At 41.0% G+C, this 144179-nt stretch overlaps 2 protein-coding genes across 11 annotated transcripts; both read left to right on the forward strand.

Moving 5' to 3' along the window:
* Positions 1-323: 323 nt before the first annotated feature.
* On the forward strand, positions 324-1210 carry LOC126945534 (ferritin light chain-like). The gene has a single exon (XM_050775541.1). It carries the CDS (start codon positions 375-377, stop codon positions 795-797), a length of 423 nt encoding a protein of 140 aa, XP_050631498.1. The 5' UTR covers positions 324-374; the 3' UTR covers positions 798-1210.
* Positions 1211-31867: 30657 nt separating this feature from the next.
* On the forward strand, positions 31868-111362 carry GK (glycerol kinase). 10 transcript variants are annotated; one of them, XM_050775130.1, is made up of 22 exons: positions 31903-32131; positions 44079-44152; positions 46899-47005; positions 56861-56938; positions 66652-66735; positions 70221-70297; positions 73537-73674; positions 75365-75474; positions 75940-76006; positions 77350-77367; positions 79385-79420; positions 79815-79882; positions 87124-87166; positions 87621-87701; positions 98578-98656; positions 99475-99571; positions 100067-100151; positions 100675-100795; positions 100905-101048; positions 103845-103925; positions 107532-107618; positions 109505-111362. In XM_050775130.1, the coding sequence occupies exons 1-22, from the start codon at positions 32054-32056 to the stop codon at positions 109513-109515; spliced, it is 1764 nt and encodes a 587-aa protein (XP_050631087.1). In that variant the 5' UTR covers positions 31903-32053; the 3' UTR covers positions 109516-111362. The 10 variants fall into 10 exon arrangements, with proteins under 10 accessions (XP_050631095.1, XP_050631087.1, XP_050631088.1 ...); XM_050775131.1 differs by having other exon boundaries at positions 103845-103922; XM_050775135.1 differs by lacking the exon at positions 107532-107618 and having other exon boundaries at positions 103845-103922.
* Positions 111363-144179: the final 32817 nt, after the last annotated feature.

The following is a 144179-nucleotide window of genomic DNA, read 5'->3' on the forward strand; positions in this document are numbered from 1 at the left end:
AAACTAACATAGCAAGTTTTCCTTCAGGTTACAGTAAACTGAAGTACTGTCAAAGGGGTATTATAAAGAAGCCACATCTGTCCTCTCCAGATAAATTACTAGCATTCCAGTTCCTCTGGAATTGGGAACATCCCTGTATAGTCCCAGAAGTGGTCACTGTTCTCAGGTCCTGGGGTAGGCAAAATAGTGATAACCCCAAAATGTCCATGCTCGAATCCCTGGAATCCGTGAACATGTATCCTTCCATAGCAGCAGGGAATTAAGGCTGCAAGTTGAGTTAAGGTTGCTAATTAGATGACCTTATGATAGGAAAATTATCCTGAATTGCAGTTCGGCGGTCCTGCGGGTCTGTCTCTTGCTTCAACAGTGTTTGGATGGAACAGATCCGGGGACTCTTTCTTCCAGCCTCCGACCGCCCTCCTATTTCCTCTGCACTTGCAACCTCCGGGACCATCTTCTTGGCCATCTCCTGCTTCTGGGACCTGCCAGCACCATTTTTGTGGTTAGCTCCTTCTTGCCGATCAACCATGAGCTCCCAGATTCATCAGAATTATTCCACCGACGTAGGGGCAGCCGTCAACAGCCTGGTCAATTTGTACCTGCAGGCCTCCTACACCTACCTCTCTCTGGGCTTCTATTTCGACAGTGATGATGTGTCTCTGAAAGGCATGAGCCACTTCTTCTGTAAATTGGCCGAGGAGAAGTGTGAGGGTTACGAGTGTCTCCTGAAGATGCAAAACCAGTGTGGCAGCCACGTTCTCTTCCAGGACATCAAGAAGCCAGCTGAAGATGAGTAGGGTAAAACCCCGGATGCCATGAAAGCGACCATGGCTCTGGAGAAAAAGCTAAACCAGGCCCTTTTGAATCTTCATGCCCTGGGTTCTGCCCGCACGGACCCCCATCTCTGTGACTTCCTGGAGAGTCACTTCCTAGATGAGGAAGTGAAGCTCATCAAGAAGATGGGTGACCACCTGACCAACCTCCACAGGCTGGCCGGCCCGGAGGCTGGGCTGGGCGAGTTTCTCTTCAAAAGGCTCACTCTCAAGCACAACTAAGAGCCTTCTGAGCCCAGCGACTTCTGAAGGGCCCCTTGCAAAATAACAGGGCTTCTACCTAAGCCTCTCCCTCCAGCCACTAGGCAGCTTTCTTAACTACCCTAACAGGCCTTGGACCAAATGGAAATAAAGTTTTTGATGAAAAAAAAAAAAAAAAAAGGAAAATTATCCTGCATTACCTTGTGTGCCCAATGTAATTACAAGGGTCCTCAAAAGTGCAAGAAGGAGAGTCAGAATGATATCATGTGAAAAACACTAGACTAGCCATTATTGACTTTGAAAATGGCCTGAACCAAAGAATGAATGCAGATACCTCTTCTGAAGAGGAAGAGGCAAGAAAACAAACCCCCCCTTAGAGCTTCCAGAAAGGAATGCAGTCTTGCCAACACCTTGATTTTAGCCCAGTGAGATCCATTTTGAACTTCTGACCTCAGACCTGTAAGATAATAAATGTGTGTTGTGTTAATCAACTAAATTGGTGGTAACTTGTTACAGCAGCTATAAGAAACTAAACAGACCTTATATGACCTTGAAAGGACACAAAGATAGATGTGTACCCACCCCCCACCCGCTACACCCTTGTTCTGCTCTCTAATCTTTGCACATACCAGAGATTTCGTAAGTTCTGTGAGTACCTGGTTTTCTGCATGTACCAGAGATTTTGTTTTGCACATACCAGAGATTTTGTAAGTTCTGAGGCAAGGTCACAAGACGTGTTTAAGTAAGATAAACTCTTGCTGCCATAAACCTGCTCTCCCGCCTCAAAGTTTGAACCAAAATATCAGAAATGGCGGGAACCAATCATAGTTAGCCAAATTGCCTTGTTCAAACACTAGCCAATCATATATCTGATTTGTATAATAACTCTATGCCCACTTTTCTTAGACTATATAACACTGCTCGGAGCTCAGTGGGGGAGCTCTCCTGCCCCTCTCGTTTCACGAGCGAGGGAGAGTTCCAGGTTCGAACCTGTAATAAAGATCCTTGCTGCTTAGCTTTGACTCTGGACTCTGGTGGTCTTCTTCGGGGAATAAACGGTCTGGGCATAACAAATGGGGGCTCGTCCGGGATTTCCCCCAAGCCCACCAGACCCCCAAGTCAATGGATCTTAATCTGTAGGTAAGCCGGCTTTGTCACTGTCTCTGTCTTTGTCTCTCTCTGTCTCCCTGAAATTTCACGAAATCCGTAATCTGTAATCTGTATTAGTCTGTTTTATAAGTGGCATGGTCTTGGCGGATGCGCTAAAAGACAGCCACTCTGGACTGGTGGGAAACGTCCCCCAGTACCCATCTGGGGGCCTCCATCCTTGGTTGCCCCATCTGACTCAGGTCGGAAGTCCGACACGCGCTCGCAAAGGCTCATCATTTCTCACTGTCTGTCCGTTATTGTTAAGTGTTAACTGTAAGTCCAAAACGAAACATAAAACCTTTTCTTCCCCTTCCAGGACCGGACCTGTCGGATACTCCCCTCTGCTTCACACTCATTTTCGTCCCTCCTTCTCTTTGTAGGAGCAGTCCAAAGATGGGCAACAACCAGAGCACGCCGCTCTCACTCCTTGTTACCAATTTTAAGGATGTGAAGGCTCAGGGGCGTAACTTAAGCGTAGAATTAAAGAAAGGAAAGCTAGTTACTTTCTGCCATTCGGAGTGGCCCTCTTTCGGCGTAGGGTGGCCCTCCGAAGGAACTTTCTGTCTCTCTATTATTACTAAGGTAAAAACTAAGATTTTCCTGCCAGGGCTGTCAGGACATCCTGATCAAATTCCTTATATTCTAGTGTGGCAAAATCTTGTGGAAGACCCACCGCCCTAGATAACTCCATTCATCCTTGAGCCTTGCAAGGTCCTAGTAATGCGACCTACAAGACAAAGGACTCCCTCTGCTCCCTCGGCCCCTGTGCTGCCAGACAGCCAGGACCCCCTAACGTTAGAACCCACACTTCCCCCACCATATCCGCACCTTATCCCGCAGGACCCAGTCCCCCAGGGTGGTGCTTCCATAGAAGGAAACCGAGAAGCGGAAGCAGCCGAGAGCGAAAGTAACCCGGGGGGGCCGGCCGGCCGAACGCGAGGCCGCGTACTGCGGGACCAAGCTTCCTGACTCCCTGACTCCACCGTAGCCCTGCCTCTCAGAGAAATAGGATCGCTCGATGATACCGGGCTCTCCCGTCTCATGTATTGGCCTTTTTCCACTAGTGATTTATACAATTGGAAGTCCCAAAATGCTCGGTTCTCCGATAATCCCAAAGATCTAACCTCGTTGTTAGACAGTGTCATGTTTACTCACCAGCCAACCTGGGATGACTGTCAACAGCTCCTCCGAATCCTGTTCACAATGGAGGAGCGGGAAAGAATCCAAGTTGAGGCCAGAAAGCTGGTTCCAGGAGATGACGGCCAGCCAACTGCAAATCCTGACCTCATTAACACGGCTTTTCCTTTGACCCGGCCCAGATAGGACTACAACACGGCAGAAGGTAGGGGACGACTGCTCATTTATCACCAGACTCTAATGGCGGGTCTCCGGGCTGCAGCTCGCAAGCCCACCAATTTGGCTAAAGTATATTCTGTGTTACAAGGTAAGACAGAAAGCCCCACTGTGTATTTAGAGAGATTAATGGAAGCTTTCAGACAGTATACCCCTATGGACCCGGAAGCACCGGAAAATCAGGCTGCGGTAGTAATGTCCTTTGTAAACCAGGCAGCATCAGATATTAGAAGAAAACTCCAGAAATTAGAAGGTTTAGAGGGAAAGCAGATTCAGGACCTCCTTCAGATGGCCCAGCGAGTTTATAATAATAAGGATACTCCAGAAGAAAAACAGTTCAAGACAACCAAAGAAATGACCAAAGTTTTAGTAGCAGCTTTCCCCCAGGCAGGGAATGGCCAAAGCAGAAAGCAGACAAAGCAAGGCTCTAGGCAAGGATTAGAAAAGGATCAGTGTGCTTATTGCAAGGAACATGGTCACTGGATTAAAGACTGCCCAAAGAAACGGAGACCAGCTAACCCTACCTCCGTACTCGTTACCCAGGACTCTGACTAAGGAAGACGGGGTTCTGACCCCCTCCCTGAACCCAGGGTAACTTTGCAAGTGGAGGGGTCCCCAGTTCGCTTCTTGGTCGATACTGGGGCGGAACGCTCAGTCCTAACCAAACCAATTGGAAAAATGTCTAAGAAAACATCCTGGGTGCACGGGGCCACAGGCATCAAAAAATACCCCTGGACAACCCAGAGGACTGTAGACTTAGAAACGGGAAAAGTCTCCCATTCCTTCCTAGTCATCCCAGAGAGCCCCTGCCCTCTACTAGGGAGGGACTTGCTGACAAAGATGGGGGCCCAAATCCACTTTGAGCCAGAAAGGCCCAAGATAACTGATTCCCAAAACAGGCCAATATCTATCCTGACTGTCACCTTAGAAGATGAGTACAGACTCCATCAAGAGCAAAAGCCCCCCGATCAGGAAATTGACTCTTGGCTCCAGCGTTTCCCTGAAGCGTAGGCAGAAACTGGGGGCTTAGGGCTAGCTAAACATCGACCTGCCATATTTGTGGAAGTTAAGCCAGGGACGGACCCGGTTCGGGTTCGGCAATATCCTATGCCCCTGGAGGCAAGAGAAGGAATTATGCCCCATATCTGCCGACTCTTAGACCAGGGAGTCCTACGGGCTTGCCACTCATCCTGGAATACTCCACTGTTACCTGTTTGTAAACCCAACAGTACGGACTACAGGCCAGTACAGGATTTAAGAAAAGTTAATAAAAGGGTCATGGACATACATCCCACTGTGCCCAATCCATACACCCTTCTGAGTGCTTTACATCCCGAAAAACAGTGGTATACCGTTCTTGATCTAAAAGATGCTTTCTTCAGCCTTCCTCTGGCTCCCAAAAGTCAAGGACTCTTTACATTTCAATGGACAGATCCTGAGAGGGGCATCAACGGTCAGCTAACATGGACCAGGCTGCCACAAGGGTTCAAGAACTCGCCAACCCTGTTCGATGAAGCCCTTCATGAAGATCTAGGTGAGTACCGGTGGCAACACCCTGAAATAACTCTTTTGCAATATGTTGATGATCTCTTAATAACAGCCAGATCCCCGGAAACTTGTGTTCAAGGGACTGAGGACCTCTTGAAGACTCTAGGGGAGCTAGGCTACCGAGCCTCAGCAACAAAGGCTCAGATCTGCAAGTCGGAGGTAACTTATCTAGGGTACCTATTAAAAGGGGGGCAACGCTGGCTAACCAAAGCCCGAAAGGAAACAGTCCTACGCATCCCTAGACCCCAGTCGACACGGCAAGTGAGAGAATTCCTGGGGTCGGCAGGGTTCTGTAGGTTATGGATACCCGGATTTGCTGAGTTAGCCAAGCCCCTATACCAGGCAACAAAGGAACGGCAGCCCTTCAATTAGACGGAAGAGGCTGAGCTGGCCTTTCAACAAATCAAAACTGCCTTGTTATCAGCCCCCGCGCTGGGGCTCCCTGATGTCTCCAAGCCCTTCCACTTATACGTAGATAAAAGTAAAGGTGTTGCAAAAGCCGTGTTAACACAGTACCTAGGCCCCTGGCAGAGGCCAGTTGCCTATTTGTCAAAAAAATTAGATTCAGTGGCTGCTGGCTGGCCACCCTGCCTGCGGATAATCGCGGCGACCGCCCTAATGGTCCGAGACGCTGATAAACTTATCATAGGGCAAAAGTTGCGCGTTATAACCCCGCATGCCATTGAAGGCGTCCTCCGGCAGCCGCCGGACCGATGGATGAGTAAGGCCCGGCTCACCCACTATCAAGGACTGCTGTTAAACCCCCTCAGAATAACTTTTCTGCCCCCAACCTCTTTAAACCCTGCTTCACTGCTGCCAAATCCAGACTTGGATGCCCCGTTCCATGAGTGCACTGAGATACTGGCTCAGGTGCATGGGGTGCGGGAGGACCTGCAAGATCATCCGCTCCCCGACACAGAACTCACCTAGTTCACTGATGGCAGCAGCTACGTCCACCAAGGCCAGCGGTATGCAGGAGCGGCTGTAACGTCAGAGACTGAGGTAATCTGGGCAGAACCCTTGCCTCCAGGGACATCGGCCCAAAGAGCCGAACTGATAGCCCTCACACAGGCCCTCACCCTAGGGGCAGAGAAAAAACTAACAGTATACATGGATAGCCGCTATGCTTTCGCTACTGCGCACATACATGGGGCCATCTACAGAGAAAGGGGACTATTAACAGCCAAAGGCAAAGAAATAAAAAACAAGCAAGAGATCCTAGCTCTATTAACTGCTTTGTGAAAACCAAAGAAATTGGCTATCGTACATTGCCCTAGGCATCAGAAACCAACTACGCCACTTGCTCGAGGCAACTTCTTAGCCGACCAAACCGCAAGGAGCATAGCAAAAGCTCCCAGTCAGCTCCTCGCGCTCCAGCTCCCCGATCCTGGCCCGTGAAATTTGCCATGTTTTCCCGACTATACCGAACAGGATCGCGAATGCATGAACACGCTTCCCCTAAAACAGGTTAAAAATAGGTGGTGGACTGATATAAATGACCAAACCATCCTACCAGAAAAATTAAGACGGCAGGTGTTGGAACACATCCACCGGACAACCCACCTGGGTGCCCGGCGAATGATGGACTTAATCAGGCATGCCAAGTTTAGAATCAGGCGCATAGCTGAACTGGCCAGCGATGTCACAACAAATTGCAAAGCCTGCCAACTAAACAACGCTTGCCCCCAAACCCAGACCACCGCAGGAATTAGGTGTAGAGGAACTAGGCCTGGTATCTATTAGGAAATAGACTTTACTGAGATAAAGCCTGGAAAATATGAGTATCAGTACTTACTTGTCTTTGTAGATACTTTTTCAGGATGGACAGAAGCATTCCCAACTAAGAGAAAAACTGCTCAGGTTGTAGCAAAGAAAATTTTGGAAGAAATCCTCCCCAGGTATGGCTTTCCCGTCCAAATAAGGTCAGACAATGGACCAGCCTTCGTTGCTAAGGTAAGTCAGGATTTGGCTTCCATTCTTAGGGCAAATTGGAAATTACATTGTGCTTATAGGCCCCAAAGCTCAGGACAGGTAAAAAAGAGGAATCGGACTCTGAAGGAGACCTTAACTAAATTGACCATGGAGACTGGCGCTAATTAGGTAGTACTTCTCCCCTACGCTCTGTTCCGGGCCTGAAATACCCCTTACAGACTAGGCCTCACACCATATAAAATCATGTATGGCAGACCCCCACCCCTGGTCCCCAGTCTAAAAGATGACTTACTCAAACCTGAAACTGAAAATGTCTCTAAGCTCCTATTCTCCTTACAAGCCTTACAGAAAATTCACCAGGAAATTTGGCCCAGACTACGAGAACTGTACGAGGCAGGACCTCCGCCGACGCCTCATCCGTTCCAGCCAGGAGACTAGGTCCTAGTCAAGCGCCACCGGCAAGAAACTCTTCAACCCAGGTGGAAAGGACCACTGCAAGTACTCCTGACTACTTGCACCGCTCTCAAAGTAGAAGGCATCGCTTCGTAGATCCACTACACACACGTCAAACCAGTGGACCCAACATCCGACCTTCTCGAGCCGTCTGGAGCACCGGTTACATGGACTGTAAACAAAGCTAAGAACAATCCCTTAAAGCTAACCCTGCGCCGTCACCCACATAGCCGTAACCATGTCTAGCTTGCCTATGCTTTTATACCTTATACATCTGACTCTCCTAACTGCTGCGCCGTCTAATCCCTATGTCTGGAGGTTCTGGCTCTATGAGAACAAAACTCACCCCGGGGAAACCCCCCAAGCGGGTAAACTGCTAGCTAGTGCAGACTGCCCCCCCTCCGGGTGCAATACTCCAATTTACCTCAATTTCACTAATTTCCAAATTGCCCAACCGGGGATACCCATGATTTGTTTTGAATATGATCAGACTGAATATAATTGTAAGAATTATTGGTGGCACCAGAATGCAGGTTGCCCATACCACTATTGTAAAATGCACTCAGCCAGGGTATGGGACGAATACCCGAGAAAGTCTAACCTCCTCAGGACTCGCTACCCGACAGGGACTCCCAACATATTCACTTGGATAATAACAGATCCAGGGCACTCCCGGTGGACATCGCCCCAACATGGGGCAGTCTACTACGATGCCAGTAGTAGCTGGCCTAATAGCCACCTGTATTTGTGGTGGAGTCTAGTCCAGATTCGACCCTTAATCCATACACAAATCCACAGACAGGAAACCAAGCTATCACAAGACTTGCAGCCCTTCTCCTGGCTAACCCTATTACAAGAAAGGCTAGCATTCGCCAACCTCACCGGTTTAGGCGACCTGTCCTCTTGCTTTATGTGTGCAACCTTAGGAAGACCACCATTAATCGCTGTTCCCCTTTCCTCCCCACCCACAAACTATATGCCAGATTCTAATTCATCAACAGTTGCAATACCTGATGTAGCCCTGTACCGTGACCCATACCAAGAGAAATACCCCTAATGTTATTCAGCATTTAGTAGCAGCCTCTGCAACCAGACGGCTACATACCCTAATAGCCCCATACGTGCTCCCCCTGGTGTGTTCTTCTGGTGTAATATGACTCTGTTAAAAACTCTGTCCAAAAGCATCTCTGACGGACAGTTGTGCATCCCTGTTACACTAGTTCCCCGACTGACCCTGCTGACCCCGGCAGAGTTCATAGGCTGGGCAGGGACTGCCCCAACTGAAACTGCGCAACATAGACGAGCAGTTTTTCTACCACTAATTGCCGGAATATCCTTAACCACCTCTGTCGTCGCAGCGGGGTTAGCAGGAGAGGCCCTACAACACTCCATGATAGAAAACGACAAGCTGTTATAACAGTTCTCTGTTGCTATGGAAGACTCCGCCTATTCCCTAGCCTCCCTTCAGCGGCAGCTCACCTCCCTAGCACAGGTCACCCTTCAAAACCGCAGAGCCTTAGACTTACTCACGGCTGAGAAAGGAGGTACCTGTATGTTCCTCAAAGAAGAATGCTGTTTCTATATAAATAAGTCAGGGTTAGTTGAGGAAAAAGTCCAACGCCTACACGAACTAAGCTTAGAAATAAAAAAGCAACAATTCACTACAGCCGCTAACAATTGGTGGAGCTCTTCAATGTTTTCCCTTCTGACACCCCTTTTAGGCCCCCTAATGTCTTTACTACTTCTATTCACTATAGGCCCCTGTGTGGTAAATAAAATTTTACAATTTGTCAGAGAAAGGTTTGATACCATCCAACTAATGGTCCTCCGTAGCCATCACCAGCCTCTCCTGCACCCAGAAAGTAAGGCTATATTATAAGACTCTGGTAATCCAAGATTGGACATCCAGTTACTTATGAGAAGGGGGAAATGAAAGGACACAAAGATAGATGTGTACCCGTCCCCCACCTGCTACACCCTTGTTCTGCTCTCTAATCTTTGCACATACCAGAGATTTCGTAAGTTCTGTGAGTACCTGGTTTTCTGCACGTACCAGAGATTTTGTTTTGCACATACCAGAGATTTTGTAAGTTCTGAGGCAAGGTCACAAGACGTGTTTAAGTAAGATAAACTCTTGCTGCCATAAACCTGCTCTCCCGCCTCAAAGTTTGAACCAAAATATCAGAAATGGCGGGAACCAATCATAGTTAGCCAAATCGCCTTGTTCAAACACTAGCCAATCATATATCTGATTTGTATAATAACTCTATGCCCACTTTTCTTAGACTATATAACACTGCTCGGAGCTCAGTGGGGGAGCTCTCCTGCCCGTCTCGTTTCACGAGCGAGGGAGAGTTCCAGGTTCGAACCTGTAATAAAGATCCTTGCTGCTTAGCTTTGACTCTGGACTCTGGTGGTCTTCTTCGGGGAATAAACGGTCTGGGCATAACAACCTCTTAGTGGTATTTTAATTTTTTTTACTTCATTCGATTTTTGTAAGTTGCTCATTATGCATAAAGGAAATGCAGTTTTGTGTTCTTCCTCATCAATCTAATTCATCTGAAGTTATAACAGTCATTCTTCCCCAGGTTGTTTTTAATGAAAAATTTTACTTTGCAACTTGCTTTCTTCACTTACTATTTCACAGACATTTTCCAGGTCAATTCACGAGGACATAACTCATATAAAAGTTAAAATACTTATTCTTTTTAGCAAAGAAATACAAAGAAGAAAATATACAGAGAATTCTGAAGTTGAACACAGAAACAAAGGGAAAACAAAAAACAAAAACAAATAATTGGCCCATGACTCCACAGCCCACATAAACTATGTTGGCAATTTTTAAGTATCAGTAATACATGTTACTGGGCAGAAAATCCATACTGTACATATTGATACAAAATTTTAAGTGGAAGCTTTCCTCTTTTCCTTCCTCCACATTCCTCTCTCCAAAGGTAACTGTTCAAAGTTACATATGTTTCCTTCTAGAATTCTTTTTTTTTTTTTATTTTGAGATGGAGTTTCGCTTTGTCACCCAGGCTGGAGTGCAGTGGCGCGATCTCGGCTCACTGCAAGCTCCGCCTCCCGGGTTCACGCCATTCTCCTGCCTCAGCCTCCCAGTAGCTGGGACTACAGGCACGTACCACCACGCCTGGCTAATTTTTTGTATTTTTAGTAGAGACGGGGTTTCACCATGTTAGCCAGGATGGTCTCGATCTCCTGACCTTGTGATCCACCCGCCTCCGCCTCCCAAAGTGCTGGGATTACAGGCGTGAGCCACCACGCCCGGCCTTTTTCTTTGCTATTATATTTTTGTACTATAATTTCCTTCAGATAAAAGTTCACAGTCACATGATACAGGAGAACGCCAAAAATCCTGGCATAGGTTATTTATTACTCTTGTGCTAGTGAACAAGGCTTAAACCTTTAAGCTTTAGTTTTCTTTTCTTTTTTTTTCCTTTTTTTTTTGAGACGGAGTTTTGCTCTTGTTGACCAGGCTGGAGTGTAGTTGTGCGATCTTGGCTCACTGCAACCTCCACCTCCCGGGTTCAAGTGATTCTCCTGCCTCAGCCTCCCAAGTAGCTAGGATTACAGGCATACGCCACACTCAGCTAATTTTCTGTTTTTAGTAGGGATAGGATTCCACTATGTTGGCCAGGCTGGTCTCGAACTCCTGACCTCAGGCGATCCACCCACCTTGGCCTCCCAAAGTGCTGGGATTCCAGGCGTGAGCCACCATGCTGGGACTGCGCTTTAGTTTTCTTATCTGCAAAACCAGAATACCACCTGTCATGTCTACTTTGCAAGGTTTCAAAGATAAAATGACATCATATATATGGAAATCCCTAAAAAATGTTACTGAGAAAAGTCGCCAAATTTCTCTTAATCTTTTTTCTTTTCTTTTTTTAATACAGATGGGGGTCTCACTATGTTACCCAAGCTGATCTTGAATTCCTAGTGATCCTCCAGCCTCAGTCTCCCAAGTAGTTGGGACAACAGATGTGCACCACCAGCTACTTAGTCTTTTTTTTTTTTTTTTTTGAGACAGAGTCTCGCTCTGTAGCCCAGGCTGGAGTGCAGTGGCACGATCTTGGCTCACTACAAGCTCTGCCTCCCGGGTTCACGCCATTCTGTGACTACAGGCGCCCACCACCACGCCCAGCTAATTTTTTGTATTTTTAGTGGAGACGGGGTTTCACCGTGTTAGCCAGGATGGTCTCAATCTCCTGACCTCATGATCCGCCCGCCTTGGCCTCCCAAAGTGCTGGGATTACAGGCACGAGTCACCGCGCCCGGCCTAGTCTATTTTTTAATGTAAAAAATGACGAATTACCTCCAAGCGTTCTTCCAACACAATTAGTCTATCAAGGCTGCTAATTAGGGGAGCTACTTTCATTTTAATTTAAAAATATAATATTCTTACTTGATAATTGCAATTTCCACCTCTTACTGAGGGTGGCAGTGCTGGTCTCTACAGAGATCAGGATTATTGGCGTTACAACGACCTTATTATTTGTTACATTGTACAAAACTCTTATTACCGTTCTCATTTTGTGTGGTATGGGTATATTTTTTAAGTATAAATGAAATGAAACTTTGTTTTGTATTAGAATGTGGTACTTTTTTTTTTTTTTTTTTTTTTTTTTTTTTTACGCCCACGCTGGAGTGCAATGGCACGACCTCAGCTCACTGCAACCTCTGCCTCCTGGGTTCAAGCGATTCTCCTGCCTCAGCCTCCCGAGTAGCTGGGAATACAGGCACACGCCATAATGCCTGGCTCATTTGCTTTGCATTTTTAGTAGAGATGGGGTTTCACCATGTGGGCCAGGCTGGTCTCTAACTGCTGAACTCAGATTATCTACCTGGCTCGGCCTCCCAAAGTGCTGGGATTACAGGAGTGAGCCACCGTGCCTGGCCTATTTTTTTTTTTTAAAAGGCATGTCATTGGGGTGGCAATGATACTGAGGTTACAATTTCAATCAAGTGATTTGTGCAACTCCAATTCTTTGTATTTACTTGCTATGTTATGACATTTTTGTTGGCTACCATCACTGCATCCACATTAGTCCTTTAAGTAGGTTAGAGGTCATCCTGAACCTCCCTACCTTTATTACCTGTGTGAATGACAGTGTCAACCATTGAAAGCAGAGAAGAGTTCATAGGAAGGGATTGAGGCACTCTGGTCTAACTACTAAACATTGGATTCTGTATACTTTATTAAGTAGAGTTTGCCTTTGGGTAACGACTGTAAAGGTCATATCATTTTTCCTCTAGCTCCTAACTTTTCTCCTGAAGCCTCTGCTTGACCTTTTGCCCAATTCTTTCCTATTAGGGAGAACCAGATCTGAGAGGCAGAATGTAGAGAAAAGAGCACTGCTTTGGCATTAGAAAACCTATGTTGTCATCTTCATTCTGCCACTCTGAGTTTGATTTACTCCAACTTAATCATTTAAATCTTGAACCTTGGTTTTCTCTTTTATAAATTGGGGTCAATGATGGTTAATTGAAGGTCGCTGAAAGACATAAACAGGAAAGTATTTATATAATTTATACATTTAGATTATTCATTTATTGAGATTTAAGCATAATATTTAATGGATTGCTCCTTACAGCAGTTTGTAAGTAACTCCACGGCCCTTGCACATGCTGCTGGTTGTGCTGAAATGACCTCTGTCCTTTACCTTTAGGATTCTGACTCTAAAAGACTGGTTAGAGTTTCCTCTTTAGTGATTCCCATAGCACTTATGCTTCCTTCTGTTTGGTCTTTACCACGTTACAATTTCTATTTACCTGTCTACATCTCCCTCTAGAGCAACTGGAGTCTTCAAGAGCAGAAACGAGCCTGGCATGGTGGCTCATGCCTGTAATCTTAGCACTTCGAGAGGCCTAGGTGGAAGGATTGCTTGAGCCCAGGAGTTCGAGACCAGCCTTGGCAACATAGTAAGGCTCCCATCTCTACAAAAATACAAAAATTAGCTGGGTCTGGTGGCTCATGCCTGTAGGCCCAGCTACACAAGGGGCTAAAGTGGAAGGATTGCTTGAGCCTAGGAGGTCTGCATTGAGCCACGATCACGCCATTGCACTCCAGTCTGGGTGACAGAGTGAGATCCTGTCACCAAAAGCAAAAAAACAAAAAACAGCCAGAACATGCATCTTAATAGGTTTAGATAACATACAGGACGCCCAATAGATATCTAATACAGAAGGAAGGTAGGGAGAAAGGATGGAGAAAGTAAGTCCAAGTAAAATGATAATACAAGGCTGACTGTGAAATGTGCTGTGGGAGTTAAAATAGGAACAGGTCATATTTGCTTGGGGAATCTACTTCATAGAAGAAGGGGAGGCCGGGCGCGGTGGCTCACGCCTGTAATCACAACACTTTGGGAGGCCGAGGCAGGCGGATCACCTGAGGTCAGAAGTTCAAGACCAGCCTGACCGACATGGTGAAACCCCGTCTCTACTAAAAATACAAAACAATTAGCCAGGCGTGGTGGCGCATGCCTGTAATCCCAGCTACTCTTCAGGAGGCTGAGACAGGGGAATTGCTTGAACCAGGAGGCAGAGGTTGCAGTGAGCTGAGATCGCGCCACTGCACTCTAGCCTGGGTGACAGAGTGAGACTCCATCTCGATAAATAAATAAATAAAATAAGAAGTGGAAGTGGAGATAGGCCTTGAAGAATTAGAATAATTTGAGAGGCAGAAATTGGAAAGGCAGGATCCCAGATGGAGGGAACAACACAGTAAAAGGCACAGAATAGGGAAAGAGCAGGATGTCTTTGGAAAATGGAAACCACTCTTAATGGCAGTGGGTAAAGTATAGATAGGGAAGTTGCGGGAGATGAAGCTGGAAAAGTAAACAGGAGCTTACTCTTAATTCAGAAATGAGGAAGTTTAAACAGTTCATAAGCTGCTTGGCGTATGTGGACTTCTCCTAAATGCTCAGAAAGAGCTCCTCTCCTGTTTCTCCTAATATAGTCAGGCTATGGCCTCCTTTCCTCCATCAGTAACTTGCTTGCATCAGGAGCCTTTCCCAGAAGGAGAGTAAATCCCTGTACATGACTTACTTCTATTACCTCTTCCTCCTACCATCAGTTTTACACTTACTGGGTCTTCTGACTTTGTAACCCTGATTTCTTAAATAATCAAGATCAAACAAAGAGGCATGGGCCTGATCTGAATTTTATTAAAAAATAGTTACAATATATTTCACATGATCCACACCTGACAAATTAAAGGAACAGATAAGGTGTAACATAATGAATTGACAACCAAGTCATTTAGATAATAACATGGTAGGGTGGGATGGGGCAGGGGATGGCAAATTTACAAGACAGAAAAGCACTGTGACGTAGCAGGATCAGTCCCATTTTTCTGGCAGGCCCTGAGGACCTTCAATAACCTTGTGTCTCTGGCCTGACCAAAGTGCATCTTCTGGATTCTGAAGTGGTCTTGCTCTCTTAGTCTTGGACCAGTGCTTGCTGTCATGCTCACACCTTGCCATGACCTCTACTATGTTGGTCTGATCTGTAACCATGTAGCTGTGTTGCTTTCCTGATGTGCACAGCAGTTTTCTCATTCCAGAGGGTACAGCTTTGCCCTGAGTTACTTGGCAGGCTAGCTCTTCACTATGGGCCATGTTATGCCTAGCAATTTCAGCTATGATACCATATTGGAACTCCTGGAATAATAGTATTGATCCAGAGCAAGCCCTTCAAATTCTGTAGTTTTGACTGCTGACAACTTTGAAAGCCATTCTTTTTTTGTTTGTTTGTTTGTTTGTTTTTGAGACGGAGTCTCACCCTGTAGCCCAGGCTGGAGTGCAGTGGTGCCATCTTGGCTCACTGCAAGCTCTGCCTCCGGGGTTCATGCCATTCTCCTGCCTCAGCCTCCCAAGTAGCTGGGACTGCCGGCACCCGCCACCACACCCTGGCTAAATTTTTTTGTATTTTTAGTAGAGATGGGGTTTCACTGTGTTAGCCAGGATGGTCTTGATCTCCTGACCTCGTGATCTGCCCACCTTGGCCTCTCAAAGTGCTGGGATTACAGGCGTGAGCCACCGCACCTGGCCTGAAAGCCATTCTTATAGACAAATTAGTGCCTCTATCCCCTGGACCCATTTCTTCTGGCTCTTTACCATTAGCCACTGCCACTACCATCTCTGCTGGTCCAAAGATGAGCATTCAAGACTGCTGATACCAGCTCGGTCGGGGAGATCCTAACCCAGCAGCGCTAGAGGAATTAAAGACACACACACAGAAATATAGCATGTGGAGTGGGAAATCAGGGGTCTCACAGCCTTCAGAGTTGAGAGCCTCAAACAGAGATTTACCCACATATTTATTGACGGCAAGCCAGTGATAAGCATTGTTTCTACAGATTATAGATAAACTAAAAGTATTCCTTATGGGAAACAAAGGGATGGGCCAAAATAAAGGGATGGGCTCTGGCTAGTTATCTGCAGCAGGAACATGCCCTTAAGGCACAGATCGCTCATGCTATCGTTTGTGGCTTAAGAACACTTTAAGCGGTTTTCCGCCCTGGGTGGGCCAGGTGTTCCTTGCCCGTATTCCGGTAAACCCACAACCTTCAGGGTGGGCGTCATGGCCATCACGAGCATGTCACAGTGCTGCAGAGATTTTGTTTATGGACAGTTTTGGGGTCAGTTTATGGCCAGATTTGGGGGCCTGTTCCCAACACAAGACCTGAAAAGAAGGTGTGCTAGGTTGCATTATTGGCCCTAATTCTTCAGCCTTACCTTCATGCAGACACTGCCATGGTCTCATCATGGATGGATAGTGCTTCCTTGCCCCTTGTCTTTGGACCTAGCCATGTAACTTGCTTTAGAGAATGATATCTGAAGGGAGTGTCAGTGTGACACTTTTGAGCCTAGGCCTTAATAGGCTTACATGTTTCCTCTTGTTCTCTTGCACTTTTGCCATCACCATGAGAAGAACATACCCCAAAACAAGCTATCTCACTGGTCCGAAGAAGAAAACACTCATAGAGCAAGCCACTCTACCCAATATGCAACCTACAGTGAGAAAAGGGTCCATGATAGCTAGCACAGCCTGAAGCAGCAATACCCAGCTGAGCCCAGCCTATATCTGCAGAACTCCAATCAACCAGCAGATAAATCTTCTTGCCCACCCCATCTGTCCCATGTCACCACTTCTCACTAGGTCAGGGGTGGCCACTTGACTAAAGGTAGTAGGCAAATGAGTTGAGCCAGTCAGATCTTCCTGAGGGTTTGTATTTGGAAACAGATTATAATCAATAAAGGATGGAATCTTCTAGACTTGGAGACTGAGGTGTCATTTGGAACCCTGTACAGCCTGATGAATAAATAGAGAAAGCCAATCTTCAGAGTGAAGTAGGAAAACAGAATGGATGCTGAAAAAGTTTCAAAAGAGTTCCAGAGGGAATGAAGAATAAAAATTGTGGAGAGCAGACTCAGTTCTCAGGGGCTTCCCAGCACCCACAAACATGAAGTCTGGCTGAGCTGCAGGTCTTGTGTCTAAATAGTTCTCTGTTCTAGGCCAGGCGCAGTGGCTCATGCCTGTAATCCCAGCACTTTGGGAGGCCGAGGCGGGTGGATCACCCTAGGTCAGGAGTTCGAGGTCTGATCAACATGGTGAAAACCCTTCTCTACTAAAATACAACAATTAGCTGGGCGTGGTGGTGCATGCCTGTAATCACAGCTACTTGGGAGGCTGAGGCAGGAGAATCACTTGAACCTGGGAGGCGGAGGTTGCAGTGAGCCGAGATCACACCATTGCACTCCAACCTGGGCAACAAGAGCAAAACTCAGTCTTAAAAAAAATAAATGTTCTCTGTTTTAGTATCAAAACCATCTCTTACTTTCTACTCAGCACATGCCTCTGTGCTCATGTGCACGCAATCACACACATACACACACACAGAGTTTGGTTTTTAACTAACTTATATGAACATTTTTTCCCTTGCAACTGAAGAATTGACTAAGATACTTTCCATAATGGAAGAAGAGAAAAGATGGGCAACCAGGTGTGTAATTGATATTCCTCACAGAGTGGAAAATGGAACTCACTGTGCATGTGGGATGTGTGCCACTTAGCTTTTCCTGACTGGGTGTATACCCAAAAGAATATAAATCATGCTATTATAAAGATACATGCATGCATATTTTCATTGCAGTCCTATTCACAATAGCAAAGAAAAGGAATCAACCCAAATGCCTGGATATAATAGACTGGATAAAGAAAATGTATATATATATACAATGGAATACTATGCAGCCATAAAAACGAATGAGATCATGTCCTTTGCAGGGACATGGATGGAGCTGGAGGTCATTATCCTCATGCAGGAACTAACACAGGAACAAAAAACCAAACTCTGCATGTTCTCATTTATAAGTGGGAGCTGAACAATGAGAACACATGGACACAGGGAGCGAAACAACACACTCTGGGGCCTGTTGGTCGGGGAGGTTAGGGGAAGGAGAGCATCAGGAAAAACAGCTAATGCATGCTGGGTTTAACACCTAGATGATGGGTTGATATGTTTACCTATGTAACAAACCCACACATCCTAAACACATGTACCCCAGAACCTAAAAACCAAAAAAAATCTTGAAATTTTGGGGCTTAGAACAGCAGAATATTTTATTTAGATCACAATTTTGTGGATTGTCTTGTGATAGATGGGATGTTTGTGATGTTTGTGATGGCGCTTCTAGTCTAGGCTGGCTGAGCTGAGACTCCATGTTCTAGAATGGCCTCACTCACATGTCTGGTGATTGTCAAGCTGGTTTTTCTAGTAGGGCCTCAGTGGCAATGACTTGTCTCTGCTCCATGGGGTCTCTCATTCTCCAACAGGCTAGCCCAAGCTTCTTCACATGGTGGTTTGAGGATTCCCAAAAGAACTACAAAGGAGCCCTAGCTCTACTGAAGAAGTTCATTTTAACTCTCTGCTCATGTCATATTTACTACTGCCCCCTTAGCCAAAGCGAGTAACCTGGTCAAGCGTAGACTCAGAGTGGATAGGGACTAAACAAGGACTTGGATACAGGGAGGAGTGAACACATTGAGAGCCATTACTGCGACAATATAATGTACAGGGAGGGGGAAAATGCTGAGAAAGAATGGCCTGTGAGTAAAGGCCAAAGGCCAAGGGAGTGGTGTTTTTACAGGAGTGAGTCTATGAAAATCTCCAGTTTGTTATAACTTGACCTTACATATCTTTGGAGGTGTATAAGATTTTAACTTGGGAACTCATAATTCTACAGCCATAAAAACATTAGTCTAAATAGTTATAAAACATACAATAATTACCTATAGGCTTTCCATTCTCATTGGAGTACATAATCTGCCTTCCTTTAGAAAAATATAATTTCGGGCGGGCGCGGTGGCTCACGCCTGTAATTCCAGCACTTTGGAAGGCCGAGGCGGGCGGATCACGAGGTCAGGAGATCGAGACCATCCTGGCTAACACGGTGAAACCCCGTCTCTACTAAAAATGCAAAAAATTAGCCGGGCGTGGCGGCGGGAGCCTGTAGTCCCAGCTACTTGGGAGGCTGAGGCAGGAGAATGGCGTGAACCCGGGAGGCGGAACTTGCAGTGATCCGAGATCGTGCCGCTGCACTCCAGCCTGGGGGACTGAGCAAGACTCCGTCTCAAAAAAAAAAAAAAAAAAAAAAAGAAAAATGTAATTTCAGCAGAATTAACAGGAGAAATATCAAGAGAATGAAAATAAACTCTTTCCTGAATACAATCCAGTTAACAAGCTCTCTTAGACTTGATAGCAGAGAAGGATCCCAAATAATAAAACATAGCTACGGAGTGAAAAACTATTTTGCTGCAAAACACTTCACCAGGGGATGCCACAGAAAGTACAAAACCCTTCCATGAAATGGGGCTTGTTCCTTTAAACTTTGGAACCACATAGCTGTGAATCATAAGTTAAAAGTGTTCATTCTGTTCCCTATTCCTGAACACATATGCCAGTCTGAGTGTCCATATCAGTGTGAAATTGACAGACTGGAGCTCTCCAATGGTCAAAGCATATGAACTCTGTCTCCTGTAGAATATGCAAGTCCCAAAGTATCTAACATAGGCACTACATCAAAGCAAGTCATCTTCAAAGCAAGAGACGTCACCCCATTTAGGAGAAGAGAGAGTCATGAGAGGAAAACCATACAAACATATGGTTTCCACATTGTACAAATACAAATTTACAAACATAAGTTATTTCCTCTTTAACCAGGTTCCTCTTGCTATGTTGCCTAACTTCAAACCAACAGTTGTGAGATCATCATTTCCAGGCAGTCAGACACAAACTACGAAAGAGAAAAGTTCCACTTGTGTACTGTAATGTCTTTAACCAGCAATCAGGGGAAGCGATATGCAGGGGTGGGGGTAGAGAAGTTAAGGTACATTTGAAAATGTAAATAGAAAATGTACTTGAAATTGTCCTGAATTGCACAGATTTGGGGGTCAACTGTTTTTTTTTTTTTTTTTGAGATGGAGTCTCGCTCTGTCGCCCAGGCTGGAGTGCAGTGGCCGGATCTCAGCTCACTGCAAGCTCCGCCTCCCGGGTTTGCGCCATTCTCCTGCCTCAGCCTCCCGAGTAGCTGGGACTACAGGCGCCCGCCACCTTGCCCGGCTAGTTTTTTGTATTTTTTTAGTAGAGACGGGGTTTCACCGTGTTAGCCAGGATGGTCTCGATCTTCTGACCTCGTGATCCGCCCGTCTCGGCCTCCCAAAGTGCTGGGATTACAGGCTTGAGCCACCGCGCCCGGCCGGGGTCAAGTGTTTTTAAAAGAAGAAAAAAATTATTCTACTTAAGTCAGTGATTTCATGTTGTGCCAATAGCTTACAAAATACTTAAAATAGCCTTAGCTTTTAAAAATTAGTAAATTAGGCCGGGCGCGGTGGCTCATGCCTGTAATCCCAGCACTTTGGGAGGCTGAGGCGGGCAGATCACCTGAGGTCGGGAGTTCAAGACCAGCCTGGCCAACATGGAGAAATCCTGTCTCTACTAGAAAATACAAAATTAGCCAGGCATGGTGGTGTATGCCTGTAATCCCAGCTACTCAGAAGGCTGAGGCAGGAGATCGCTTGAACCCAGGAGGCGGAGGTTGCAGTGAGCCAAGATCATGCCATTGCACTCCAGCCTGGGCAAAAAGAGTGAAACTCCGTCTCAAAAAAAAAAAAAAAAGAAAAGAAAAAGAAAAAGGAAAAAGAAGAAATTAGTAAATTAAGGCTGGGTGCAGTGGTTCACACCTGTAATCCCAGCACTTTGAGAGGCCGAGGCAAGCGGATCACCTGAGGTCAGGAGCTCGAGACCAGCCTGGCCAACGTGGCGAAACCCCCGTCTCTACTAAAAATACAAAAGCTAGCCAGGTGTGGTGGCTCACGCCTCTAATCTCAGCTACTCGGGAGGCTGAGGCACGAGAATTGGTTGAACCCAGGAGGTGGAGGTTGCAATGAGCTGAGATCGCGCCACTGCACTCTAGCCTGGGCAACAGAGCAAAACTCCATCTCAAAAATAATAATAATAAAAATAATAAAATAAAAGTAAATTAATATGATTGCTTAAATATAACTAAAAAATTTCTAATAAAATCTATTTTATCATAAGCAAGGAAATATACCAATGCACACGATGTGGCCAACAGTAAGAGAGGTCAAGAGCAGGGAATGGAAGTGGCAATGGCAGGGAAAGAGTGATGATATCTAAATCAAGGTAACGAACACCCAGTAACGTGCAGTCAGCTGAGGAGAAGTAGGCAACAGAACCATCCAAATCTATTGAAATTATTTCTATGGTGTTTTTGGTTTTGTTTTTGTTTTGAGACAGAGTTGCTTTTGTTGCCCAGGCTAGAATGCAATGGTGTGATCTTGGATCACCACAACATCTGCCTCCCCAGCTGAAGTGATTCTCCTGCCTTAGCCTCCTGAGTAGCAGGGATTACAGGCATGTGCCACCACGCCCAGCTAGTTTTGTATTTTCAGTAGAGACGGGGTTTCTCCATGTTGGTCAGGCTAGTCTTAAACTTCCAACCTCAGGTGATCCACCCGCCTTGGCCTCCCAAAGTGCTGGGATTACAGGTGTGAGCCACTGCGCCCGACCTATGGTGTTTTAAAATACATTTTATTTTTTAGGGCAGTTTAAAGTTCACAGCAAAATTGAGTGGAAAGTACAGAGATTTCTTGTGTACCCTCTGTCCCTGCACATGCATAGTCTCCTCCATTACAATTTTTTTTTTTTTTTGGAGACAGCGTCTTGCTCTGTCACCCAGGCTGGAGTGGAGTGCAGTGGCACAATCTCGGCTCACTGCAACCTCCAACTCCTGGGTCCAAGCGATTCTCCTGCCTCAGCCTCCCAAGTAGCTGGGATTACAGGTGTATGCCACCATGTCTGGCTAATTTTTGTATTTTTAGTAGATATGGGGTTTTGCCATGTTGGCCAGGCTGGTCTTGAACTCTTGACCCCGGTGATCCACCTGCTTCGGCCTCCCAAAGTGCTAGAATTATAGGTCTGAGCCACCGCACCCAGCCAGCCTCCCCTATTATCAACATCCCCCACCAGAGTGGTACATTTGTTGCTATCGATGAACCTATAATGATACGTCATTATCACCCAAAGTGCATAGTTTACATTAGGGTTCACTCTTGGTGTTGCACATTGTATGAGTTTGGACAAATGTATAAAGACACGTATCCACCATGATAGAATCACACAGAATAGTTTCACTGTCCTAAAAATCTTTTGTGCTCTGCCTATTTACTCCTCCCCACCAACTCCTAGCAACCACTGATCTTTTTACTGTCTCCATAGGTTTGCCTTTTCCAGAATGTCATGTAGTTGGAATCATGCAATATGTAGCCTTTTCAAATTGGCTTCTTTCACTCAATAATATGCATTTAAGCTGCAGTGAGCCAAGATCGCGCCTCTGCGCTCCAGCCTGGGTGACAGAGTGAGACTCCTTCTCAAAAAAAAAAAAAAAAAAAAAAAAAAAAAAAAAAAAAAATGGCCATGTCTTTTCATGGCTTGATAGTTAATTTATTTTTAGCATTGAATAACATCCCATTGTCTGTGTGTACCAGTTTGTTTATCCATTCACCCAGTGAAGGACATCTTAGTTGCTTCCAAGTTTTGAAAAGTATGAATAAAACTGCTTATAAACATCATGTGCTGGTTTGTGTGTGAACACAAATTTTAAACTCATTTAGGTAAATACCAAGGAGTATAATTGCTGGATCATATGTAAGAGTATTTTTCATTTTGTAATAAACTGCCAAACTGTCTTCCAAAATGGCTGTAACATTTTGCAACCCCACCAGCTATGAATGAGAGTTCTTATTGCTCCACATCCTTTCCAGCATTTGATGTTTCTCTACAGTACTTAATCCCTCAGTCTCTACCACAGACAGATTGATGACACAGATGAAGACTTGGGTTTTGTATACAGTAGTGAGGAATGGAGCTCTGGGAAAATAAAGTATAGAAAGCACGATAGAAAAACTCCCTGAAAAAGGCTGCAGATTTTATCAGTGATGGCTCAATTATTTACACATATAGTGTTTATATGTTTACAGTAACTTGGGGGGAAATAGTACTGTTGATTGATTATAGGTTGGCTTATACTCTGAGTTCTTTTTTTCATGAATAATAGTAAATTCGTAAAACACACATGCATCTCACCACTGGGTGAACAATATCATGCATTAGAATGACCTTGGACAACTTACCCTGATTCTTGCCCTCATTTTCTTCATCTCTAGTAAGTGCTACACAATCCTGAAAGTTCTTTTTAATCCTTTAATTAATAAAAATTGATCTAGGCTAGGCGCGGTGGCTCACACCTGTAATCCCAGCACTTTGGGAGACTGAGGCGGATCACAAGGTCAGGAGTTCGAGACCAGCCTGATCAACATGGTGAAATCCCATCTCTACTAAAAATACAAAAATTAGACGGGCATGCTGGCAAAAGCTTGTAGTCCCAGCTATTCGTGAAGATGAGGCAGGAGAATTGCTTCAACCCGGGAGGCGGAAAAAAAATTAAATCGATATATGTTTTCACAGAGAAATATCCCCAAAGACAAATGTGACCTCAGTTGAATATTTCAAAAAAAAGTAGAGTTTCCCATTTAAAAGACAAATAATATATTTCAATTAAGATCATCATTCCTCTTTCTTCTCATGCCATTATTGAGTGATAAATGATACATTTTCTTCCTACTCAAGTTTAAATACAAGGCCTAAACAAATAAAATGTAGTTACCTTTTCTTTTCAATAGCATATTTGTTTAAAGTCAGCAAATGAATGATTGTAATCTCATGGAGATTAGTGAATTCCCTACATCCATTCAACATATATTTTGTGCCTACTATGTGACTTGTCAAAGGAAGCATTACATATTATTTTCTTTGTATGATTTGAATGTGTGAATGGAGCACTTGAAGAGTCAGTGTCCCACGATTATAAATGTAATATAAATGTAGTACATGAACTAAATTGTGGTTCCTAAGGCTACATTTTTTAAATCAGTATCCATATTTTTTACTGTGTACATATAGTAGCAAAAGGTAGAAAATAAAAAAGAACGTACATCTTTGGGCCGGGCACGGTGGCTCACACCTGTAATCCCAGCACTTTGGGAGTGTAGAGGTGGGAGGATTGCTTGAGTCCAGGGATTCAAGAGCAGCCTGGACAACATAATGAAATCTTGTCTCTACAAAAACATCAAGAAATTAGCTGGAAGTGGTGGCTTGTGCCTGTAATGCCACTTACTTCATAGTTGGGAGTTTGAGGTGGGAGGATCTCTTAAGCCCGGGAGCTCAAGGCTGCAGTGAGCCACGATGGTGCCACTGCACTCCAGCCTGGGCAACAGAGTGAGACGCTGTCTTGAAAAAATAAATAAATAAATAAATAAAATAACCTACATTTTTGTCTTTCTTCTATTAGCCACTGGAGGCTTAGAGATGGACATAGAAAAATGAAAGATAGGCCGGGCGCGGTGGCTCAAGCCTGTAATCTCAGCACTTTGGGAGGCCGAGACGGGCGGATCACGAGGTCAGGAGATCAAGACCATCCTGGCTAACACGGTGAAACCCCGTCTCTACTAAAAAATACAAAAAACTAGCCGGGCGAGGTGGCAGGCGCCTGTAGTCCCAGCTACTCGGGAGGCTGAGGCAGGAGAATGGTGTAAACTCGGGCGGCGGAGCTTGCAGTGAGCTGAGATCCGGCCACTGCACTCCAGCTTGGGCGACAGAGCGAGACTCCGTCTCAAAAAAAAAAAAAAAAGAAGAAAAATGAAAGATAAATAAGCACACAAAAGAGAAAGCATGAGGAAAACGAGAAGACTGTGAAACTGGAAGACCAAAGGGATATGGAAGAAGGAAATAAAACAGCCAAAGTTACCAATGGTCCCACCTTGAGCACCACTTTGCCCTTAACAGATCCAACCATGACCTCAAGGGCATTCCAAGTATAATCCTTATCCCAGACCCTTAGAAACAACAGGTTTTCAAATTGAAAACTGCTCGGGCCAGGTGGCTCATGCCTGTAATCTCAGCACTTTGGGAGGCTGAGGCAGAGGATCTCTTGAGCCCAGGAGTTCAAGACCACCCCGGGCAGCAAAATAAGACCCTCATCTCTACAAAAAAAAAAAAAAAAAGAAAGAAAGAAAAAAAAATTAGCCAGGTGTGGTTGTGCAACCTTGACCTCCTGGATTCCAGCTACTCTGGAGGCTGAGGTGGGAGGATTCCTTGAATCCAGGAAGTCAAGGTTGCAGTGGGGTATGTTCATGCCACTGCACTCCAGCCTGGGAGACAGAGCAGGACCCTGTCTCAAAAAAGACAGAAAATAAAAGAAAATTTCTCAATTTGCACCAGTAGCAAGTTTTTCAAACATGTTTGGAAAATGAGAAAACTTCTGGATACTCATATTTTTATTTTTCCAAAAGGCCCAATGCCTTGGTTATAACCAGATATGACCAAGAATTAGATTGTGAGGAATGGAGATCACACCAAAATGTACCAATTGCATCATTTATCTATTGCTGCATTAAAAAAATGACTCCAAAACTGGGTGGCTAAAAACAACAACCGTTTGTTATTTCTCATGATTCTGTGGATTCTATTTCTCATGATTCTAGTTGGGCTCAGCTGTGGCTTTTTTGTTGTTGTTGTCTTTGTTGTTGTCGTTTTCCATTCTCTGTGCTATTGGTTAAGGTCATTCATTCAACCAGGTCACTCATTCAGCAGCTGCAAACCGCCAGGACCTCGGACAGGGTTTAAATATGCAAGATGGTTTCATTCACATATCTGGAAGTTGGTGCTGGTCAGCTGGGGGGCCTTAGTTCTCCTTCACATAGCCTTTCATCTGCTAGCAGTTTAAATTATCTTTCTTACAGCATGGCAACTGAGTTCCAAGAGGGAAAGGCTCACTGCTCCATAAGCAGTTATTGAGTCTGCTTGCATTATGTTTGCTAACATCCTATTGCCCATGCAAGTCACATGGCCCAAGCCCAGGGTCAATATGAGAGGGCACAACACAAGGACATTATTATTAGAAGGCATGAGTCATTAGCAGCAGCCTATGTAGCAGTCTACAATATTCATTCATTCAACAATCACTTACAGGACTCCCAGATCCTAGGGATATAATAATTATCAGGGCAAAATCCCTGGCATCAAGTAGCCTAGCTCATTGCATTTAGGGGGAGGTCAGGGTAGGGCAAGTGTGGAAGGAACGAATATGCATCCTTAACAAGTACCCCAGGTGATTCTGACATAAACTAATATTTGAGAACCTCTACCTTAACCTTTACCTACCAATATTCTTTTTTTTTTTTCTTTGAGATGGAGTCTCACTCCGACATCCAAGCTGGAGTGCACTGGCGAGATCTCAGCTCACTGCAACCTCTGCCTCTCAGGTTCAAACGATTCTCCTGCCTCAGCCTCCCGAGTAGCTGGGACTACAGGCATGTACCATCACACCTGGCTAAATTTTTTTTGTATTTTTAGTAGAGACGGAGTTTCGCCATGTTAGACAAGCTGGTCTTGAACTCCTGACTTCTGGTGATCCACCCACCCTGGCCTCCCAAAGTATTCCCTGGGAATACAGTTTTATCTACCAATATTCTAAGTGGATTGTCTAATTGTTAGCAGAGACCTAGGATATAAGAGAAAAGGGCAGTAACAACTCATAAAACAGAGTTCTCTTACCTAATGGTTTTGCCACAATTTTGTCAAACTAGAAAATTAAAGGTTCCAGCATATGCATAGCCCAGTGGTTCTCAAAGTGTGGTCCCTGTATCAGCAGTATCGGCATCACCTGAGAACTATTAAAACTACAAACTTTAAAAATCTGGGGCGTTTGCAGCCTGGCAACCTGGATTTTAACAAGCCCACTAGAGAGTTTTGAAGTAGGTATAGTTTTTCTTGTTTTTGTTTTTGAGACAGAGTTTCGCTCTTGTTGCCCAGCCTGGAGTGCAATGGCGCGATCTAGGCTCACTGCAACCTCCTCCTCCTGGGTTCAAGTGATTCTCCTGCCTCAGCCTCCCGAGTAGCTGGGATTACAGGCATGCACCACCACACCCGGCTAATTTTGTATTTTTAGTAGAGACGGGGTTTCTCCATGTTGGTCAAGCTGGTGATCCACCCACCTCAACCTCCCAAAGTGCTGGGAGTACAGGTGTGAGCCACTGCGCTCGGCTTGAAGTAGGTAAAGTTTGAGAGAAACTACCAAACCCTAACTCGATTATAACTGCAACACTGCATAAAATGAAACATTATTCTGGATAGTTATAATTTAGATTATTAACATGCATGTGAGTGGATGCTTCAATTTATAGCGGGTAGGGGTAGGCTCCCAATTTGCCTATTTTTCTCAAGCAGGTTTAAATTCCAAATCTGTGGGCCGGGCGCGGTGGCTCACGCCTGTAATCCTAGCACTTCTGGAGGCCGAGGAGGGTGGATTGTCTGAGGTCAGGAGTTCGAGACCAGCCTGGCCAACATGGTGAAACCTCGTCTCTACTAAAAATACAAAAATTAGTCAGGCGTGGTGGCACACACCTGCAATCCCAGCTACTTGGGAGGCTGAGGCAGGAGAATCGCTTGAACCCTGTGGGCTGAGGTTGCAGTGAGCCAAGGTCAGGTCATTTCACTCTATCCTGGGAGACGATGAGACTCCATCTCAAACAAACAAACAACAACAACAACAACAAACTGAGTCCCGAATCTGTCTTTAACTCCCTCTGCTACCTTGGGCAAAATACTTTGTATATCTGCTTAAATCATCCCAATTCCATAAAATAACAGTGTGCCTGTGCTCTTTACTATAGTCCTTTCCAGCACTAACTCCACGTTATACTTCCAATATCCACATCAATCCATATCCAAGTAATCATTAGAATAGCAAGGAGGGGTTAAGGAAAGGGTAGCTTTCTGAACAGACTAAACTTGAACAAATAAGTGCTACTTCTCAGACTAGTACGTGAAGACCAAGAAGCACTTCCGGGGGAAAAGGGGGTGCAGAGATTCTCGAGGGAAGCATAGGCTTTCTGCTTACATAAATTCTGTGTAAATTAACAAAAAACAGGAAAAAACAGAGGAAGAGTAAGTGAAACACCTAGGTTCTCTCCAAGAGGGAAGTTAACATTGATTTCCTGCTTTACCAGTCAGAAATCATCACAGTGAGCTTTAGGTGACTCAAGCTACTTCATTTGCATGAAGGATCTTGATCTTCATCTCTGGGTTTTTGGTGGAGATAGGACAGTGAGATTGCCTCTTGCCTCTCATGATTAACTGTTCTGCTTGTACAGTACTTTAGCAGGCATTACATCATTTAGGTCTCACATTAACCCATCTACATCAGTGACATTTTCCCTATTTTACAAACAAATAACAAGAAGCCATGGAAATAAAGGAGTTATTACTCAAGCTCATGATGATTAAGTGTTGAATGGCAGGGCCAAGATCAAACCAATGTCCTTCCTTTCCCAGTCCAGCGCTTTCTCTATTGCTTTGCCTTCAGATCTGGGGTGGGTGGTGAGAAGAAGGTGAACCAGCATCCTATCTTTTTCCTTTTTGTTTGATTTCCTACCTAACTTCCTTCAGCTTCCCTTCCCTCAGATTCCTGTAAAAGGGCCCTAGGTTTGATGTCAGGAGACTGAAATTCTAGTTCTGATTCTGCCACAGGAGGCTAGCCAGTCTTAAGACATGTGTGTCACTTATGCACTCTTGGCCTCAGAGACCCCATTGTTTTTAATACTTCCAACTCTGTCTCAATGATAGTATGAAAAATGGAATCAGAGGGTCTATTGGTTGATTTTTACATTTATATAAAGGTTTTGGACAATAGCTGGGGCTTGAAGGAGTGAGAAAGGTCAAGCAAAAGGGGATTTGTCCCTCTGGGGATTAATTCCAGGACACCCCCTCCCCTGCCGCCCTCGCCACACACACTCACCCTCCCTACCCCAGGATACAAAAATCTGAGAATGCTCAAATGCCTTATATAAAACGGCATAGTATTTGCATATAACCTATGCACATCCTCCAGTAAATTTAAATCATCTTTAGATTAACTACAACACCTAATACAATGTAAATGCTATGTAAACAGTTGTTACATGTTATTGTTTTTATTTGTATTATTTGTTATTGTTGTACTGACATTTTTTCAAATATTTTTGATCTGCGGTTGGCTGAATCCTTGGATAAGAGACCCACACATATAGAAGGATGACTGTAATTCTAAAAAAATAAGACAAAGTGGACTTATAGGAATTCACAGTAGGCCGGGCGTGGTGGCTCACGCCTGTAATCCCAGCACTTTGGGAGGCCGAGGCAGGTGGATCACGAGGTCAGGAGTTCGAGACCAGCCTGCCCAGCATGGTGAAGCCCCGTCTCTACTAAAATACAACAAATTAGCCAGGCATGGGGGCACGGGCCTGTAGTCCCAGCTACTTGGGAGGCTGAGACAGGAGAATTGCTTGAACCCGGCAGGTGGAGGTTGCAGTGAGTCAAGATTGCACCACTGCACTCCAGCCTGGGCAAAAGAGCAAGACTCCATCTCAAAAAAAAGAAAAGAAAAGTTCACAGTTAATATTTAAGATAGGCTGAGCTCAACTCTTCCATCTAACATCTTTCCCCTTATCTTTACTTTGTCTTTAACAGGGTGCTGAGATGTGACTCCTGAAAGGCCAAATAATATTTTGGCTTTTCAGTTTTGATTTGGTGAAAGGAATGAGGATGTGGAATACACATTGTTGTAGGAACCACAGGATCGACAAATTTAAGAATCCCTCATGTACATCTAGCCCAATTTATTCTGAAATGTCTGAATTCTGATCCCATTGTGCTGCCAAACAAATAATTTGCTGTCCTGTTGGAATCTGAGAGTCAAAAGTATGTGAAAGTTCAAACGTGGTCAGGGATTTTTTTTTTTTTTTTTAATGGATCGATGTGGTAGGTTTGGTGGCTTTGTTTTTACTGCCTTCTAGAACCAAGACAATTCTTTTCTATATCATTCACTCAATGCCTTTCACTGTTTTTAGAGGCAAGTTGGCCTAGTTCCTGTTTATATGCCTGTCTCCCTCTTTTCCTCTTCCAGGAAATTCAGAAATACTGACTCATCTTCACTCTTATATTAAAGCAAGCCAGTTTATCAATAGTTATTAAATCTAGTCTGTCCATAAGCAGGCTTCTTCTGGAACATTAGAATGTGAGGTCTAGACGGTGTTTAGGAAAATTTGCTTTCAGATCATGTGTGGTAAAACTATACAGAGATGGACAAGTGACGTGGTGTAGAGCAAGGCAAGAAAGGAAAAAAAAAAAAAAAAGAAATGATGTTCCATAACACAGACATTTGGGAAAGCGATGGAAAGAAATGACAGTGAGTATAGCGGAGTGCTTTTAAAATTGATAGAGAGCATGGTGGGTTACAAAAGCAATTCAGTGATTTTCAATCAGCATTAAAAAAAATGATATGCCATAGAATAAAAGTACAGAATGCTGGCCGGGCGCGGTGGCTCAAGCCTGTAATCCCAGCACTTTGGGAGGCCGAGACGGGCGGATCACGAGGTCAGGAGATCGAGACCATCCTGGCTAACAAGGTGAAACCCCATCTCAACTAAAAAATACAAAAAATAACTAGCCGGGCGAGGTGGCGGGCGCCTGTAGTCCCAGCTACTCGGGAGGCTGAGGCAGGAGAATGGCGTAAACCCGGGAGGCGGAGCTTGCAGTGAGCTGAGATCCGGCCACTGCATCCCAGCCTGGGCGACAGAGCGAGACTCCCTCTCAAAAAAAAAAAAAAAAAAAAAAAAGCAATTCAGTGATTTTCAATCAGCATTAAAAAAAATGATATGCCATAGAATAAAAGTACAGAATGCATACTGTGGAAGGACAAATATTGTTTTGGAAAGTTTTTCTCTCTATATATGTATATTAGATGTATATAACATGTATTTACATGTGTAACGATTGTAACTACAAATGCTCCCCGCACACACACACTCCAGCCTGGGTTTGTTTTGTAAACTGTTTTGCAGTGTGCGTCTTGGTTCCAAGTTTGAAAGCCCTTAGAACACAGGATCCAGAAGCATCCGGGCAAGGTAAATTCAAGGTCAAGGGAGAGACCCTTTTCTATCCCCTGCCATGCAAAGCAGTTAATGGAGGGAGAGGAAATGGCGTGTGGAGGAGGGGACCGCAGAGTGAGGCCAAACGAGGAGCAGGGGCGCGTCAGGACTGGGTGGTGCCGGGTGCCTTCTGCCTGAATGGTCGATTGAGGAACTTGGGGAGGTTGATTTTGGGTGCTTTCCTTAATGCTAAACCGAAAGAACTTCCGCGTTTCTTGTCCCTGAAAAGCTCGCAACGGTGAAGGATTCGCGTTACTCCTTGAGGTGACCCTGTAAGGGGTCAGTTCCAGCCAAAGGAATGATTACGATTATTACCAGGGGTCAGATGCAGGGAGGTGGGCGGGGCGTGGGAAACGCGGGAAGGCCGGGCAGGTCGACACAGAGACTTACGTCGTGCTGTGCACAGCCCACCGGAGGGAACAAGCAGTTCTACACACTTCGGGACCCCTATCGAGGCGAGCCCCTGGACACGAGTGGAAGTGCGCTCTTTTCGCCGGCCAGGAGCGGTGTCTGCCAAAGGGCAGTACTCGTCTCCGCCCCAAGCCAGGCAGCTGGAAGGCTCGGCTGTCGACTCGCCGGGCCCCCACGTGACCTATTGCGCGGGCCACCGCCTCCACCGCGCCCAGGCCCCGCCCCCGTGACGTCTCTTTGCCCTCCGCTTGTCCGAGCGTTCGACTCTTTTGCGTTTGCTGATTGGCTAGCCCAGGTGACAGCGCCCACCCCCACCCCCCCGACCCGCCCCTGGAGCCTTGGAGAACGCGGTGGGGGGCGGGGCCTGAGCTGGAGGGGCGGGGTGAGAAGGCTGCGCGCGGGTAAAGGGGCCGCCTCGAGCGCGGTCCGAGCGTTCAGCGGACGCGCGCGGCCTCGCTCTTTGGACTCGTCACCCGCCCCTCCCCCTCCCGCCGCCGTCACCCAGGAAACCGGCAGCAATCGCCGGCCGACCTGAAGCTGGTTTCATGGCAGCCTCAAAGAAGGCAGTTTTAGGGCCATTGGTGGGGGCGGTGGACCAGGGCACCAGTTCGACGCGCTTTTTGGTGAGCCCGGGGTGACATTTGAAGAGGCGCTGAGCCGGGGCGGGAGTCGGGGGACGGAGGGGGTGGCTGTTGTGTCCCCATCCCGCGTCTCTCGGACCCGGGGCCCCGGCCGCTGGGCAAAGGAGGGAGGCCGGAACGGGACCTGCCACACTGGGGGTGCCCCACCCAGGCCTGGGGGACCTCGGCCTCTCATGACCCCCACGGCCGAGTTGAATAGTCGCAGTTTTGGTGGCGGAGCTGGGTCACCTACTAATGGGGTGACCCTTCCCCCAGAGGGAGCAGGGACTCTGAGCATCCGCTTAGAGCGGCCGGCTTGCAGGAGGGGACAGGTGGCCACAATGACGGCTACCGCGGTCTTCCCTAGGAGCATTTGGCCTGCGAGACACAGGACGTCCTTGGATGGGGGGAAAGCTGTGTCACGGCTGTGGTAGCTAACACAGCGTCCTTTCCAGCAGTAGAACGAATAAAGTATTGGAGTGACGATGCGTTGTCATCCTCTCCCACAGAAATTGCAGAGGGTTGAATACTGGGGAGGGTGGCAGAACAAATTAGGAAACAGTCATACTACACTGCTTTTGCCAGAATCTTTATTTAATTCCGAAGACTCGCAAATTTCAGTTCTGAGACTTTGCCCATTACAAACAAATGATTGTCCTTACTGTGCTTCACAGCATAAAGCGAGACGGAAATTGTTTCTCTTTTTATTTACCATGTGTGACAGCACAGTTTTACCGCAAAAGATCGCTGTTTAAGTGACTCTGCTGATTAATTTTTGTGCAATTAGGAAACTTGCTCTTAAAGTGACCTAGCACTGAGTTCAGTAAGATAATTTAAAAGTAATTGAGACCGGGCGCGGTGGCTCACACGTGTAATCCCAGCACTTTGGGAGGCTGAGGCCGGTGGATTACCTGAGGTCAGGAGTTCGAGACCAGCCTGGCCAACCTGGCATAATAGAAATTAGCTGGGCGTAGTGGCGGGCGCCTGTAATCCTAGCTACTCGGGAGGCTGAGGCGAGAGAATCACTTGAACCCGGGAGGCGGAGGCTGCAGTGAGCGAAGATCACACCACTGCACTCCAGCCTGGGCAACAGAGGGAGACTCTGTCTCAAAAAAAAATAATAAATAAAAATAAATAAATAAATAAATAAAGATAATTGAAATGAATGCCTGCTGATAAAAGCCCATGCTTTCAATGGATATTTGACTAACTTGGCAAGTTGATGTAAATATGTAATGATTATTTAGCTCTTCACTTTACCCCAAATCATGTTTTCCTGCGTTTAGTATGTATGTATCTATACATATATACACTTATGTGTATATTTATACATATGCATTATACATACAGTGTATATATTTTTTCAAAATTCTGTCAAAGCTGGCACTTGACTAAAAACTGCATTTGTGCTTTGATCCTGACATATCTTTTTTTGTCTAAAGTGAGAAGCTTTCAGTCTAATTTTGGTTTGAATCTTATTTAATGACTTACCTTGGTTTGAGCTGCCAAGCATAGTTCCACTGTCTCTTGCACTGTTTATCTTTTGATCACCCAGGGCAGGTTTCACTTTGTCTTATATTGCTAGAAATGTTTATAAAGTAATCCTGAATCAGAAGTAAGAAAGTCTGCTTAACTGGATTTGATTAATACATAATATACACGATCATCATCATCTTCCCACTTAAGAAAGACCATTAAGACATGTGCCAACTAACTGTGGGTTGATGTTTAAAGCCATATTCAAGAATTGCCCACACAAATGCCTGCAGGGACCAGGCAGGTAGAAGGGGGAAAGCAGACTAGAGAGATATCCAGGCCAAGGGGACAGCTAGTAGCTGCCAAGCAGGAACGCAAGCCCAGTGCTGCCAGATTGTCAGATTAAAAGCAGGTAGTCCAGAGTTTTCAATGAAATCTTTCAATTCTTAAATGTTGGCAATTAGTTTATAAGGCACTGTGGGGGCCATACCAAGCATGGCAGATGTTCTCAAGTTTATACAGCCTTTGCTCAGTATGAAAATGGGTAAAATATTTCATAACTTTGTAGGCTTCCTTTAGGAGTCAGCTTGAACTGTCCATGCCTTCTTTTTGACTCATTATTGCTGTCCATGTAGCCCAGCAATCTTCTTTATCCACTGCAGGTTGTTCTTGGTCCCTCAGGTTTTGTTGCCCAAAAGACATCTTTCTACATCAATGAAGAAGGACTTGATCAACTTCATATTGCTACAATTAATTGTTCAGTGTGTAACATGAACAACATGAGCCTTCAAAAATCGGCTCCTGTTTACTGGGCTCTGTGAGGCCTGGTCTCATTGCATGTAAGCGAAGATGCAAATTCAGAAGATTCTCATCCTGCTTAGAGAAGGATGTATAAAAGTTGATCAATAAAATGGCCCACTCCTTGAGAAACAACTATGAAAGAATGCCCTAGAGGCAAATAAAAAAGCTTAGAGATCCTGTGTGAAATAGTGAAAAACTTGGGAATGGTTTCGCAAGGTATTTTTTCCTTTGTTTATAAGGAAAGAGGTTGCTAAACCACTCCCTGCAAAATGCAGATAAAAGATTTGCTGAATAAGTGCTTCAATCACAAGGTGATTCCCGGGAGTTATTCCAGTCATATTACTCCATGTTGTAATTATGACTGAAAAATAATTGCTTACCTGTCAGGAAAGAATACAGTGGAAAAGAACTGTCATAAGGAAGCTTATAAGATTAAAGATATTTAAGTAATTTCCTGACTATTATTCATTAAATTTGCATATTTAACTTGACTTTCCTGAGACCAATAACCTCTGCAAGCTTCCTTCTTTTTTCTCGGTTAGCAATATTAGCTTTCTCCCATAAGGAGAAAAGACTTTATCTGAGCTCTCTCATCCCAGGGAAATGCCTTCACCTCTATCCCCCATATCTGCTTCTCTACCTCTAAATAGTGGCTTAACTGCCACCTTTTAGTGTAAGTCTTCCTCAAACCGTTATTCAGAATTTCCCCCCCTTCCTATAGCACTTTAAAAAATACTTCTATTAATAGCTCTTATTACACTCCCCCCTTGTATTATAATTGTATACCTGCTGTACTTGGGAGCAGGGACCTCCTTTTAAGCTATTTGTCATGTTGACCAAGATGTTTTATGAAATACAAAGATGAACAGCACTTAAAGACTGTTCAGAGTGTTTTATACATGTTTATTGAGTAGATTTTTATTTCTCTTTAATAAGTTAACTGAATTTTTTTATTTTTTATTATTTTTATTATTTTTTGAGATGGAATCTTGCACTGTAGCCCAGTCCAGAGTGCGGTGGCATGATCTTGGCTTACTACAGCCTCTGCCTCCCAGGCTCAAGCGATTCTTCTGCCTCAGCTTCCTGAGTAACTGGGATTACAGGCATGCGCCACCATGCCCGGCTAATTTTTATATTTTTAGTAGAGACGGGGTTTCACCATGTTGGTCAGGCTGGTCTTGAACTCCTGACCTCGTGTTCCACCCACCTCAGCCTCCCAAAGTGCTGGGATTACAGGCGTGAACCACCGTGCCCGGCCAAGTTAACTGAATTTTAATTCTGGTTTTCTTTCTTACCTCTTAAAACTTTCTTGGGTACATTTGGTTACTTAATTTCTTACATTTTAGTGGTAGACATACAATAGAACATGTTCATTTCCTCATCAAATTGTCGAATAATTAATCTTGGGACCCCATGCATATGCTTTGTACAAGCGGAACATTTCCAACTTATCTGATAGGAAAGTGAACTGCGGTTGGCACATGGTAACTCAGATTGCAGAGTAGGAACTTCTTGGAAAGAGAATTAGTGTAACAGGAGCCATTTCTTTGTAAGACAAAAGTTTCAGCTTAAACAATCAACTTCCTTCTTTAATTTGGTAACTTAATTTTTTCCCCCGCTATGATGATTTTTTAAAATACTTTAGTATGTTGTGGCTTGAAATGTGTCAGGTACTATGTTGAGGACTTTTCCAGCATTATCTCATTTAATCCTCATAACTCTGTGATGTAGATAGTATTAGTAAGCTTCTTTACACAGGTGATTAGACTGTGGCTGAGGATTGCGCCCAAGGTCACAGAGTAACTGGTAGAGCAAGGATTCAAGTCCAGGTCTGTTATAATCTGAAACCAGTCCTCCTGACTACTGCCTTGGGTTCCTCAGCTGTCTAGAGTACTGCAGAGGGGAGATGAGAGAAGGGGGAGGCCACCTTCTCACCTATTAATCAAGTGTCAGTTCTGATTATCATCACAAATGAATGAATCTTCACCATGACAAACATACTTATAAATTGGTTTTGCAATCTATAAAAAATATTGCATTTGAATGAATACTGTGGGTTATGATCATCTTGTGACTCAAATTCAGTGGGTCCTAGGCAGGGCTCAGGTGTGTCACTGTGGATAATGGTTGCGTAATCATTTTGTTTCAACAGACAATACATATAAAGAATGACTAGAATTGTAGCTCAGTGTTTGCTTTGGCAGGAAGCATTCCCTTGGCCCCAGCTGTCCCATCATACTTAGAGATCTCATAAGGCTTACAGATGGATTTCCTCTTTCCTTCATTTGTTTATTCAACACATATTTATTAAGCACCCATTATGGGCCAAGGACTAATGAACAATAAATTTGGTAAAACTGATTTGGCTCACAGCTGGAATGAGGCCACTCTTGTGATAACTAGAGTTGTGATTCTTTGTTTTTTTCTGAGTCAGAGTCTCGCTCTGTTGCCCAGGCTGGAGTGCAGCGGCACGATCTCAGCTCACTGCAACCTCCACCTCCCAGGTTCAAGCAATTCTCCTGCCTCAGCCTACTGAGTAGCTAGGATTACAGGTGTGTGCTACCACAGCTGGCTAATTTTTTTGTATTTTTAGTAGAGACAGGGTTTCACCATGTTGGCCAGGCTGGCCTTGAAATCCTGACCTCATGATCTGCCTGCCTCGGCCTCCTAAAGTGCTGGGATTACAGGCGTGAGCCACCGCACCTGGCCAAGTTGTGGTTCTTTTGTTGTTTCTTTCTTTCCTCGCTACATTTGCTTGTTTCCTTGCCCGTCACGTTACACAAGTACCAGGAATACGTTCTCAACAGAGAGCTGCCACCCACTCTTGTCTTCTTGTCTGTCACAAGACTAAGTGGTAAGAGCTTTCAATTTTGAGCTTCTTGAGGGATAGAACCATGTCCTTTTTCTTCCTCAAAGCCTGACACAGCATCTGGCACATGGTAGACACATGGTACATGAATCAACATTAGCAGCAAGGGACCTACAAGGACTCAGGTGTGTTGACTGGAATGCTTGGATTAGAAGAATAGACAGATAAAACTTGAGGCATCTTGAAAAAAGTCAAAATCAGAAACTATAGCTGTATTTGATGTATGTATATGCCATTTACTACAATTTCTTTCTTTCTTTTTTTTTTTTTTTTCTTTTTGAGACAGAGTTTTGCTCTTGTTGCCCAGGCTGGAGTGCAATGGCGCGATCTCAGCTCACCGCAACCTCCGCCTCCCGGGTTCAAACGATTCTCCTGCCTCAGCCTCCCCAAGTAGCTGGGATTACAGGCATGTGCCACCACGTCCAGCTAATTTTTTATATTTTTAGTAGAGATGGGGTTTCTCCATGTTGGTCAGGCTGGTCTCGAACTCTGGACCTCAGGTGATCTACCCGCCTCGGCCTCCCAAAGTGCTGGGATTATAGGTGTGAGCCACCGCGCTCGGCCAATTTCATTTTTAAGAAAAACATAATTTCATTTGCTATGTTTTATTTACTTCTGTGGCTTGTTGGAAGATGCCTTTTCTGGTCAAATTTGGCATGGAACGTATTTGTGGCTAATATTTTTATTTTCAGTCACTCACATTTATGTAGTATCATGGTGTTCTCAAGAGGGAGTTTACATTTCTGAATAATGTCTTATCACATGGGAAAGTTTAGTGTGTCATAAAAGAGTAGGCTAGGCTAGTGGGGAAATCACATGGGGAAGGAAATGAATGTGCACATTTATGATAGGACAGATGAATTAGTCATAGGATGAGTGAGGTAAGCCTATAGGGCAGTTACTTAGTCAAGAGAGCATTTCAGCGCCCCACAACTCTCCTTCTTATAAGGCAGAAAATACATGTGTTGTTTCAGAAGCTAATTAAAAAAATTTTTTTTTGTTTTTGAGACAGAGTCTTGCTCTGTTGCCCAGGCTGGAGCGCAGTGGCATGATCTCAGCCTACTGCAACCTCCACCTCTTGAGTTCAAGTGATTCTCCCACCTCAGCCTCCCCAGTAGCTGGGATTATAGGTGTGCACCACCATACCCAGCTAATTTTTGTATTTTTAGTGGAGATGGGGTTTTACCATGTTGGCCAGGCTGGTCTTGAACCTCAGGTGATCCCCCTACCTCAGCCTTCCAAAGTGCTGGGATTACAGGCGTGAGCCACTGGGCCCGGCCAAACATTTTTTTATAAAAACAATTTTCCTTGTTTTTTCAGTTTTTAATTATTCTCCTCCTCCAAATCTGGAATTGAGTCATAGTTTGTGCATAGAGCTGAATATAGACCTGGAGACTTCCAATTCTAATACTACCACTTATAGGTAATAATAATAATAATAATAATAATAACGTAGCAGTAGTAGCAGCAGTGACAGTAGTGGTTACATCTTTCGAGTGTATACTGTGTCTGCACTGAGCTAAATTCTCATCCTATGTTCACTTGCCTTGTTTCTTCCTTTTTAAATTACCCTTCACCCAAAACAAAATCTGGAATTGAGACATGATTTGGGTTTAGAGATGAATATAGAACTGGCTTCCTATATTCATTATTCAGAATTAGTGATTTCTAATCTTTATTCTGTCATCTATTAGTGGTGGTGGGAGTTGTAATTGTAATAATAGTAATTATAAAATTAGTAGCGGTAGTAGCAACAGTCATAGTGTTAACACCTTTTGGATGTATACTCTGCCTATTCTATGCTAAATACTCTTCATTAATTACTTTAGTATCCTTTTACAAACGAAAAACATAGAGGCTCAGAAGAAAATGTCAAATAGCTGATGTGGGCAGAGCTGGAGCTTGATGTCCCCCAGCTCTCTGTGCTTCCGGGGTCTGTGTGTGCTCTTTGCCTCGACATCACACCAAGCATGACGTTCTCAACTACCTTTCTGGCCCACACAGAAGTCTGAGAACGGATCTTTTTTTTCCCTTTCTTCTTTTTTTTTTTTTTCGAGACAGAGTCTCTCTCTGTTACCAGACTGGATTGCAGTGGCGTGATCTCGGCTCACTGCACCCTCTGCCTCCTGGGTTCAATTGATTCTTCTGCCTCAGCCTCCTGAGTAGCTGGGATTACAGGTGTGCGCCACCACGCCTGGAAAATTTTTGTTGGTCAGGATGGTCCCGATCTCTTGACCTCATGATCTGCCTACCTCAGCCTCCCAAAGTGGCTGGGATTACAGGCATGAGCCACAGTGCCCAGCCTGGATCTTTTTCTTTAAGCTTATGACCTGAAATAGAAGCAACTGATCACTGGATATCTCCACTTCAGTGCCCAAGCAACACCTCAAACACACATTATCTAAAACAAAATTTGCAATCTCCTATGCGTTCCTATCCTGAAACTACTGCTCCTACCCTATCCCTTGTCTGGTAAACACTGCCTACTCAGTTGCACTGACCTGTAACTTCTCCTCCCTGAGTGTTGCTCTTTTTCCTGCTTGTACCTCCTGAATTAAGTATCTCTCTGCACTTGCACTTCACTTCTGTCAACCTCATCGCAGCTGCCCTCCTAGTGGAGGCCTCTGTATGTCTCACCTGAACTGCAGACACATTGCAACTGCTTTTCCTGTCCCAGCCTTGCCTCCCTCTAATCCTTTCTCATCAGCAAGTACTACGCACCCTCGCCCACCTGTACACCCTGCACTCCTACGCACACTGTCCCACATGGACTCCCTCTGTTCAACCTGAAGTCTTAGTTTAGAAGTTACCACTTCTGAGAGCCCTTCTCGGACCCTCAATTCTGGGTTACCTGTCCTTTCTCCTCTTCATAGCCCTGACACAGCCCTATGTGAGGCAGAGGTTGCAGTGAGCTGAGATTGTGCCACTGCACTTCAGCCTGGGTGACAGAGCCAGACCCTGTCTCAAACAAACACCCCCCAAGAAAACCAAATGACCAGGCTAGACATTGTGTAAAGCAAACGACACAGCCACTGCTGTCTTTAATTGACAATGATTTCTGAAATCTACTTGAAAAAATCAGACTAGCATTCTTGCCTCTGGGCACTGTGTTTTAATGTGGAGTTAATTACCCTGTACCATAGAGTCTTGTGGAAACATCATTAGCCTTCTTTGTACATTTGTCCATCTGCAGACAAATGAATGGCCAGAAGGCTTCATATGAACCTAGATATATGAGGAAAAAATTACTCTAGAACTTCATGTCCAGTACAATAGCCACTGGCCACATGTGGCTACTGATTACTTCAAATATGGCTAGTCTGAATTGAGTAGACTATAAGTATAAAATATATACCAGATTTCAAAGACTTAGTAAAAACAAATCATTAATATTTTATATCTATCACATGTTAAAATAAGTTTATAGATATATTGGCTTAAATGTGTTATTAAAATTAATTTCGTATGTTTCTTTTTACTTTTTTAATGAGACAACTTAGTTAGTATGTGGCTTGCATTTTTGGTTTGGGTTATATTTCTATTGGACAGGCTACACTAAGGTGGTGTCAGTCTCCTAAGTTTCAGAGCTTTAATGAAGTTGGGAGGTTTAGGCTCCATCCTGGTACATCCAAATGTTGTTTGATTGGGTGGCTTCATGGTCTAATACAGCAAATAGAATTTACCAAAATCCTTCTGTTTTCTGTGTCTCTTCCAAAGATCCATGAATTCATTTTAGCATAAGGGCCCTGACGTTGCCCTAATTAAAACTAGGAGGTGATGGAAGAGGGGTCTCACTCCATTCAGAGCCCCACAGGTCTGCTATTGAGGTTTTTATGAATTCAGCCAGCAAAAAGGGACACCTTGTCTCCCTTCCTCCCCCTCCCTCCCTCCCTCCCTCCCTCCCTCCTTTCTTTCTTTCTTTCTTTCTTTCTTTCTTTCTTTCTTTCTTTCTTTCTTTCTTTCTTTCTTTCTTTCTTTCTTTCTTTCTTTCTTTCTTTCCTTTCTTTTTCTTTCTTTCTTTCTTTCTTCCTTTTTCTCTTTCTCTCTTTTTCTTTCTTTCTCTCTTTCTCTCTTTCTCTATCTCTCTCTCTTTCTTTCCTTTCTTTCTTATTTCTCGGAGTTTCAACGTGTGTACCGGGCTGGAGTGCAATGGTGTGATGTTAGCTCATTGCAACCTCCGCCTCCTGGGTTCAAGTGATTCTCCTGCCTCAGCCTCCTGAGTAGCTGGGATTACAGGCATGTGCCACCACACCCAACAAATTTTTGTATTTTTAGTAGAGACAGGGCTTTGCCATGTTGGCCAGGCTGGTCTCAAACTCCTGACCTCAGGTGATCCACCTGCTTCAGCCTCCCAAAGTGCTGGGATTACAGACATGAGCCACTGCGCCCAGCCAACACTTTGTTTCTTAGCCTAGAGTCCTTTAGGAATTTGAGAGTAGCAGGGAGCAGCAGTAATATGAATAACAGTAATACAGCTGGAGTTTCCTATTGTAGTGAAGTTTTTCTGCACATAAGTGTTTCTCACTTTATGTGATAATTTTTGTCCTAATAAGTATATGTAATACACCATATTTTTTGGACATTCAACAAATACTTATTGAGCACCAACTTTGTGCCCTAGTTCCTAGGGATACTTCAGTGAATAAAACAGGGCAAATGGAACTGACTTCCTAGAGACACACCCTAATGCTAATGGAGCTGGCATCCTAGAGACATGCCCTCATGCTGCCTTGTAAATCACAGGGCTATCACATGGTATATGATGTATGATGTGTCAAGTTAACCTTTGACTTGTAAGATATTTTATCTTCTCAAAGGACTTCAGAATTTGCCCTCTTGCTTTCATTATGTTTATTATTTCCTCCAGAAAAGAGGAAAGGGAGTGTGTGTGATGTAGAAGGAGGAAGGCAGCAAGTCACAGACTCAATGCTTTTTATTTTCTTAGTCTGCATTGAACAGGTAATTTTCTCCCACAGGAAACCTAAGCATGGAAACGCTTTACTAATTGGAAGTTACTTCACTGCTGTAATTAGAGTAATTTTGGAAGTTAATTTTAATCAAAATATGCATCTTACTCTGTAAGAGTAAGTACTTTGGTACTCAAATATAGATACTACAACATGGAAAACAATATATATGAAAAACTTGCATATAGCATCTTTTTTTTTTTTTCTTCAGACAGAGTTTCACTCTTGTTGCCCAGGCTGGAGTGCAATGGCGCGACCTTGGCTCACCGCAGCCTCTGCCTCCCAGCTCCTGGTTCAAGCAGTTCTCCTGCCTCAGCCTCCTGAGTAGCTGGGATTACAGGCACGCGCCACCACACCCAGCTAATTTTTGTATTTTTAGTAGAGACGAGGTTTCACCATGTTGGCCAGGCTGGTCTGGAGCTCCTGACCTTGTGATCCACCCGCCTCAACCTCCCAAAGTGCTGGGATTATAGGCCTGAGCCACCGTGCCCAGCAAAACTTGATATATTTTAAAAAGTGTTGTTTTTAGTAGTGCTAAAATTGTAGAGGATTGTATAGCACTTCTTTGTTAGTTTTCATCCATTGGTTTTAATGTTTTATATCAAGGGTCAGCAATTTATGACAAGCATGTCACAGAGTACTCAGCTGGATAGAGCCAAGTATATACTTATTCCTCTACTAACAAGGACTCTATTACCTTTTTGTTTTTGTTTTTTGTTTTTTGAGACAGAGTTTTACTCTTGTCGCCCAGGGTGGAGCTCAATCTCAGCTCACTGCAACCTCCATCTCCTGGGTGGGTTCAAGGGATTCTCCTGCCTCAGCCTCCCGAGTAGCTGGGATTACAGGCACCCACCACCACGCCTGGCTAATTTTTTGTATTTTTAGTAGAGATGGGGTTTCACCATGTTGGCCAGTCTGGTCTCAAACTCCTGACCTTAAGTGATCTGCCTGCTTCGGCCTCCCAAAGTGCTGGGATTACAGGTGTAAACCACTGCGTCTGGCCTTCTATTTCTCTTTTATAAGAGCTAGATGCATAGCCGCACTTCCCTTCAAAGGAATCTACACAGTACGCATCTATGTGCTGAGTATCTGTGACCCTTTCTGTCTCCACGTCCAAGATAAATGGAGTGGAACCTTACACCATTGCTATTAGTATTGTATCAGCTCTCTTTTATTATTCTTGTTTTTCCTATTCTGTAAAAGAAATCCATACTGTTAATTAATGTGTTAAATTTCCTACAATTAGAGAACCATTTTGGTTTTTTAAGGAGTAGGGAATTGCCTCTTAATTTACCTTTATCTTCAATAGGTTTCTTTTTACCTAAAGAGAAGTTATTTCTGATGCTGCCTTATATCTTTTATGAATCCATATGAAAAGAAAGTCGAACATCTTATATGGCATTTCATCTCATTGGACTTTTTCTACCAGTGAACAAGAACTTCAGTTACTGAGGCCGGGCGCGGTGGCTCAAGCCTGTAATCCCAGCACTTTGGGAGGCCGAGACGGGCGGATCACGAGGTCAGGAGATCGAGACCATCCTGGCTAACATGGTGAAACCCTGTCTCTACTAAAAAATACAAAAAACTAGCCGGGCGAGGTGGTGGGCGCCTGTAGTCCCAGCTACTCGGGAGGCTGAGGCAGGAGAATGGCGTAAACCTGGGAGGCGGAGCTTGCAGTGAGCTGAGATCCGGCCACTGCACCCCAGCCTGGGCGGCAGAGCAAGACTCCGTCTCAAAAAAAAAAAAAAAAAAAAAAAGAACTTCAGTTACTGAATAACTTTAAACATCCTTGATATCTGCCTGCATTTTTACCTTAATATTACAATATATTTTTCAGGTTTTCAATTCAAAAACAGCTGAACTACTTAGTCATCATCAAGTGGAAATAAAACAAGAGTTCCCAAGAGAAGGGTATGTTTCCTAATTCGATATGTAAAGACACATTATGTTTGTTAGTCCATCTCACCTGACTTGCCCTGTGGATTTGTAAAGTAAACTTGGTCAGACATCCTCCTGAAAAGATTTGAGAGGTTGTTATTAGTCAAGAAAATATGCAATAACTTGGTATGTCTTACATGTCAGGAATTGATGGCTTAGGAATTCAGTTACCAACAAGGAATGAATAATAAAGTAATAAAGCAAAAGAGTATTAAATATCAGAAATTTTACGTTAACTTTGAAGTCATTGAGTTCTGTGTTCCTATTATTGCAAAAATGCTGCTTTGCTGATTTGAGTGTCAGGTTTGATTTATAATAAAGGTATCTTTTAAAAAAGTATTCACATATCTTAATATCTAATACTAAAATCACATTTTTGGGAATAGTATTCATAAGTAGTAATTGTAATTAAATATAATGTTAAGTATATTATTTAAAATTTAATAATGTTTATGATATAACCACTTTGAAAAACTGTGTTGCAGTTTATTGCAAAGCTAACCATACACCTGCAGCATTTCACTCTTAGGAATTTACCCAAGAGGAATAAAAGCATATGCCCATCGAAAGACTTGCACACGAATGTTTATAGTTACTTTATTAAAAGTAGCCCCAAACGCCAGTTGCGGTGGCTCACGCCTGTAATCCCAGCACTTTGGGAGGCCGAGGCGGGCAGATCACGAGGTCAGGAGATCGAGACCATCCTGGGGAACACTGTGAAACCCCGTCTGTATTAAAAATACAAAAAAAATTAACTGGGCGTGGTGGCGGGCACCTGTAGTCTCAGCTACTCGGGAGGCTGAGGCAGGAGAATGGCATGAACCCGGGAGGCGGAGCTTGCAGTAAGCAGAGATCGCGCCACTGCACTCCAGCCTGGGAGACAGTGAGACTCCATCTCAAAAAAAAAGGTAGCCCCAACTGGAAACCACCCAAATGTCTGTCATCAGTAGGATGGATAACAATGGAATACCATTTAGTAATTTTTAAAAAGTGAACAGATACTTGCAACAACATGAGGGAATGTCACTGGAATTATGGAAAATAAAAAAGTTGGATACAAAAGAGTATATACTACATGACTCCATTGATCTGAAATTTTATAATAGTCTAAACTAATCTAGGATGATAGGAATCAGAAAAGTGGTTGTCTGTGAGGTGTGTCATTCACTTGAAAGGAGCATGAAAGAACTTTCTGAGATGCTGGAAGTATTTTGTATCTTGACTGGGGTGTTGCTTAGATGGGTATTTCCACTTGTCAAAACTCAGCAAATTGTGCGCTTTAGATCTGTGCATTTCACTGTAAAGTTTACCTCAATTTAAGAAAGAGAGGAAAAAATTGATGTGTTTCCAAATTGTATTGTCTTCTTCACATGAAAAAAATGTTCTATTTTTTAGAGTTCCTTTGTTTAATAATAAAAGTTATTGATACATTAGCAGCATTAGCATGACTGTCCACAAGACTGAGCCCAGTGCAATTTGTAAAGAAGATACCTGAGTCTTGGCTAGATGAAAATTATAAATACACAGAAGGAGACTGGGTTTTTAAAAATAAATTAAAGACGGCCAAGTGCGGTGGCTCACGCCTGTAATCCCAGCACTTTGGGAGGCTGAGGCAGGTGGATCACAAGGTCAGGAGATCGAGACCATCCTGGCTAACACGGTGAAACCCCGTCTCTACTAAAAATACGACAAATTAGCTGGGCGTGGTGGCGGGTGCCTGTAGTCCCAGCTACTCGGGAGGCTGAAGCAGGAGCATGGCATGAACCCGGGAGGCGGAGCTTGCAGTGAGCCGAGATTGTGCTACTGCACTCCAGCCTGGGCGACAGAGCGAGACTCTGTCTCAAACAATAAATAAATAAATAAATAAATAAAATACATAAAAATAATAAAATAAATTAGAGACAGAATTCAAAGCCCAGGAAAGGGAAGAATTTAGTTAGGCCTGAGAAAGGCAGAGAAGAAAGGCAGTTGGAATTCCCTTGCTACTTCTGGATCCTATGGTAGAATCATTTTAGGTTGTATCATTTCTACTTTTGAACTTCCTCAAATTACCATATTTCTCTTAGGCTTCTCACCCTTCTCATTTACTATTAGCCTTTCATCCTTCTGAGGCCCTGGTACTTTACCAAAATTGTACTGAGATTGGGTCTAAGAACTTGGACCAATCACTTATCTACATGAAATAGTTAAAAGGAGTTTTAAATTTTTCCCTAAATTTCAACAAAACATTTTGGGAAAAAAGTAGCAAAAAAGAATATTATACTTATTTGACTTTTCGGAATTCCTTTTGCTTCACAAATATATCATTCTGAATAATAATAAATATATTTCTGTCTACCTAGAAATAACCAGCGATTAGTGAAACATGCAGATAATTTATCAAAATTAATGGAATCTGCAGGATATAAAGAAGGGGAACAAATTTCTTATTGGACTTGGAAAAATAATTTAAAATAGGTAGATATTTGCTGTTTGTGGCCTGCTATTAGTGGCCTCCATGAAAATGATTAATTACTATGTGGAGAATATTAAAATTGTAAGGAAATAGGCTTTTATTGAAATCGTTTCTTTAAAATGTGGAATGTAATTTGCTTTGCTTAATCTGATTTTCTTTAATGTATGCATCAGCCATACCCTCATAAGTTAACTTTTCTATAGAAAAAAGTTATATTTGTGTTGCTTTCTTACTGACTAACCAAATGCCTTCTTTTGTTCAAAGATGGGTGGAACAGGACCCTAAAGAAATTCTACACTCTGTCTATGAGTGTATAGAGAAAACATGTGAGAAACTTGGACAGCTCAATATTGATATTTCCAACATAAAAGGTATTTTAATAGAATATTTTACCCACATAATAAGACTCTCTCAATCAAATTAATTAATTTATTCTTTCAGCTTATAATTGAGTGTCTATGCAGTGCCAAGCATTTCTGTAAGAACTTGAGGATACAACACTAAACAGGAAGGTTCAAGTTCTTGTCCTTATGGGGCTTTTATTTGGATGGGGGCAAGATAATAAGAGCAGACAAATATAATTTCAAATACTAAAAAGTTCCATCCAAAAAATAAAAACCAAGTGGTATGGTGGGTTGTGCCTAGAAGGGCTTGCTTTAGATTAGGTGGCCAGGAAAAGCTTTTCTGAGGATGTGACACTTTTGCTGAGCTCTCAAAGGGCAAAAGGGGTCAGCTATGTGTCTAGAAGAGTGTTTGAGGGAAAGGATGCAGCACGTACAAAGGCCCTGAAGTGGGAATAAGCCTGGGACATTTCCGGGTCAGAAAGAAGGCCAGCATGTCAAAAGAAGACTAAAAGTGTTGAGCAGTGAGAGTGGGTAGGGGGTTTCCGTAGGAGACCAAATTGTGGAAGTGGGTCAGGCTTCATCAGCCATATTTAGGATTTTGGATGTTATTCTTAGTATCATAGGGAGCCATGAGAAAGTTTAAGCAAGGTGGCAAAGGATGACTTGCAGTTTCAAGGCAACTTTCTGACTGCTGTGTGGAGAGTAGATGGTAAAGGCAAAAGTGTGGACACAGGGAGACCAGTGCGGAGGCTGCTATGGAAGTCCTGAGAGAGGATGGTGGCTTGACCAATAATGGTAGCAGTGGAGGTGGAGAGAAAGGGTCATAATTTGCTGATAGACTGGATGTTTCGGTAACAGAGAGAGTAGAGGGAAGAGATTGGTCAAAGGTGATGCTTGCATTTTTGCCAGATCTCCTGGATAGATGAGGATGCCTTTTGCTAAGGAGAGAAAGACTAGAGGAAGGAGTAGGTTGTGGGGAAGGGGTGTTTGAAATCCAAACTCTTCACTTATAAAATTTCCCTGAAATAATTGCTTGAGAGTATTAGATTGTTATGAATTTCTCTGTGAAGTCCTAGTAGTTTTTTTTTTGTTGTTGTTGTTGTTTTTGAGACAGAGTCTCAATCTTGTCACCTAGGCTGGAGTGCAGTGGCACAATCTCAGCTCGCTACAACTTCTACCTCCCAGGTTCAAGCAGTTCTCCTGCCTCAGCCTCTCGAGTAGCTGGGATTATAGGCACACACCACCATGCCCAGCTAATTTTTTTTTTTGTATTTTTAGTAGAGACAGGGTTTCACCATGCTGGCCAGGCTGGTCTCGAAATCCTGACCTCGTGACCCACCCGCCTAAGCCTCCCAAAGTGTTGGGATTACAGGCGTGAGCCACCGCGCCTGGTGAAGTCCTAGTAGTTTTAATTGAATATCTACGTTTGACTTTTCATCATTCATGTAGGGAAAAAAAAATCCAGCCACCCAAGATTGATGTAATAGCATAAAAGGTGGAAGCGTAATGTGGAAGTTTGCTGTCTACTTTATAGCCTCAAATTTTCAAGTTCACCATTCAAGGGCTCTTTTTTTCCTCCTTAGGTAGTTTGACTATAGATAGAGAGATCATCAGTTGGTGGTGGTGGCTTGATTGCCATCATCTTGGCTTTGATACCATCACTCCTGAGCCTTTCCTCTGTTTGTATAAATTCAAACTCACTTAAAAAAAAAGGCTACAAATCTGTAGAGTGCCTACTATGTGCCAGATGTGCTAAGGATACAATGGAGCTAATGCTTAAGTGCAGACATGTTAATCTGATAATCACAAATAAATGGAAATGCACAAAATAATAGAGTTATTTCTGTTTTTGCAGATTTTTTAAAGTATAATTTGATATTTTATTAACAACTTTTAATATCGTGCACATATTAATCCTATCCTCCTTTTATCCCTATATCTAAGTGGAAGGGCTTCAACTTATTTTAGGGTTGCAGTCCTGAACTTTAGGTTAATTGTGCATTAGTGATTGTTGTTGATCATTTCCTTGAGCTGTTCTTGCAGGTCTCACAGTCTAAACAGTGGGAACAAATAATAGGTAATCAGTAGCACGCTCTGTCAAAATTACCAAAGACATAGGTAATCCAGGCAGCTTAAAGCCATGTTTAGAATGTAGAGTCCAGGGTGATTGACCATGGCTTCGACATCATTCTACCTCCCTTACAGGTAAGGTAGGCTGTGATATGTTGGCTTTCTGGACCCACTTGGGTGCTATTCCTTTTTCTCTTGCTTTTACGGTTTATGTGAAGATGACACACAACTCCTGCCCAAGTGACTTGTCTTCCACATGCACTACCTGGTCTAAGAATTGAACAGGCAACTTCTCTATACTCCTCTGTTTCTGGCCAGTGTGAAGTCCACATCTGAGCCAAAGTGACCCAGCACTTCCATCTGTACAACTACCATCCTCTGGCTACAGAAGAGAACATCCCACAAGCTCCTACATACCAGGCCAGTTGTACTATTTTTTTTTCCCCAGAAAATTTATCCAATTGGCATTGCCAAGGGCCAAGCTTTTGCTTGCCTGTGTAGAACTCTAGATCACAAACTGTTAAAGCTGTAAAGGAGACCGGGTGCAGTGGCTCATGCCTGTAATCCTAGAACTTTGGGAGGCCGAGGTGGGTGGATCACAAGATCAGGAGTTTGAGACCAGCCTGGTCAACATGGTGAAACCCCGTCTCTACTGAAAATACAAAAATTAGTCAGGCGTGCTGGTGGGTGCCTGTAATCCCAGCTACTTGGGAGGTTGAGGCAGGAGAATCGCTTGAACCTGGGAGGCAGAGGTTGTGGTGAGCCGAGATTGCCCCACTGTACTCCAGCCTGGGCAACAGAGCAAGACTTTGTCTCAAAAAAAACAAAACAAACAAACAAAAAAGGCTGGGCACACAGTGGCTCACGTGTGTAATCCCAGCACTTCGGGAGGTCGAGGCAGGTGGATCACCTGAGGTCAGGAGTTCTTGACCAGCCTGGCCAACATGGTGAAACCCTGTCTCTACTAAAAATACAAAAAATTAGCCAGGCGTGGTGGCACACACCTGTAATCCCAGCTACTCGGGAGGCTGAGGCAGGAGAATCTCTTGAACCTGGGAGGTGAAAGTTGAAGTGAGCTGAGATGGCGCCATTGCACTCCAGCTTGGGCAACAAGAGCGAAACTCCAACTCAAAAAAAAAAAAAAAAAAAAAAAAAAAAAAAGGAAAAACTGTAAAGGATCTTCAGTCAACTAGACTAGCTCCCTCTATCTGCAAATTAGGGAAGGGGACTTACTGCAGGTTATGTAGCTTTTTAATGGTGGATTAGCATTAAAGCACAGCTCCCCTGACTCCTAGACCAGTGTTCTTTATCCTGAGCCACACTGATGATAATCTCACAAACCACTTCTGTTTTTATTTCTTGTATGGCAAGTAAATTAACTTTGCCAACTGAAGAGTGATATCATTTATAGTCTTACCTGACAGTCATTAAGGGTTCTTCATGTCTGGTATTTCCTTGGCAAATTTCCATTTCATTGGTTTTGTTGTCCTTATCTGACAGAAGGTTTGTTGATTTCAGGTCACTAGGAGCAATGCCTCCAAAATTAAAATTAACTCTCCAACTGAGCAGCACACACTAGCCCAAGGCAATTAAATAGACTGCTTCTTTCCTTCTAGGGGTAGAGTCAGCTCTGTTTGCCTGTCACTGGGCTCAAGGAATTACGAAGTATAAAGAGTTACAGTATCAATTACAAAATATAAAGAGTTACGGCTGGGCATGGTGGCTCACGCCTGTAATCCCAGCACTTTGGGAGGCCGAGGCGGGCGGATCACCTGAGGTCAGGAGTTCGAGACCTGCCTGATCAACTTGGAGAAACCCCGTCTCTACTAAAAATACAAAATTATCTGGGCGTGGTGGCTCATGCCTGTAATCTCAGCTACTCGGGAGGCTGAAGCAGGAAAATCGCTTGAACCCAGGAGGCAGAGGTTGCGGTGAGCCGAGATCACACCGAGCCAAGATTGCTCCATTGTACTCCAGCCTAGGCAACAAGAGTGAAATGCCGTCTCAAAAAAAAAAAAAAAAAAAAAAAAACACAAAACCAGTTACATATTCATTCATGTGATAGAACCAAAACATAACATAAACTGTTTCAAAATTGAGAGCATAAAATTCTCAGAGATTAGATTATCTTGTATCTAAAACAATTATTTCCCTGTTAGAGAAAAGGGAAACCCACACATCCATTCCTCCACTGCCTTGCCCTACCCAACATATTCACACACATTTCTATCACCTCTTAGACTCATACTCTCAGGGGCCTCTCAGGGGTTTCAGGAAGGCACCTCGTTCTCCAAAATGTTTCCAGCAGCAGCCACATCTCATTTGCAATTTTTCTAACTCACCTCAAGTACACATATTGCAGAGCCTGTTTTAAAAAGCTTTACCAGGCCGGGCGTGGTGGCTCACGCCTGTAATCCCAGCACTTTGGGAGACTGAGGCGAGCAGATCACCTGAGGTCTGGAGTTCAAGGCCAGCCTGACCAACATGGAGAAACCCTGTCTCTACTAAAAAATACAAAATTAGCCAGGCATGGTGGCACATGCCTGTAATCTCAGCTACTCGGGAGGCTGAGGCAGAAGAATCTCTTGAACCGGGGAGGCAGCGGTCGCGGTGAGCTGAGATCGCGCCACTGCACTCCAGCCCAGGCAACAACAGCAAAACTCTGTCTCAAAAAAAAAAAAAGAAAATAAAAGCCTTATCTCTCTTCCCATATGATATTACTTTTTGTAGCCAGAGAACCTTCCTCTGAAGCTCTTATTTTCTGTGTGTTTTTAGTTTTCTCCCAAAAAATGTGTTATACATTATGATTTGAATTTTAAAAAAGGATGCATCTCATCCATAATTCTACAGAGACAACAATTATTAACATCCTGGAGTATTTTCAAAGGCTCTTTTTTCTAAGGTATATTTTCTTTTTTTTTTTTTTTTTTTTTTTTTTTGAGACGGAGTCTCGCTCTGTAGCCCAGGCTGGAGTGCAGTGGCCGGATCTCAGCTCACTGCAAGCTCCGCCTCCCGGGTTCACGCCATTCTCCGGCCTCAGCCTCCCGAGTAGCTGGGACTACAGGCGCTGCCACCTCGCCCGGCTATTTTTTGTATTTCTTAGTAGAGACGGGGTTTCACCGTGTTAGCCAGGATGGTCTCGATCTCCTGACCTCGTGATCCGCCCATCTCGGCCTCCCAAAGTGCTGGGATTACAGGCTTGAGCCACCGCGCCCGGCCCTAAGGTATATTTTCTTAACTGCGATTATAACTTCACACGTAATTTTAAGAAAAATTAACCAGAGATTTTGAGTGTAGATTTTAACTAGTTTAATTTTACTACTGACGTTCAGTGTAGAGAAAAGTGCCCCCAAAGAGAATATGTGGGTAAAGTATGAAGCTGGTAAATGCAAGAGTAATATAATATATGATAATGGTTATGATATCCGTAAATGAAAGACTTTGAGGCCAGGAAATACATGTTTTATTCATGTGACTTTCATATTATCTTAAATGGTGCACATGAGGAGGAGTGGAGAATTATAAAACCTGAATGTGTTATTCCAAGAAAGAAGGAATTAAAATTAGGAACCATTAGGAATGGCACATGTGCTGAGATTAGCAGTCAGAAACGTTTTCTTTAAAAAACATAGAGGATTTTAGGGTAGGAATGACAAGACACTGGAACATTGAAAGAGTTCGGAGATAAGTTCACACATACGACTTGTGTGCCCTGGGGAGAAATGGGTAATAAAGACATGTTTGTGGCCGGCAGAGAATCCTGGGAAGCTGTTTCACTGGACTTTGTCTGCAAGCAAAGCAATTTTACTTGGCATGAAGGAATCCAATTAAGATAGAAGAGAAAAAAGGAATGCCCAGGGAGGAACCCGTGACTGAAGAATCAGATTGAAATACCTCTAGATTAGATTCTGAAGAAAAGTTAGAATGACCCAGTAAAGATAGGTAGCATGAGAGGCATAGAATAGTTACTCAAGGATTGTGAATAAGAAAGCAGCCAGCTTATTGATGGTAAAATTAACATAGTGAGGAGGAATAGGAGATTTTAGTTGACCATGAGTTCATTTTGATCCCATGTTGTAAAGTTGTCACATACACAAAAAAATCACATTCACAGTATGTGCCCATAGAGCTGCTGCAGAATTCCTTTATTTGCCCTGCTTAGCTCAGTCCCATTCTCTGAAACTGTTCCTCTACTCTCTTCTCAATAATGATGACCAAGGCAGCAGCAGTAGGTAATATTTATTGAGTGCTTACTGTGTACCAGGCATCTGTTTTAAAATACATTGACACCTCACTGTAACCCTGATTCCTCACTGTAACCCTGTAAAGTTGGAACTATTATTCTCTCCATTTCACAAGACACAAAACTGAGACCCAGAGTCACACTGCTAGGAAGCACAGGAATTGGAATTGGAATCCCAGCTATCTGGCCTCAGAGCCTGAGCTCTACTGAATGGTGCCCCAAACTCTTGCCCTGTTTTGGCAGATAACCTTACCTCCTGCTTCACGGAGAAAGTTGAGGCTCTGCGGCCTTAAATCCTCACCTTCCTGTTCCTGTGCTTAATATCTGGATCTCCTGCCAACATTCCTTCATCACAAGGGCAGCAATAGCCTTCTGCCCTACTTGGAACTCCTCCCTCCACTTGCGCTGGTAATCCATCCTCTCCTGTCACTACATCAGTCAGAACCAAGTCCCCATTGATTCCCAGCCCCATCCATCCCCTCATTCTCCTTTCTGTTTATTTACTTTTATAAACATTTTTGTCTTACCCAGAATCTCTTCCCTGTACCCAATGCCTCTAAATTTCTTTGGAGTAGAATCTCAATCATCTTTGTATCTCTAGAAAAGATTTAATATCTATATCTATATATAAACTTTTATTTTCGATACAGAGGGTACATGTGCAGGTTTGTTATGTAAGTATATTGCATGATGCTGAGTGCTGAGGTTTGGGGTACAGATCCCGTGACCCAGTTAGTATACCACCCGATAGGTAGTTTTAGAAAAGATGTTAAAGTAAGTCAATCTGCATTGGATAAATAGTATTAGAACAAGGGAGCTGATGGTTCCCCCTCAGCTCTGTGCTGGTCAGAACATTCCTAGAGTATTGTGTTTTATTCTGGGTGTACAATTTGAGTGATGTGGACATATACTTGCATGTTCCTAGGCGTGGTGATAAAGGGACTTTAAACCATGCTGTGTTTAGGCAGGGTCAGCTGAAGGAAATTGGATTGTTTAGCCTACACAGCAGAAGACTTGAGGTACAAAAGAGCTGCTTCAAGTTTTTGAAAGACTGGCATGTAGAAGGATTACCCTTACTCTATATATTTCCAAAGAATATGACTAAGATTGGGAGGTGGAAGCTACACAGAAAATGATTTTTTTTTTGAGATGGAGTCTCGCTCTGTCACCCAGGCTGGAGTGCAGTGGCCCAATCTTGGCTCACTGCAAGCTCCGCCTCCCAGGTTCATGCCATTCTTCTGCCTCAGCCTCCCAAGTAGCTGGGACTACAGGCGCCCACCACCACGCCCAGTTAAATTTTTTGTATTTTTAGTAGAGATGGCGTTTCACCGTGTTAGCCAGGATGGTCTCGATCTCTTGACCTTGGGATCAGCCCACCTCGGCCTCCCAAAGTGCTGGGATTACAGACGTGGCCGGACACAGAAAATGATTTTTATTTTTATTTTTATTTTTATTTTTATTTTTTGAGACAGGATCTAACTATGTTGCCCAGGCTGGAGTGCAGTGGCACCATCATAGCTCACTGCAACCCCAAACTCCTGGGCTCAAGCAATCCTCCTGAGTAGCTGGGACTACAGGCGTGCATCACCATACCGCCCTAATTTTTAAAAATTTTTTTGTAGAAACAAGGTCCCACTATGTTGCCCAGGCTGGTCTTGAACTCCTGGGCTTAAGGAATCCTCCTGAGTAGCTGGGACTAAAGGAACACACCACCACACCTAGGTAATTTTTTTTTTTTTTGAGATGCAGTCTCCCTCCATGGCCCAGGCTGGAGGGCAGTGGCGCAATCTTGGCTCACTGCAACCTCCGCCTCCTGTGTTCAAGTGCTTCTCCTGCCTCAGCCTGGGCAACATAGTTAGATCCTGTCTCAAAAATTACAGGCACACGCCACCACACCTGGCTGATTTTTTGTATTTTTAGTAGAGACAGGATTTCGCCATGGTGGCCAGGCTGGTCTTGCTCCTGACCTCAGGTGATCCACCTGCCTCGGCCTCCCAAAGTGCTGGAATTACAGGTGCAAGCCACCGCGCCAGGCCATCTGGCTAATTTTTAAAAATTTTTTATAGAGACTGGGTTTTGCTATTTTGCCCAGGGTGATTTTGAACTCCTGGGCTCAAGCAATCCTCCTGCCTCAGCCCCGAGTGGCTAGGACTACAGTTGTCCACTACCACATCTGGCTAATTAGTTTATTTCTTTGTAGAGATGAGGTCTTGCTACATTTTCCAGTCTGGAGGATTTACAAAAAGAAGAAAAGCACCAAAGTTGTCCAATAGAGATTGCTCTGCCTTGAGAGATGTAGTGAATATCTTGTCACTAGAAGTGCTGTCTGGATGGTCATATGCCAGGTGATTCTAGAGAAGATTTGAGCTTAGAAAGTATTTTTTGTTATACAGCCTTTAAGGTCTGTCCTGATCTTAAATTCTGGAAGAGCTGGATCCTTTAGCCCAGTGTGTTCTAGCCAGGATGCACATTAGAATCACCTGGGGAAGTTTTAGGAACCCATAGCAATGCTCACATCCCATCCCAGGTCAGTTAAATTGGAATGTTTTGACCAGGGCTTGGGCATTGGTATTTTTTAAGAGCTCCTCAGTTCATCCTGGCTAACACAGTGAAACCCTGTCTCTACTAAAAATACAAAAAATTAGCCAGGTGTGGTGGCAGATGCCTGTAGTCCCAGCTACTCGGGAGGCTGAGGCAGGAGAATGGCGTGAACCTGGGAGGTGGGACTTGCAGTGAGCCGAAATCGCGCCACTGCCCTGCAGCCTCCAGCCTGGGCCACAGAACGAGATTCCGTCTTTAAAAAAAAAAAAAAAAGCTCAGTTGATTCTAAAGTACAATCAAGTCTGAAAACCTCCAATTTAGCTCAAGCAAGCTGAATTGAGTAAGATAGTGTGATAGTGTGGGTTAGTGTTTTTTACATTAAATACAGTACTTGTACTTGTTTTATGTAGGTCAGTGTAATGTAAATGCCATTATATATTATATTTATGCCTGATTCAAATTCTTATGTATTGTGACATATTAAATACAGGAATAAAACTGAATTTCTAACAAATCATAAGGATGCTCAGCATAAAGGATTTTGTCCATAGCTATTTTCTTAAAATGTAGGCATGTACATGCACGCACACACACACGCGCACACACACACACACACAAATGCACACACATAAGGAGGAAAATTTCTTGTAGCATTTGGTAAACAATTGAATGAGTTGATTATTGGTCTGCTCAGAATAATAAATTGGGTATTATAAATTTGCAAAGTTATTGCATTCCTTAAAGCAACCAGTGTGCCTTTTATTTGGGTATTGATCTGGGTCCATGTCATTGTGTGCTAGTAGTAAAGCTGGAAGGAGTATGTAGAAATGAAAAGAAATACTTGGCATTGAGTATTGACTTTTTCTGGAGCCACTCAAAGAAAATAAACGAATCACTACAAATATTTCAAATATTTTTTTGATTTGTTATGTTTAGTTGCGTCTCTAGTAAGATGAGAGCTATTCTCCTGAAGTAGTTTCCTACTTGTTAAAATTTCGACTTCCTTCTGTTTAACTTTCTCTTTAAAGCTATTGGTGTCAGCAACCAGAGGGAAACCACTGTAGTCTGGGACAAGATAACTGGAGAGCCTCTCTACAATGCTGTGGGTAAGCTGTCATGCATGGATGTCAAATGTAGGGCCTTTCTTCACATTGCAAATGTGGTCATGTTAAAATATCTTGCTAAAAAAGCATTTAGTTGCCAGGCGTCGTGGCTCACGCCTGTAATCCCAGCACTTTGGGAGACTGAGGTGGGTGGATCACGAGGTCAGGAGTTCAAGACCAACCTGGAAACCCCTTCTCTACTAAAAATACAAAAATTAGCCGGGTGTGGTGACACATGCCTGTAGTCCCAGCTACTTGGGAGGCTGAGGCAGGAGAATTGCTTGAACCTGGGAGGCAGAGGTTGCAGTGAACCAAGACCTTGCCATTGCACTCCAGCCTGGGCAACAGAGTGAGACTCCATCTCAAAAAAAAAAAAGGAAAAAAAAAAAAAAAAGCATGCAGTCATGGTCACTATAATCTTGATGGGATGGGCAGAAGAGTCTGCTAAGAAATTGACTGCTGTATATTTACCATTTTTGGATCATACATATTCACATATTATAAGTGAATTAACTCTCCTATGCTCTCTCCTCTTGCTGATTGTCTTACAAATGGGCAAATGTTTGCCAAATTGTTTTGACATCTAAAAGAGATCTTACCTCCTTACCCTCAAAAAATTGAAATAACGTATGTTCACAGTCATTTTTCTACAAAGTACTTGTGTGTTTGTCTTTCCATCTAGGAATCTGAATTCTTCTTGTAAGGTTATAAAAATAGAATATTCAAATTTTAGCTGCTTCTGCTACACATGTGGCTATTTGAGCAGGGATTAAAAAGCCCAAAATCTCAAATATACCACTTTTAGGTATCACAACTTATTAGGTGTAAATGATCCTAAGTATATTTTAGCATCATTATTAGCATATGACAGTTGTTGAACACTGAATGACACGACCACTTCCTAAAAGGAAAATTTTGTTCTAAATTGCAATCACTAAAAGACTTCATTGTGTCAGATAGCAAAGCACAATTTTTTATCAATAAAATACTAGGTTGTGGGGTGGGGAATGGAATCAGAAATTATCAGAGAGGGGATAATTTTGGGAGAATAATCTTTATTAAAAGTTAAAGTAATGTTATCGTATTATAGGAAAGCATTTACTATGTTTTCTACATTTATGATAAAATAAATTCTCAAAAAATTTGAAAGAATTACAACTAAAGATCCTTTTAGTACATCTTTTTCTGTACTGTTTTTTTCTTTCTTTCTTTTTTTATTGAGACAAGGGTCTTGCTGTCGCACAGGCTGGGGTGCAATGGCACAACCTTGGCTCACTGCAACTTCTGCCTCCTGGGTTCAAGCAATTCTCCTGCCTCAGCCTCCCAAGTAGCTGGGATCACAGGCGCCCACCACCACACCCAGCTATTTTTTTTTTGTATTTTTTAGTAGAGATGGGGTTTCACCATGGTGGCCAGGCTGGTCTTGAACTCCTGACCTCAGGTGATCCACCTGTCTCAGCCTCCCAAAGTGCTGGGATTACTGGTATGAGCCACCACGCCCAGCCAAAAGTATATCTTTTAAATGTTTATTTTGTTCTCATTCTCATGAGTAGTTCATTTTGAATATAAGTAAGACAAATGACTAGTATTTAGGAGAGTATCCTTTGATAGATCAGTGTTAGCTAATTTCCTGAACTAGTTAAGGTTTTACTTTCTTTTGTTTTCTTAATGAAAGGAAGAGCCTACTCAGGCAAACCAGAAAGTTCCAGTTAAATTCTGAGCTTTTTTTTTTTTTTTTTTTTTTTTTTCTTTTTTTGAGACAGAGTCTTCTCTTTCACCCAGGCTGGAGTGCAGTGGCACAGTCTCGGCTCACTCTACCTCCCAGATTCAAGTGATTTTCATGCCTCGGCCTCCCAAGTAGCTGGGATTATAGGTGTGCACCATCACGCCCGGCTAATTTTTGTATTTTCAGTAGAGACAGGGTTTCACCATGTTGGCCGGGCTGGTCTCAAACTCCTGACCTCAGGTGATCCGCCCACCTTGGCACGCCTGGCCAGTTCCAGTTAAATTCTAAACACTGAATTGTAAAAATGGAACTTTGGACTTTGAATTGTTATTTTTCAAATAATGCAACTAGGTAAGCTGAAGTTACTCTTACAGTAAAGATTCAAGTAAATGTTTTACTAGAAAATCTTTCTGTGATGTGCTTATTTACTTATTTCCTTCTCTTCTGCCTGTGTCTCTCTGCACCCCTCCCCCATTCTACGTGCTTCGCAGTATTAATTCAAATGTTCATAGAATATGAGGAACTCTTTTCTTCTATCCTGAGCTACATGCATGTTTTGAGAACCTCTTACATGTTTGATGTTATCCTGGGTACTATAAAAGATACAAATTATATTGGCTGTTTTTGTAAGCACTTTATAATCTAGTTTTGGAAAGGAAAAACTAGATTAGGGAACAATCCATAAAACAAAATTAGGGAATAGTTGATAAATCATGTGTTGATAAGTTGAATAGGAATTAGAGCAAGTACATATCAGTATGGATTTTGAAATTTTAGCATACTTTTCACAGTGGAGGTTGAACTCCACTTGGGCCTTGAAGCATATGTTGGATTGCATTAGGAAAAGAGAAAATTGAGGAATAATGTGAACAAGCTATGAAGGTGAAAATGTGTACACATATTTTGCCAGAGTAAAGAAATGGATGAGTTTCACGCATAGGTTGACTCATTTTTTTATTTTTAGTAGAACTAGCAGTGATAATAATACTCAGTAAGTGCTAACTGCTATTACTTTGGGATTGTGCTAAGTATTTTACCCATATTATTTAATCTCACTGACCCTGTGAAACAGATTTTACTACCCCTATTTTATAAATTAATTGTGGAAAAGCTCAATAACTTGTCCAATGGCATGTAGCTATAAGTAGAGTAAAACCACAGTTTAAACATGAACACCCTCCAACCTCAAAGCTTATGTTCTAATTTGGATAGACGGGGGTTGGTGAGGATATAGAGGGGGCTGAAAGCCATGCAGTGTAGTGTAGACTTAAAGCATGGGGCAGCTTGAGGCAAAACAGATGATAAAGGAGAGTTTAGCCATCCCATGATGGTGGAATGGGTTGTTTCAAGTGCATCAGTATGCTGAGAACAGCCAGAAAACCTGGATGAAAATGAAATAGAATTCTGAACAACTGGAAGGCTACCAAGACAGTGAGGAGAGGAGGAAAGCCCAGAGATGTAAGCCTAGCACTTGGTGTTGCTTATCTCCTAGAGATACCAGTAGGTTCTGAAAGGAGTATCTGACAGGTCCATAAAGATAAGGAGGCAAAAGGTGGAGTCAAGGGCTGCCAAGGGTCGGGATGAGTATTGGTAAAATCCCAGACTTTGAACTGGAACTGTGAAAGGTCAAATCCTGAAAGTGAGGTAGACTGAAAATAAAGCAACCCTCACAGGAATTGAAGCACAGATTCAAATGATCTTTAACGCTAATTGGATTAAGATGATCTGAGATTGCTAATGCTAGTGGCCTAACTTCCTTTCAGAAATAAAAGTAAATCCTTTCTGGAGGAAGACAACATCAATTAGAGCCTCAAAAAATCTCTAGAATTTTTCATATGCATTATCTAGTTTTCTATTTAAAAAAAAAGCATGCATACAAAACAAAACGTGACTGAAAAGCAACAGAAACAAGTGACATTAGAAACAAACTCAAGAAATTCAGATACTAGAGTTTTTAGACTTTAAAATAGCCATAATTAATATGTTCAAGGAATTAATTGACAAGATTGAGATCGATAATCTTGGCAAAGAATTGAAAGTGCATTTTAAATGGACATTTTAGAACTGTATTAAGAACTCAATTGATGGGGTTTTACCATCAGAGGAGACATAGCTGCAGATGAATTTGTGAGCTGGAAGATGAATCAGAACTGCAAGAGAGAGTAAAATATTTAGACTGAAGCACAGAGAAACAAAAGTTTAGAAAATGCACAAAAGAATGTAAGAGAAATACAGGAAAAGGTGAAGAAGTTTAATGTATTTGTAATTGGACTTCCAGAAGGAAAGGAAAGAGAAAAAACAAGGCAGAAATAACATTTGACAGATAATGGGAGAAAGTTTTTCAAAACTGATGAAAGATGCCAGGCTGTAGATTCAATAAGCACTATAATCCCTAGGCAAGATGAATATACAGAAGACCATACTTACGCTGGGATATGAAGATATAAAGTTTTGAAGTAGCCTGAGGAAAAAAGATATGTAAACTTCAAAAAGAGTGACCCTAAGACTTTCAGCTAAGTTATCAATGGAAACAAAGGAAGTCAGAATGCAATGGAATGAAACCTTTAAAGTACTCAAAGAAAGTAACTTCCACATACAGTTCTATATCCAGTGAAAAAATTATTAAGAAATGAAAGTGAAATATACTAGGAGTTGGTGAGGATATAGAGGTCACCAAAAGCTATGCAGAGTAGTGTAGACTTGATACACTAGGCAGCTAACCCATTGTCTTAGTCCATTCAGGCTACTATAACAAAATACCCTAGATTGGATAATTTATAAACAACAAAAATTGTATTGTTTATACATTGGACAGGGCATAAAGAGGAGGGAGAAAATAAAGCAGGCCTGTGAGATTTTCAGCCTGAGAGAACAGAAGGAAATTAAATAATATTTAGGGGGTACCAAACTGAGAGAAAAAATGGCCTTGTTTTGGACAAGGTGAGTATTGGACTTGTAATAGAAGCTAATTTTGGGCAATGAGAAATTAGATGGTTCCAAATGTAGACTTGGAAATTGATAACATAGATGTGATAATCTCAATTTATTATAGATGAACTCACTATAGTAATTAATGTAAAATTAATTCAATGAAAGAATAGGTGCCTTTCTGTGTTCCAGGTTTTGTGATAACCCCTGGCATATAGTGACAAACCAGGAAGACCTTGTACTTGCCTTTGTGCTACAGAAACTAAGGATGGGAGTTTGGAAGCTAGAAGGAGAAAGGGAAATAGGAAAGGAGGAGAGCCACTAAGAAATAACAAGGATAGATTCTGCCTCCAGTTATATTTCATCCAGGAAAACACTGAAGTGTCATATCTCCATGTAGGTCTTCAGTTGAAAATATCAACATAATATTAAATCTTCAGCAGTTTTATTCTAAAGCAACACAAGGTAGGATGAATGGAAACAATGAGATTTTCACATATATTTGTCTTTGAACTTCTTTTGCTTTGTTTGTATCACAGTCTGTGGGTTTTATACTTTTTTCTCTGTCTCAGTTCATGCTGCTTTAACAAAAATATCATAGGCTGGGTGGCTTATAGAGTAGAAATTTATTTCTCACATTTCTGGAAGCTAGAAGTTCAAGATCAAGGTGCTCACCCATCTGGTGTCTAGTGAGGACCTACTTCCTGGTTTGCAGATGACTGTCTTCTCATCCTCATATGGCAGAGAGTGATAAAAAGAAAGCAAGCTCTCTCCTCTTTTAATGAGGGTACTGATCTCATTAATGAGGGCTCCACCCTCATGACCTAATTTACCTCTCAAAGGTCCCGTCTCTAATACCATCATATTAGGAGTTAAGATTTTAACATGTGAATTTGGAAGAGACATGTACATTCAGTCCATAGCATTCTCTTTGTATGCTTTCTTCTTTCCTTGTCTATTTCTCTTGTAAATCTCTGTAACTCTAGGCCTGTCCTTCTCCTCTTTATTTCTCTGTCTTACTAAATTATACAACAGATGATATATGCATATATATAGCTGTATGTAAATATATATATATTTTAAATAGAGATAGGGTCTCACTGTGTTGAGTAGGCTGGTCTTGAACTCCTGGCCTCAAGTGATCCTCCCATTTCGACCTCCCAAAGTGCTGGGATTACAGGTGTGAGCCACCATGCCCGGCCAGATGAGCAATATTTATTACAAACAAGCATATGAGAGGAGCACCTTATGTTTCCCTTTTTAAAAACTTCTACATGGCCTCCTTTCTTTATGGCCCAGGGATACTTGATAAGCAGTAATTCACTCACCCCCACTACAGTAACAGAAAACCCAAGATAGGAGAACTTCAGGATGTCATTGTTGGCCATGGCATAGGCTTGATGAAGGTTAAAACCAAGAAGAGCTATTTGATTTTGCTTGCAATAAAGGTATGTTCGTTTATTGACATCTTTTCTATCAGATACGATTATAAACAGAAAAAAATTTAAATGGGTCCATTGAGGAACAGATGGCCTAATTTACAAGTTCTATATATTTTTTAATTCTGTGATTAACAAGGTAAACATTAATGTGATATCTAAAATGGGGAAATGTCACTTTGCATCACTGCTTCCCAGCCACTGTGCCATGATGCAGGCATTTACAATAATGACCTCATTGGTGGATCAGCAAGAGCTTTGTGGCCCTGGATCTGAAGCAGGCCTTGGGCTTCTCTTGCCTCTTTTCAGTTATCTGAGTCCTCCTGGTACTTCTCTCTCTCCCTTTTAGCATTATCTTCAATATTCCCTTCCACAGGGTTTTCTCTACCCACCCATTTTTCTAAGCCTTTTCCTTCCAAACGCAGCTTTTATTAATGGTCTATATAACTGGTTGTCTTCTAACTATTATTGAAAAAGTAATTAAGCCACAGATTCAATTGATCAGAAAGCACGAAACTACCCAAGTAGTTAAAATGTGAAATGGGAGAAGGCTTGAATCAGTGATGTTTAGTATGTTTACACATACATTTTATTGATGCTATCAGGGAAATGTTCTGTCCGAACTTTAAAGGCCTAGCTGTATTTCCCCCTAATTGGCCAAGTTTGCTCACTCACCACTGCAGTTGATTGGTATGCATGATAAGTATAGAGCAATATGACGCTCACTCTGGTAGCTTTCTGTAAAGCACAATTCTTGATTTAATATAAAAATACCATTAATAGGCCGGGCGTGGTGGCTCACGCCTATAATCCCAACACTTTGGGAGGCTAAGGTGGGTGGATCACCTGAGGTCAGGAGTTTGAGACCAGCCTGACCAACATGGAGAAACCCCGTCTCTACTAAAAATACAAAATTAGCTGGGTGTGGTGGTGCATGCCTCTAATCCCAGCTATTCAGAAGACTGAGGTAGGAGAATTGCTTGAACCCAGGATGCAGAGGTTGCAGTGAGCTGAGATTGCACCATTACACTCCAGCCTGGGCAACAAGAGTGAAACTCTATCTCAAAAAAAAAAAAAAAGAAAAAAAAGAAAAAAGGAAACCATTCATAGTAGGGACTAATCCAGCAAGGCAAGAGTCCCTGGCTTAACACTTAGTATATTAAAGAAAACCACCCACAAAAAATATTTCATTGTCCCTGAAACATTTTTCTATATTTAAATGGTAGTGCAAACATTTTTTTGCTAAGCTGTTGGATTTAAAGTTCCCAATGGCACACATAACTCTTTATGCAGAGTGTTGCAATTTTAAAGATTGGTTATCGTTTTTACATTTGTTTTCACATACTGGTTAACAGTGGGCCAATTATTAAACCTATGTGATCATGAGTTGAGATCTGAACCTTGAGCTCAGTCCTTTTATCTTTTCTGGAACTGGCTTATGTTTCAAAGAATCAGCAGAAAAGAAAACCATAGATGACAAACCACCTAAAACTCCTAAGCACACTTAACTTTAGACAATAAAGTATGGTTTTTTTTTTTAAATTGGTTCTTTGTGGGAGGTTTTTCACTTTTGTAAAATCTAGAATTTTCAGCTTTATTAAGATCCACTTATTTGCCTTTAAAAAAAATTCCATATTACAGGATTCTTTGAAAACCTTACATCTCCCTCAATCCTGGATAAAGAAATACTGCTGTATTTTGGAGTGATTGAATTATTCAAATCTGTCCAAATAAAAAGAAACTGATTTAGTTTTCAACTTTGAGTTATCCAATCTTTAATAATTATTTTTATCCCGTTAAGACTGTGATGTCATCATGGCTATACCTACCTAGAGGTTTAATTCTAGATTCACGCTCTGGGTTCAGATCCTAGCTTTTCCACTTCCTACCATTCTGTGCCTGTTCCCTTGAGAGTTAAACTGGGGAGACGAAAAGTGTATACCTTATAGGCTTGAGGTGTAGATCAGTGCGTTAATATATGTGGGATACTTAAGCCAGGGCCTGACAGACTCTAAGGCTTCAGTAATTGTTAGCTAGGGCCACTGTTCTGAATTGGCTGATAGCTTTTTTCATCCAGTAATGCCAGATGAAATGATTGGTTTATACATGACAGGTGTTCCCAGGGGAAATGCAGAGCCTACCTGGGATCACCCACACTCAAGTCAGTCATTGATATTTTGGCATTTTATACCCAAGAGCTGAAATTGGCTTTAGCCCCTGCCTTTTGGCATATATGTAAATCAATTTTTCCTTCCAACTCTCTGGTTTACTTTTGGCCCCACCTGTTTCTGAGAATGAAGGTGAGGGGCAGCCATCAATATAGTCTCTTCCACCTTGCAAATGACCACTTACCCAGCTTAATTAATAGCTTAGCTTTTGACAAATAGTAAAATGCCATAACTAAATCTGTTTTACTATCACGTCTCTTGTGGGAGAAACAACCCCGTATGTAACACTTTGTGTAACTGTCAGCAGTCTGTGCTTAGGATGTGTTCCGTAACCTGGAGCCTCACCTTCACCTCACTTCCTATCACCCTAGCAGCTCATGACAGACCATTTCAGAGAAGATTTATTATTTGTCTTTGTTTCTAGTCAACTGGAAATCAGTTAGATGATTTTAGTGGGGTTTTTTTTTTTTACTGTGTTTTGTTTTTCCTTCTATTGTTATGACTAATGAAACACTGGAAATTTATGAGGTTTTATTATTCTAAATATTTTAAAAATAATTTATTCCTCTGTACTGTTTGTTACTATGTCACTAACTCTAGTCCATGGGGATTGAGGCAACTACATTTATCTTCACTCTTCAAACTTTTTGTTTTTTCCAGAACAAACTAAATCTACCAGACAGATTGGATGTGACTATTTAATACAAATAAGTTCAGATCGTCCAAGTTGTTTTTATTAACTTACTTATTTGGTGGGCTTGACCATTTAATTCCGCTTTACTTGGTGTAGATAAGGGGAGGGATATACCTTCTAGAAGTGGGCTGTCTAGTGTTCTGACTCCCTAGCATCTATTTTCCTTCTATTTTTTTCCTAATTACTTTGGAAGTTAGCAATCCCCTGTTCCCTCTAGACACGTTGCTCCCTTCTGTGGAGGTGCCTTTTACTCCCAGCTATCTTACCAGGAAAGTGCTTTCTTGGGGACCTGCCTTCCCAAAACAGCCCTTTCATGTCTTAGTGCAGATGATCACAACACAGACTGTAGCATGCTCCTTGCCATTCCTTTCTAACATCCCCTAGGATTGTGCTTCCTCAGTACACCATCCATCATTTCAATTTAGTGGTTGAATGAATAGTCGAGTACCACCTGAGCCACTTTTCTAATTAGGATGCATATATGTTGCCAGGTAGAGAAGAGTCATCCTAAACAAGAAGCAGGTATTTACCTGTCTTCATCCAAATGAAAATATTATTGAATCAGAGATTCATACTGGACTTCCTTTGTTCCCTTTCTGCTCCCCGCCTCTTCCTTTTCTTTTTCTACACTCCAGTGTGTAGAAAAATGTTCATTCTGACGAACTTGCCCAAGTGATCTATCATTTCCTACATGGTCAACAAGAGACCTTGAACCTGGCCATCTCTAGCATGAATTGCCCTTATTTCTTCTAATGCTCCAGCTGCTCCAGTTTCTCCTGGCCCTTCAGTTCCAGTTGCCGTTGTTCCCTCTGGCTCTTCAGTTCCAGCTGCTGGTACTTCCTCAGGTATTGGTGCTCTGGCTATTGCTCACTTCCCAGCCTCCCAAGTCCTATATGTTGGGGGAAATTGACTTCTGCTGCCAGATCTGGATCTGTCATTCCTTTTGATTGTTCTCAGAGATTACCTACACAAGGGGCTTAGTCCTCCAGCTTGGGAGTCTTCTCTTTGGCTTTGGTCTCTTCTGCAAGTCTAATTCTGCCGTCTTAGCTTCTTTAATGAGTTTTCTAATTTTTTTGTTCTTAATTCAATTAATTTTGAGCATTTGTGAATTGCTTGGTAGTGTACCAAACACTGATAGTTTTCTCTTTGGCAGTTTTACTAATGCATTCCATGTATTCTAACTGCCTTAACGTCTGGCTGTAAAAACAAAGTAATTCTTACGACAGCTTTCTATGATCATGGAACAATGGAAGGAGAAAGACTTTAGAGACCATCTAGTCCAGCCTCCTTATTTTATATTTACAGAATCCAGACCAAGAAGGGTAAAATGAATTGCCTAAGTCACATAGCTTATTGTTGGCAAAGCCAAACATTGAATTTTGGTCTCCCTGATTTCACATCCAGTATTTTGATTCTTTGTGGTGAGGATTTAACTCTGTGTTTACCGCTATTGTCAGTCATAGCTGCAAACTTTCAAGTGAGGAATAAAGTGCCTAAGTGGTCCTTGCTAATAAACAATAGAATCACAGGGCCACTGGGACTCAATCGGGGGGTTCTTTTAGATTTTTTTTTTATTTAACAAATAATTGGAACACACCTAGTATTTTAAAGAACATGCTCTTCAAAAGATGAAAAGAGTTTCTCCCGGGAGGCGGAGGCTGCAGTGAGCCGAGATTGCGTCACTGCACTCCAGACTGGGCCACAGCACGAGACTCTGTCTCAAAAAAAAAAAAAAAAAAAAAAAGAGCGAGAGAAAGAGAAAGAAAAGAGATTCTCGTATTTTAGTTTTATACTGAATTACTTGAGATACTTTTAACAAAAGTACAGAGACTCAGAGCTCAGGCCTTGCCTAGACCTGCAATCAGAATCATGCAAGGTAGGGCCTGGATTTTAAGGTTTTCCAGGTAGTCATGGTATGCTTTAGAGGAAATAACCACTGCTGTGAAGTCTAGCAGTGTTTCTCAAAATGGGGCACCTATTTAAAATTCAGATTTCTGGGCCTCATTCCCAGAACTTCTATCCTAGAATTTATGGGGATGGAGCCCATCTTTAAGCTCCCTTGTGAATGTTATATCCATTAAAATATGAAAAAACACTGGTCTAGAATATTTTAAGTCATTAACCAAAAAAGCCTAGAGTAGTGGCTTTCAAATGTATTTGTTCATGCCCCTTGGTAAGAATTGCATTTTACATAATGATTCGGCAAATCCACATAACTAAAACAAAAGTTTCACAAATCAATATTTATCTTACCCAGTGCAGTGAACTCTGATATTTTCCATTCTAATTCATCCTATTTCAATTTTTAAAGTAGGCAATCAAAACTCACTAAATTCATTTTTAAACTCATAGCTCACTGTAGTTTGAAACACTGAGTATTGAGATGTGCTTGTTAATTCTACCTATCATAGATTTAAAACTTTTCTAATTCTTCTACTTTTTCTAGTTATTTCTGTAAGCCAATAACACCTGCTAGGATTGCTTACCTGTAAGGAAGGTCCACTTTTGTCACAGTGTAAAAGTAGACTGCCCTTGTTCCCTGGACATGGGAGATCTTGCCACCTCCATGATGATGTCACTAATGGCTTATATCAATCACAGTATAAATAATATAAAATTCTATTTCAACTAAATGAAATTTAAAGCAGGGGGCAGTTCTTTTGCTCATGGAAGCAGCAGTCCAAGGGTAGCTAAGTTCAGGTGCTGTTTGATTCCAGACTCAGACAGTATCACTTGCATCCCCCTCAAGCCTGCCTTTTCTGGGATGGCTCCTGATGTGGCATATTCAACTCTCCCTTCATGAGGGCAGCAGGCCCAAGCCACACACTGCCAAGGTCAACTGAGAAGAGGGACTCTTGCAGACTGAGCACAAATCTTTTTGACCACATGTTATCTCCTGATCCAGTCACTGGGATCCAGACCCATTCCTGGAGCTGGGAGTAAGATCAAATCTCAGGCACACTACATGGCTGAGGATGAGGGCGGACCGATTTCCTAAAAAGAATTCGAAATACCGCTCCCCAACAGATGCAGGAGGAGTAGATACTGGACAGCAAATGCAGACGTTATCTATTATAGGCCATCTATTTTCATGGTCTTTCTCTTTTCCCTCCTGTTTTCTTGGTTGTGATGAGTCTTTTCTTGCTGCTTTTCCCACCTACAGAAACCAGTATCTTGTCCTGAAGTCCCCAGTTTCAATCTTGTGGGAAGTAGCCACTGTCAAAATGAAGTGCAGGGCCCTCCAGGGAAATGACAGCATAAGTAATTAGAAAGAATTGATTAACATTTACTACAGGAAATAACTGCTTTTTAATGAAGAGAATGGAGTAATAGAGAAGAGTTAACCAAACTACACAGTGATTGCTACCATTCAAATATGTGGTAGTGGGCAAGCTTGCATAGTCTTCCCTGGAGTCCTTTAAATAGACTATGAGACTGAGTCTTTTCAGGAGGTATCTGAGCAGTCAGTGTCCTAAAAATATCAAATGACCACAAATAGATTAAAAGTTATCAAAGTTTAAGTACAAAACTTAAATCTGGCAAATAAAATTCAGATGATTCTATTGGCTGCCTTTCACAATTACTTTATGTACTATTTAATGTTTCCTCTTCCTCAAGCCTACTATCATGAAGCAAAATAGAAATCCTTTCCACCAGGGGGTTAGAAAGTAGATAATAGCTACTTAGTAAAGATAATGTTGATCCATTAAAATGGAGATTTTTTTTTCTATAGTCCAGCAGAGAGAAAGAATGGTGCCTTTAAAAGTATTCTAACGATTCCGGGTCTAGCATACTTGGAAAGATTTCAATGTAAATAAGCATTTTATATATAACAGACGGAATCTTTTGTTTCCTCAATAATAGAATCAAGTTCTCTACTTTGTCTTTGTCACAAATTGCTCCCTAGTTTGTTAAGATGCACACTTTATATATGGTATGATGATCCTGGGTTTTGCATTTTGTGCTACCAACTAGCCTGCCTAGCTTTTAGATATTCTCTGGCCTCATGTGTGCTTAGAAAATCTATATTCCAAATATTTTTTGTAGTTTTGTTCTATAAAAATAATATAAAATAAGCACTCTAAGGTTTGTATTATTCTCCTAACTTGGTCTGTAATTTTGCATAAAAGCTTTAAATCCTCTCATAAATTTATTTTTATCTAACAATATGCCCATTCATTTCTAATTTTCTAATTTCTATCTCTTGAAAGCTATAGCATTTTAATTCCTTATAGAAACTAATCAATCTTTTATCCTTGATGGTGATTTCAGTAAGTTCTTATTTTTTAAATGAAGTTTTTCATGTATATTATTTTATTTTGGTCTATAGTGTGGCTTGATCTAAGAACCCAGTCTACCGTTGAGAGTCTTAGTAAAAGAATTCCAGGAAATAATAACTTTGTCAAGGTAAGAATTTCTTCAAAAGTATACTACAAGAATATTTCTTTTTTAAAAAAAAGGTTGCAGATTTCACTAGAAAGAAGCATCTTATGGTACAATAGTTATTTGATACAATTTATAGAATCTTTTTCCCGGATAATTGAGGCCAACTCAAGTCTTTACCTTCCTGTCTTTCTTGCTCTGTGGTGGATTGGAACAATAATACCACAAAATTGACAGGCTGGAGGAGATTATAATGTGTCCCAGTGGCTTAAGTCATAACTTCCCTAGGGGTGCTTTCTTTTTTTTTTTTTTTGAGACAGAGTTTCACTCTTGTTGCCCAGGCTGGAGTGTAATGGCACAATCTCGGCTCACCGCAACCTCCACCTCCTGGGTTCAAGCAATTCTCCTGCCTCAGCCTCCCGAGTAGCTGGGACTACAGGCACATGCCACCACGCCCAGCTAATTTTTTGTATTTTTAGTAGAGATGTGGTTTCACTGTGTTAGCCAGGATGGTCTCAATCTCCTGACCTCCTGATCTGCCTGCCTCGGCCTCCCAAAGTGCTGGGGGCGGTGTGCTTTCTATAATTGAACTATGCTTTCCAAATCTATCCCTGTTATTTTCTACTGCCCATCAAAGAATGTTCTGGCTGTTTTTGAGTTTTTAAGCATCTGGATTCAGGGAGAGAGAGAAAGTAGAAAATGCTCTAGCTCTTTATTGAACCCCTCTTCCACTTTCTTCATATGAAGAAGGCTAATAAAACTGCCTACTTTTCAGTCCTTATATAGATCCCTCTTCACATAAAGGAAGGGAGAGTTAATTTTTAAAATAGGCAAGGAATTTTTTTTAGCAAGGTCAAGGCCAAGTTCTTCTAGCATCTAAAAGGAAGTTCCCTTTTTCTGTTTTTGTTTTTTGTGTGTGTGTGGTTTTTTTTTTTTTTTTTTTGAGGCGGAGTCTTCACTCTGTCGCCCAGGCTGGAGTGCAGTGGCACCATCTCGGCTCACTGCAAGCTCCGCCTCCCGGGTTCGCGCCATTCTCCTGCCTCAGCCTCCGGAGTAGCTGGGACTACAGGCGCCCGCCACCGCGCCCGGCTAATTTTTTGTATTTTAGTAGAGACGGGGTTTCACCGTGTTAGCCAGGATGGTCTCGATCTACTGACCTCGTGATCCGCCCGCCTCGGCCTCCCAAAGTGCAGGGATTACAGGCGTGAGCCACCGCGCCCGGCCGTTTTTTGTGTTTTTGTTGTTGTTGTTTATCCCCTTTTTATTTGTCAGTTGGATGCTTGTGTCATTTTCTTCTAAAACTACTGTTGAAATCCCATTAATTGCAGTAATCTGACCATTCCGTCCCCCCACAATAACTTCAGACTTGTCCTGAATAAATCATTTTCTATTCCGTTCCCTTCATCACCCTGCCCAACCCTCATCCTCACCTCCAGCTGCACTCTGCTTCAAGGGATGCATGTTTTTCTCTCCAATGTCATTTTAGGCAACTTTTACACTTTCTACCCCCATCATGAAAATAAGATATTATGTATTACCTTGCCATTGACTTTGTGAGATCTTCCCAGGTCGTCTTTTGGGATGACCCTTGGTCCTTCAAATTAAATAATATTTCCATAAATTATCTCCTTCCTTTTTTTTTTTTTTTTTTTTTTGAGATAGAGTCTTACTCTGTCATCCAGGCTGGAGTGTAGTGGCACAATCTCTGCTCACTGCAACCTCCACCTCCCGGGTTCAAATGATTCTCCTGCCTCAGCCTCCACCGTAGCTGAGATTACAGGCATGCACCACCAAGCCCAGCTAATTTTTTTTCTATTTTTTAGTGGAGACGCGGTTTCACCGTCTTGGCCAGGCTGGCCTCGAACTCCTGAGCTCAGGTGATCCGCCCGCCTCAGCCTCCCAAAGTGCTGGGATTACAAATGTGAGCCACTGTGCCTGGTCTCTTTTCATTATTTTTGTACATTGATTATTATTATTATTTTTTAAGAAAGCTAGAAAACCTTGAGTTAAGATTTTTAATTTACAGGTTGCATTAGAGTATTACATATTTTGGTTTGAGTTTTCTTACAAAACCATACTTGTATGAGATAGGAGGGAAAAAGTTATCACTCTCTGTAGTTAGGTGACAAATGAGAATAGGGATGGGGAGGGGAACATAGTTGCATTATTTTTGTGTGTGTATTTTCTTAACTAGTTAACTTTAATCAGCCTTTATATATGCATTTAGTGTTTAATATACTAACCACAAATGAGTTGGGTTTGACCCGTTCTCAAGGAAGATTGGTAAGCACATGTGTGTTTCATTTTTACCCATTAACCTTTCTTCAGTTCATGTTCCCTCTGTTTAATATATTTGCTAAATTTAGGCAACTGCTGTTTTATATAGAGTAATTCTGTGTTGTTTTATTTATTTTTTATTTATTTTTTTTGAGACAGAATCTCGCTCTGTCATCCAGGCTCGAGTGCAGTGGCGTGATCTTGGCTCACTGCAATCTCTGCCTCCCAGGTTCAATCGATTCTCTTGTCTCACCTTCCCAAGTAGCTGAGATTACAGGTGTGCACTACCATGCCCAGCTAAATTTTTATATTTTTAGTAGAGACGGGGTTTCACCATGTTGGCCAGGTTGGTTTTGAACTCCTGACCTCAAGTGATCCACCCGCCTCAGCCTCCCAAAGTGTTGGGATTACAGGCATGAATCACCACACCTGGCCCTGTGTTGCTTTGATTTGGCATGTCTTTGAGTTCTACTTTAGTGTCTACTAATTTCATGTTATGTTATTTGAACATGTGTGTGTATATATGTAAAATATGTTATTAAGTCTTATTGTTTTAAAAGTTTTCTGGTTATGATCATTAGTTTATGATTTGGTATACTCTCTGATTTTTAATAGTTTAAATACCATTTTTATGGAATATAAAATAAACAGCATAGTTTTGAACTAGGTTATACATACAATACTAATTTATTGCAAAAATCAACATCTGCATTGTCACTATCTAATTACAGGATGTTGTGTCATTTAATTTTTTCTTTACCTTGCTACGTGGATGCCCTTTGAACTGTAAACATGTCACCCTAATCTTTGTTCATGAACATGCTTTCCTGTGCCATGAGACAGGAAAAGTATTTTTATTCATAATACTATGGGATTGCCTTCAGGGTCTTTGAATATTTTGTGATTTGTTGAGTTCTTTGGTTTGGTGGTTTTGTTTTAAACTGTTACACATTTCATTTGCTAACTGAACTTCACAACTGTTTTAGTCCAAGACAGGCCTTCCACTTAGCACTTACTTCAGTGCAGTGAAACTTCGTTGGCTCCTTGACAATGTGAGAAAAGTTCAAAAGGCCGTTGAAGAAAAACGAGCTCTTTTTGGGACTATTGATTCATGGCTTATTTGGGTATGTTTAAATATAATGGATATATGGAGAATTTTTTCAGAAATTTTTCTAGACTGCCTTGCCTATTGTTTTCTACTAGCAGGTCAGACTTTTTAATTAGCAGCATTATGAAGAAAAACCACTCAAGAAGCAGCAGGAGAACATTTCAGCTTCTATTCGAGAAGGATTTTTGCCTACTTCCTCTTTATTTTTTCTTGTTTTATTTCAGTGAAAACGAAGGATAATTACCAAAACTGTATCTCATATCTATTATCTTTAGGATGAATAATTTAGGTACCCTTTCTCTATTGTTTGTTATATACTCCTTTCCCACTAGCCATGTCTTAGACAAAATAACTCTTTAGCAGGATAAAATACTTAGAGTACTTTTATGTTTTGCTTTCAACATTACACAACTGTCTCTTGTATAATCAAGCCATAATATGAAACTAAATCATAGTGGACATTTCTATTCAGAATCTCTTTGCCTAAGCTGAACACGCAGCAATCATCAACCTATGGCCAATCTTGTTTCTACTATACTCACATATTCTTTCTCCCCACAGATAATTTTAAAACAAATGCCAGACATTTCATTTTATTTGTAAATATTTCAGTATGTAATGATCTTTTTCAACATTCAAGGAACGTCAAGGAAGTATTGTCCCCACTCTCACTTGCCAGATCCACAGAGCAGGTCTTTCAGAACCCGTATCAGGAAGAGGCACATTCTTCACCTCTCCATGTGCTTGGCCAGGGCAGAATGTGCTTTGTGTTCATGGCCAGCCATTTTCACGTGTGTCAGTCACAGTCGAATGAGTACCTTTGACAATTGCATCGACCAGAGTAAGGCAAGATGTGGAAACCGTGAGCTGCAGGAGACTCAAGGGAGCACATTTTGGCTATAACCCACTGGATGCTGTTTATCGACCTTTGTTCCTTTCCGACCTCTTATTGCTTCCATGTAAAGGAAGGCAGCAGTGCCTCCAGTTCAGGCATGTGGGTATACCTGAGAAAGAAAGTTTAAAACTCTCCTTTTAAGATATATGCTTAGGTGAGTGTAGGCAGCATAATGCGAATTGTTTAAACAACAACAGCAGAAACAACAACACAAAAACAGAGATAACAACAACACAGAATTCTCTAATAATCCTTACGAGGCAAATATTTCAATTTATTTCATCTTGCCAAATTTAATAAGACTCTGAGTTTTCTAAACATAATAGGATGAAAACAAAACTGATTTTTTATTTATCCATCAAGTAACTGGAATTGTGCTGATAAGCTGGCCACTAGCCACATTTGGCTATTGAGCACTTGAAACATGATCAAATTGAGGTTTGCTGTAAGCATGGAATATACACCAGATTTCAGAGACTTAGTACAGAAAAAAGAAGGTAAAATGTCTCAATATTTTCACTGATTATATGTTGAAATGATATTTTGGATATATTGGGTTAAATAAAATACACAGTATTAAGATTAATTCTACCTGTTTCTTGTATACTTTCAACATAGCTACTAGAAAATCTAAAATTACATATGTGGCTCACATTTTATTTCTATTGGACACTGCTGTAAACTAGAAAACTAGATAAATGTAATGTTCCATTGTTTTGCTTTATATGCTCTGCTGATTATGACCCTTAACAATATGTAAATTAAATTGCAAATAAGTACAAATTTAACCTGTCTTTTTTATTCTGTCTAGAGTTTGACAGGAGGAGTCAATGGAGGTGTCCACTGTACAGATGTAACAAATGCAAGTAGGACTATGCTTTTCAACATTCATTCTTTGGAATGGGATAAACAGCTCTGCGAGTGAGTTCTGCTTTGTTCTACATATAGTTTTCCCAATACACTACCTATTTATAACCGAAATCTTACTATTTTCAGATGTCAGTGGAGCACCAAAATTTAACTGTTGATATTTCAACTACAATATGCAAATCTATGTTGTGTGTTTTATAAAGAGAGACTATTATTGCATATATAATAAACAGGCCAAATTAATTATTCTTCATGGAAGATTAGGTTCCTTTATAAAAGTACTTTGGTTTCTGTGTGCTTTCTAATTTTTATTGATTGACTTGCATAAAGTTAGAATGTTAAATATCTAAGAATACAACTATGTTCTGTTGGCTTATGTATTTATTACTATCTAACTCCATGCTCAAAAACATCCATTTCTAATTGTTATTTACACTTTTTGCATTTAAATACATATATATGTTTCTATATGTCTATTTAAAGCAGTGTTAAATACCCAATCTTATTGTTTTTCAGATTTTTTGGAATTCCAATGGAAATTCTTCCAAATGTCCGGAGTTCTTCTGAGATCTATGGCCTAATGGTAAAAAAACAAAACAAAACAAAAAAAACAAAACAACAACAACAACAAAAAAGTAAAAACCTAATAATTAAAGTTTTTTTTATTAGAAAACACCTTTACTATTCGAAATTTAAAGGTCAACTGTGTTATATTTTGTAACTTAAAAACTTTAAAGCCCTTCTTATCAATGGATTTGCATTTATAAACTTTAATTGGTTTTTCTTTGAGTATTATTATTTTAAAAGAATTAATGGGATACTCTAACTTTAGATGTTGGCATGAGCCAATTTATTCTTTGAATCCAAATAACTGTTTAGTACTTGTGGTGTCTGCTTTTAATTTAGCGGAGAGATTCTGCATATTTAGTAGTGTTCTTTTTCCCGTTGTATCTTTTTTTATGGCCAAACTATGTTATATATTAGATTCTTTATCTGCCTGAGCAAAATTTAGCAAAGAAACTGAAAGCAAAGAGTCTGTTTCTTTTTTTTTTTTTTTTTTTGAGACGGAGTCTCGCTGTGTCTCCCAGGCTGGAGTGCAGTGGCGTGATCTCGGCTCACTGCAAGCTCCGCCTCCCGGGTTCACGCCATTCTCCGGCCTCAGCCTCCCAAGTAGCTGAGACTACAGGCGCCCGCCACCATGCCCGGCTAGTTTTTTGTATTTTTAGTAGAGATGGGGTTTCACCATGTTAGCCAGGATAGTCTCGATCTCCTGACCTCGTGATCCACCCGCCTCGGCCTCCCAAAGTGCTGGGATTACAGGCTTGAGCCACCGAAGAGTCTGTTTCTGATTTGGGATTGCTAATTAAACTAGTTTCTGTAATGGACATTTTTACTTTTGTTTTAATTGAAATCCAGTAAAGACATAGCTTCAGCAAAAAGTGTGCATTAAGAGTCTGTGGTTAAACATCAGGAATGAAAACCTCTAGGAGGATTTGCACTGGTGTTTGAGCACAAAAATCTGGAATTTATGATAATACTCAAGAGTAAGTCCGATAAATTACAAAAAGTATTGCTTAGACATTTCGTGAAAGATAAGAGAAACTTCACTTACAAAGTTAATATAGATGAGCACTAAGTGCTCTGGATAAAGCTTGAGCAAGAATTTTTAACTGTTTCATTTACAATAAAGCTTTTTAAGGCAACATAGAATTTCTTAAGGGAGCCATAGTCATTGCTTATCTACAGTAAAAGTGCTTTGATCATTTCATAGCTGTCTGCAAACTGACTTGGGTCAAGGAAAAAGAAACGATGCTTGAGAAATAGTTTCAGAGGATGGTTAGAAAAAAAACGTTGAACTGGCCTAGTTTTCTCTTGCATTTAAAATATTATGCTTCTATCCTTCTTTTTCCCCCTTGCTGACTGTAGAAAATCTCTCATAGCCTGGTGAGTAGGTTGCCCACCAATTATGTACCCATTCATTTGGAAAAGATACAGTGCACTTCCATTTATTTTTACACAAGCAGAAGTCCATTTACTAAACATATATATCTAGAACTTCCGTGACCTTCCAAATTATTATAAGCTCTAGTCACATTTTAATTTTAAAAAACCTTAATCCTGTTTGTTTTTAAAGAGTAATGTTCTAAAATAAAAGACTAAGGTAGTTTCCTGGAATGAGAGATTCTGATATTCTCATAAAGTACAACTGTGATGTACTTTGGGCTCTACCATAATAGGGCAATTAGATAGATATAGTTTGAAACGTCTATTTTAAATGGCATATTGACCACCTTTCCAGACCAGTTAGTTGGAAATGCACTGTTACTTTTTCTGCATGCTTCATCAAGGATGCTCCAGGAGGAGCATCAGAGGTCCCTTCCTATGAAGAAAAAAGAGCACTTTACATGCCTGAACACACATAGTAGATCCTGTTGATAGTTTGTTAATTTTGAAAGTATAAGCAAAGACTTCTTATAATATTTAAATATATCAGGATATATAGCTTCTAGGTTTCCTATAGATTCACTTTAAGCCTTTTATGAAATTTACCCTTTACTTAATATCCAGGTTCAGATTTTCAAAGAATATATACAGTAAATAAAAATAGCAGGTTTTGAATTAACTGGAAAACATGAAAGAAATAAAATAATACCAGCTATCTAGAGGACGTTTTCTGTTTTGTAAAGGGTTTCTACGTATATCCTATTATTTCTTCCTTATCGTAGCTATGTGAGGTGGATTCTATTCTTGCCCTCACTTTAATAGATGGGATATCTAAAGCTCTCAGAGCCTGGGAGATTTGCTTATACGTGGCAGACCAAGGAGTCAGGTCCAAAGCTTTAGTTTGGTGCTCATCCTAGTACATCACTCCTACTTCAGGGATTTTATATATATATATATATATTATTTTTTTTTTTTTTTTTTGAGACGGAGGCTCACTCTATCACCCAGACTGGAGTGCAATGGCACAATCTTGGCTCACTGCAACCTCTGCCTCCTGGGTTCAAGTGATTCTCCCACCTCAGCCTCTTGAGTAGCTGGGATTACAGGCACCTGCCATTATGCATGGCTAATTTTGGTATTTTTGTGGAGATGGGGTTTTACCATGTTGGCCAGGCTGGTCTTGAACTCCTGACCTGAGGTGATCCTCCCACCTCGGCCTCCCAAAGTGTTGGGATTACAGGCATGAGACACAGTGCCCGGCCAGGGATTCTATTTCTTAGTTCTCCTAATTCCTTAATATCATTAAATATTGCCTTAAGTTAGTATGTCTTTTTTAAAAATTAAGGTTGTAAAGTCTACAGTCAGTCACTTAAATCTCATTTTTCTTCCTAGAATGCTGGCCATCATGATCAAAATAAAAACCAGTATTTGTGACATAAATTAACTGTTGCTTATCTAAATTTGAAGAAAGATGTTTGCTATGAACAAATAATATCCAATACCTGAACACTCTTGTGTTTAGAGCAGCTTGAGTAGAAAGAAAAGTTGCTAAAATATGGCCTTGCAAAATAAATATGTTTCATACTGGTTTGATGGCTATTGCAAGAATATATTAGTCATTTCATTTCTTAATAATGGCAATAATAGCAAAGCACTAATGAACTTGAGCAACCACGTAGCCCAATCTCCATTTTGTAGAGAAATAATGTGATGTATTGAGAGGTTTCAGCAGCCTGCTAGTGGATTAATACTAACTAACTAACCAAGAGTAGAGCCCTCATTTACTGGCTCCCCGTCTAATGTTTTATGTTCATTCTCCAGTGCCACATCTCTTCCTGTCATTCTAGGAATACTTGTAGTATCTGTCTCTGTATCATTCATTTAGTTGAAATGCTTTCTTTGTCTTGTCTGCCCACATCCTCTGGCACATTGCTACTTGTGTTCACTCTTGTTGCAGTTATGTTAGTAGAGCCAAAATTTTGTGACTATTCATAATCCTTTTTTTAAATTTTATTAGAAAGCTGGGGCCTTGGAAGGTGTGCCAATATCTGGGGTAAGTTTCATCACCAAGTATCTTCCCATCCCCACCCTTTTCCATGTCAAGGCTTTCCTCCTCTTAGTTCATCAGTCTGCCCCTTTTTAAACTAGGGAAAACAAGTGAAAGTCACAAAATTGGCTAATTCTTGTTCTTATGTGACATACTGTAGGCCATTGAGAATCTTTTGAATAAATTAATTTTAACTCTCCCTTCCCATACCTATTCTCTTATATATTAACAAATGGTATTACCAAATGGGGAAAATGGCCAAATGGAGAAAATTCAAAGTAATGTAGACAGTTCATTCTTTGATAAATAAAAAATGAAAAATAAATCCTATGGCTCTTCTAAAAAGGAAATTAATACTATTGTATTAGTCAGTGTTCTTTATTGTCATTTGTACTTTCAGTGTTTAGGGGACCAGTCTGCTGCATTGGTGGGACAAATGTGCTTCCAGATTGGACAAGCCAAAAATACGTGAGTTTAAGAAACAGACTTAAAAACCAGTACTGTTTTGTTTTTTCTACTTGGTGCTTTGAATAAGGAATATGGATCTTATAAAGACCTTAATTTGTAGGCCGGGCACAGTGGCTCACGCCTGTAATCCCAGCACTTTGGGTAGCCAAGGCAGGTGGATCACCTGATGTCGGGAGTTCAAGACCAGCCTGACCAACATGGAGAAACCCCGTCTCTACTAAAAGTACAAAATTAGCCGGGCGTGGTGGCACGTGCCTGTAATCCCAGCTACTCAGGAGGCTGAGGCAGGAGAATCGCTTGAACTCGGGAGGTGGAGGTTGCAGTGAGCCGAGATCGCGCTATCGTACTTCAGCCTGGGCAACAAGAGCGAAACTCCGTCTCAAGAAAATAAAAATAAAAATAAATAAATAAATAAATAATATTACCTTCAAATAAGTATAGTGATTGGTGGAACAGAAAGAAAGTGCCAGCTTCAGACTCAGAAGGCGTGGCCCAAAGTGCTGGGATTACAGGTATGAGCCACCGCTCCTGGCCAACGTAATCTTTTAAATATTAAAAAAGCTACCTGCCAAGTATATGTATTCATGAACAAAAATGAATATGCCTCAAAAGCTGAAATGATAGTGACAATTATAACACAAGCTCAGCCAATGGCTATTGTGTTACCTATAATGTTTCATGTGCTTTAAACACATGATATCATTTAATCCACATATAGATCCTATTATTCCCATTTTATACATCAGGAAACTGATAATTAAAGAAAATAATTTATGCAACAGCATACAACCAGTAAGTGGGAGATGTAATATTTGCACCCAGATCCATCTCATTCCTTAGCCAGGGTTCTTAACCTGTGTACTATACTACCTCCTGTATGGAAAAGATTTCTATACGACTGGCAAGAGGCTACATTTAATTGTTCTCTTCTTGAGGATTTCCTAATTATCTCATCGATTTTAACTTCAGTGGTTAAGTTCTTCCTTTGTGAATAATGGAATATGTAACATTTCTAGATTAAACGTTCTTGTAATCTAGCAGGGTCAGCGGTTCTCATGCAAGAGTGTGACATTATTTGTGTGAGAATTTTGTTGTTGTTGTTGTTGTTGAGATGGAGTCTGGCTCTGTCGCCCAGGCTGGAGTATAGTGGCGCGATCTCGGCTCACTGCAAGCTCCGCCTCCCGGGTTTACGCCATTCTCCTGCCTCAGCCTCCCGAGTAGCTGGGACTACAGGCGCCCACCACCACGTCTGGCTAGTTTTTTGTATTGTTTTTTTTTTTTTTTTTTTTGAGACGGAGTCTCACTCTGTCGCCCAGGCTGGAGTGCAGTGGCCGGATCTCAGCTCACTGCAAGCTCCGCTTCCCGGGTTCACGCCATTCTCCTGCCTCAGCCTCCCGAGTAGCTGGGACTACAGGCGCCCGCCGCCTCGCCCGGCTAGTTTTTTGTATTTTTTAGTAGAGACGGGGTTTCACCGGGTTAGCCAGGATGGTCTCAATCTCCTGACCTCGTGATCCACCCGTCTCGGCCTCCCAAAGTGCTGGGATTACAGGCTTGAGCCACCGCGCCCGGCCTGTATTTTTTTTAGTAGAGACGGGGTTTCACTGTGTTAGCCAGGATGGTCTCGATCTCCTGACCTCGTGATCCGCCCGTCTCAGCCTCCCAAAGTGCTGGGATTACAGGCTTGAGCCACCGCGCCCGGCCTGTGTGAGAAGTTTTTGAGGAGAAGGGATGTGGGAATTCTTTGCAGGTCATGGTAATCTGAGATTATATGACCAAGAGCATTTGAGTCAGCCTGAGTCTGGAAACATTCTTGGAATCTGGGTTCCAGGCAGCTGAATCAAGAGTCAAGAGAAATAAGGTAGAAAACTAGGTTATTTTTCTCTTTCTTTCCTCCTCTGCCAGGAACACTACTGCTAGTAAATCAAATGTTATCTATATTTTAGGTGCCTAGCATGGTACAATCAGCCCTCTGTATCTGCAGGTTCCATATCTGTGGATTAAAAATATTCAGGAAAAAAACCCATAAAAAATAACAATACAACAGAAAAATACAAATTTTAAAATACAGTATAACAACTATTTACACAGCATTTACATTGTGTTAGGTATTATAAATAATCTAGAAATGATTTAAAACATACAAGAGAAGGATGTCTGTAGGTTACATGCAAATAGACACAATTTTATCCACAGTACTTGAACATCCTTGGATTTTAGTATCTGTTGGGGCGGTAGGGGACCCTGGAACCAATCAATGCCGTCCGCCCCAGATACCAAGGGATGACTGTATGTAGCATATGGTAGGTACCCAATACAGTAGCCTGCTTTTCCTCTTCTCTTTACTCCCCTCCCCGCTAGCATTATCAGCCAAGTCCTTAAGTGATGAATTTAAGTTAGGGAGGACTTGTTTGAGTACCTCTGCAGCTACTACAGATTGGAAGAGGGAAACAACAAATTATAAGATCTTTGATCTCATATTTATCTCCCTGAGGGAAAAGAACACAAATATGCAGTTAATCATGTATAAATCAGAACTTATGTGCCATGAGAAACTTTGAAGCAAAGCTGTTGGGTTTCAATGGGAGGAAATAAAAATTACAAAAGATTATCTTAGTAATGAGATGCTTTGAAAAATGAGCAGTATTGGAGGGTACAGGGAACATGGAACAAAGATACGTATGGGGAAATAGAAGACTTTGTTTAGAGAATATAGAGAACATTAGAGTAGGGAAGTGACAAAAAATATAAAGCTAGGATCATGTTGTGAAGCCTGATATTTCAGGCTAAGGAGCTTTTCTTGATAGGCAGTAGGAAACTTTTGAAGGCTTATGAGCTGGTGTTCAGAGATGACTGGAGTTGTCAGTAGCAGTCTTGGGTGAAAGTGAGGAAAGACTAGAGGCCAAGACGCCATGGAGGAAGCCACTATAGTGTCCTGGTAATGAGCACATGGGCTCAGAAGGATGGAGACAGAGGGAGGCCATGAGTGAATGTGCATGGCACTGTAGAGGAGAAAGGGAGGGGAAGTAGGTATGTCATCTAGGTACGTGGACCCTGTGGTTAGGCTTAGCCAAAGTGGAAAGGGTCTGAGTAGAAGAATTTCTGTTCAGAGCATGTTTGTGGTGCTGGCACACTGTATGTTGCACACATTTGGAAATGTGGAATAAGTTCTGTATAGAAATAGAAATTTTTGGCTAGGCGCAGTGGCTCATACCTGTAATTCCAGCACTTTGGGAGGCCAAGGCAGGTGGATCACTTGAGGTGAGGAGTTTGAGACCAGACTGGCCATCATGGCAGAACCCCGTCTCTACTAAAAATACAAAAATTAGCTGGGTGTGGTGGCAAGTGCTTGTAATCCCAGCTACTCAGAAGGCTGAGGCATAAGAATTGCTTGAACCTGGGAGGCAGAGGCTGCAGTGAGCTGAGATTGCATCACTGCATTCCAACCTGGGTGACAAAGTGAGACTGCCTCAAAAAAAAAAAGATGGAAAATTTGGAATTTCCCTATTTCCCTAGATAGAGGGGATTTTGAAGCAGTAGAAGTAGAAGAAATTACCAAGAAAAAATACACAAGTAGAGAAGATATTTACATAAGTAGAAGTAGCAGGCACCGGGATAGAGAAGTCAGAAAAACAATGCAGTTATTCATTTTTTGTTATATATATCTATATCTATCTTTGTTATATCTATATCTATCTTTGTTATATCTATCTTTGTTATATATATCTAGATATATATAGATATCTATCTATAGATATATATAGATATCTATATATAGATTATATATAGATTACAAATTATATATATATATATCTTATATATATATATAAGATAGGGTCTCACTCTGTCACCTAGGCTGGAGTGCAATAGTGAGATCTCAGTGTACTGCAGGCTTGACCTCCTGGGCTCAAGTAATCCTCTCCCCCTCAGCCTCCTGAGTAGCTGGTACTACAGGTGTATGCTACCACACTTAGCTAATTTTTAAATTTTTTGTAGAGATGGGGTCTTACTATATTGCCTAGGTTGTGTCAACTTCCTGGGCTCAAGCAATCCTCCTGCCTCAGCCTTCCAAACTATTGGGATTATAGGCATGAGCCACTGCACCTAGCCTGAAGTTATTCATTAGTGTGGAAATCCAGGGTGGAGATATTTATGAGGGAGGCATGGTCAGTAGCACAAAACATTATTAAGAGGTCATAGAGGCTGAGTACCAAGAATGGACCATTATACATAGAAATTAGGTCTTCATTTGGTGACTTTTTTTTTTTTTTTTGAGATGGAGTCTCGCTCTGTCACCAGGCTGGAGTGCAGTGGCGTGATCTCGGCTCACTGCAACTTCGGCCTCCCAGGTTCAAGTGATTCTCCTGCCTCAGCCTCCCAAGTAGCTAGGACTACAGGTGCACGCCACTACACCTAGCTAATTTTTGTATTTTTAATAGAGACGGGGTTTCACCATGTTGGCCAGGATGATCTTGATCTCTTGACCTTGTGATCTGCCCACCTTGGCCTCCCAAAGTGCTGGGATTACAGGTGTGAGCCACCATGCCTGGCCATTTGGTGACTTTCAAGAGTGAAGTTTTACTAGAATGCTCAAGATAGAAGCCTGATTACAAACGGTCAAAAGAGATGTAAGCAGGTAGGAAATCGAAGATATGTGCTTTGCAAAAATATAACCATCTAGGAATGGTGAGAGAAGGACATAGTTTGTGAGGTTAACAGGATTATGTAACATTTTGGGAATTTTGTTTGATTTTCTTTGTAAGTTATGGTAAGATCAGAGAATGTTTCTTTGGCGTCTGAGCAGAGAACAGATGAAAGTTGTAAAATAAATGGGGTATAAGTGATGGGCAAGACCAAGTAAGAGGTTAGAGAGACTGGGATTGAAAATTTAGTTAATTTCTCCCAACCTCAGCGGAGAGAAAATGACAGTCCACTCAGAATTCAATGAAAAGCCCATCTCTGTTTCAGAGTGGGGGAAGAAATTATGGATGATTCTAATTTTTCTTTCAGCTTAGCTGTATTTTCCAATTTTTCTAGAATGTTAAAAAAAATTGATTATTTGAACATTAAATTTTATTTTTCTGAAAGAGCACCTAAGATAGCTGTCTCATTTATCCAGGAGTGCTGATTGAGTGTGACAAAGTTTTTACCTCCCTCATAGCTTCCTCCAGGGTCAACCCCCTGCCCCTGTGTGCCATCTTTGTCACACCTCTTTGGGCTGCTCAGTCCTGATCTGATAGTCATGAAGGAGAGCAAGCAACCTTTACCTTTGCAGAAGCTGGAAAAGTGAGACATCTTTCTGGGATGTTTGAACAAAGTACAGTGTTCTGTGAGTACAATGTACAGTGAAGAAGGCGAGGTAGATCACGTAAATGCTGAAAGCTCCATATGTGCTTGATGACTGGGAAGAAAGAACAATAAAATTTAAGAGGAAAATACTTGCATGTGTACTGCTTTAAAAGCTGTGGCCTAAATATAGCAAGGAAGTCTCTTCATATTTGCTAATACTCATTAATTGCTTATTAAGTATACTCACTTAAGAATTCACTTTTATTAAGTGCCTTGAGTCTTCTCATCAATTTTGCACTAAGACACATATGCAACTGTTCAGTATAGTGTTTATATGGATGCTAAATTGGTACAGAGTTCTCCTTTAAAAAGCATGAAATAGATAATTAACCTCCATTTTTATGAGTATTTATCACAGTAGATTAACTTGAAATATATAGCTTTTTCAGTGTGTGGCAATAAAACAGTATAGTGATTTTGTGTTTTAGTTTGTAAATGTGTTACCTGTACCTAGTGTTATTTGACAAGTGTCTTTACAAAATTAGATATTAGTCCCATGCTCCTTGAATTTGTCACCTGCTCATGAAGCAGGCCAAGCATATATTTGGATGAGAGGATATAGACTATCCTAGGCTAATCCTTATTCAGAACAATGGTACCTGGAAAAATGTCAGAAAACAATTTCCCTTGGTTTTGTGTTTGTTGCACAATCAAAATGCAGCTGATGGGATCTTTTGAATTAGTGCTGACTGGTAGTAGCTTCTTCTGGGATCCTTCTGCCAGCTCCTGGACTGAGTGCTGTCCCATCTTTCAATTGCTGGAATGTCACCAACACAGTCAGAACCCTGGTGGTGCAGGGCATAGCAGCAAGGCCCACGGGGAGGGAATGCCCAGCTTGGGCAGAGCTAAGCAAGGGTGACTGTAGCAACCTTGTTACCCCAACTCAGCTTAACTGTTCCTCTGTGACTCTTATTGGTATCACTTTGGGCCACTTATCTGCCTGGCACAAGTCAAAACTACCTATTAATGTCCAAGGGCCAGACTTGCTGCAGAGTCCAAAGTTTATATTGATAAGGCTGCCACAAAATAAATTTAGTTCTTCTGTAACAGCCATGTTACATTCTGGCTCTGATTATCAAAGGTAGACCTTAAATTGCCTTCCCTTCCATGCCACTCTTGTCCTAGCTTTCCAACTACACCTTCCCACACTCTGTATCCAGCCTCCCTACGCTGCCTGAAGATAGTGGTGTTTCTCGGTTTATGACTGTATTAATGAGCTAAGCTGGCTGTCAGTTATGATGCTTCACTCCACATGGATTAGTAGTAACATACTATGACAGAACTTAGAATTTATTGTAATTCAATGGTATTTTATAAACACAGCCCTGGCCTAGGACTAACTAAACACTAAATACTGTATCTGCATTTTTCTATTAAGATTGCACTGGCCAGGCACAGTGGCTTACATCTGTAATCCCAGCACTTTGGGAGGCCGAGGGGGGTGGATCACGAGATCAGGAGATCAAGACCATCGTGACTAACACGGTGAAACCCTGTCTCTACTAAAAATAGAAAAAATTAGCTGGGCGTGGTGACACATGCCTGTAGTCTCAGCTGCTTGGGAGGCTGAGGCAGGAGAATCGCTTGAACTCGGGAGGCGGAGGTTGCAATGAGCCAAGATTGTGCAACTGCACTCCAGCCTGGGCAACAGAGCGAGACTCCATCTCAAAAAAAAAAAAAAAAGATTGCTCTAAGTACATTTTCTTCTAGGCTGATTTCTAAAACATTCCATGAAGATATATGATTTTTGTTAACTTTAGGAACTTTTATAAAACTATAATATAATGACTTTTTTGGACTAAATTATATGTCAGTTTTGATCATTTGTATTATTAATGTTTCATTATTTGCTTTCAATAAAATTGTCTTACTATTCATTCTCCCTTCAACTCTAGGTATGGAACAGGATGTTTCTTACTATGTAATACAGGCCATAAGGTTGGTTCTTTAAATTAAAAAATTGATAAAAGTCTTTAAGTTCATATAAATAATGCTTGAACATAATTTGCTATTAAATTACTTTTAGTCTTTAGCTTTTAGTTAATCTTTATCAGGGTTTAATTTAGAGCTCAATACAAAATTTGAATGGTTCTAATAAGAACCATTTTAGACTTTTTGAATTTTATATGTGTGTTTTTAATTGTGTTGGTGGGAAATCTAGACTGAGACCTCATCAAATTCTTAATGCAAATCTAATTTGAAACAAGGAATAAACTTTTTATACAGCTGAAATGTGTTCTTAATTCTGATCATTTTGACTATATTTATTTTTAAAAATTGGTTTATTGATTGCATTATTTTGTACCTATGTTATTATAACTTTAAAAAAATGTTCTCATGTTATCTTTTCATTTTCCACTACTGAAATCTTTTTTTTTTTTCTTTCCTACAGTGTGTATTTTCTGATCATGGCCTTCTCACCACAGTGGCTTACAAACTTGGCAGAGACAAACCAGTATATTATGCTTTGGAAGTAAGTTCTTTTTAATCAATATGGATAATATGACAAACATTCAAAGCTAATAAAAGTTACAGTGTTTTCTAACACTTTTCTGGTAAATCTTAATACAGAGGACTCAAAAAGTTCTGCTTTCTTGGCATTTGATTGAGTTGAAGGAACCTGAGACTGACCTGGGTGTCAGGACTCACAGGAGACCTTGATTAGATTGGTTCCTCAGTTCTTATGCCAATTAATTGTGTCACCTTAGGCATATTACTTAACAGCTTTACAATGTAAGGTTTTTTTTTTTTTTCAATCTCTAAAGTTTAATTGGATTAACGTGCTAACATTTCTTTCATCTTGAAAATTATTTGTTTTTATAAATAAAATGCTCCAGTGTTCCAAAGAGAATCCTGGGCACAAAAAAGCAGAATAACTCTTTTCACTTGTCTCCTCATAAAAATAAATTTCGTGTAACGTTTTGATATAGAAAAGAAAGTGAGGAGATTTATGCCACTTATCACTGGAAACATTTGTTTCAAACGTGTTTGTATGTTATAGTAGGAATATGCCAGCCTAAGCCTGTAGGATATGGTAAGTTTGTGTTAGAAACGTTTATTTATAAAGTCAAAGAAATAGTATTCTTTTTGTAAAATCAGATACATTTTTTATAAGCGTTTCTATATAATTAATTTTGAAATGGCTACCTTATAATGCACAAGTATACACGTGATCTGCAAACTTATTGAGGCTCATTTTTGGAGTGTCTGATAATAATTTGGTCACAAGTTAAAGACTTCTAGTTAGAGTTAAAACATTTTATTAGTCATTATGCCTAGCACATGAAGAATATTAGTTTATTTCTATTTTTCTCCCTTCCCCAACCCATAAACACTATAATATCTGCCCCCAGCTCCTTTTCTATGGATGGAAGCATTTGTGAAAACTTAGTCTGTATATTAAAGGTATCTTAACACTTCTCAGAACTTAAAATCCTACAAGCCCTCTCCCTTTCTACTTTCCATCTGTGGAGAGTGCATAGCACAACAATAGGCACATAGAATATGCACTTGATAAGTGTTACCTATAATATGATAAGAAGAATATGATTCTGCCTTTTTTCTTCTTGCATAGGAGACAATTAGTGCTTTAGAATTACAGGTGCCTTAGACAGGCCTGTAAAAAAGACCCCCCTGGGACAGGCCTCAGGGACAGGGGTCACCGGGTCTTAACTCCCCTCCCAATATGAAAAGCCTTCTCCTGTCTCCTTTACCAGTCCTTTACCAGTAGCCATCCAGCTTCTATCTGAAGACAGCACCCAAAGTTGCTTCTTAATAACACCTCTAGCATTGGACCTGCATTGGTTGTCAAAAGCGTTCTAACATTATAGGCTGCAGTCAGTTTCTCTGGGTCTTCCTCCTCCAGGGTAAACTGACCCAATGCCTTGATCTCACATGGTTTATGGATGCTTTATAGTTCTGAGCTGCCTTCATTGGGTGCATTGCAATTCATGTCGTCCAGAATGGAATATAATATTCTACATCTAATCTGACCTGTACTCAATCAATAGGGTGATTTGTGCCTCTCCTACCATAAGCACTACTTTTGCTTTTCTAGCCTGAGAGTTCATTAATTTAGTAATAACCCCTTCATATTATTGGCCCTGGGAGCATATGCTAAAAAACCTAGCTTGTTTTCAAATGAATCATTGTCAAACCAAGTCTGCTTCGTTCTGTATTTGTGTAGTTTTTTTGTTAAATCTAAATTCAGGTCTTTGTTTCTTTCTGTTTAATTTCATAATAGTGATTTTAGCCTATTCCTATATAGTCTGAATTCGTTTTCATTCTTTACTGTTACTCTTTCAGTTTTGTCTCATCTGGAGATTTAACAGGCATATGCTTTATGATTTTGTTTCAATTTATGTAATGCTTTTAGATGCTTAGAATTGTAAAAGCTGAGAGAGACACTAGATCATATGACAATATACTTAGTTACACCCTCCTATCCCCATGTTTTACACGTGAGGAAACTGAGATTAGAAAAGTGAAATTGGACTCCCTTGGCCAAGTAACTTTTGACAACAGTAAGTAGCAGATCCAGGATGCACATCCAGATGCTTGGACATCAAAACCTTGATGCCTAGGCCACCCTGCTGTACCATTTCCTTCCTTGTAAGTCTGGAAGTTCTGGGCTCCAGTCTACCAAGCCCAGTGTTGTTGTCCCTGCATCTAGCTTATGTCCTTTCCTTCATCTGCTAACCTAGCAGTCTCAGCAACAACAACAACAGCACACATACACATACTAATGTTAACGGTGTAGTTAGAATTTTTTTCTTTATGTTTTCTTACCTTTTTTTTTTACAATTAACAAACATTTAAAAAAATTAAATTAAACCAAACCAAAAAACAAGGGTGGGGAATAATGCTAGATTGGTAAGACTTTTTATCAGTAAACTCATGCTAATTTCACTTGGTCATACTAATTCCTTTTTTTGTAAATGCTTACGAAGTATATATTTAATAACATTGTCTTTCATTTGATCGACTGTTGTTAGGCTTAGAAGTTGGAGATAGGAACATTTTAGTCTTTATGCTCTTTAAAACCTGAGACTATAGCTACCCATCTTCAGTCTTTTAGTCTTTTTTCATTCTTCCTCTGCTGATTTGGGAGGAATAAGAAGCATTTCTATGTTTTTATTTTGGTGATTTTTTTTTTCTTTTGTGTATACCCTTAGATTTTTAAGACATTGTTTAACCATATATTTTTCTAAGCGTGTATGTCATTGTTTGGTATTTTTAATCTCCCAACCATGATGAGGACCTCTAATATTTTATTCTACCTCCTTCATCACCAATCGTGTTATCTTGTTTAAAGCTTTCATTTCCCCCATTTTGTTCAACATGCAATAATTACTATTGTTTACTTTGCAGTCCACAATAAATCATATTTATTGACTTACTTTTCTTAGTTTTCTGTGTCCAGTATCATTTCTTTCGTCTCATACCTTTTTTATTCCCACCTACTTTTTTTTTCTTCTTTTTTTTTGCTGAGGGGCATCCTTCTATATTTCTTTTAGTAATAGTGTGGGATAGTAAGCCTATTCTTTTTAGGTTTGTCTTTATTTTGCCCTCACTCTGAGGATTAGTATAAAAGCCTATATTAATTGTTTTTCCCACATCCCTTCTGGCCATTTTCGATGCTGATGAGACCTCTGCTGTTAATATGTGGTTCATTTGTAGATAATCTGGTTTATTGTCTGGGAGTTTCTAACATTATCTCTTTATCATTGATGTTCTATAGTTTTACTATGATATGCCTGGGTTTGGATTTATTTTTATTTATCCTGTTAGGTACTTGGATCCAAGTCTGTCTTCAGATCTGGAAAGTTCTCAGCAATTATCTCTTCAAATATTGCTCCTCTACCATTACCTCCATCCTCTTCTGGAATTGCTATTGGATGAATATTGGAACCTTTCAACCCATCATCCATGTCTCTTAACTGCCCTTTTATATTTTTTTAATCTCTTTGTTTCTCTGTGCTGCGTCCCTGGTGAGTTTCTCAGTATCTACCTTCCATTTCCAAGTTCTCTCTTTAAAACAAACAAGACAAAACATAAAAGCCTTTTTTGTATTATGAAATATAAGACACATACAGAAAAATGCATTAAATATCAATGTACAACTCGAAAAACTACTGTAAAGTCTCATGTAACTTGTTCCTAGAATGCTGCCAATCCCAAGAACCTCTATTTGCCCCTGATCACAACTTCCTCCCTCTCCCTGAGATAAACATCAGCCTGACTTTTATCATAATCACTTCCTTGCTTTTCTTTGTAGTTCTAACACTTAAATGTGCAGCCCTGAACACCAGAGTTTAGTTTTGCATGTGTTTAATATTTGATATATTAAAAATATAAAAGAGGAGAGAGAGAGCATGTGCATGCGTATCTCAGTCACTTAGTATATATTTTTTTGTATTTTTTGATCTGGCTTCTTTCAGTCAACATTATGTTTGTGAGATTCATCCACAGTATTATACATAGCTGTTTTTTTCATTCCTTCTTATTGCTATATGAAATTATTGAAGTTTAGTATTTATTCAGCTGTTGATGATATTCGAGTGGTTTTCAGTATTTGGCTATTATGAAAAATGCTGCTATGAACATTTTTGTATATGCCTCCTGATGTAAATATATTCACCTTTCTGTAGGAGTAGAATTTCTAGGCCATAGATTATGTGTGTCTTCACTTTGAGTAGATAATGCAAACCATTTTTCACAGTAGATGTGGCAAGTTACACTCCTACCAGCAATGTGGGGGAGTGCTAATTTACTCATCATCTCTATCTAGTCTAGAGTTTACCCCATCTATTACATTTTTCATCTTATTTAATATTTTCATTTCTATAGTTTTTATTTGGTTATTTTTCACATCCACCTGATTTTGTTTCAGTTCTCTGTTTTTATTTTGATTCTTTTTTTTTTTTTTTTTTTTTGAGACGGAGTCTCGCTCTGTCGCCCAGGTTGGAGTGCAGTGGCCGATCTCAGCTCACTGCAAACTCCACCTCCCAGGTTTACGCCATTCTCCTGCCTCAGCCTCCTGAGTAGCTGGGACTACAGGCGCCCGCCACCTCGCCCGGCTAGTTTTTTGTATTTTTAGTAGAGATGGGGTTTCACCGTGTTAGCCAGGATGGTCTCGATCTCCTGACCTCGTGATCCGCCCGTCTCGGCCTCCCAAAGTGCTGGGATTACAGGCTTGAGCCACCGCGCCTGGCCTATTTTGATTCTTAATTTCACGTTTGTTTGTTTTTAAAATGGAACTCATTTCCTAATTTATCTCCGAATACTTAAAGCATACGTATTTTAAAATCTGTGTTAGGCCGGAATGAACTCTAGTCCAGCTATTAAGTTTGTTGGATTTCTTTCTTTTTTTTTTGAGACGGAGTCTTGCTCTGTCGCCCAGGCTGGAATGCAGTGGCCCCATCTCGGCTCACTGCAAGCTCCACCTCCCAGGTTCATGCCATTCTCCTCCCTCAGCTGGGACTATACTCGCCCGCCACCACACCCGGCTAATTTTTTGTATTTTTAGTAGAGATGGGGTTTCGCCGTGTTAGCCAGGATGGTCTCGACCTCATGACCTCGTGATCCGCCCGCCTCGGCCTCCCAAAGTGCTGGGATTACAGGCGTGAGCCACCGCACCTAGGCTTGTTGGATTTCTTAATACAAGAGTTCTTCATATAATTTAGAATTGTCACTTCCAGCCTTGTCTTCCATTAAGCCATATAGCCTCAGTCAGCAAATACACACTTGCTTATTTTTCTAACATTCCTACACAAGTAAGAGAGCGCCACCTAGCCCCTGGCTTCAAGCATTGAGCCTGATTCTTTCTATTCCCTGTCTTACACAAAACATTTTGGACCCCTTTCTTCTGGAGGAACCAGTTCCCAGCCACCACTCCTACTCCCTGACACATACAGAAAAATAAATCAGAAGCCATCATGCTCGTGGCTTCAGTCCTGTTTGGTTATGTGTTTCCGTGTCTGTCCACATAGATGTTATTCTGTATTTGAGTCAGCATGTTGTTTCAGTTTTCTCTTTTATATAGTGTCTGTTATCCTCTGTGGTTAGAACAAAGGGGATTTTTGAAGTACAAACTCATTATTTCTGCTCATGTAAGCATCTGCATCTTCTTTTTCATCACCAAGAGAACTCTTTTTCTCTCTCTGAAGCCCCTGGCAGGTGATACTAAGGCCTGACATTTTAACACCTCTAAATTCTCATTTTCAATATTTGTAAAAAGAAATTGGTTGTTCATGATCCTTAAGTTGTTCTGTGACATTAAACTCATATTAAACTGGTTAAATTTGTCCCACCCTTTCTAGTTGGAAAATATTTCTCAGTAGTGGAAGAGACTGGAGCAAAATAGAGCCACTGAATGGTTCTGCCTTCCCTCTGGCATCCTTGTTCCCCTTCTTTTTCCAAATACTGTTTCACAACACAAAAATCCTTTTGGGAACTTTTAATGTGATTATGAACTTGAGCTTATGACTTGAGACTTCCATGTTCTGTGTTTTGTCGCTAGAATATAGATTTCCCGAGGCCAGGGTACTTGTCTATCTTGTTTACCACTCTGTCCCAGCAGGCTGGCAGATAATACGTACCCATTAAATATTGTTTAAATACAGAATCCTATGTTAGGCCATTTTTTTTCTTTTTAAATATGAACTTCAAAGAGGGTTCCCTATATCGCCTTATTGGTTTCTTTAAATGTCTCTTCCCTTATTTTTTCTTTGGTATGGTTTAACGATTATAGCATTAAGATTTCCTTTTTAGAGTTTTTCATCCTTCTTGAGCTAAATCCCGATTTTAGGTATAAACCTATGTAATAGATTATCTATTGCTGTGTAACAAGATTACCACAAACTTAAGTGGCTTAAAACAACACATGTGTTGTTTCTCAGTTCCCATGGGTTCAGAATCCAGGCACAGCTTAGCTCGGTACCCTGCTCGGAGTCTCACAGGGCTGCAGTCAAGGTGTTGACTGAGGCTCTTCTGTCATCTGAGGTTTAATCTGCTTCCAGGTTCATTCAGGTTATTGGTAAAATTCAGTTCCTTGTGGTTGTGTGCTTCCTTAAAGTCAGGATGGGAGGGAATATATCCAGCAAGACAGGCACAGTAAATCATGTAATGGAAGCACATACACATCACCACACATATCCCATCACTTTTGACACGTACTGTTGGGTAGAAGAAAGTCACAGATACCACCACACTCAAGAGGCGGTGATTATGCAAGGGTATGAACATCAAGAGGCAGGGATCATGGGAGCCACCTTAATTAAAAGTCTATCTGCCACAAGCATATAAACATTGTTTATGAACTTTTACAATGTTCTTTCTTGAAAAGTATACTTTCTGAGTAATAAATGCTTTTAATTGTAGTTCCCCAACTTGTTACTGAAGTATTAATGAAATCTGTCACATTTCAAAAATAATGTTGCTCCAATTCAACTCTTCCTTTTCTCTATGCAATTAAAAATGCTATAGAGTTAGACACTGCATTTGTAATATAATATATACAAATTAACTACATTATAAATTATATATGTACAGATACATGGCACTGTAGTATACACAAAACTGTGTTTGCTATGCCTGATGGATGATTGTAAGCAATTTAGGGTAATCTTTACATTACATGATTTTTCTTCATACTCACCAATTTTCACCCTAATTGCCTTGTAAGCTACAATTCTACTGCATCCTGAAATATCCTGCTTTATTTTTATACTGTTAGTGGCAGTGGCATTCATGTCAAGGAGCTTTTGAAGAAAAATGTGTTTGCCTGCTATGACATTACATCAGATCTACTTGATTATTTTTAATTCAATCTTCGTATAGCTTATTTCTTAGCCTTTCACTTTCCAGGCTATGTGTCTAGTTTTAAAATAATTTATTCCTCTTGCCCTGTTATAATTTAATTCATTATTCTTTACACCCTGTCACTTTCATTGCATCTCCCTTAGTGTACAACTGTTAGGCTTGCATGCATCTTTTCCAGGGAGTCATAACCTAGAACAAGGGCTGATTCAAATTTGTAGATGATATACTAAAGTGTTGGATCTTTATACTTAGGATGTAACTTATGGCAACTTAATTGATAACAAATAGACCGTCACCTTCTATTTATCACATTAGGTTTTGGCTGCTATACTCTTTTCCTGTCCAACTTTGAAGCATTATACCATCTTCCTTTTTTTTTTTTTTTTGAGATGGAGTCTAGCTCTGTCGCCCTGGCTGGAGTGCAGTGGCTGGATCTCAGCTCACTACAAGCTCCGCCTCCCGGGTTGAGGCCATTCTCCTGCCTCAGCCTCCCGAGTAGCTGGGACTACAGGCGCCCGCCACCTTGCCCGGCTAGTTTTTTGTATTTTTTAGTAGAGACGGGGTTTCACTGTGTTAGCCAGGATGGTCTCGATCTCCTGACCTCGTGATCTGCCCGTCTCGGCCTCCCAAAGTGCTGGGATTACAGGCTTGAGCCACTGCTCCTGGCCAACCATCTTCCATTTTATTTCCTGCCTCTGAATTCAGAAGACCACATGTCTTTTGTGAATTTAGAGGTGTCTCTCATTTTTATTTCTTTAAAAGCTAAATCATACCATGTATTATATCCTGACAGCAAAATTATTTACTTTTTTCAGATAAGTGTTTTTATCTACCTTTTATTGTGTTATATTGAAACTAGTCACTTCTGTATATTCCTGATGACAGAATTTAAAACAATTATCTCCTGGAGCCTTAACAGTAACTATGTATTTTTTTTCTTTTGTTTTAATCTAAATGATACTCTGATTCTCAACTAGTTACCTCTAATCAAAACCTTGATTTTCCTTTTGCTAAAATCATATTGCTTCCTCTTAAAAATATGGTGTAAGCATGTCACATCCTATCTTTTTCAATGGAAATGAGGTGTATCAGCATGTGGTTTCCTAAAGTCCCACCAGCTGTGCCACAAAATCACTTTACTAGACTCCTAGCACAGTGGCTTCTAAAAATTCATAGTTTAACTCTACTTGCCTAAAACAATTATGTATGCATTTCTTGTTAGATGCCATTTAAGGGCAGTGTCTTTGAGAGTATAAGGAGGAGGGACACCTGTTTTTGTTTTTGTTTTTCAATTAGGTCTAGAATTATACTGCCCATGGCAGCCATGGCCACATGCAGCTATTGAGCACTGGAAATGTGGCTAGTCTTAACTGAGATGTGCTGTTAAGTGTAAAGTATATACCAGACTTCAAAGATAGTACAAAAAAAATCTCAATAATTTAATATTGATTTCATGTTGAAATTATTTTTTTAATACACTGGGTTAAATAAAATATTAATTTTACCTTACTCTTACCTTTTTAATGTGGCAAAAATGTAAATTACATATGTGACTCATTTTATATTTCTATTGGACAGCACTGGTCTAGAAACTCTTACATATTTACTAATATTTGGCAGCTGCTATCTCTGAATTGTCTGTTTCCAAAGGAAATTTGAGAGTAAAGTTCTTAAATCTCTTTAAACCAAAATTTTACTTAGTTCTCTTGAATGATCCCTCTAAGTACCTAAATATGTAAATGTGTCAAACTTAATAAGTACAACAAGTTCTTTTAGGCAGGGAATGAGCTGTGTTAGAGTCCCTTGTAAGGTATTTGTTGAATTGTTTTTGTCCCATTTTTAAAGCCTTGTCATATTTGCACAGCTATGTCAGATCTGTTCCTCAAATACTTTTTGTGGTTAAAAAGCCATTTTATGTATGTAGTAATACAGAGTACTGTATGTATGTCTACATATATAAAAATGTGTAAACGTATAAACAGAATACAGGCATTCTGTAGGTTTGCAGTAACATAGTAACTTCTCATAGAAGCTATGAATGATGGAATATGCCAGCATATTCATTCTCTAGTTTACTTGCATCTTGACAACTGACAATAAGAAGGCATTACCATTTGTAATTCAGTTAATAGAAATGGGGACAGGTCCCTACATTTAATATCACCTGACATTTGGTTTGGAGTGACTCTGTGGAAGTAATATACATTAATAATCTATATGAATGAACTATCAGAACTAAAAAAATTTTCTTGGAATTCCTAGTGGTTTGTGCTGAGACTTTTTTTTTTTTTTTGCCGTCAGGATTTTTTTATAATAGCTTTATTGAGATATAATTCATATTCCACACAATTTACCTTTTTAAAGTATACAGTTCAATGGTTTATAGTAATACTATATTTACAGAGTTTTACAACCGTCACCACTATCTAACTTTAGAACATTGTCACCACCCCAGAAAGAAACCCCATAACCACCCCCTATCCCCTAGCCCAGGCAACCACTACTTTCTTTTTCTATGGATTTGTCTGTTCTGGACATTTTATATGAATGGGATCATACAATATATGGTCTTCTGTGCCTGGCTTCTTTCACTTTGCGTAATGTTTTCAATGCTCATCCATGTTGTAGCATGTATTAAGACATCATTCCTTTCATAGTCCGATAATACTCCATTGTATAGACATACTGTGTTTCATCTATTCATCAGTCACTGGTGTTTGGCTGATACTTTAACATTAAAAAAATTAATGAAGTCAATATTTACATTTAGTAAGAACCTTCACATATATTCTCATATTGAGCCTCACAGTAGTTTGTTTAGATAAGTGTTGTCATAGTCATCATTTTATAGGTGAAGAAATGGAGGCTCAGAAAGCCTAAGTAAAGTAGGCAAGTTACTTAATTTACTAAGATTAACTTACTAAGGTACTTAGATTAGTTACTAAGATTACACAGCAATTAGGTACTAGAACTGGGACTCAAAGCCAGTTTATCCAACTCTAAAATATGTTTTTATCGTTATTGCCACAGCTCTAGGTGATTTTGTTTTAAAGAAAAATTACTCACTAGCTAGCTTCTTTGCTTTTTTATTTTATTTTATTTTTTTTATTTACTATGCTGTTAGATATGGGAAACAGACTTGAAAAAACTTTTAATGTGGCCTCTCCCAGTAATTTTATGAATAATATGGCAATATATTTCTAAGTGATAACATACCTCAGTAGCTTAGCAACAGACAGAAAATTGTTCAAGAAGCAAACTGACCAACAGATCGATGTCCACCTATAGGGACAAATCCAAGGGTGTGCTGGAAGGCTCACTTCTTTTCCCCATCCCATGAAAAACTTTTATTAGTGACTTAGACAAAACTATGTTTGTATTAGAAGACCTAGTTTATCGTATTTGTCAGAGTCCCAAAATGGAAACTGAATTCTGTCCATCTGGTTGTGTCATACACAGAATATGCTCAATAAAAACCTTTGATCGTGATAAAATATGTTCTGTCTTGGATTCCTTTTTTTCTTTAGGGTTCTGTAGCTATAGCTGGTGCTGTTATTCGCTGGCTAAGAGACAATCTTGGAATTATAAAGACCTCAGAAGAAATTGGTGAGTGTGTTCTAACAAAAGGTCAGAAAATCTGAAAAATGACACATTTCAGTATTTTATCTCTGCAATCTGTGAATACTTATGCTTTGCCCCAAATGTGATCCATAAATTATATAGATCCCTAGTATGAGTTTGACTTATACAAAAGACTATTTTGTGAAGTCTTATAAAACAAGGAATTGTCATAATTAGTGGTGGTTATTAATAAACTGGCAATGTAGGGCATAAGAATTATCCAAGTGTAAAATTGAACACTGGAGATTGCCAGAAGCTGCAGATAGAGAAGTTGAGTTAAATTTATCTGATGAGAAAGAGCTTTAACTCTTAGATTAGAGTGAGCATTAAAACTCTGGTACCTATAATTTAAGTATTAATATGGCTGTTTTCAGTCTATAGATAATTAGTTTGAGCTTCCCTAGTCACTCTTTCATCCGCTTGTCTAACTTTGCCTGAAGGTGAGACAATCAGAAATACATTTCTGATTAGGGACACACTAGAGGCCACTTTTTCATCTCCTAGTCAGCAACCTTAAAAATAGTGGAAATGAGCTAAAATACCTTAAAGAAACGCATCTGGTTCCTTGATTTCTTGAGCTAAGCTACATTTTAGTGGGGGGTATTTAATGTGGGAGAAACTCGTTTTTGTTGATCCTAGCATACTACTGTAGTTAGCAACATTTTGCTCTACCAATGAATTGGAAACCAAAACCCCTGTCCTAATTTTTCTAATTTTTAAAATAGGTGTGCTTATTTAATAATGCACAATATTTGTATGATTTTTGTTTTTTGTTTTTTTTTTTGCTTTGTTTTTAATGATAGAAAAGCTTGCTAAAGAAGTAGGTACTTCTTATGGCTGCTACTTCGTCCCAGCATTTTCGGGGTTATATGCACCTTATTGGGAGCCCAGCGCAAGAGGGTAAGTATTGAAAATGTGGTGTGCTTTTGGGGATCTTGATTTATTTACTAAAGTCATTAATAACTAATTAGTTTCTTATCTATTTTCAAATAATTATAATGTGTTGAGAAAACCTTTTCTTTTTGGAGAATATAATTTCAGAAACTTTAAGCTCTAGGAAGTTATGAATCAGCTGACAATAACCCCTGCCATATCCATATTCATGTTATCTTTTATCTTCAAGATGTCTGCAAGTTGTATAGTGAAGGGACATCATCATAATGAATATTGGTTCAGTTTTACGATGCCATCATCTCTTCAAATGCATCATAAACTTTTTCATGTATGAATGCAGAATTGTGAAATATAAGGACTTTCTGAGTTACCTAATGATTATATCCAGTTTTCTCTTCCTGGACACTTCTATCTATCAAATTTGACCTTTTCATATTTGAGATATTTCAAATTGATTGGTTTATACCATTCTAATCTGAAAATCTTTGTGCGTATTTTTAGGATAATCTGTGGACTCACTCAGTTCACCAATAAATGCCATATTGCTTTTGCTGCATTAGAAGCTGTTTGTTTCCAAACTCGAGAGGTAACAAATACGGGCCTGTTTTCTTGTACTTAGTTCACTTTTATCACTCTTAAGTTATATGGTAACACCTGAGCTTTATTCAGTACTGAAAATGTAGTTAATCAAATATTACGGCTACCTAAATACTAATCTAAATATAAGCAGGGTTTTTTTTCCCTTTTTCCAGCTGTCATTACCTCCTAAGTTCCTGTTCCCTGTCAGGCACTGAGAATTTTATGGTTGTGGGGAGGCTGAGTGGCACACATTAGGCAAAGGAAATAGCACAAACATAGGCATCAAGGCAGAAAAACAGGGTACCAAACAGAGTTGTATAGCTTAGCTGAATATCAAGGTGAATGCAGAGGTGTAGTGAGAGAAAAGGCTGGCTGTGAGCAGATCAAAGAGGGCTTGGAAGACTAGAATAAGAAGTCTCAATTTATTCCATAGGCTCTTGGAAGCCTTGAGAGTTGAGTGGAGGATTGCCATTTTCAGAGATGTTACTATGAAATAGATTTATAACATTAATTGCACTGGTTTATTTAAGATTTTGGATGCCATGAATCGAGACTGTGGAATTCCACTCAGTCATTTGCAGGTAGATGGAGGAATGACCAGCAACAAAATTCTTATGCAGCTACAAGCAGACATTCTGTATATTCCAGTAGGTTAGTAAGTCTTCATTCCTTTAAACTCCTGGAGTAATGTTTCTTGGGAAAAACTAGTTCTTTGGGCATATGTAACCACAAAGATGTTGATGGAACTCTCTCCCCTCAGTGAAGCCCTCGATGCCCGAAACCACTGCACTAGGTGCTGCTATGGCGGCAGGGGCTGCAGAAGGAGTCGGCGTATGGAGTCTCGAACCCGAGGATTTGTCTGCCGTCACAATGGAGCGGTTTGAACCTCAGATTAATGCTGAGGGTACATTTAAATAATGAAATGTTTAGTGATAATACTGTGAAAACGACCTTAGTGCATGGGAGTTTTGTTTTTCTGTTTAGTTAAAAGTTAAGGAACCGGCCGGGCGCGGTGGCTCACGCCTGTAATCCCAGCACTTTGGGAGGCCAAGGTGGGTGGATCACGAGGTCAGGAGATCGAGACCATCCTGGCTAACATGGTGAAACCCCGTCTCTACTAAAAATACATTAAAAAAAAAAATTAGCGGGGCGTGCTGGCGGGCGCCTGTAGTCCCAGCTACTCAGGAGGCTGAGACAGGAGAATGGCGTGAACCCAGGAGGTGGAGCTTGCAGTGAGCCGAGATCGCGCCACTGCACTCTAGCCTGGGCGACAGAGCGAGACTCCGTCTCAAAAAAAAAAAAAAAAAAAAAAAAGTTAAGGAACCAAGTAAAATAGTAAATGTTATCATTGCAGATTCGGGTACTAAGCATATTGGGCTTTACTGAATAAATGTGAATGACAGAAATCGTTGTTTATCAAAAGAACTTCTAAAATCACTTTTTAAAAACCATTTGCTTTTAATGTTTATGGTCCTTTAGTGTAGGATAATAATACTGACACACTGTCGGGTATAGCTAGTTAGAACAGCCTTTTTTAAAGTGAGAAGGAAGATATATCAGCCACTCATCTCTAATGTCTATACCAGATCATCTTTGGTGCCAGTGGTCCAGCTTTAGGACATAATTAGCTGGGTTAAGAGACACTCTGGTAACTTTTAAGCACAGCAGGACTAACCTGATGAAGGCAGCAACAATTTAAGTAAGTGAACATTAGATATCTGATTCACTGTGCTAACTAAGCTAAGCCACAAGCTGTGATCAGCACTTTCACTAAAATGTAGTGATGTCGTTCTTAAATTTAAATAAATGTAGAAAAAATAAGGTTTTATATATTAGAATTGGTTTTATAACTTTTTAAAAACCTATGCATAAAATAGCATCAGCTGGGAATGGTGATATGTGCCTATAGTCCCAGCTACCCAGGAGGATCTCTTGGGCCCAAGAGTTCGAGTCCAGCCTAGGTAACATAATGAGACCCCTGTCTCTTAAAAAAAAAGAAAGCATCGAAGTGGATTTTAAGATATTGGGAATAAGCTTTCAAATGCATTTATCTTTGGTTTTCTGGGAGACTATGCCAGTGTTTCTCAATTTTATTCATTCAACATATAAGAAAATGAATTATAATACTAGTAATTTTATAGTCAGAGTATACCATGTACCTTGATTTAGAAATGTATTTCAACATCTGATATTCTGTCATTTTTAACTTTTGCAATACTGGATGAAATATGAAGTTCAAAAAATGTTTCTACTTTTCAAAAAAAAAATCAACTTTATAATAAGCAAATAATGTCCAGAGCAGGTATATGGCCTCTAAATGCCAATCTCACTCTTAAAGCAAGGAAGCTCTATGTCAAGACAGCCATCTCCATTCGTAGGAGAGCCATCTTTGCTGGTGTTGAAGGCCTTAGCCTGGGGTTGATCAGTCATGCCCTATTGTCCTCCCTGTCACCAGCCCTCACTCCTCCCCATAAATGAATGGGCGCCTAGATATAAATAGTACATTTTGCCAGCAAACAGTTGTTTATAGCCAACCACAGGCCAGAGACTGTACTGATGTGGGGATACAGAGATGAATAAAGCCTTATCTTCTTACCTTCTTTTGCCCTTCAGAAGATTAAAGTATATTGGGAGCAGTAGACAAAACCATAAAAATTCACCGTGGTAGCTGACATCCTGGGGTATGTGTGAAGAGGGGGCGGGGATAGAAATGGGGCACCAGAAAGCTTTCTGAAGTGAGTGATTCTTGAGCCTTGTCTCCTGGGTGTTGCAGGCCTCAGGTGCTATGGAAAGTCTGGGAGGCTTGAGAGAAAGGTAGCCCCACATGGGGTTCACCACCCTTAGAAGTACAGCATCAAGCTCATTTTTGTTTAGACTTTCTGTTGTGGATTTCCACCTTTAAAAAATCTTGCTTTAAGATGCTGGGGTTAGGGGGCATGGGGCTGACTCAGAGGAATGCAATTCAAATCTTATGAGAAACCAGTATTTGTTAAATCCTCTGACTGAAATAAAAACGCCTCCTTCTAGTCTTCCCACATTACAGCATACCCTTTTCCTCATACTCTTTCCCCCAAAAAGAAGAGAAAGCAGACCAAATGGGATTCCCCTTTCTAATTCATTACCACTTGTTTGTGTGTGGCCCAGTCTGCATAGCAGGCAGTCTGTCTACCAGTCTTCCTTTACCCTGCTGAATTTCCCCTATCCTGTTTTTGTTTGTTTGTTTGTTTGCTTGCTTGTTTTTGAGACCAAGTCTTGCTCTGTCACCCAGGCTAGAGTGCAGTGGTGTGATCTTGGCTCACTGCAACCTCCGCCTCCCAGGCTCAAATGATTCTCCTACTTTAGCCTCCCGGGTAGCTAGTACTACAGGCAGGGTTTTACCATGGTACTCAGGCTGGTCTCAAACTCCTGAGCTCAAGCGATCCTCCCTCTTCACCCTCCCAAAATGCTGGGATTACAGGCATGAGCCACCACACCCAGCCTCCCCGTGTCCTGTTTCACTCCAACTTCCAAGCAAGCATCTCTTCCAGTCACTGGCAGTCATCAGCAACCATGTGCTTTCAAATCTGAGTCCTGCTAAAGCCCCACTGCAGTTTAATGTGTGCAATAATTTGTGAAGAATGTTGAGTGATCATAAGTATGGTACGTAGAACATCTCAGCAAACTACCTTTCATATGTGTTTTTTCTACCTTCTAATTCTAGAAAGTGAAATTCGTTATTCTACATGGAAGAAAGCTGTGATGAAGTCAATGGGTTGGGTTACAACTCAATCTCCAGAAAGTGGTAAAAATGTTTTTGTTTATTACTGCCACATTTTCTTAGTATGTTAAATAGTTATTTAAGTATCTAGCCATTTACACATAGCCAGGCTGCTCTGAAGCAAAGCGTTATCGTATGTCCAGAGATTCTAACATTTTGAAAACACTTTAAAGTTCTAAACACAAAATGTAAATTATCAGGTTGATATACATACTTAACTCTATCCTGCCATATCTTTCCTTATTAGTTTATTCTTGGTACTTCAATTGACAACTTAGTCTTCCAAGAGTAAAATTATTTCTAGTTTCTTCTTAATGAAAAAAAAATCAACTAGAGTCTTCATTTTTTTCCCCTTCTCCTCTTACTTTACCTTTTTGGGGGGCTGTCTTTATGACTTGAACCAACTGAAAACTGTATTAATTTCAGAATATATTCTGCTACTTCCTAGGCTGATTCCAAGTACATAATGGGAATTCCTTTGGAATCAGAGAGGAAGAAATATACCAAACATAGTAAATTCGAACTCTTATAAATAGATTGGGAAATGCTCTTAGCAGAAAAAATAGTGGACTATTCTACCTTACGATCACTTAGGAAGGTCAAGAGCTTAAGTAAACCATTTAAACAGCCTTAAGATGCATAGTATTATTTTTTGCTAAATACAAGATGTGGAGCATAATGAATGGAACAATGGCAAATAATTTATTGAAGCATATACTTTTTTTTTTTTTTTTTTGAGACAGAGTCTTGCTCTGTCATCCAGGCTAGAGTACAGTGGCACGATCTTGGCCCACTGCAACCTCTGCCTCGTGGGTTTAAATGATTTTCTTGCCTCAGCCTCCCAAGTAGCTGGGGTTATAGGCACCCACCACCACGCCCAGCTAATTTTTTTGTATTTTTAGTAGAGACGGGGTTTCACCATGTTGGCCAGGCTGGTCTGGAACTCCTGACCTCAAGTGATCCACCCGCCTTGGCTTCCCAAAGTTCTGGGATTACAGGCGTGAGCCACCGCACCTGACTTGAGCATATACTTTAATGGGGAAGAGTTGACAAATGAAATAATACCTGCCTTCCTTCCAACCCCAAAGTTAATGTATCTGTTTTTTAGGAAAGCTTCCAGAACTATCTACTGCCACAGATAACTGTGGTCTGTATTTTCAGTCCCGGATGTTCCTATTTGAAGCTTTTGTTTTTCTCCTAAATAAGCTTAATATCTTTTGTTGTGAGACTCAGCTTCCTTTTCCAAGATGGTGGCAAAGTTTTTCTTGCTAAGACTGTAATTTTGAGAGACCCTTTACAATTAAACTTCTCAATCATAAGTATTTTTCTAGCACAGTGCTAGTTGCTGTGTGAGATAGACGTAAGCCCTGACTTCTTTTCTAGTTGCCCTTAATTATTGCTTGTAAGAAGTGGAGTTACATGATTTCTTTAACTAGCTGGACGTTTTAAAATGGCACTTTAACTGGCATGTTTAAAATGGCATTTTGTTTTGTTTTTTGTGTTTTGAGATGGAGTCTCACTCTGTCGCCCAGGCTGGAGTGCAGTGTTGCGATCTTAGCTCACTGCAACCTCTGCCCTCCAAGTTCAAGCCATTCTCCTGCCTCAGGCTCCCGAATAGCTGGGATTACAGGTGCCTGCCACCACGCCCGGCAATTTTTTTGTATTTTTAGTAGAGATGGGGTTTCACTATCTTGACCAGGCAGGTCTTGAACTCCTGACCTCGTGATCCACCAGCCTTGGCCTTCCAAAGTGCTGGGATTACAGGCATGAGCCACCGCGCCCGGCCTTAAAATGGCATTTTAATCCTCCTGTCTCCCTCCCTTCAACCCCATGTCTTACACACAGATATACAGTTCTCCTCACTAGCAGTTCAGGATGTAATTTTAACTGCAAAATTCCCACAAAATCAACTGATCATTTTTCCCTTGTTTGTGTACTTGACTATCAATGAATTTAAAATGCTAAGAAAAAGTTGATAAAACAAAAAAAAGATATGATTGCTCCAATTTCTGCTATCAGCATTAATGATAAAAGTAGTTTGGTTTGTGAGAGTTTTATATTTTAAAGAACTTTGTTTTTGTTTCAGTTAGGCTGCAGTGGATTTAAGCCAGTTTGAAATTTTTTTGTTTGTTTGTTTGTTGGAGATGGAGTTTCACACTTGTTGCCCAGGCTGGAGTGGTGCAATGGCGCGATCTCCGCTCACCGCAGCCTCTGCCTCCCGGGTTCAAGCAATTCTCCTGCCTCAGCCTCCTGAGTAGCTGGGATTACAGGCATGTGCCACCATGCCCAGCTAATTTTGTATTTTTAGTAGACACTAGATTTCTCCATGTTGGTCAGCCTAGTCTCGACTCCCAACCTCTCAGGTGGTCCGCCCACCTCGGCCTCCCAAAGTGCTAGGATTACAGGCATGAGCCACTGCACCCGGCCTGAAAATGTTTTTTGAATAGATTTATGAAAAACACTCTAATATGTAATATTTTGGGGGTCTCTAAGCTGTGTAATAAACTTGGAATAGTAATCGTCAGTTAATAAAATGCTAGTTGTATTCCTTTAAGCAATCTAAGCTATATAACTATATAATTTATATGATAACAGCAATACAGATAGAATCCTATTTTAATAAACTTGAAAGGATATTAGAACTGCTACCTGTATCTTTACCTATGGGAAGAATATGAGGCTTGCTTAAGTTTCAAAGCAGTTTGCCAATTTTGAAGCAATCATATTTATTTTCTTGTTTGTGACTACATTTGAATGCTTTGTAAACAATTTTTAACATACTTTTAATATGTGTTTAAAATGTATTGTCAGGTGCATTTTGTTACATACCAAATTCTATTAAAAAAATAACACTGGCCGGGCGTGGTGGCTCACGCCTGTAATCCCAGCACTTTGGGAGACTGAGGCGGGTGGATCACGAGGTCAGGAGATTGAGACCATCCTGGCTAACACGGCGAAACTCCTTCTCTACTAAAAATACAAAAATAAATTAGCCGGGCGTGGTGGCGGGTGCCTGTAGTCCCAGCTACTCGGGAGGCTGAAGCAGGAGAATGGCGTGAACCCGGGAGGCGGAGCTTGCAGTGAGCCGAGATTGCGCCACTGCACTCCAGTCTGGGTGACAGAGCGAGACTCCGTCTCAAAAAAAATAAATAAATAAAAATTAAAACTGAACTAATATTTTAGCAAAAAATAGGGTTTTAAGTTCATCTTAGAACACTAATATAACTCTTCTCTCATAGCCAAAAGACCTATAATTTGAACTTGGGTGGAATTAAATAGATCATTTAGTATATTTGGGGGAAGAATCAAGAAAGCTAAAATTAACAGCCTCCCAAAAAGTTATCCATAGGCTCTCTCTGGCTTTGCCAGCGGAAGGCTAATGTTGGTCTATATGTATTATGTTCTTGGCTGTGTGGCATGCTATCTGTATTGTTTGTTAACTGTCATAAGCCTTCAATATTGATTATATTTTTGATTTGAAGTAATAACTCTTTGCTAGCTTTTATGAATATACTATTTTTATAGCTTATTTTGTTTTGCTATCTTGTGATTCTTAACACAAATATTGTAATTATGTGTCTCTCTTTTGGTTTGCTTGACTGGAATTCTCTTCTGCTTGGATGACCACAGGTGACCCTAGTATCTTCTGTAGTCTGCCCTTGGGCTTTTTTATAGTGAGTAGCATGGTAATGTTAATCGGAGCAAGGTACATCTCAGGTTAGTTACTCTTTAAATTAGACAACTCTATTTAGTTAGCTTTAATGTTTTCGTGTATAACTTAACAGAAATTTTTCAGTGTTTTTCATTCTTTCTGTGTCTAGGAAGCTGGAAACTCAATTAAAGGTCTAATTAGTTAGACCAATTAATCTTTGGGGGCAGTTAGAAGTAAGAACTGTGACTCTGTTTAACCTATTTACATTTTTAATGTGATGATTTATTTAAGAGGGACTACATTCTGCTGTGAGCTGCAGCAATAAGCAAAAGTGAAAATACTAATATTTAAATGAAAGGACTTTCAGACTGCTGAAAGTTAAAGTATAGTTTTGACATTAATTAAATTGTCTTTCAAATGTATACAAATTATTTTTCATACTCCTGAAAATTTGCTAAGCAAGTCTTAACTTTTCAATTCTGGCAAGAGTTTCAGCCAGAGCATGTCAGCAGAGTTCCTGTAAAACCCTAAAACCAGGGAAGATTTATAGTCACTTTTGTTTTAGTTAAAAGAATGTATTTTGTGAACTGAAGTTTTAAAAATGATTGCTTAAATAAAGGGGTTGAAATGAAAATAGAATTATTTTTCCACATTAATTTCTACTGAATAATCTTTTTAAAATAAAAGTAAAATGGCTCAGCATGTTATGAGATATATTGCATAATCTTATTAATTTATAATAGCCATTTTTGGAAGCTGCTCTTGATGATAGCTCAATTTTTCTTAAAATTACTGGCTTAAATGGAAATGATGCTTCTTATTCTGTATGTTCCCATGAAAGTGAAACTTAAAAAAAAAATCTTCATGGTTAGGGAGAGTTAAATTCTCTCTCTCAATTAATAAGATAATGGCCTGAGCTTAAGATGTAAAATTTAAACTTTAGTGATATGAGAGGGAACATCTGTTTGTCGAGATCTGACAAACATTTATTTAGCTTGTCATTATCATTTTAGTGCTATACATAAATGTAGAACGAAAATTATTTACAGAAAATTATTTGCAGAACATTAGGTTATCTTTTAATGATAAAATTTGGATTACTTGCATGAGAATTTAAAACTAGATTAAATTACTTTTTCCATATTCTGAATATTCATGCATATTCAGAATAAATTTGTTCAAATTGTCTGCTTCTGTACTAACAATACCTTAATTTGGTATCAGTAACAGAAGAAAAAACTATGGAATGCTACAGTAAATACTGCGTTTCCAAAAACACAACCACTAGTCCAAATAGTTAGTTTTTCTTTGAATTACCTTACAAAAGGCCTCTGTATACATAAATCTATATGGAATCTGTTCTTTCTGCTTCTCAGGAATGTTTGGTGGAACATTCCCATGAGAACTGTAATTTAAGTCTATAAAGAAACGTACACATTGTTTTAGAAAAAGTTCTGTTACTTTTCATTATCCTGAGTATTTTGGGCTGCATAACAATGGTCTGGAAAAGTAAAGAAAAGAAACATTGCAGCTGAAAGTTTTGATTTATTTGTTTGTTTGTTTCCCCCTTGGTATCATGACAGCATGAAAAGGCCTTGTCTCTATGAAAATTGAGACATGTGGTATCTCTCTAAGCTAAAAGATGTGCTATGTGTCTAGATTCTTAGGCTTCTAAAATGCACGTGGTCACTATATTTAGGTTCTCTCTTTGATGACATACCCTGCAATTTGAGAGGGCTGGAAATTGTTTGCCTTGGTAAACAATTAGCAACAGTGGCAATATTTGCTAATTTTGGAATTAGCCCTGTTTGTTGCATTTTAATTGTGAGGCATGATTTAGAAATCATATGGACTTTCTAGTTTAATAAATGATTGAATCGTCTTCATTGCTTTAACTCCTGCATTGTATGCATGTATTATTGACATATGTGGTTTTTGTTCCCCATTTCAGGTATTCCATAAAACTTACCAACTCATGGAGTCCCAAGATGTGAGCTTTTTACATAATGAAAGAACCCAGCAATTCTGTCTCTTAATGCGATGACACTATTCATAGACTTTGATTTTATTTATAAGCCACTTGCTGCATGACCCTCCGAGTAGACCTGTGGCTTAAAATAAAGAAAATGCAGCAAAAAGAATGCTATAGAAATATTTGGTGGTTTTTTTTTTTTTTTTTTAACATCCACAGTTAAGGTTGGACCAGCTACCTTTGGGGCTGACCCCCTCCATTGCCATAACATCCTGCTGCATTGCCTCTAAGATGTAGGAAGAATTTGGATCCTCACCATTGGAATCTTCCATCAAACATATTCAAACACTATTGGACCAGGATTTGAGTCTCTGCATGACATATACTTGATTAAAAGGTTATTACTAACCTGTTACAAATGAGCAGCTCTTTGATTTTAACGGACACCCCAAAAGTCTTCTTGTCTACATAGTAGAAGACGGCAACACCTTCACTGAATGTTTGAATAGAAACTTCTACTAAATTATTAAAATAGACATTTAGTGTTCTCACAGCTTGGATATTTTTCTGAAAAGTATTTGCCAAAACTGAAATCCTTCAGATATTTTCCTTTGTCCCACTAGTTATGATGACTTTCTGTCTGGATCTTACAGGAAAGGATACTTTCTTTTTTCTTCCATCTTTCCTTTTTATATTTTTTACTTTGTCATACCTGCCTATATATTTTATACACTGAGGGTAGCCCATTTATAAATTAAGAGCACATTAAATTCAGAAGGTTCTAACAGGGCTGGTCTTAAGTGAACCACTATGTATATAAATATGTTGGAAAACAGCTGTATACATTTTTGGGCAACGGTTATGCATAATATTTACCAGGAGAATTTTTTTCTTAAAGAGCCAACATTTAAAATTTATGTTTTATGTCAATAAAAGAAAATATACTTTATTGTGACTTCAACTATATTTCTTATCCCTTACATTTTTATTTGTCTTAGCTTAAAAAAAGAAGAAACTGTGGAATACTACAGTAAATATTGTTTTCAAACACAAGCAATAATTCAAATAGTTATTTTTCTTTTGAATTAATTTTAGACATATTTGGGATCCTATTGAGGGGATAAGAGGATGTCAAAAAAAGTTAAATACCTAAGTAGAAAAAAATATAGAAATAAAGCCAATAATCTCTTTCAGTTCAAATGTTAGCAATTGTTAATAAGAAATTGCTATCTGGGATGACGGAATTATCTCTGCTTAGTATCTTATTGTAACTGAAAAAAGGTTTATCATTACAAATGCCTTCCAATGAAACCAAGAATTTCTCAAAATATTTAATGTCACATAAGAAGTTACCTAATCTAGCTTCTTAATGTCAATTTTTTAAAAATCTTAACATTACTTAGTTTTGTAGTAAACAGTGAAGAAAAGATTGCCTCCTAATTATTTTTTTCAATTAGTGCTGAATGGGAAAACATTTATATCTTACTATAAAAGGTTCTGTTTTGTTTGGAATTGATGGTAGCTTTATTTACTGTTCTGATTGTGCGGTTTCTAAATTATTGAATCTGCTAGGTTTCATTGATGCAGCCACCACTTAAGTGACATAAATATTATAGAGAGGTACTGTGAAATGATCACTTTGTGGCAGGGGTACTTTTAAACAATGTTTCTACAAAAGTAGGTTGAGTTCATTGTAAATAATTGTGAAAACCACTGTTCAAATAATTTTAAGATTACATTAATTTTTCTATAAATTGTAGATTTATAAATGTTTGAAATTGTACACATTGATATTTAATGACAAATTTACTTAAAATAAATTGACCCCTCATTCTTACTTGCACTTCTCATTTACAGACTAGAACTTAGATGAAAGTTAAATTAAGAAAGATGTTTCAGGAAATGTGAAACTTGGCTGTTAGCACTTGATAGGGCACACTCTGAAGAGTTAACCAACAGCCGAAGAAGTAATTTCTGTAATGATGAACACCTTAATCATTCTGTTAGAACAGACTACACTGTCCCATCTCAGCATTTGCAGAAAATACGTTGGTAAGGTCAGCAGCCATTATCAATAGGGCCTTGCGTGGCTAACCTTGACCACCATTCTTCTCTCAATCTGATAGGCAACACCTCAATCCTTTGTTCTCCAACTAATCAGTAAAATAAGTAATGCATCTCTGCTTCTGTAATGATATCTTAGAATTTTTAGTATGTTTCTTTTGAAATGCCCAAAGCCCAATTCTTTGGGATATCTTTTGGGTATCTGGTATCATGTGGGAGTGAAGAATGAAAGTTTTTGGAGAAACCAACAAATGAAAGCTGTGATAGCACAGAAGCTAACGGCGTTGACAGTGGAGTAGGTAGTATTTACTCTGTAGTGTTTACAACATAGTAGATAGAAGCACAAAATTTTTTTTAACTGTAACTCTTTCATAGCTTGTTTTATCTAGTAATATTTAAATATTGACGTTTCCTTGATCCTTTGCTTTTGCAACCTAACAACTTTAATAATAAGTTCACATAATAAACAATGAGTAGAAAATTGAGTGACTTTGTAAACCAATCTGATTTCTACTTTGTGTGTACTTTATAGGTACATATCTTCATTTTGGCCTTATCATTAAATATACATTGTGCCAAGTATCGTAGACAAAAAAAACCTCTCACAGGTATTTCCTGAGATTGCCCCGTCATCAAATTTAATGAAAATGACCCATTAAATTAAATTTGAGGACCATAAAGATAAATATTCTGAGAAGGAGAAGTTAGGTTAAAAACAAGTTTCTCAACTAGGCCAATATCTTTAATTGCCAGTTTTCATTCAATTTCAAATAACTAGTTCTACCTGACAGCGTAACAGTTGAGAGGATGACAATATTTTATTTTAAAAAGCAGCTTCAGGCCGCTTTCAATTTTCCTGTTTAGTATTAAGTAGTTTCTTTTATTCCTTATTATTGAACTTGATAATATTTATCTCATAGATTTCTTATTATTGTATGACTAGTTTACAAGTGGATTTCATAAATATCAAATCATTTAATCACCAAAATATCCATCAAAGAGAAGCTTGTTAAATAAATTCTGGTACAGCCATACAGAGAAAATGTGTAGCTTTAGAAAAGGATGAGGATACTCTCTAGAAAGATATGGTATTCAGGGTAAGTGAAAAAGCAAGGTGCGGAGCAGCATGTAACTGTACTACCCTTCTATTAGAGAGAGAGAGAGAGAGAGAAACTAGAATGTTTGCCTATGCCGGAAGGACAGAAAAGCTGTTAATAGTGCTTATCCACTGGGACAGAAAGGGGTGATAATTAGGCACTTGGGAGAAAGGGGTGGGAAAAAATTTCACTATACATATATGTGTGTGTGTGTGTGTGTGTGTGTGGATATATACACATTTTTTTTTTTTTTGAAACAGAGTCCCACTCTTGCCCAGGCTGGAGTGCAGTGGCATGATCTGGGCTCACCATAACCTCCGCCTCCAAGGTTCAAGCAATTCTCCTGCCGCAAGCCTCCCGAGTAGCTGGGACTACAGGTACATGCCACCACGCCCAGCTAATTTTTGTATTTTTGGTAGAGACGGGGGTCTCGCCATATTGGCCAGATGGGTCTTGAACTCCTGACCTCGCGATCTACCCCCCCTTGGCCTTCCAAAGTGCTGGGATGACAGGCGTGATGCCACTGTGTCCGCCTGTCCACTTTATTTCTTTGATAAAACTGTTTGCTTGGAAATGAGAATGTTACTCCTCTTATAAAAATTGTAAAATGAAAGGTTAGAAAGGAGAAAGTCACCCATAGTCCTAAAATGATCCCTGTGGTTATTTTGATTTTCCCCCAGACTTTAAGGGAATATTTCATAGAACTTGAGCGTTCATAAACTATATAAAAATTTCAACATGCAAAATAATCAGGGCTGTCATGTATGTAGACACAGGTAAACAAAGTATAGAACAGGCATAGAGATGATGAATACCAAGTTTAGTGGTGATTACCTCTGAAAGAGGTGGATGGGGTCAGGGAAGGGGACTTTGCTGAAACCTGGAAAGTTGTGTTTGTAAAAAAAATTAAGAGTTAAAACAAATATAGCAATACCTTAAGATTTGGCACTGCTTAGTGGTGGGTACACATGTCTTTATTATATCCTCTACATTTCTGTATGCTCCATATATTTCATAATAAAAAGATAAAGTGTGTTTCTCCTGATTGTGTGGATCTAAATCCATCACTTACTGTCTGTCTATCAGTGTAGTTTTGTTAGTACTGACAGCCTTCCCAATTAGAAGGGTTGAAATTTTATTGATCTTATCTTTTGGCAGAATTATTTCAAGCACCTCCTATGAAGCATCAATATACAGAAGAAATAATGTGTATTAGAAATTACATCCTGGCTGGGCGCAGTGGCTCACGGCTGTAATCCCAGCACTTTGGGAGGCTAAGGTGGGCGGATCAGTTGAGATCAGGTGTTTGAAACCAGCCTGGCCAACATGGTGAAACCCATCTCTAATAAAAATACAAGAATTAGCTGGGTGTGGTGGCACACGCCTGTAATCCTAGCTACTTGGGAGGCTGAGGCAGAAGAATCGCTTGAACCTGGTAGGTGGAGGCTGCAGTGAGCCAAGATGGCGCCACTGCACTCCAGCCTAGATGACAGGGCAAGACTCCATCTCTAACAACAACAACAAAACACACAAACAAAAAAAAGAAATTACATCCTTACTTAGCCATTCACTTGTTAGGAACAGAATTTAGAAGACTCAAAAAAGAAATGCCCATTTGTTTTCTATATAGTACCTTCCATGAATTTTAATAGATAACTGCATGGCTGTAAGACCATCATATTTGTAATTACGTGTTAAGGCTAGAAAGTTTCTAGACAGAAAAGTCTTGACTCTACATTTAAGTTTAGTGTCCAAGGGAAAATAATTGTTATCATCATACTAGATTTTAAGTTACGTACGAGACCTGTTTTATTGTATTCCGTGTTCTAATTCATTACAGTCCAAAGAAAGCACTAAATAATAAAATGGAATGACATTTGTTTCCTTTCGAATATGTGTTTAAAAGACCACAAAAACATGGTTAAAACAAAACGGTAGGGTGATCATGGAAGTGATTAAAACCTGCTATTGAAGGGAAAACTTGACTCTAAAATAGAACAATTCTCTAATTTCACCTATGCTGGGTTTCTCCCCAATTATGGTTTGATATTTTAATTCTCCTTGCCCACTCAGGGAGACGTTACTGGTAGTTAGTTGCATTATATAACCGATTTTAAAGGAAGAGACATAACTAATGACTAAAACTAAGTTATTAGGATTCTTCCATGGCTTTTCAATGTTATCTATGTCTCCATCCCACAGGTTCAGTTAATTCTCTAATTCTATATGTTAAATAAATGTGTATCCTGCAAGGATATACACTCACCCCCAACACAGACACACACACACACACACACACACACAGAGAGTACTTTTTTTTTTTTTCTTTTGAGATGGAGTCTCGTTCTGTCGCCCAGGCTGGAGTGCAGTGTTGCGATCTCAGCTCACTGCACTCCACCTCCCGGGTTCACATGATTCTCCTGTCTCAGTCTCCGGAGTAGCTGGGACTGCAGGCACATGCCGCCATGCCTGGTATTTTTGTATTTTTAGTACAGACACGGTTTCACTATGTTGGTCAGGCTTGTCTCGAACTCCTGACCTCGTGATCCATCCGCCTCAGCCTCCCAAAGTGCTGGGGTTACAGGTGTGAGCTACTGCGCCCAGCCAGAGTACATATTTTTGTTCAGGATAATCAGAAATGAGTATAAGAGAGATTCTTAATGTTTTATATTAAGCAGGTTCATTTAGAATAAACAAAACCAGAGCTATTATCTTCTATGGATTAAGACTGGAATAATAAAAATTATTGGAAGGAGATTTTTTGTCAGGTCTCCCATGTATACAGGTGTTCATCAGAGACACCATGTTCCCCTTGTCTCCCTCTCAGAGAGAGACACCCATAGATGGCAGGCGTGGGCAGGGCCATGCCTGTCATACACAGGGCTTCGTATATGCTGAAGCCTGCAGCTGGTTATTACTGTCTCCTAGTTAGCTCCAATAACTGTGTTTGGCTAATTGAATTGCACTCCCTGCTAGCCACCTGAGTCTCCCCAAAAGAAGACTGCCCTTCAAAACTAAGGAAAGAAAATCTTCACACCATTATCCAGCCCCAGATTCTTGGCTTGAGCCAAGTACCTATGTAGCTCAAGCCAAGGATTTTTGTGCCCAACTCGAAGAACTGGTGAAGCTACAAGTGTTAACATAGATTTCTTACATTTAAATCATAGTGGACAGGACTTCAATGGTTGTGGTTTTATTATTAAGTTGTATTTTAGACACCATAATGCCAATATTAAGTGATTTTAATGTGAACAGATGCTGGACCATTTCTACTGAAATGTCTCAGATATCCAATCAAAATTTATTAAGGAATCGTACCATACAAGATTCCCCTGTTTTTCAACCAGAGAATCACAAGCTTAGGGAAAAAAAAAAATTCCCTTATTTTCCAAATCCATCACTTGTAGTCTAAACTATTTTAAGTTTTATTTATTTTCTTGAGATGGGGTGTTGCTCTATTGCCCAGGCTAGAGTGTAGCGGCACAATCACGGTTCACTGCAGCCTCGACCTCCCAGACTCAAGCCATCCTCCAGGATTAGCCTCCTGAGTAGCTGGGACCACAGGCACGCACCACCACACCCAGCTAATTTTTAAAAAAAAATTTGGGGAGATGGGGGCTCACTATATTTCCAAGGCTGGCCTTGAACTCCTGGGTTCAAGAGATCCTCCCACCTCGGCCTCCCAAAATGCTGGGACTACAGGTGTGAGCCACCACACTCAGCCTAAACTCTTTTATCAGCTTGCTAAAGGCCATGTAAATAGAATAGGCTCTAGTGACCCAGTCAGTCACCTTTTGAAAAGCTGGTCTCTTGTAAGAAACAAATTCGGCCGCTAGGTGGCGCTACTTTCCACAGTTGGGCTTCTCTGTCTCCGTCTATCAGCAGAAGTTGCTACTGTACTGGTTTTTAGTAATCATAGTAAAGTGAAAGCATTGTAGTGACCATGGGAGATGTACAGAATGCTTTCATGCTAGGATCGTAAAAACCAGAGGATTAACTGAATCCAACAATCCGTTTACGCTCTTGCATCTTTGATTTTCCTTAGACTTTCAGCTCATCATAAAAGTAAGGTTTATAGACATTTCTCTTTATAATTTAACACTTACTACTTGAATATCTCCGCTAATTACACATATACTCTGCTAAATTTATTTAATCACAAATATAATCTTAGTTATACCCTGTTCTATTAAAGCGTTTTTTAATAAAAACATTTCTGTTTATGCTTGAGTCTTGGAATGACATACTAGAATCAACCAATTCCAAGGCAAAATTGTTCCTTCATTATTTTCCCAGTATGAACCAACTTTTTTTTACTCTTTTTTTTTTTTTTTGCTTTTGCCTTTCACCGAATGATTCTAGAGAGGTATACAGAAAAAAAATCTCTTTTTATATAACAATCTATAAACATGGCCAAATCAAGACAAAATCATGTTAATTGTCCTGTATGTTGATAGCATCATTATTGCATCAATACCAGGCAAATCTGCAACTCTATTATCATTGTCATTAGCTTTTTACATGTTGAGCTTTACGAAGTTGTTAAGAAAGTATTCTTTATTACCACAATCCATCAGCATTTTGATCATATGTTGTAAGTGCCATAGCATCCAAGTATAATAAAACTGCCAGGCACAGTGGCTCACACTCGTAACCTCAACACTTTGGAGGCTGAGGTGGGAGGATTACTTGAGGCCAGGAGTTTGAGACCAGCCTGGACAACACAGTGAGACCCCATCTCTACACAAAAATAATCTTAAAAAGAAAAATTGGCCAGGCATGGTGGTACATGCCGGTGGTCCTAGCTAACATTCCACATACAGTTTTAAGACACAAAGTATATGCTTCTTTTAAAAAACCACAATAGAGTCATATCAACAATAATAAGCTACATATAGGATTAAATTTATTTAATCACAAAATTTCTTTAATCTTTAAGCCAATAATTTTTTTTTTTTTTTTGAGACAGGATCTTACTCTGTCACCCAGGCTGGAGAGCAGTGGCGTGATCATGGCTCACTGCAGCCTTGACCTTCCTGGGCTCAGGTGATCCTCCCAGCTCAGCCTCCCCAGTACGAGTACCTGGGACTCATACTTGCACCTGCACCCAGCTAATTTTTGTGTTTTTTGTAGAGACAGGGTTTTGCCATGTTTCCCAAGCTGGTCTCAAACTCCTGGGCTCAAGAGATCCTCCCACCTTGGCCTACCAAAGTGTTGGGATTACAGGCATGATCTACCATCCCCAGCCTAAACCAGCAATTTTAACACTGTAATCCGTTGGGCATCTTTTGGATAAGGTTTATTTCAAATTGAATTGTTTTATTTAAAATAAGAAATTTTTAAAAATTTAATATATTACTCTAAAAACCAAACTATTTTGGAACTGAGTAATCCAAATGTAAAAGAAGTAAAGGCATTTTGCTTTGCATTGTACTATTAGTGAGAATTGAGTTGTAGATTTATAGATGCTATAATTATACAACAATGAACGTACAGGCAAGGAAAGTAGGCATATAAATTGTCTTGCTCACAAAACTATTTTTGGAGCTAACTCCCTTATAGAAAATCATCAAAAAGGGTTTTATCCAAAATGTTTCAGTAGGATGTTAACTTGAAATAAAGTGAATGGCCTTAGGGTTATGCTATTCCTTCTCCTCTCAGGTTTCTAGGTTAAGAAATAATGAATTTTGTTTCTAAATGTTGCTTTGGCAGAGCTAATTGTAGTCCCTTTGGGTGAAGGGATTGGAAAAAGGAAAATTCAGTTTTTTTACCCTGCTTCAGTAATCAATTGACTTTGGTATACCCAAGTGGACTTGGCCATTTTAACTGTGTATGCTTAAAAATTTTTCTGAAGTCAAAAGGAAAAAAAATACAATTCTGCCATCAAATATTTGATGACTACAGTAAAATATATTTACATTGTTAACACGTTTTTCATAAATATCTTCTCAAAATAACAAATAACAAGAATTACGGTAGTAATGTTTTAGGCATTAAAATTTCAGTTTAAGATATTTGTGGGGGTTTGTTTGTTTGTTTGTTTGTTTGAGTTGGAGTCTCGCTCTGTTGCCCAGGCTGGAGTGCAGTGGCAGAATCTCGGCTCACTGCAAGCTCCGCCTCCCGGGTTCACGCCATTCTCCTGCCTCAGCCTCCCGAGTAGCTGGGACTACAGGCGCCCACCACCATGCCCAGCTAATTGTTTGTATTTTTAGTAGAGACGGGGTTTCACCGTGTTAGCCAGGATGGTCTCGATCTCCTGACCTCATGATCTGCCTGCCTCGGCCTCGCACAGTGCTGGGATTACAGGCGTGAGCCACCGCGCCCAGCCAGTGTTTGTGGTTTTTAATAAATAGTGAGCTGGGTGTATCAGTTATCTATTGCTATGTAAGAGACCACCTCACAACGTAGTGGCTTAAAACAACAACCCTTTTGTTGGTCAGTATTCTGTAGAGCATCGATTTGATCTGTTCTACTGAGGGCAGTTCTGTTGGTCTTGCTTAGATTACTCCTGGACAAGTAATCCAAGTCAAATGGCCCATTGGCTGGAGGCTGGATGGCCCTGGTTGACCTCACTCATACATCTGGGAGTCAGCTGGGGCTATCAGCCAGAGCCCCTCAGTTTTCCACATTGCTTATCCAGCAGGATAGCTCAGACATCTTCCCATAGTGGCTGGATTCCAAGAGGGCAAGAGTGGAAGGCCTCATGAGGCCTTGACTTTGGAAAGTCCCACAGTGTCACTTCTGCCACTTTTTTTTTCTTTTGAGACAGGGTCTCACTCTGTCACCCAGGAGAGATGCAGCAGCATGATCACAGCAGTGGCACATTGCAGCCTCTACCTCCTGGGCTCAGGCAATCCTCCCATCTCAGCCTCCCAAGTAGCTGGGGTCACGGCACGTGCCTCCATGCTCGGCTAATTTTTGTATTTTTTGTAGAGAGAGGATTTTGCCATGTTGCTCAGGTTCGTCCTGAACTCCTGGACTCAAGCAATCCACCTGCCTCAGCCTCCCAGAGTGCTGGGATTACAGGCATGAGCCACCACAGCAAGCCTACTTCCCCACCTTTCTATTGGTCAAAGCAAATCATAAGACTGCCTACATTCAAGGGAAGGGAAAACAGACCCCCCCCCCTTTTTTTTTTGTTTTTTTTTTTTTTTTTTTGAGATGGAGTCTCGCTCTGTCACCCTGGCTGGAGTGCAGTGGCGCGATCTCGGCTTACTGCAGCCTCTGCCTCCCAGGTTTCAGTGATTCTCCTGCCTCAGCTTCCCAGGTAACTAGGATTACAGACATGTAGCCACTACGCCCTGCTAATTTTTGTATTTTTAGTAGAGACGGGATTTCACCATGTTGGCCAGGCTAGTCTCGAACTCCTGACCTCAGGTGATCTGCCCACCTTGGCCTCCCAAAGTGCTAGGATTACAGGCGTGAGCCACCGTGCCTGGCTGAGACCTCTTGATAGGAAGAGCAGCAGATAGTTTGTGGCTATATTTATCTTTCACAGTAGGTTATTCAGATCAACCTCATCGAAAATGTCAAAATAATACCTTAAAAGTATTGAAGTGGCCTGGTGTGGTGGCTAACGCCTGTCATACCAACACTTTGGGAGGCCGAGGCAGGCGAATCACTGGAGGTCAGGAGTTCGAGACCAGCCTGGCCAACATGGCAAAACCCCATCTCGACTAAAAATACAAAAATTAGCCAGGCTTGGTGGCACATGCCTGTAATTCCAGCCGCTTGGGAGGCTGAGGCAAGAGAATTGCTTGGACCCAGGGGGCGGAGGTTGCAGTGAGCCAAGATTGCACCACTGCAGTCCAGCCTGGGTGACAAAGCGAGACTCCATCTCAAAAAAATAGAAGAGTATTGAAGAGCTGAAAAGACATTAGTGAACTCCTAGGGCAAGTTTTAATTTCGGGGGGATAGGCTGTAATCAGAGAAATAAGCTTCTGAGCACCAAAGATGAACAGGCTTCACACTTGAGATCCAGATCCAGAAGTCCAAGATCAAGATGCATTCAAAATATAGGGACTCTTCTAGAAGTTTCTCCAGCATTACAGAAGGATCCAAAAAGACTACACCTCCAGTATAAGGACTCGATCTATTGCCTAACTCCCCTGTCCCTGGGGACTACAGAGATGGTTGCCTTGGCTAAGAGCAGAGCTAGAGAAGAAAAAATAAAAGGAAATGTATCCCTCAGAAGTTGTTGCCACATACCTGCCCTTTTGCAAATTTGCACCCCAGGGACCCGTAGCCCCAATGAACAGGGTCCATCAAGCCCTGAACTTGGTCGTTGCAATCTGGATTGGAAGTGCTCCCAGGTGGCTGAGCGAATCAAATCACAAAGCCTCTTTAACCTAGGCCTTTGGAGGCCACCAAAAATAATTGTCCAAAGGCAATGAAAGGCATGGGGTCAGAGATAGTACTGATACAGCAGTTAAGAAGAAAGTACATAGGCGGATAGGGAGGGTACAGGGACGGGAGTCCGCAGTAAGGTCTTCCTTATAATGAAAAGCAGCCCCCAAATCATTTTATTTTCTAACAAAAAGCAGCCTGTAAAATCGAGCTGCAGATAGAGACAAGCAAGCCTGAATTTTGCACGGGTGAATGCCGGTAGTTGTGACAATAGGAAAAGACATGATCAAAATGGCAGCTCCATCTTCCCTTCCTTTTGCCAGCCATGTGTACAATAGGGAACAGACAAGATGGCACCAGCGAAGTGGAAAGCCCATTTGCATAATAAGATTAGGTAGGGTGACTGGCTTTCCCCACAAACAATGCAAATGTCACACCTGGTCCACCCAATCTGTGGGTCTATGTAAATCAGACACCGTCTCCTCAATTCTGCCTATAAAATCTGCTGCAGTCCACCGCAGGCTGGCTTTTCCCTTTCAGACACCTCTCTCTCGCAAGAGAGAGCTGCTCTCCTCTCTTCTTTCTTTTGCCTGTTAGACTTTCCGCTTCTTAACCCACTCACATGTGTTTGTGTCCTTAATCTTCTTGGAGCAAGATGATGAACCCTGGGTATTTACCCTAGACAACGATGCTGCTTCAGTACTAGAAAGCAAGGCATCATGAATGTGAACCAGCTGATATAACAGCAGGAGATTTTAACAATTTCAGATGTTATCAGACAAGTTTCAAGAAATAAATGACAAACTTGAAAACATTCACAAGGCAGAAAGCTATAAAAGAGACATGGCAGGTTTGAAAAAGAAACGAACTGAACCTCTAGGGATGGAAAATTCAATAACCAAACTTAAGAACGCAGTGGATATTGTGAACCCTAAATATCTGAGACAGGTCACAACCAATTTAGAAAGTTTATTTTGTCAAGGTTAAGGAAGTGCCCGTGACACAGCCTCAGGAAGTCCTGATGACATGTGCCCAAGGTGATCGGCACACAGCTTGGTTTTATACATTTTAGGGAGACATGAGACATCAATCAATATATGTAAGATGTACATTGATTTGGTCTGGAAAGGCGGGACGACTCAGGCCACGGAGAGGGCCTCCTGGTCATAGGTAGCTAAGAGACAAACAGTTGTATTCTTTCGAGTTTCCGATTAGCCTTTCATTGAATGGACGATTTACATGTGAGAGGAGGGTAGAGGAACAGTCACTAACGTCTTAGTGTGGTTTAGTGAAATAACAGGGCAGAGGAAGGGGATCTCAGGAGCCTCAGACGGATCCCGTCTGTCTGTCCTTTGTCCACAAAGAATTTGTGGGCGAATTGTGAGGGAGGTCTGTAGCTTTTTTTTTTTTTTTTTAAATCTTTGTAGCTATGTTATTTAGAAATAAAATGGGAGGCAGGTTTGCCTGACGCAGTTCCCAGCTTGAGTTTTCCCTTGGTTTAGCGATTTGGGGGTACTGAAATTTATTTTCCTTTCACAATATATTGAACAGATTGGACACATCTTATTACTCTCCCAGTTTAATTAGTAAACTGTTTTGGTTTTTTTTTTAAGATGGAGTCTCACTCTGTCACCCAAGCTGGAGTGCAGTGGTGTAATCTCAGCTCACTGCAGCCTCCAACTCCTGGGTTCAGGTGATTCTCGTGCCTCAGCCTCCGGAGTAGCTGGGCCTATGGGCGCACACCACTATGCCCAACGAATTTTTGTATTTTCAGTAGAGATGGGGTTTCACTATGTTGGCCAGGCTGGTTGCAAACTCCTGACTTCCGACTTCAAGTGATCCACCCACCTCAGCCTCCCAACGTGCCGGGATTACAGGCTTGAGCTACCGTTCTCGGCCATTAATTAGCAAACTGGAAAGCAGATCGGGACAAATTACCCAGCATTGAGCAAAGAAAAAAAAGAAGGGGAAAAAAATCTCTGCCAGCCCGACTAGGAATCCCGGAGTGGAGATTGCCAGTTAAAGAAGTCTCACACTGGGCAGAAGTGGCCAGGCCCAAGTTTCACTGAGCAGTCTTTGAAAGTGCTGAATGTTTGATAAATGTCTACAACTTTTATTTAAAGATAGGGATAGAAGGTGATCCTTCCTCTGTGAATAATAATGAAAAACCAGACAGGAAAAGAATCTCTTTATATAGTTTATATACCTCATGCTCAGTCATTGGCTGGGGGCCACCTGAGAAAAGCATAATCTCTGTTCAAAAACTGACATGGGTCCTGCAGGAGCTAATGGCTGGAGGCATATATAGGTAGTAAAACTATTAAAAAATGCAAAGGAGGCTGGGCATGGTGGCTCAGGCCTGTAATCCCAGCACTTTGGGAGGCCAAGATGGGTGGATCACTTGAGGTCAGGAGTTTGAGACCAGCCTGGGCAACACGGTGAAACCCTGTATCTACAAAAAAAAAAAAAAAAAAAAAAAAAAATTAGCCTGGTGTGGTGGCACACACCTGTAGTCTCAGTTACTCAGGAGGCTGAGGTGGGAGAATTGCTTGAATCCAGGAGGCAGAGGTTGCGGTGAGCCAAGATCACACCACTGCACTCCAGCCTGAGCAACAGAGCGAGACCCTGTCTCAAAAAAAAAAAAAGCAAAGGACACTGAGAGTCATCCCAAGTGTCAGACTCCAAAGCCAAACCTCTTAACCACTCCCCCAAGTTTCTTAGCATCATTGACCCTCTTCTGAACATGATCAACTATTGTTCTGCCATATGCATTTCTGGGGCCAAAAGTTGGGGGATGCATATGTTCAAAAATGTTACCAAGAAATGGTAGTGAGATAGTATATGGTCAGGCGCAATTCAGCCACCCACCTTGACATCCTACTAGGATAGCTTAGATTATACATTCTAGTCTATGACACACGCAGACTTTCCAGGAACGTGCGCCACTCCCACTCAATAAAGTTGCCATGACGAATATTTGCAGGTATATTTACTTCTAAGCCTTTATTTTCTACTTCAATAGCTTCTGCCATTAATATTTATTATTAATCCACAAAGCCTACATGATTGTACCTAAGTAGGTGACCCTAAATTATCAAATTTCTATCCTATCAACCACAGAAGATTTATTTGTTCCAGGAGTAATTTATTTTGTAATCACTGATTCTCTGTGGGGCGTGGGGATTTCAGAGCTTTTCATGGCCATTGCTTCTCAGCTCACTAGAAAAATAGACTGAGCAGTCTTTGAAAATGCTGGATGTTTGATAAATGTCTACAACTTTTATTTAAAAATAAGGATGGAAGGTGATCCTTCCTCTGTGAATAATAATTAAAAACCAGACAAGAAAAGAATCTCTTTACATACTTGGGGTGAAAGGGGCACAGTGAGTGATAATTTCATAACTCAGTTTAATGAACAAACTTTTTACCCACCTGTTCTGGCAATATACACATGTAGAAATAATAGATAAATTAAAAGGTTTGTATATGTTTTTTAAATAAAATAAAGGAGACGCCATCTCAGATAAATTTAACCATCATTTAGGGGAAAAAATTGGAAATAAAAGGTCAAATAAATCATCTTCTGCGCCTTAAAACTTTTTAAAACCACATTTTAAATGTGAGGTGGAGGAGGGAGAGGAAGGGGAACAGGGGAAGATAGGAGAAAGAGGAGAGAGGGAGAAAGAAGCAAATTAAAAACCAAATGGCCAGGCATGGTGGATGCTAGCACTTTGGGAAGCTGAGGCAAGAGGATCGCTTGAGCCCAGAAGTTCAAATCCAGCCTAGGTAATATAGTGAGACCTCATCTCTACAAAAAATTAAAAAATTAGCTGGGTGTGGTGGTGTACACCTGTGGTCCCAGCTACTTGGGAGGCTGAGGCTGGAGGATCACTTGAGCCCAGAAGGTTGAGGCTGTAGTGAGATGTGATCATGCCATTGCACTCCAGCCTGGGCAACAGAGTGAGACCCCATCTTGAAAAAAGAAAAACAAAACAAGCAAACCAACCAACCCAGGAACTCAGTGTGGCCAGTAGATTGAAAAGACAAGTCATTATTGAAAAACCCTTATTAGCTCACTGTCAAAGTCAATATGATAAATTATTGTGCAAAAATACTCCATCCCTCTCCCCTACTTCTGTGGAAGGACTCTATTTCACCCCATCTTAACTTTGAACTTGGCTACATGTTGGGCCAGTGGAATGTTAACAGATATGCCACAAGCAGAGACTTCAAAAGTGCCTGTGCAGTTGAGTGTGTCTTCTTGCGCCCCTGCATCATCAGGAGACGTGCCTTGGCTAACCCTCTGAATCAAGGATGATGAGAGACACATGGAGTTAATGAAAATCCAGCTTAAACCATCAGACCCCCCCAGCTGATCTGCAGACATATAAGCAAAATCAACGTTTATTGCTGTATGCCATAGAAACATTGCATTTTGTCATTACTTACCAATAGCTGACTGATACAATAATTATATCTCTTCTAAATGTTCTAAAGAAAGGATTTTTTTTGAGATGAAAAGCTTACATAAGTAAATGTATAGTGGTCCATGAAATACTTTGAGTCAAGTAGAAGACATGGGACATACCAAAATACAATTCAAAGTTTTCTCATTAGAATCACAAAATCCACAAGAAGTGATACTGCAGTGGCTGGAGAACCTGCTAGGGAATCAATGCATCAAAGCCATGGAATGACTGAGCATCAATCAATTCTATGCTTTGGTCTTGACTACTGAGGACACAAATAACGTTAACATAGCTAGACACCAGGTCAAGAACACTAGGTCAAATCGGTGTTGGGCATATGCTAATGTACTGACTCTACATAAATGTCAATAAATCACTGGGATTGTAGAAAATTCTCCTACAAGTTTTGAAGTCATTCACTATTAAAACAATAAAAACATATGTGGCAGATTGTTTCAGTAATTATCGCAAATTTGGTCACAGCTCTCTATATCCAGGTCCTTAAGTGGTCCTCTTGTACAATGATTGTGGACTTCACTATGTGACTTTTGTCCAATGGAACAACAGTAAATGAGATGCAAATGAAAGCAGGGAAACTGACAGCACTCTGGGGCTAGCTAGTCTTTGGAGCTCTGATACCATCATGTAAAAGAGAGCAGGTGTATTAGTCTGTTTTCACGCTGCTAATAAAGACACATCCAAAACTGGGTAATTTATAAAGGTAAGAGGTTTAATGGATTCACATTTCCACATGGCTGGGGGTGGGGTGCCTCACAATCATGGTGGAAGGCAAAGGAGAAGCAAAGGCACGTCTTACATGGCAGCAGGCAAAAGAGAGCATGTGCAAGGAAACTGCCCTTTGTAAAACCATCGGATCTCATGAGACTTACTCACTACCATGAGAACAGTATGGGGGAAACTGCCCCCATAATTCAATTATCTCCACCTGCTCCCCCATGTGGGAATTATTACAATTATAGGTGAGATTTGGGTGGAGACACAGCCAAACCATATCAGCAGGCTAGCCTACTGGAAGATGGGCAGATCATGTGGAGCATACCACCCATCTGAGCACAGCCCAAATTGGCAAGCCTCAGAATTGTGAGTGAATAGATTATTGTTGTTTTAAACCATTACATTTTGGGGGTGATTATACAGTAAAAGCTACCTGATACACTGTGTGAGTGACCTCATGTGAATGCCTTTGCAATTCTTGTCCAAAAGAAAGTGCAGCTTGTTAGCTTGTTTTTACCTTTAAGAAGTTGCTAGAAACCTTAATAAAGATAATATTGAAATTTGGCGAGATATGTGAGTCAACTTTGACACTTTCTTCAGCCTGCATCTACCCATCACCAAAGTCTGTTGTTCTTATCTCCTATACATCTGAACTCCTTTTCTCCATGTCCACTGGCACCATCCTAGTCCAGGCTCTCAGCTATAGTAATAAACAGGGATTCCTCTTAACCCATCTCCCTGCACCCACCCTGGTCCCACTTTGAAGATCTGTTCTCCATGCAACTGTCAGAACAATCATTTTAAAAGCGAATCTGAACATGCCCTTTCCCCCAACTTAAGATCCTTTATTCACTCTCATTTATCTTAGGATAAAAACCTCTGTATTTCCTGGGACCTACAGCCCTTCCTAGGATATGCTGCTCCCCATCTCCAGCCTCCAGCCCTTCCTTCAGTTCTGCTGAAGGGTGGTGGCTCCTCCTGCCACAGAACCTTTTCGTGTGCTGTTGCTTTTGCCTTGGATTCTGCACCTCTTGCTCCCCACTCTCTTCCCACCTTCTCATCTCATCTCAGGCATCACTTACTCAGGGAAGCCTTTTCTGCCCCCCAGGTCCAGGTTATATTCTTCTCCTTTATTTGTACTTTTATCGCATTTTTTGGATTGGATATACTTACGTTTGTATAATCATAAGATTGATGTCTGTATTCCCAACTACAGTATAAACTCTAGAAAGCAAAGAATGCTGAATTTTGCTCACCTGTAGAGTTCTAATATCAGGCATTGTACCCATCAAGCATAATGTCTGACACATAACTGACACTCAGTATGTATTTGTCGATGGAATGGATGGTTTGATATGCAGAGTTGCAATTGTAGTACTTGGCATACAACATTTACTCAATAGATATTTGCTGAATGAGTACGGAATGAATGAATAAGCCTGCAATGAGGAGGGGCTGGCAAATAAGAAACCATATCTTACGTGACATTTAGCATTGCTCCTTGCACATAATAAGCCAAATAAGTATTTTCAGAATGAACAACTAACTAGGAAATTTTGAAGGGATAAATAGGAATACGGACAACAAGGGAACAATAATTTGTTTCCTTTATACTTGAAATAATCATGAATTAAGTGGCCTCCTTTGTGTAGATATGAAACTAATCTGCAAACAAAAAGTAAATTTAAATGGGTACCTCTCTGGATGTAGAGCTGGAAACAGTGGTGAGTTTCTATAGGACAATACTTTGGGATCATAATTACCTAACATTTCTATACAGTCTACAGGATGAATTTTCTAGGTTTGTACAACGTTAACATCTTCCCAGTACAGAAATGAGCACAAACTATAGTCAACTTTTCCTAAACATAAATAGAAATCAAAATAGAACATACATGTTAGCCTGTCCCCCAATTGTCCCCCTTATTAACCTTATTTAAAGCCTCATCAGCTCTCAAATGTACACAGATGTTTAAAAAGTCACCAGAGCTGCAGAAAATCTGCCCACAAAGTTTGAAGTAACCCACAGGTGATACAATGAAACCCTCTGGATTGCTGCAATGATAGGCCCCAATTTTGTCAGACCTCTCTGTATCCACGCCTTTGATTGGTCCCCACGTGCACAAGTGCACTAAATCAGGGCTTGACCATGTGATTTGCTTTGCCCACAGAATCATGAGCAATAAAATGACTGTTTTTTTTAAGCCTTTATGTTTGGGGTTCATTTTGCTACTCAGCAAAAACTAACTGCCCCAATGTTGCCACTGTAGCAGAGTTTTCCACACATGAATCTGATATGTCATTCTATTACTTAAAAACCTTCAAGAACCATCATCTCTGAGGAACCGGGGACTAGCCAAGAAGGTCTCTCTCAGAAAAAAAGTCAAGATTCATTCAGGAATTTGGTAAGGGGTGTGTGTGTGTGTACACGCGCGCGCGTGTGCCCGCGCGTGCACGTGTTTGGGGCAGAGAATGACTCAGTGTCCATGAAATTACACGTGTTTCTGTGGAATCTAATCTAGTGGCAAGTTTTAACCTTATTTTGAAAATTCAGACTTTTGGGGATTTTTTTTTCATACATGATATTGACAGAGTTCTAAGTGTTAGGGAAAGAGAAATGTTTGTAGTCATTCTCTCCTTGAATTTCTTTTTTTTTTTTTTTTTTTGATGCATACTTAGCATCTTAGTGCAATACTCTGTTTAGGATGCAACCCCTTCACATTTTTAAACAGTGATAAATAGGTGTAGATGTTTTACTTTAAAAGGACATTTTAGTTAATGTTCCTTGAGGAGAAGCGGTAGTAACCAATGTTGCCCATTTGTCTGGTCATTTTGGGCTCCAGATGGCTTCGTTAATGCTTGAGGAAATAAGAATGTTTTATTGAGCTGGGAGATTAAATATGTGTGGAGCCAGTTGTACCACTTTGGGAGGAGTTTTCAGTTTAAGCCTACAGCATTTCTGGTAAAACTCACATGAAGTGTGACAAAGTAATCAGAACTGCTTGCTATTGCAACAGGGAACTGTTACTGTCTTTTCCACAACTGAGAATTTATAGAACTGTCCCTCAGCCTACTAGCAGAAAAGCACTTTGGAGTATTATCAACTGGATTTGCAAAGGATGTATAAGTTTCAGGACAAAGAATAAATATATACAATGTGCATCTCCGAGATCATTAATTAAATATCCTATCCAAAGTCCTTAAAAATGGGATTACCCAGCTAAAATGCCAGTAGGGGATTGCTTTGAAGTTACTGTTGGTTTAAAGACTTGAAATAGACGTCTCGTAAAATTTCCCTGATTAGTTGTAAGTGATTGCTGTGGCAATGATATATGACTGTAAACATTCCACACTAACGCTTTAACAATTGTTGTTTTTTTTTTTTTTTTTTTTTTTTTTTGAGACGGAGTTTCGCTCTTTCACCGAGGCTGGAGTGGAGTAGCGTGATCTCGGCTCACTACAACCTCCGCCTTCCATTTTCCAGTTTCAAGTGATTCTCCTGCCTTAGCCTCCTGAGTAGCTGCGATTACAGGCATGTGCCACCACGCCTGGCTAAGTTTTGTATTTTTACTAGAGATGGTGTTTCACCATGTTGGGCAGGCTGGTCTCGAAAACCTGACCTGGTGATCCGTCCACCTCGGCCTCCCAAAGTGCTGGGATTACAGGCATGTGCCACCGTGCCCGGCCCACTTTAACAATTTTTAAATAGCTTCTATCAGTGGTTGATCAAGTGACAGAAATCCAAGTTGAACTAGCTATAGTAGATTGCAAACTATCAAAATTATTTTCCTCCCTTCCCAAGGTGTAATTGATTTCTCTAACCTTTGCACCGGGATTGACCATGTGGCTGGCTTTGGCCAATCGGACACTAAAAAATGTGATGCAATCAAAAGCCTGAAAAGTGTTTGCATATTGAGGCTTGCCTTCTCCAGCAGCAAACAGAATCCCACAATTGCCGCGTGGAGAAGGCGAACTGGCCTACTGAAAACAAGAAAAAACATGGCTCCCCCACCTCCACAGCACCCTAACCAATAGCCAACCACCTGTCGGCCCATAAATGACGTCAGCCTCTGGATAACCCAGCTGCCAGCTAACCACAAATGCGTGAGTTAGCACAGGTGAGATCAACTAACGCAGCCCAGCCCAGAGTCCTCTAGCTGACCCACATTATCAGGAGCTAAATAAATGCTGGTTTTACGCCACTGTCGTAAAGGAGGGAGTTACGCAGTAAAAGCCAACTGCCTAGCTTTTTTTTTTTTAAAGCTTAAAACAAGGAAAATTTGTCGGACAACCCTGTGTGTTCTGAGACTGAGCCAAGCAGAAGAAAGATGGGACGTACTTGGGCCTCAGGAACAACCAGAACTAACTATATGGATGTCAGCACAAAATAAAAGATGAAGGTATTTTAAAGGCTCATATCTGGTAAGCAATTAAAAAGTCAAATGTTGACCAAAACAGGAGTTCAAATCCACTGTTTTTTTGTTTTTTACCCTTTGAAGTACTTCCTCCCACTTTTTTTTTTTTTCATGCTCCCCGTTGCCGCCATTTTACCCTCTGTTTTCTCTCTCTCTCCCCCCCCTCCCGTCTCTCCCCCCTCTCCCCCCTCCCGTCTCTCCCCCCCCTCTCCCCCCTCTCCCCCTCTCCCCGCCTCCTCCTCCCCCCTCTCTCCCCCCTCTCCCCCCTCTCCCCCCTCTCCCCCACTCTCCCCCCTCTCCCCCCTCTCCCCCCTCTCTCCTTTCTCTTTCTTTCTTTTTTTGAGACAGAGCCTCGCTCTGTTGCCCAGGCTGGAGTGCAGTGGCGCCATCTCGGCTCACTGCAACCTCTGCTTCCCCCGTTCAAGCGATTCCCCTGCCTCAGCCTCCAGAATAGCTGGGATTACAGGCGCCTGCCACCAAGTCCGGCCAATTTTTCGTAGTTTTAGTAGAGACAGGATTTCACCATATTGGCCAGGCTGGTCTTGAACTCCTGGCCTCAAGTGATTCTCCCGCTTTGGCCACCCAAACTGCTGGGATTACAGGCGTGAGCCACCCTGTGCCCGGCCTACCCTCCGTTTCTATGTATTCAACCCTTTTTTTTTTTTCGTACATAAAATCATGCAGCATTTTTTTTTCTATGTCTGGTTTATTTCGTTTATCATAATGTTCTCCAGGTTCATCCATGTTGTCACAAATGGTAGGATTTCCTTCTTTTTAAAGGCTGAACAATATTGTACCAAAATACTCCTTTATATCACAATTTCATTATCCATTCATCTATCAACAGACATTTGTTTTCATATTTGGCTGTTGTGAATAGTGCTACAATGAACATGGGATTGCAGCTGTCCCTTCACCATATTGGTTTCAGTTCCTTTTGATATATGCCCAGAAGTGCAGAAGTGGGATTGCTGGGTTATATGGTACTTCTTTTTTGTTTGTTTTGAGACAGGGTCTTGCTCTGTCGCCCACACTGTAGTGCAGTGGCACAATCACGGCTCACTGTGGCCTTGACCTTCTGGGCTCAAGTGGTCCTCAGCCTCACAAGAGTAGCTGGGACCACAGGTGCGTCCCGCCATGCCTGGCTAACTTTTTTACTTTTTGTAGAGATGGAGTCTCCGGCCGGGTGCCGTGGCTCCCGGGTTCCACCTCCCCTCCTAGGTTCAAGTGACTCTCTTGCCTCAGCTTCCTGAGTACCTGGGATTACAGGCGCACACCACCACATCCGGCTAATTTTTGTATTTTTAGTAGAGACGGGGTTTCACCATGTTGGTCAGTAATCCCAGCACTTTGGGAGTCCAAGGCAGGCAGATCACTTGAGGTAAGGAGTTCAAGACCAGCCTGGCCAACATGGTGAAACCCTGTCTTCACTAAAAATACAAAAAAAAAAAAAAAAAAAAAAAAAAAAAAATTAGCTGGGCGTAGTGGCAGGCCCCAGTAATCCCAAGTACTCAGGAGGCTGAGACAGGAGAATCGATTGGATGCAGGAGGCAGAGGTTGCAGTGAGCGGAGATTGCACTTCAGCCTGGGTGACAAGGGTGAAACTCTGTCTCTGAAGGAAAAAAAAAAGAGAGAGAGAGAGATGGGGTCTCCCTATGTTGCCCAGGCTGGTCTCGAATTCCTGGCCACAAGAGATTCTCTCACCTCAGCCTCCAAAAGTGTTATGATTACAGGTGTGAACCACCGTGCCTTGGCCAGTTCTACTTTTAATTTATTTAGAAACCTCACTATTGTTTTCCACAGTGGCTGCACTAACCTACATTCTCATCAACGGTGTTGATGAGAAAAGTTCCCTTTTCTCCGCACCCTTGTTAACATTTGTAATTTCTTGTTTTTTTGATAAAAGCCATCATAACAGATGTGAGATGATCTCATAATTTTGGTTTACATTTCCCTGATAATTAGCATACTGGCTATTTTTATGTCCTCTTGGACAAATGTTTATTGAGATCCTTTGCCCATTTTTAAACCAATTTATCCTATTTTATTTTATTTTTGCTATAGAGTTAGGTGAGCTCATATATTTTGGTTGATAATCCCTTATTATATGTAGCTTGCAAATATTTTCTCCCAACCTATAAATTGCCTTCTCATTTTGTTAACTGTTTCCTTTGCTGTTCAGAAGCCTTTTTGTTTGATGTGATCCCACTTGTTTGGTTTTTTGTTGCTTATGCTTTTGATGTCATAACCAAAAAAAATCATTGCTATGACCCATGTCAAACTCTTTTCCTATGTGTTGAGTTTTATGGTTTCAGGTTTTATGTTTGGGTTTTTAATACATTTAGGTTTGGGCGGGTTTTTTCATGCATGTATGGCATAAGGGTCCAATTTCATTCTTTTACACGTGGATATCCGGTTTTCCTTGTGCTACTTAATGAAAAGACTTTTTTTTTTTTTGGGGACGGAGTCTTGCTCTGTCGCCCAGGCTGGAGTGCAGTGGCTGGATCTCAGCTCACTGTAAGCTCCAGCTCCCGGGTTTACACCATTCTCCTGCCTCAGCCTCCCGAGTAGGGACTACAGGCGCCCACCACCTCGCCCAGCTAGGTTTTTTTTGTATTTTTTAGTAGAGACGGGGTTTCACCGTGTTAGCCAGGATGGTCTCGATCTCCTGACCTCGTGATCCGCCCATCCCAGCCTCCCAAAGTGCTGGGATTACAGGCTTGAGCCACCGCGCCCGGCCCAAAAAGACTATTGTTTCCCCATGGTGTCATCTTGGTGCCCTTATCAAAAGTTAGTTGACCATATATTCTGGGTTTACTGCTGGGTTTTTCTATTCTGTTCCATTGGTCTATGTGTCTGTTTATGCTACTGCTATAATGTTTTGGTTACAAAAGCTTTGTGTAGTAGATTTTGAAATCAGGTAGCGTGATACCTCCAGCATTGTTCTTTTTGCTCAGGATTGCTTTGGCTGTTTGGGGTCTTCATGGTTCCCTATGAATTTTATAATTTCTATTTTTGTGAAAAAAGACATTGGAATTTTGATAGGAATACAAATTAAAAGCTCAACTCCTTCTATCTAATTCAATGCAAATTGCATTGAATCTATAGATTGTTTTGGGTAGTACAGACATCTTAACTATTTTTCCAATCTGTGAAAAATGTTCTGTTTGTGTCTTCAATTGTTTTTCAATTTTTGTCTTTTTGAGGCAGTTGTCCAGGCTGTAGGGTAGTGACACAATCATGACTCACTGAAGCCTCCAACTCCTGGGTTTAAGCATTTAAGTAGGTATGACTACAGGCATGCACCATCACACCTGGCTAGTGGTTTTTATTTAATTTTTTTTTTTTTTTTGTAGAAACAGGTCTCACTATGTTTCCCAGGCTGGTCTCAAACTTCTGACTTCAAGTGATCCTCCCACGTCAGCCTCCAAAAGTGTTGGGATTACAGGCATGAGCCATCATGCCTGGCCTCTTTCAATGTTTTATAGTTCTCTCTGTACACACCTTTGACCTTTGGTTTAATATATTCCCAACTATTTTTTAATGCTATTGTAAGTGGGATTGTCTTCTTGATTTCTTTTACAGATAGTTCATTGTTAGTGTATAGAGAATCACTGCTGATTTTTCTTTGTTGTTGAGATTTTTCTTTTTTTTTTTTTTTTTTTTTTTGAGATGGCATCTTGTTCTGTCACTGAGGCTGGAGTGCAGTGGCGCGATCTCGGCTCACTGTAACCTCCCCTCCCAGGTTCAAGCGATTCTCTTGCCTCAGCTTCCTGAGTACCTGCGATTACAGGCACACGCCACTACGCCCGGCTAATTTTTGTATTTTTAGTAGAGACGAGGTTTCACCGTGTTGGTCAGGCTGGTCTCGAACTGTTGACCTCGTGATCTGCCCGCCTCTACCTCCCAAAGTGCTGGGATTACAGGCATGAGCCACCATGCCCAGCCTGTTGTTGAGTTTTTAAAATAAGTATCCTGCAACTTTACCAAACTCATTTATTGGTTCTAACCGTTCTTTAGAGTCTTTGGGGTTTTCTATATATAAAATGATGTTGTCTTCAAACAGGGACAATTTAACTTCCTTTCCAATTTGAATGCCTTTTATTTCTTGACTGGAACTTCCAGTCAAGAAAAGTAAAACAGAAGTGACAAGAATGGGCATCTTTGTCTTGTTTCTGATTTATTTTACAGAAAAAGCTTTCAACTTTTCCACATTCAGTATGCTAGCTATGAACTTCTCATATATGGCCTTTATTATGTTGAGGTACATTCCTTCTTTTATATATTGGCGAACTATAGTTGTATATATTTATGGAGTACAAACTGATGGTATGATTTAAAAAAAAATACAATGTGGAATAATTAAGTCAAGCTAACCTACCCATCATCTCAAATTTTTGACATTTTTTGTGATGAGAACATTTGAGATTTACACTTAGTGACATTGAAATGTTCAGTACTCAGTTGTTAGCTATAATCGCCAAACTGTGCAATAGCTCTCAAAAAAAAAATCAAACTTATTTCTCCTATCTGATTGAGGCTTTTTACCTTTTGACCATCATCTCCCCATTCCTCCAGCCCCCATCCTCTGGTAACCTGTCCCTGCCCTCCTAGTTTAAAAACTGTCTTCTTGGCTAAATATATTTAAGTCATTGCCTAGCATATTACAAAAGTACCAATTACATATATTCATATATTTAAAATATTCTTGTAAGCATAAATACTCTTGTTAACAAACAGGAAAGCACTACTTTCTTTCCAAATAACATTTTAGAAAATTATAATGATGAGGATAGCTATTGGCTAATATACTACCTTCTATGGCCAAAATTCCAGAGCACCATTTAAAGTACTTCACAAAGATTTGTCCAGTTTTCTGGTGAGAACATTTAAATCCTCTTAAAAACTTGTTATTTGGGGTATTGCAAAGGATAGATCAAACCACCTTAAAGGGGGAGAAATGTGGAGCAGAAGTTTCTCATGTAACCTATCAGCTGTAGAGCTAGATTCATGGCCACAAAGGCACCAGTGATCTTTCTCACAGCAGACAGAATCGGAGAGAATCCTCCCCAGAAAAGGGTATCTGACCTGAAAGCTCTGGGTGCCCATCTCTACAGTGTTCTGGCCAATGAAGAAGGAAGACTTCCTTTCCAACTGCAATACAGAAAGGTCTGGGGAAGAACTTTGGCCCAACTGGAGCCATGTGCCCACCCCTCAGATTTACTGTGACAATGGGATGAAAAGACTACAGTTAGCAGTTCCAGAAGCACATGGATGAAGTGAGGTAGGAGCAGCCTCCTAAAGATCATTCTGTCAAGATAGATAGCAAATATTCTCCGAATAAAGCCTATAATCCAGCTGTGAGCAAAGCTATCTAAACACAGCAGAATACAATGCAAAGCCTTACTGAAGACTCTTTTTTAAATGACCATTGTAAGTTCCAGTTTTCTAAGAAGTTATAACAAACTCTTATGCACTTTATAACAGACCCCCAATATATAGAGCAAAAATTGACAGAAATATGAGGATAGACAAACCCATAGATATAGTGGGAGGTACTAACCTACCTGCTCAGTTTAATATATCAAGAAAATAAGAAGATGGCTGGCTAAACACAGCCAGGTGGAACAGCTGCCACCAAGGGATCAGGACAACTGGTGTACTCCTAGCCGATCTTCAGAGGGAAGGCACTGAGACTGGAAGGAGGGAAGATACAGAAGCTGGGCTGAAGGGGGAGGAAGCTAGAGCTACTGCACACTGGGATTCATACCTGGCCCCTAACGACTCTGGAGCAATGGGTGAGTTGAACAGGCAAGGAGAAACCTGATCTGGCACTGGGCCTCTGGAATCCCGGCAGGAGGAGACCACTCGACCACCACAGAAACTTGAGTTGGCCAGGAAATCTGCTTAGAGAAGTAGTAGGGGCAGTATCCAGCTGGTGTGGAGCCCAGAGGGTTTGGCAGGGGAGCATGTGTAGTGGAGCATGGCCAGCAAAGTCCATCCTCCTAGGCTCAACTTTATTCCATAGGAGACTTCAGCCCTGGGAGAACTGTCAGACCTTAACTCTGTAGGGTGGTCTTGCTTATCAGATGGGGCTGGTCCTGCCTGAGTACCACTTGGAGCAGGCCTCATGTGCACTGGCGGCCCACATCATAGCTCCTGCACTGGCAGACTATGCTTGACCAGCAGAGAGGGCGTCATGGCCATGCACTAGCCCAGCCAACCCCACATTGCTTTGCCAGTGCAGTTCCTGTGTGCAGGGGTAGATCTTGCCTTCCCTGCCCTACCAGCATGCATGTGCACATGCACCCTGCCCTGCCACTGCTGATGGAGTGAGTGCACTCCAATCCTTTCCTCCTACCATATCACCATTGCAATGGGAGCCTTGATGGGCACAGAGCCCACCAGTGCCATCCCCCGCCAGCACCCAACCCCTGCACTGATACTGCCACCAGTTTGAAACTAGGCACAGAGAACAGTGGGCCCTCCCCAGCCCTGAGTGGCTACCTCTGCCTGTGTGAACATGCACAGAGAAAGCACACAGTCTTGCACGTGCCAGTACCCCAACACCTTGCTAACACCACCACTATCTCAACCTGTGTACACGGTTGCCAGCAGGGGTTCCTCCACCTCCTGGAGCCATGTTAGCTCCACTGCAGCTGCAAATGCCCACACAGAAGCTGGTAGCCTGGCACCTGCTAGCACCCTGCTGCAGCCAACAGGTGTGCACACAGCTCCGCTGCTGCTGGCATGTATGAACAAGAATGGATCCTACTGCCACCATCCTATGAAATGCTTTGGTTGGCACCATCCATCAGAGTGTTGTGACCAGCGGTCTGGGAGTACCTCAGCCCCCCAACCCAGAACAGTGGGTTCCTAACTTTGAGGAGCCAGAGAACAAAGTTGGGGCCCAAAACCAGTACCCCAGAGTTAGAGCATGCAGCCTAGGAGTCAGGAGCTGAACCTATGCCCCCTATTCTAGAAACGAAGCCAGTTGACTGAATTCACCTTATACCACAGTCAAACCCTCAAGGTTACCAAGAACTATACCACCTCTGCAGCAGGGGTTCTTAACCAGACTGTGATGGCTGAAATGACAGAAATAGAATTCAAAATATGGATAAGAACAAAGATCATTGAGATGCAGGAGTACATGGGAACCCAGTCCAAGAATCACAGTAAAACAGTACAGGAGCTGACAGAGAACCTAGCCAGTATATAAAAGTACGTAACCTAATAGAGCTGAAAAACACAAATTTTGTAATGCAATCGCAAGTATTTTTTTCTTCTTCTTCTTGAGACAGAGTCTTGCTCTGTTGCCCAGGCTGGAGTGCAGAGGGGTGATCTTGGCTCATTGCAACCTCTGCCTCCCAGGTTCAAGCGATTCTTGTGCCTCAACCTCCTGAGTAACTGGGATTACAGGTATGCACCATCATGCCTGGCTAACTTTTGTATTTTTAGTAGAGATGGGGTTTCACCATGTTGACCAGGTTGGTCTTGAACTCCTGGTCTCAAGTAATCCACCTGTCTGGCCCTCTCAAAGTGCTGGGATTACAGGCATGAGCCACCATGCCCGGCCAACACAATCCCAAGTATTAATAGCAGAATAGACCAAGCGAAGGAAAGAATCTCAGAGCTTCAAGAGTGGCTTTCTGAAATAAGACAGTCAAGAATAGAGAAGAGAATGACAAGGAACAAACAAAACCTCTGAAAATATGGTTTTATAAAAGACCAAATCTACCATGCATTCATGTCTCTGAAGGAGGGGAGGGAGAGTGTAAGCACCTTGGAAAACATATTTCAGGATATCATCCATGAGAACTTCCCCAGTCCAGCTAGAGAGACCAGCAGTCAAATTCAGGAAATGCAGAGAGCTCCAGTAAGATATTTCACAAGATCATCCCCAAGACACATAATTATCAGATTCTCCAAGGTCATAATAAAAGAAAAAATGTTAAAGGCAGCTAGAGAGAAAAGCCAGGTCACCCATCAGACTAACAGCGAACCTCTTAGAAACCCTACAAGCCAGAAGAGATTGGGGGCCAATATTCAAACCTTTATTTTGAGACAGTGTCTCACTTCTGTTGCCCAGGCTGCAGTTCGGTGGCACAATCTCAGCTCACTGCAGTCTCAAACTCCTGGACTCAGGTGATCTTCCCACCTCAGCCTCCTGAGTAGGTGGGACTACAGGTGTATGCCACCATGCCCAGCTAATTTTTGTATTTTTAGTAGAGACAGGGGTCTCGCCATGTTGTCCAGGCTAGTCTTGAACTCCTGGACTCTAGTGATCTGCCTAACTTGGCCTCCCAAAGTGATGGGATCACAGGTGTGGGCCACTGCACCTGGCCTATATTCAACGTTCTTGAAGAAAAATACTAACCAAGGGCCAGGTATGGCTGCTCATGCCTATAATCCCAGCACTTTGAGAGGCCAAGGCAGGCGGATCACTTGAAGCCAGGAGTTTGAGACCAGCCTGGGCAACATTGTGAAACCCCGTCTCTATTAAAAATACAAAAATTAGCCGGGGCATGGTGGTGCGTTCCTGTAATCCCAGCTACTTGGTTGGCTGAGGCACGAGAATCACTTGAACCTGGGAGGCAGAAGCTGCAGTGAGCCAAGATCATGCCACTGTACTCTAGCCTGGGTGACAGAGCAATACTCTGTCTCAAAAAAAAAAAAAAAAGAGGGGGGCAGGAGGCAGTAATTACCACTGACCCCACAGAAACACAAATAACCATCAGAGAATATTATGAACATCTTTATGTATACAAACTAGGAAACCTAGAAGAAATGGATAAATTCCTGGACACATACATCCTCCCAAGACTGAACCAGGAAGAAATGGAATCCCTAAACAGACAATAATAAGCTCCTAAATTGAATCAGTAATAACTTACCAACCAAAAAAGGCCTAGGACCAGAAAGATTCACAGCTGGATTCTACCAGTTGTACAAAGAACTTGTACCATTCCTACTGAAACTACTCCTAAAAATTGGGGAGGAGGGACTCCTCCCTAACTAATTCTATGAGGCCAGCATCATGATGATACTAAGACCTGGAAGTGACACAAGAAAAAAAGAAAACTTCAGGCCAGTATCCTTTGTGGACATTAATGCAAAAGTCCTCAACAAAATATTAGCAAACTGAATCCAGGAGTACATCGAAAAGCTTATTCACCACGATCAAGTAGGCTTTATCTCTGGGATGCAAGGTTGGTTCAACATATACAAGTCAATAAATGTGATTCATCACATAAATAAAACTAAAGACAAAAATCACATGATATCTTAACAGATGCAGAAAAGGCTTTTGATAAAATTCACCCTTCATGTTAAAAACTCTCAGTAAACTAGGTATTGAAGGGATGAACATACCTCAAAATAATAAGAGCCAGCTACGATACTGAATGGGCAAAAGTTTGAAACATTTCCCTTGAAAACCAGCACAAGAAAAGGATGCCCTCTCTCACCATTCCTGTTCAACATAGTATTGGAAGTCCTGGCCAATGACTGAAACAAGATAAAAAAAAGTAAGGGGTGGCTGGCACGGTGGCTCACGCCTGTAATCCCAGCACTTTGGGAGGTCAAGTTGGGCAGATCACGAGGTCAGGAGCTGGAGACCAACTTGGCTAACACGGTGAAACCCCATCTCTACTAAAAATACCAAAAATAGCCAGGTGTGGTGGCATGTGCCTGTAGTCCCAGCTACTTGGGAGGTTGAGGCAGGAGAATTGCTTGAACCTGAGAGGTGGATGTTGCAGTGAGCCGAGATTGTGCCACTGCACTCTAGCCTGGGAGACAGAGTGAGACTCAGTCTCCAAAAAAAAAAAAAAAAAGTCATCCAAATTGGTAAAGAGAAAGTCAGGTATCAGACATGATTCTGTATCTAGAAAACCCCATAGTCTCGGCCTGAAAGCTCTTTAACCTGATAAATAACTTCAGCAAAGTCTCGGGATACAAAGTCAATGTACAAAAATCACTAGCATTCCTGTACACCAACAACAGTCAAGCCGAAAGCCAAATCAAGTATGCAATCTTGTTCACAATTGCCACAAACAGAATAAAATACCTAGGAATATAGCTAACTGGGGAGGTGAAAGATAAGGAGAACAATAAAACACTGCTCAATGAAATCAGAGATGACACAGATGGAAAATCATTCCATGCCTGTAGATAAGAATCAATATCATTAATATGGCTATACTGCCCAAAGCAATTTATAGATTCGTCGCTATTCTTTTCAAACTACCAATGGCATTCTTCACAGAACTAGAAAGAAAAACCTATTTTAAAATGTATATGGAACCAAAAAAGAACCCAAATAGCCGAGGCAACCCTAAGCAAAAAGAAGAAAGCTGGAGGCATCACACTACCCAACTTCAGACTATATTACAGGGCTATAGTAACCAAAACTGAATGGTACTGGTACAAAAACAGACCCACTGAGCAATGGAACAGAATAGAGAACTCAGATAAGGCCACACACCTACAACCAACCATCTGATCATTGACAAAGCTGACAAAAACAAGCAATGGGGAAAGGACTCCCTATTTAATAAATAGTGCTGGGATAACTGCAAAAGATTGAAACTGGACCTCCTCCTTATACCATATTACAAAACCCAACTCAAGATGGCTTAAAGACTTAAAACCCAAACTATAAAAACCCTGGAAAACAACCTGGGAACTACCATTCTGGACATAGGAACTGGCAAAGATTTCATGATGAAGACGTCAAAAGCAATTGCAACAAAAGCAGTAACTCACAAATGGTATCTAATCAAAGCAAAGAGCTTCTGCACAGCAAAAGAAACCAACAACGGAGTAAACAGACAACCTACAGAATGAGAAAAAATATTTGCAAACTATGCATCTGACAAAGGTCTAACATCCAGCATTTATAAGGAACTTAAACAAATTTACAAGAGAAAAACCCCATTACAAAGTGGGCAAAGGGCATGAACAGACACTTTTCAGAAGAAGACATACATGTGGCCAACAAGCATATGAAAAAAAGCTCAATATCACTGATCATTAGAGAAATGCAAATTGAAACTACAATGAGGTACCATCTCATGCCTACCAGAATGGCTATTACTAAAAAGTCAAGGCTGCAGTGACTCATGCCTGTAATCCCAGCACTTTAGGAGGCCAAGGCAGGTGGATCATGAGGTCAGGAGTTTGAGACCAGCTTGGCCAACATGGTGAAACCCTGTCTGTACTAAAAATACAAAAATTAGCTGGGCATGGTGGTGTGTTCCTGTAATCCCAGCTACTCCAGAGGCCGAGGCAGGAGAATCGCTTGAACCTGGGAGGTAGAAGTTGCAGTGAGCTGAGATTGTGCCACTGCACTCCAGCCTGGGGGACTGAGCAAGACTCCTTCTCAGGGGGTGGGGGGAAAGTCAAAACAGATACTTGTGAGGTTGCAGAGAAAAAGGATTGGTTATATACTGCTGGTGGGTGTATTAGCCTGTTCTCGCATTGCAATAAGGACCTACCTGAGACTGGGCAATTTATGAAGAAAAGAGGTTTAATTGACTCACAGTTCCACAGGCTGTGCAGGAAGCATGGCTGGGGAGGCCTCAGGAAATTTACAATCATGGCAGAAAGCGAAGGGGAAGCAAGTACATCTTCACATGGTGGAGAAGGAGAGAGAGTGGGAAGTGTGACATACTTTTAAACAACCAGATCTCGTAAGCACTCAGATCACATGAACAGCAAGGGGGAAGTCCACCCCCATGATCCAGTCACCTCCCAGCTTGCCACTCCTCCAACACGTGGTGATTACAACTCAACATGAGATTTGGGCAGGGATACAAATCCAAACCATATCAGTGGGAGTGTAAATTAGTTCAACCATTGTGGAAAGCAGTGTGGTGATTCCTCAAAGCCCTAAAAAACAGAACTATCATTTGACCCTGCAATCCCATTACTGGGTATATACCCAAAGGAATAGAAATCTATCATAAAGACACATGCACACGTATGTTCACTGCAGCACTATTCACAGTAGCAAACACATGAAATCTAAATGCCTATGAATGGTAGACTGGTTAAAGAAAATGTGGTACATAAACACCATGGAATACTACAGCCATAGAAAGGAATGAGACCATGTCCGTCGCAGGAACATAGATGGAGCTGAAGGCTGTTATCCTTAGCAAACTAACGCAGGAACAGAAAACCAAATACCACATGTTCTCACCTTTAAATGGGGCTAAATTATGAGAACACATGGATACATGGAGGGGAACAATTGACACTGAGGGCCTGAGGGTAGAGGCTGGGAGGAGGGAGAGCAGCAGAAAAAATAACTAATAGGTATGAGACTTAATACCTTAGTGATGAAATAGGCAGTACACCAAACCCCTGTGACATGAGTCTAAATAACAAATCTGCACATGTACCCCAAACCTAAAAAATAAAATTGAGGATATAGACAATTTGAACCATGCAATTACATTTGATTTAATAGAAATACAGCAGCCAATAACCAATTCCATCATGACTGATACTGAAACAGTAGTCTTAGCTCACTGGGTTACCTTCCAAAATTCATTCCAAGAAGATTCACATAGACATTGACATTGTAGAAAGATGGCCTAAACTATCATAGGGAAGTTAGAATTCACTTACTACTTCCTTCTCTGATCCTTTTTTTCCCTCCTCCTCTTCTAATGAGTTAGAAACTTGATGCCTCTGAAATCATCCTGTTAGATTAATAGCAGGTCTGTAACTAGGGTAATGTTCTATTTGTCCATATTCTTACTATGTTTTTACCATGTATATAGTCTCAGTAATAGAAATCTGGTAAATGGAGACAACTTAAACTACATTTATGTGTCTCATGTATATCTGTAACAATTTTGGTGAGAAAGACCCCATGGAAAAACCAATAAACTTGCCAAAATTCCTACTAGAAAGTCATTTGGAAATTGATCAGGGCAGCCAAGAACTGAATAAGGAGCACATGAAAAATTAGAACCTGCTGAAAGAACAAAATATAGTCTGTTCAAAACCCAAAACCTCTTCAAAAAGGTGGAGGCCCTTGGGCATCTGCTGCTCATTCTTGCATAGAGGAGGTACTCTTGTCAAAAGGCCCTTGTAATGAGTCAAGTAAAGGAAATGTTTATTATATGGATTTTTTTTAAAAAAAGCAAATGGGAACTGCTTATTACTTGTCGGTATTTGTGAGTTTTATGGCTGTGACTTATTTGCTGCCAAACAAGCAAGTAAGTGCTGTATCTCCTAGCGACTCCCTCAGTCACCATTCCTGGTACTCTGTTGTCAAATGGCCTGTCAGTTGGTTTTTATTCTAGCATGTGTTTTAAATAAGTTTTCAAAGTGGGGAATAGTTAAATCTATTTCTTCTTTTCAGAAGTCTTAACTTTGCTTGGAAGCTATTAACAAGATTGAAATCCGTAGAAAAAAAAGGTTGAAGAGGAATTTGCTGAAATGTTAACAGTAGTTATCTCTTAGCAATGAAATTTTAGTTAATTTTACTTTCCTCTTTGCACTTATTTTTCTA

Source organism: Macaca thibetana, chromosome X (assembly GCF_024542745.1).
Source record: "Macaca thibetana thibetana isolate TM-01 chromosome X, ASM2454274v1, whole genome shotgun sequence".
Classification (NCBI taxonomy): domain Eukaryota; kingdom Metazoa; phylum Chordata; class Mammalia; order Primates; family Cercopithecidae; genus Macaca; species Macaca thibetana.

What these genes read in the sequence shown, in the direction of transcription:
- LOC126945534 (XM_050775541.1), top strand. Translation starts at nt 375, where the DNA reads ATGGAACAGATCCGGGGACTCTTTCTTCCAGCCTCCGACCGCCCTCCT.
- GK (XM_050775130.1), top strand. Translation starts at nt 32,054, where the DNA reads ATGGCAGCCTCAAAGAAGGCAGTTTTAGGGCCATTGGTGGGGGCGGTG. An exon ending in CCAGTTCGACGCGCTTTTTG is followed by an intron (nt 32,132 to 44,078) that starts GTGAGCCCGGGG and finishes TATATTTTTCAG; the next exon opens with GTTTTCAATTCAAAAACAGC. An exon ending in TGATATTTCCAACATAAAAG is followed by an intron (nt 47,006 to 56,860) that starts GTATTTTAATAG and finishes TTCTCTTTAAAG; the next exon opens with CTATTGGTGTCAGCAACCAG.